This window comes from Lampris incognitus, chromosome 3 (assembly GCF_029633865.1).
Source record: "Lampris incognitus isolate fLamInc1 chromosome 3, fLamInc1.hap2, whole genome shotgun sequence".
In the NCBI taxonomy this organism is placed as follows: Eukaryota; Metazoa; Chordata; class Actinopteri; order Lampriformes; family Lampridae; genus Lampris; species Lampris incognitus.
Genome location: NC_079213.1, coordinates 78,873,357 through 79,017,535, shown reverse-complemented (window position 1 = coordinate 79,017,535; position 144,179 = coordinate 78,873,357). Strand labels below are relative to the sequence as shown.

General features: G+C 44.1%; 3 protein-coding genes across 8 annotated transcripts; 2 read left to right on the top strand and 1 right to left on the bottom strand.

Moving 5' to 3' along the window:
* Positions 1-10,674: 10,674 nt before the first annotated feature.
* On the bottom strand, positions 10,675-18,493 carry cltrn (collectrin, amino acid transport regulator). 5 transcript variants are annotated; one of them, XM_056277637.1, is made up of 8 exons: positions 18,445-18,489; positions 18,054-18,122; positions 16,059-16,274; positions 14,925-15,053; positions 14,508-14,593; positions 14,245-14,361; positions 12,214-12,408; positions 10,675-12,115 (listed from the first exon to the last, which is right to left on the bottom strand). In XM_056277637.1, exons 4-8 carry the CDS (start codon positions 14,994-14,996, stop codon positions 11,971-11,973), a joined length of 615 nt encoding a protein of 204 aa, XP_056133612.1. In that variant the 5' UTR covers positions 14,997-15,053; positions 16,059-16,274; positions 18,054-18,122; positions 18,445-18,489; the 3' UTR covers positions 10,675-11,970. The 5 variants fall into 5 exon arrangements, with proteins under 5 accessions (XP_056133612.1, XP_056133608.1, XP_056133609.1 ...); XM_056277633.1 differs by having other exon boundaries at positions 14,925-14,983; XM_056277634.1 differs by having other exon boundaries at positions 14,925-14,983; positions 18,054-18,118; positions 18,445-18,488.
* A 10,171-nt stretch (positions 18,494-28,664) lies between these two features.
* reps2 (RALBP1 associated Eps domain containing 2) lies at positions 28,665-55,602 on the top strand. Of its 2 annotated transcripts, XR_008810030.1 has the most exons (20): positions 28,665-28,913; positions 34,660-34,783; positions 35,719-35,894; positions 38,133-38,241; positions 39,054-39,160; positions 39,267-39,408; positions 39,556-39,619; positions 42,411-42,579; positions 42,707-42,760; positions 42,987-43,065; positions 43,330-43,404; positions 43,698-43,746; positions 43,872-44,008; positions 44,370-44,431; positions 44,652-44,741; positions 50,008-50,094; positions 51,858-51,991; positions 52,781-52,886; positions 54,553-54,791; positions 55,330-55,602. XR_008810030.1 is itself a non-coding variant. In XM_056277188.1 (19 exons), the coding sequence occupies exons 1-19, from the start codon at positions 28,734-28,736 to the stop codon at positions 54,619-54,621; spliced, it is 2,013 nt and encodes a 670-aa protein (XP_056133163.1). In that variant the 5' UTR covers positions 28,665-28,733; the 3' UTR covers positions 54,622-55,602. The 2 variants fall into 2 exon arrangements, 1 of the variants encoding a protein (XP_056133163.1); XM_056277188.1 differs by having other exon boundaries at positions 54,553-55,602.
* Positions 55,603-61,729: 6,127 nt separating this feature from the next.
* Positions 61,730-134,595, top strand: nhsa (Nance-Horan syndrome a (congenital cataracts and dental anomalies)). Its single transcript, XM_056277093.1, has 11 exons — positions 61,730-62,175; positions 121,394-121,546; positions 122,220-122,353; positions 122,531-122,581; positions 123,616-123,678; positions 125,403-125,413; positions 125,865-126,100; positions 128,388-128,519; positions 129,134-132,061; positions 132,835-132,958; positions 133,505-134,595. Exons 1-11 carry the CDS (start codon positions 61,896-61,898, stop codon positions 134,130-134,132), a joined length of 4,740 nt encoding a protein of 1,579 aa, XP_056133068.1. The 5' UTR covers positions 61,730-61,895; the 3' UTR covers positions 134,133-134,595.
* The last annotated feature ends 9,584 nt before the right edge of the window (positions 134,596-144,179 follow it).

Sequence of the window (144,179 nt, the reverse complement as noted above, 5' to 3'; positions counted from 1 at the left end):
TGCAGCGTTCTCTCAAACCCTAAATGCCCTGAGTCATCATGAAGTGCAGTCTTGACGGATGTGTGAAATCTCTCTGGTAGTACCAGCTGCTCTACTACTCCCCTTTGACAGTCTTGGACCTGACGATACATTATTCCATCCCTTACTAATAACCTCCGCCACTCTTTTAAGAGAAGGCAAACCTGCCTGCCACCACCAATCCTCTCGCTGCGGCTCGGTTTTTGGTTCACACTTTTAAAGTGCAAAACGGGACCGATTACAGCATCCTCTTTTTGCCCTGCACGAATCTCCTGTTTTGTCAATGCAGGTAGAGAGTCCATCCCCACATCTTGATAGGATTCACCGAGCGTGTGTGACAGAGGTTCTTGATGCTCAGGTCCCTCTGAAGCGGAGCTTTCCAGTTGTTGGGGAGATTGTTCCTCTACACACCTTTTTACTTTGGCTGATACAAGCTGAGGGCAGGTTTGCAGGACTTGGGTGACCTCCTGGTTAGACAGCCGGGAGAGGGCATCAGCGTTCGCATTATTCTGTCCCCTTCGATACTGCACATCAAAATCAAATGCTGACAGCCGAGACACCCACCGCTGACCTGTAGCATCCAATTTTGCAGACGACATGACATACTTGAGGGGGTTATTGTCTGTCTGGACTGAGAACTTGCGCCCATATAGATGGTCATAGAACTTGTCGGTCACTGCCCATTTCAGAGCGAGGAACTCTAGTTTGTGTGCAGGATACCTCGTCTCTTCTGGGCTCAAGCCTCTGCTGCCATAAGCTATGACTCTCTCGACTCTGTCCTGAACTTGGGCTAATACAGCACCAAGCCCCTCCCCCGAGGCGTCAGTCTGGAGCAGAAAGGGTAGGCTGTAGTCTGGATAGCCTAACACTGGAGCAGTTGTCAATCTTTCTCTCAGTGACTGAAAAGCCTCCTCACACTCATCAGTCCAGACAAAGGGCGGGTCAGGCACTAACCTCTTCTTCCCCCCTCTCCGTTTCTTTCTAGGGTCACCAGCGGTAAGGCGGTACAGGGGCGCGGCCAAGGTAGAGTAACTGCACACAAACCGCCTGTAATATCCGGTGAATCCTAGGAACTGAAGCACCTCTTTACGATTCGTGGGCCTCGCCCAGTCCTTGACTCTGCTGATCTTCTCTGGGTCTGTCCTGATGCCCTCCGCAGACACCAGGTGACCCAAGTAGTGCACCTCCTTTCTCACAAGCTGACATTTGGAAGGCTTCAACTTCAAGCCATGCTCCTTCAGTCGATCGAACACCAGCTGCAGCCTCTCCAGATGCTCATCAAAGGTTTTAGAGAATATGATCAGATCATCAAGGTAGATCAGGAGATGGGTGAAGTTCAGATCGCCAAAACAGCAGGTCATGAGTCTCTGGAAGGTGGACGGAGCGTTTTGAATGCCGAAAGGCATTCTGTTGGCTTCAAACAGCCCCATGGGAGTACTGAATGCTGTTTTGTGTTTGTCCTGCTCCGCCACCTCTACCTGCCAGTATCCAGATGTGAGATCAAGTGTTGAGAAATACTTTGCTTGACCCAGAGCCTCCAGGGCCTCCTCTATTCTGGGCAGTGGAAATGCATCTCTTGTGCTGCAGGCGTTAAGCCTTCGGTAATCGATGCATAATCTTAGTGATCCGTCTTTCTTGGTAACAATCACTACTGGCGAAGCATATGGACTCTTACTAGGCCTGATAACCCCTGCTGTTTCCATTTCTGTCAGCAACTTCCTCACATCCTGCCACTGTGAAGGGGGAATCTTGCGGTACGGGAGTCGAAGGGGCTTTGAGTCGACCAGGGGGATTTCGTGCTGCACTGTTTTTGTGTGGCCGTAGTCCATTGAGTGCTGTGAGAACACCCCCATATTCCTCTCCACAAGCTCTTTTAGGAGGGCGCGCTGGCGCTCATTCTCCACTGCTGCCTCACTTATGTCCACCCCACCACTGCTCACAACTTGGTGCAGACACCGGTATGTCTCTTTGTTCTCCTCATTTTGATGACAACCCTGTTCCGTGGCTGAAAAATCCACAACACTGTCCACCAGGAAGGCGCTGGCCAGCTGTGTGTGTGGTTTGATTGTGACAGTTTGTTGGGACAGGTTCATCACTCACAGGAGCACAGCCTTTCTTCACATCTGCAAGAACTTTGGCGACCATAAGGTCCTGAGGAAGCCGAATGGAGGCGTGGCCTTCAATTAGCGCTGTGTATGTCTTTCTTTGTGGGCCAGTTTTGATTTTGCACATTAAGTCCATCTCTTTCCCTCCCGGGATGCGTATTTTACGGCCAGTGTACACAGCAGGGCCCACCATGTCGTCTGCTCCTGTATATTCAGTGTCGCCAGTTTCCAGTAAAGCTGTGTACCACTCTGGATGGCTTTCCTTCACCCGCTGAAGATATTGCTCCCCATAGGTTGCTTGGAGGTGCCTCCTGGCGGCACGGACGACATTAGTTCCCAGAAGCAGTGGGACGGAGGAGCGATACTCGGAGTCAGGGACAACAAAAGCCGGCACTCTCTGGAACTCTTTCCCCAGCACTTTCAACTTAATACGCAGGACACCAGAGTAAGGCACATCCTGACCTGCTGCACCTGCTATGGGTATTTTAGAGGGCCGTAGTTTCTGTCCATGGAGGTCAGGGTGGTTGCACCAGTATCCGTGAGTAATACTGGTTACCTGAGAGCCGGAATCGATAAGAGCCCTGCACTTTAATCCATTGACTTCCACCTCACCCTCATTCCTGGGACCCACAATAGGAATGTCCTCTACTCCATCATCAGTATCGCTCACCTGCAGTGGGGGGTCTTGCTGCTTGCCCATGGTTGCCCCAGTTACCACAGGCTCTAGGCGTTTAAATGCTGCGTTGAGTGGGGCGTGGTGCTCTCTGCGGAGGTCGCAGGCTGGGGTCGGTGAGTCCAGGGCAGACTGGGATCTGGGAGCACCGCTCGACATACTCGGGCTATATGCCCTTGCTTCCCACACCGGTAGCAAACAACACTGGAGCCCTGAGTAACTGTTCTGGGAGATGGTTGGGGCCTTAGTGGGGGTGCAGGGGCTGGTGCAGGGGTAGGTGCAGCAATTCTCAACTCAAGGTGAGCCAACTTGGTCACCTGTTCTTCTTGGCTAAGAGCTAATTTCTTGAAAATATCTTTAAGCTCTGTCCACTCTGAAGTGTGTTTTGACCTCTCTGACCTCATATTGGTATCACATTTTGATGTGACCTGCACCTGGGTGAGCGCTTTCTTTGTCTTGTGTTGTGACTGGAACTTCTGAGTCTCTTTTGCAAGGTTTCTAAGCTCTGCTTGCAGCTCCCGGAAACTCAAAAGCCTGGGCTTCATTGGTGCGATCCTTGCATACACCATCTCATCCATAAGCCCTCTTAGAAACTGTCGAGTGAGTTTACTATCACGATCAGGAAATTGCCTGCCCCCTCTCTGACTTTCCTCTACCGCTCTCAGTGTTGCCTCCAGAGCAATAGCATAAGAGCAGGCAGACTCTCCAGACCTCTGGCTGCGCTCATAGAAGTCGGCTAGTGGATCAAGTGAGCCTTGTGTTTCACTGTATTCAGCCCTGAGCTCCTCATACGCCTTCTCTGGAGTCTGGTCGTGGGGGGGTAGGTTCAGGACTAGCTTCCTGGCCTCACCGCTCAGGTGTCGCACAACAGTCGAAAAGCGGAGGTGTGTGGGGAGCTCGATTGCCTCCAGAAGGTACTGCATATCACGAACCCAGTCTTCTACAAGTATTTTGCTGTCTGGATTGCCAGTGAAGATTTGGACATTTTTTACCTGATGAGTTTGCATGAACCCACCATATGCAGCTGGTGGAAGGGTTGTGTTGGCTGCGGCTCTGACGGCAGCATTCATTGGGGGCTCATACGGACGTGGGTGCATGTGCGGGGTGGTGGATGGGTGTTGTGGGAGTGTGTTGTGGTACATGACAGCTCGAGGGTCTGAGGCAGGGGCTGTGTGGTTAGGGGCTACATGTTGCACTGCTAGTGGGGTGGTCACCTCTTGGGGGTAGAGGGCAGCAGGCTGTGACATATGCAGCTGGGGGATTGATCCATGCTGCAAACTTTGAAGGGTCTGGCCAGTAGAAGAGAGGTAGCTCATAATGTTCATCATTGGTGGCATTTGAAAGCTTGGCATGAGGGCCTGGGGCACAGGGGGATTATATGCAGGACCAGTGTAGACCTGGGGTTTAGGCTCGGCAGCAGGGCTTTGGTAAGGAGGGGTGTCTGGGTGAGTCATGGTCGGCCGCTGTACAGTTTGCATTTCCGTGGAGGTGGGGCACGAGAGGCTGTGAATGGGCAAAGGGTGTGTGTGCTGGTTCACACCGGCTTGGGCCGGGGGATTAGGTTCCACTAATATCTGTACAGCTGGAAGGGATGCACTGGGCAGGCTGTAGTCTGGCCTGCTGTTTCGGTGGATTGGTTTGGCAGCTGGGCTGCTGTCAAAACATAGTGAGGGTGCTTGCATTGGAGCTCTAGAGGCTGGCAAGGTGGGTGCATGAGCTGGAGTGGAGTAGTGAATAGGGTAAGGTGACAGTATTGGAGGTGGTGGAGTGAGTGGTGCACTTAGTCCTGGGTATGGGGGCTGCTGACTGCTGTGGTGGTCTTGAGGGAGGATCAGCTGTTGGGTGGTGGTGGGGCTAGTGAAGTAGTTGTTAAGCTTTGGCCTCACTGATTGCTGTTGATTTGCAGCACTGGTGGTTGTTACGCCCTTGCTTGAAAGGTGGGGTTGTGTCTGGGCTGGAGTGTCACAGTTGTGGCTGGCTGTGGGCATCGGGGGCAGTTGGGAACCCGGTGTGGCAGCAGAGGCACCTTCTTGCTTTGACTGATAATCTGCATAGTCACTGAACATTTTGATATATTTTTTTCTAAATCACTATGACTGGTGTAACTGTTGGTGTCAAAACAGATGACTATTAATGATTCACTGTGTTCACAGAATAAGTTTAGCTGTGTATGCAAAATCTCCCCTTTTTTTCCAGTAAATATATCAAAAAACAATAATCACTATCAACTCAAAACTCACATTAAACTTGAGTCAAAATCAGATGGTCAATACACAACCCTTAACCAAAACCAAAAAATTATGAATGATATATATCAGCTTAATGTTAAACACAGTGTTCCTATAGCAGGATCTCACATAGCACACTTTTACACAACTCAAATAACAGTTAAGTTTATCGAAATATCATAAAAAGTCTTCAAATGGATATAGCAAGCTTTCAACAGTCTTTAAAGGATATTTGAAGAGGTGAGTATCTTGCCAATGCTGCAACGCCGATGACAGTAGTTCAGTCCACCACACTGTCCAGTCACTGAAGGTAACGCAGTTCAATGCAGCAGCAAAGGCGAGGACGCGAGTCTCTGTATCTCCTTGGATCTCGAAGCACCACGATCCGGGTCACGGCACCATGATGTAACCCGCACTTTGCGTTCGGCCGTCGTCTCCCTACACGCCCTGGGACTCTGCGTTGTGTTTGTTGTAGTATGATGTTTGCGTGGAAAAGGAAGGAGGCGGAGGCTTGGGATCGTGGCTGAGACCTGGACACTTTACTGGCACTCGCTTACACTTCACCTCTCATCAATCAGCTGGCCGCTGGCCTCATCATACTCACAGCTTCCGGCAGACAAACAAAAAACATTTGATCACCGTAGCCTTTTGCCCGGGACAAGAACTAGGGGTACGGTGTTGCAAGAGGGACAAACATCGCCATTTGCGGCATTCCCAGGGGAACATACAGCGTAACAGTGCCACCCTGTGGCGGATTTGCATTACTACCTTACATCTACATAAGAGAAGTCACAACATGGTGTCAGAAGACGGAGTTACGGTATAATTCGAGGGCGGTACTTCAACGAGTTCGCTGGTAGTTGAGGCAGCTAGCTAACAAGCGCTAGCTTGAGCACAAATATGGAACAGTTCAAGCCGCCACCACCGCTGATACTTACCGGGAATGTCGCAGAAAACTGGAGAAGATGGGAACAGCGTTTCCAGCTGTACATGACCGCTTCAGGTGCGTTGGATAAGGAAGAGACGGTTAAAATAGCCGTTCTGCTTCACACCATCGGCGAAGAGGCGCTAGAAGTGTATAACACACTCACCGTCATCCCAGAAGGAGACGACGAATCGATGGAGGACGTTCTGAAAGCCTTCAAGGACTACTGCAGCCCTCGGAAGAACGTCGTGTTCGAACGCCATCAATTCTGGTCGCACACGATGTCAGCAGGAATATCGGTGGACAGATTCATCACAGAGCTGCGCCAGAAGAGCAAAGACTGTGAGTTTGGCAGACATGAAGATGACATGATAAGGGACAAATTAGTGTTCAGCATAAATGATGCCCGTTTGAAAGAAAGACTGTTACGTGATAATGAGCTTACTTTGCGCAGGGCCGTAGAGATATGTAGATCAGCCGAGCTCGCTAAGTCACAAATACAAGCGATGCAGACGTCACATGTTGTCCAAGACGCCTCAGTGGATGCATTAAAGAAAGCAACAGGGCAAACGCGCACGGGCAGCTGGAACAAGAACAAAACGAGCAGCAAGAGGCATGTAACAAAAACTCTCTGCCACAAGTGTGGAAATAAACATGAGCCCCGTCAATGCCCAGCTTATGGTGCAGTGTGCCACAAATGTGGTAAGAACAATCATTTTTCCAAGGTGTGTAAATCGAGCACTGAAAAAAGCGGCAATTACAAGACAAAGACAGTGCATAATCTAGAAAGTGAAATTGATTCCTTATATATAGGCCTGATTGGAAAATACAAAAACAAAGCAGCCCACTAAGCTAAAGGCACTGTATGGCATGAAACAGCCACGGTCAGAGGCGTAGCAATTAACTTCAAGTTGGACACAGGCGCCGATGCAAATGTGCTTCCTATGCGCGTAGTCCGGCAGCTACCAGGTCCCGTTCAGTTACGGCCCACAAAGACTGTGCTGATTGCTTTTGGTGGTGCACGACTACCCTCAGATGGTGTTGCATCTCTAGATTGCCGCACGTCTAAGCATACGGCTATATTGGACTTCCATGTGTCTAGCCGAGCTGACAAGCCAATCCTGGGTGGAGATGCGTGTGAAGAGCTGCATCTGGTGAGAAGAGTCGAGGCGCTTGCAGTGGAGTCCCCACAACCAGCAAAACCTCCGGCCACCAAAGAGGAGCTGCTGCAGAGGTATGCGGAGGTCTTCACAGGATTAGGCGAATTTCCTGGAGTTCATCACATACACATTGACCCCAGCGTCACGCCTGTGATTCACACGTACAGGAACGTACCACTCTCCATCATGGACTCACTAAGAGAGACACTCACAGACTTGCAGAACAGGAAAGTCATAACTCCTGTCAATGAACCTACAGAATGGGTGAACACTCTTGTTGCCACAAAGAAAAAAAATGGTGCGCTAAGGGTATGTTTGGATCCTTGCAACCTGAATGAGGCAGTCAAGCGTCAACACTACTCGATTCCTACACCGGAAGACGTGCGCAGCAGGCTAACAGGAAAATCCATCTTCTCCATCCTAGATGAAAAGGATGGATACTGGCAGATCAAGCTAGATGAGCCGTCGTCTAAGCTATGCACCTTCAACACGCCGTGGGGCTGGTACCGCTTCCTCAGACTCCCATTCGGGATCAAATCGGCCAGCGAAGTGTTTCAACAAAAGAACTGTGAGACCTTCGGCGATATCCCAGGTGTGTACATTATAGCAGACGACATGATCATCGCAGCGTCATCAGAGCGGGAACACGATGAAATCCTGCAGAAAGTAATGGAGAGAGCCAAGACCGCACATGTGAAATTTAACAGGGACAAGATCCAGTTTAAAGTTGATACTGTAAAGTACATGGGACACGTCATCACGGCAGCAGGACAGAGAGCTGACGACACAAAGATCAAAGCGATTGTCGACATGCCAAACCCGGAAGACAAACAAAGTCTCCAACGTCTGCTGGGAATGACAAAATTCCTAGCGCAATACATACCAAACGAAGCCTCACTCACGGCACCCCTCAGACAGCTGCTCAAGAAGGATGTAGCGTGGCAATGGTGCCCGCACCACAGCTCAGCGCTAAAGGCACTAAAGACCACCCTCACACAAGCCCCTGTGCTGAGATACTATGATCACAATCAGCCTCTCACTCTACAAGCAGACTCCTCAAAGGATGGACTGGGAGCCTGTCTGATGCAGGACGACCGCCCAGTGTGCTATGCCTCACGAGCGCTCACCGACACAGAAAAGAGGTACGCACAGATAGAGAAAGAGTTGCTCGCTATAGTATTTGCTGCTAAGAGATTCCACCAGTATGTCTACGGCAGACCAGTAACTGTCCAGTCCGATCATAAGCCTCTGGAGGTCATCATGCGCAAGCCGCTGAGCAAAGCACCTGCGCGGCTGCAAGGTATGCTTTTACAACTGCAGAGGTATGATCTGAGTGTAACATACACACCAGGCAAGCACATGTACATTGCCGACACACTCTCACGCGCTACAGCTAGCAGAGAAGGTGACCATATTGATGAAAACCCTTGTGATGAGAGAGTTGTGTATGCCTTGGATGCCACAGATGCCTTGAGCGCGGAAACACTCAGCCAATTAAAGAAAGCAACGGCAGCAGATAGCGTGCTGCAAGCTGTGTGTGAGAAACACAAGAAAGGCTGGCCCATGAAAAAGAAAAGTTTGGACAGAAACTACACGCCTACTGGGCAGTAAAGGACATTATAAGCATGGAAGATGACATTGTCTTGGTCGGAGACAAAATCATCATACCCCAGAGCTTCAGGAGCACGATTTTGGAGAAGCTGCATCTTGCACACCAAGGAGTGCGGCGCACAAAAGCCAGAGCAAGAAAGTCTCTCTACTGGCCTGGCATGGCACGAGATATAGAGGCAATGGTGGAAAAGTGCGTGCAATGCCAGCAGCTACAGCCCAAACAGCAGGCTGAGCCACTTATGCCGCATCAGGTCCCAGAACTGCCATGGATGAAAGTCGGAGCTGACATCTTCGAGCTACACGGTCAGTCATACCTGTTGTTAGTTGATTATCTAACCAAATATCCTGAAGTGCTCAACATATCTGACAAAACAGCATACACAGTAATCCAGAAGATGAAGTCTGTGTTTGCCAGACACGGGATTCCTAGGGAGATAGTGAGTGACCATGTCCCATTTGCCAGCTATGAGATGAAGTCATTTGCAGCTTCATGGGAGTTCAAGCTCACACACTCCAGCCCAGGTTTTCCCTCTTCAAATGGCATGGCTGAGAGAGCCATAAAGACAGTGAAACATGCGCTGAAGAAGGCAATGCAGACCGGCACTGACCCACATCTGGTGATGCTGTCACTGAGGAACACACCGGTGACAGGACTGGACGTATCACCTGCACAAATGTTGATGGGGAGAGTTCTACGAAGCACACTTCCGTGCTCCAGTGCTGTGCTGACACAATCAGTCCCACAGCACATTCACAGCAAGATCCAGAACCTGCAGTTCCGTCAAAAACAACGTTACGACCAGTGTGCAAAGCCCCTGCCAGTGTTGACCCCAGGAGACACCGTACACATGCAAACACGGTGCGGCTGGGGGCCTGCCGTTGTCATCCGACAGCGAGATGAACCACGGTCCTACACTGTGCAGACACCGGCTGGGAGGATGCAAAGAAGGAACAGGCGACATCTGAGGAAGATACATCCGAGCCTATTCAGAGACACGGACAGTGATGAACATTTTGACTCAGAGGTACAACCCTCACCCTCACAAGTGCCTGTGCCAGTCGACTCGCCACCACATGACCTGCCACCACACGACCCTCCTCCGGTCACTACAGGCAGTACACCCACATGCTACACAAAGTGCGGCAGAGCAGTTAGGCGCCCTGCCAGATACAATGACTAACCTCAGGGTTCTTTTGTGTGATCATTCAAGTGTTTATTAAGAAAAAAAAAGAGAAAAAAAGAAGGTGAAACAAAGAGTACAAGGTGTGTTTAACCTGAAATGTTGCAAGATTGCTGAATGTTCAAAATGTTTACATGCTAACCACCAGAATGTGAAAAGGAAATAGTTTATGTTGTTTAATGAGAGTCATCTGTCATTTAAAAAACATGCTTTATTAAACATTGAAGTATGCAAGTAGAAAAGACTTGTTCAGTGTTAATGCCATAGCGTTAATGGTCCAGTAAAGGCTCTACTGTTGAAGTAACTGATGAGTAGGCCACATCTCAGTTGGAAAAGAGGGATGTGGTGTATTGGATCGAGCACTCGGTGCTCGATTGTGTTGGACTGGCACCACTACTGAGTTCTGTAATACACTGGTCTAGCCAGTAGTGTGTGATGTCTCCGTCAGTAAAGATCAGACTTGTGCCGCATCCTCGTCTCCGTGTACTTATATATATATTAGTGATTAAGTTAGTAACCCACGAATAGTAACACTACAATAGTGTACATAAGAGAAGTCACAACATCAGGGAAGAGGAAAAGAGGAAGGCCAAAGAGGAGGTTTATGGATGTGGTGAGGTAGGACATGCAGGTGGCTGGTGTGACAGGAAGATGAAGAGGACAGGATGAGATGTAAACGGATGATCCGCTGTGGCGACCCCTAACGGGAGCAGCCAAAAGTAGTACAGATACTGCACAAAAAAAGGATACGTTTTTTTGGACTGTTACAGTCTTATATTTTTAATTTCAGATTCCACCATGGTCAGGCAATTCAGTATGAAATTAAACACATGATACTTAAAAAGTAAAAATAAAAATGAATTGTACATTTTTTTAAATAAAATGGCAGTCATGCTGGTTCATGATTTGTGGTGCATACTGAGAAGCTGAAAACATCAGATGACATATTCTACTGTCATGTATTTCTTTAGATCCATGGTCTGTGATGAGTGCATATAAAAAAGTCACTGCTAAAAGTGGAGTTAAATAGATGTCAGCAACAGAAAATTGGACTCCTTACCCAACCAAAGATTCTGTATTCAATCAATCAATCAGTCAATCAATCAATCGATCAATCAGTCAATCAAGGAAGCAATCAATCACACTTTATTTGTCTAACATATTTCATAGACAGGGGCACTCAATGTGCTTTACATAAAAGATACATGAAAAAGAGAGAAAACTGTACTAATGTACAATTTAAATTAGATGAAACTTTAATGATTCCCTCGGGGAATTGGAATTGCTGCAGTTGAAAACGATGTGCAAAATAGAAACAGAGAACGATATGAAACATATGTATAAATATATGTATGGTGTGCCCAGAGAAAGTCAAGTTATATCTACCACCTCCAGAGTCGCACACGGATTCCCAGTCTGAACCAGCATCGGATCCTGATTTCTGTACTGGGACTGTACAAGCATTTGCTATGCAGTTTTAAGTGATGTATAAAAGGTTTAAGTGATATATAAAAGGTTTGGAAAGCTTGACTGGATTTTGAAAGCACATCAATATAAATGTGTTCAATCACATTTTGTCATGGTAAGGAAACGCTTATCTTCTTTTGGGTGAACCGGTATCATTGACAGCCTTCTTTTTAAAAGACTGGTAACAGATATAACCGGCTGAAAATTATCTGCACACATGCAGATGGGTATCGCCTCTTTAATTTGTGAGTTGTGGAGTGTTTACTTAAGAAGATCCCACACATTTAGATGATGCATCCTCTAGAATGAACAATGGCATTGTTGTATTTAAACGCCACTTGGTTTTTTTGTGCTATTTAGATCATAATGTTCAGTTCATGACATCCAGAAAAGTAAAAAGGAAAAGATTCTTAGGAAGCATTCTCAAATCTCTGTATATGTCCATGTTGAAAATCACTGTTTAAAAATACACAACAGCTCTCCAGTAACTGCTGTCTTTGTACTTTTCTTAATCAAAAGGGGGGGGGGAATCAACAACAACGCGGCAGAGGACCCTGTGGAGTGGTGCTAACATCTTTATCCTCTTGTTAGTGGGGAATCCTTTACATCTTTGTCAAGCGCTCATCATCTGAAAATCCTGTGTTGTAAGCTCCTTCTAGGTTGCTGCATGCTATGCCATTCTCTGTCACTTTCACCTGTGCTTCTTCATCATCTTCATCGCTGTTATCCTCAGTCTTCTGAGATATCCTACATAAGGATTAACCAAGTACAAAAAGTTGATCGATCAGATAGAGATGTACATTTACAAAGTGATGCATTCACTGTGCATAAAGTTGTTAGCTCACCGTCTCTTTTGCAGGGCAGATGTCACAAGCAGAGCGATAATGCCAACACAAACAACACCCATGACCACCCCGAACACAATGAGCCATGGAGGGGGGTCAAGGATCACCGGTGCTGCAAAGGTGGGAGAGATGCCCACGAACTCCAGGGTGCTATCTGATAGTAGGAAAGCACTGTTGATGCGATTCCTGGACAGTCTGTTTGGGCAGGTAAGAGGTTTAAACTGTGGAGTTGACATGACAATTTTGCATCAAACCACAACTGCTTATTTATATTCATTAAAACATCCTGCCATCCCAGAATGGATTCCTGTTAGCTTTAGATATTGGGTGCAACAAGTGCTATTTAAATAATGACTAGTAGTTCATATCTAATATGTGACGCCTATGGGTGGATTAACGAACTTGGGCTCCACCAAGCCAGAGGTAACACGGGGATTTGAACCGGCGATCCCCGTGTTGGCAGGCAATGGAATAGACCGCCACGCTATCCAGACGCCCTCTAGTGCTTATTCTAATATGACTAGCATCTAATTTTTATCAACTAGTGACTTGGGTTCGAGCCCCGGGGTAGTCAACCTGGGGGTCGTCCCAGGTCGTCCTCTGTGTGGAGTTTGCATGTGTTACCCATATCTTCGTGGGTTTCCTCCAGGTTCTCCGGTTTCCTCCCACAGTCCAAAGACATGTAGGTCAGGTGAATCGGCTGTACTAAATCGTCCCTAGGTGTGAATGTGTGGGCCCTGTGATGGACTGGCAGCTTTTCTAGGGTGTCTCACCGCCTGCCACCCAATGATTGCTGGGATAGGCTCCAGCATCCATCCATCCATCCATCCATCCATTTTCCGAACCGCTTATATCCTGCTCTCAGTGTCGCGGGGATGCTGGAGCCTATCCCAGCAGTCATTGGGCGGCAGGCGGGGAGACACTATAGACAGGCCACCAGACTAACACACACACACACACACACACACACACACACACACACACACACACACACACACACACACACACACACACACGGACACACACACGGACAATTTAGTATGGCCGATTCACCTGACCTACATGTCTTTAGGCTGTGGGAGGAAACCCACTCAGACACGGGGAGAACATGCAAACCCCACACAGGACGACCCGGGACAACCCTCAAGGTTGGACTACTTTGGGGCTCAAACCCAGGACCTTCTTACTGTGAGGCGACCGCGCTAACCATTGCGCCACCGTGCCGCCAGGGCTCCAGCATCGCACAACCCTAAATTGGATAAACGGTTTGGATAATGGATGGATGGACTTTACATTAGTGACTAGTGACAGTCAGAATAGCGACTAGTTTTTAAAAAAATAAGTACTAATGTTTAATTATTTGTGACTGGTGCCTAAAATTGGTTAGATAATAAGTGGGCCTGTCATACATGTGTGACATTCCAGGTATACCCAGTACACGTTTTACACTATTTCTCAAATCAATAGTCTGTCTTGGAACATCATCAGACAAATAATACCTATCAAGTCAACCAACAACACATCATTAAAAATAGTGCTGTGAGATTTAGTTGTGTTCTCACTGAATGTATGCGCATGTGATGGATGCAGCGGTTTGATATATGCACCATCGCAGAGAGAGACTGTTTTGGGACTGGAGATGATTGCCTAATTGGTTTTACTCTGTAGTAGCTGCTGTATCAGTGCAGGGTATAGTAATGATGGGACTTCATCATGTGATATCACCGTAATAGCACAGTTACTCATGTGTTGATTGCAGCAGTCTGTTAGCGGATGAATTAAACAATCTAAGACTGGGATATGAACAACAGTGTGACTTAAAGAGCGAGAACCCCTCTCTTTTTAAACAGAGGACACGGGTGCAAGCAACTACCCTGCAGGAGTGTCCTAGAGCAAAGCATTGAATCCAATGAAACAGCGCTTGCACACTGACTTCACTGCACAGAGGCACGAGTTGAGACAGAATGACCCACATTGAGATTGGGGGGGTCAGTGATTTATTGCATAATTCTTATTAATGAAGGATATTACCTTACAGCCTTCTCCACATCGTTTTTATCCACAAGTTGTGTTGCATTTCCAGGCGACGTCACCACAAACCAGAAGGACACCCTTTCAGTCTCATTACACACAACAATGCTGGGTACACTGTAAAACGACACGATTTTAAAAAAAAAAAATCAGTTTTCTAAAATGTAATATGAAGAATCCACTCAAGGGGGAAACATAGAGTAATTTTGTGTTTTGCAAAAAAAAAAAACATAAATAAGAATAAAAAAAAGTCATATTCTTACTTAAACTCTTCATTCTTGAAGTATCTCCTCATGGCAAAAGCCAGAACTGATTGGAAAAGAAACATCTCATTTTCATCCCAGGGATACTATGACGAAAACAAACAGGACATTACATTGTCATATTCTCCACATTCGGCTGAAGACTTTTAGTTGTTGCATAATCACCAGATGGACCTTGTCCTCATAATGAGTAATTGTGCACCATATTTTCAAATGGTTTCTTGTATCCAGCAGATTACCAGTTATAAAAGTAAAAATGCAGGGTGCATCAACAGCAAGCTAATCATGTATATGATGCTAAAAGCACAAACAGATTGGATACACTGCAAAATGGACAGAACATAAAAATAAAACACAACAACAAGGCAGTGGTGGCAAAACTTGATATTTGAAGTGTGTTGGTAGATATATACATACGGCTTTCTCTCCCAAGGCGGTGTTGATGCTGAGGCGGACTTTGTAGCCATCCGAAACACCTGTAGAAAGCATTTATAGCTCGTTGTGTGTAAGACGCCATGAAATAGTCTTTTAGTTACTGTATATGATCTGAAAAACGACACACTATCTGAGATATCATTCCAAAGGAATTGCTACCAAGTGTACATGCTGTATTAACCGGTAGATATGCTGTGTGTGTGTGTGTGTGTGTGTGTGTAACTTTGTTAAAAGAAACACTCAGTGGTAGGGAAAGTGCTCAACAAATAACAAGCAAAATAATCCAGTGAGTCAGCTGATGATTGCTTATGGCATGAAACAGGCTTGTACTGTTTAATAAAGAATTTACATGACTCACTGGATTTGTATGTATATATATATATATATATATATATATATATATATATATATATATATATATATATATATCCATCCATCCATTATCCAAACTGCTTATCCTGCTCTTAGGGTCGCAGGGATGCTGGAGCCTATCCAAGCAGTCAATATATATATATATATATATATATATATATATATATATATATATATATATATAGCAGCTGTTGCTGGACAGCTGGATGTTGTGATGAGTAGAAAATCATGTCCTCTAAACCACTTAATAGTAGATATAAACATTATAACGATGTGAGATATTAAACTGTCTAACTTTTGCAGGAGCATTCAATTTTGCATTTGATATTGCCTTACAGTGCTACAGTACTTGCCCATTGGGTGCTGGAGAGGATATTGCATTAATTAGCATATAACATATGTGAGTCAAAGATCCTGTGTGAACTGTACTGAGAGCCAGTGTAGAGAGGCTAAGCTGTAAGGTATATATGGCCGTGGTGTTTGGGTTTTAACGGGTGGCTGCTGCTGCAGCATTAGTCACAGCTGAGAGAGCTGGGCCACATAAGAAGCAGGAACAGAGCCCTTGTTGTTTCATTGCAACCTGTAACTATTAAGTTCCCTCTCAAAGCAATGCAATTTTCTGAAGCTCCGTTGAGTTGCATATAACAGTGCACTACAATGTAGAGTGAAATACAAATGTCGAAAAAAATTTAATGTTAAAGGCAAAAAAAAAATGCCTAAGAAGATAATCCAAGGATCATTTACCTGGTTTACAGAGTGGTTGGGCCATGGCCGATGCCAGGCAGAGCAGGAAGACCTTTTCCAACATCAAAACTATGGCTGAGAAGGGAAATAACATAAAATCCGGTCTGAGTCAAAGTCCCAGTGGTCTGACTTCTGAGGAGGTCAACGGAGGAACTCAGATGGATGAGGCTTGGGTTTAATGGTTAAGCTTGGACACACCTGAAACAAGCCGTCCTCCTGAAAAGACCAATCGTTAGAATGTCAGCTTACCTTCACAGAGAAATTAGCATTACACAGGCACGGCTCGGAGTAGGTGCTCGGAGAAAGCAGCAGTGTTTGTTCAAGCCTCGGAGGACTTCGATAGGTCTGATTGTGTGACAGAGGCAGACTGACCCGAGAAAAACGTACTTACCCAGTCTGCCTGTGTTTACCCAGCGGTGTGCAGAATGCAACCTTACAGTGTGCGATGCCTGCAAATGTAGAGAACAGCAGCACCATTCTCTTTTCTGTTACATGGGAACAGGCACGCACAGATCATATCAGACATCTTCTTTAATTCGACATGAGACACTACAACATCCGATTATGCACCCCCATCAATGTTTCATAATGATAAGCCTAAGGGTTAAGTGATGCTAATTTCTAGATTTTAGAGATGCTGTGAGCACAATTCGGCATACAATGGTATACAAATCTAAACTCGCTGTCGCTAAATCGAGCTAAATTTATAGGTTATGCCGGATATCTTGATTCAACCGGACAATTTCTGCACTACATCTGACGGAGTGTGATAGCTGTGTATGCAGTGTGCAGAACGGACAATGAGAAATCTTGTGTTCCGCCATTCTTGAGCTGAATGGCGGAACTCTATTTGGCATTAGTGTTTTTCTTGTCGGCCGTGCCAGCTCAATTCTGAGTTATTCTGTCTTCCTTTGGCACTTATTTTGCATACTGTAATGTGCCAAGTCTGGCTTTTCATTACAACACTTTTATGCGCCCTGTCACTGTTGAGAGGATTAAGCCTATAGGCATTAGTGTCAAGCCAAAAATGTCCTCTCTCCAGACACCCCATTATTTAAAAGTATTCAAATATACACTGTAATACAGCACACAATGAAAAATAGTTCAACGGCAGCAGGAAAAATCTCTCATAATGGATACGTCCCAACACCTTGGAAGAGTGTGCGGGTTAATATTTTATTTCTGCATAGAATGATGTGATAAGAACTTGTCAAAAGAAAAGGCACAATGCCAGTTAGGTCAAAACAATTACCCTAAATTATCAACAAAGCCTTAACAATTCTATGTCTAACTTTTCCTAGGTTTTTTATGATAGGCAAAGCTAAAGAAAAGTTGTAATGGCCACTAGACAATGCCGGCGAAAATTATTACATAATATCAGTAGCTATTTGCACAAAGTGTTAAAGTTAATCATCTCTTAAAATGTTGGGATCGTGCTTACAGTGTGGTTAATTTTTCAACCACCACCCTTTTTTTTTATGTCATGGTCGGAAGTCTTTGGTGCGTTAACACTGGCTGTTGTTGACGATTATCAGTTGCGGGTATCTGTCATATCCAATAAAACCACATCAGTCCGAGATAGAGTGCTCGTGAATGAACTTTTGCATCCATAAAATGAAATGGTGTGGTTGTTTTCCAATAAACAGGCAGCAGCCATAAGGAAAAAGATTTAAACTATTTTATTGGTGTGATGGGTCCTTAGGGTAATGAACTCACCGGACAACACAAAATTCTATGTTGGGGTTTTTATTCTGAATGCTGCCTCACTTCAATAGGAGGACAGCGGTCGATAGGAGAATAGAAAGAAATGGATCACGACTACATGAAAATAAAATACAAAAAGATGTACCCAAATGAAAAAATATACAAATGGAATACAGTAATGGGCTTCTGTAAATAAAACCACAATACAAAAGAAAACATTCAATGTTAATTACATTAAACAACATTAGCATTAAGGCATTTATGTGAAATAAAGTGCACAACGACACTCACTTGCAGCCACGTTTCAAGATGGCCTCCTCAGTGTGGCTGGCCAAGAACAGCTACAGCAAAACTGTCTACCTAGTCAAACATTCACAGTAGTTGATTCAACAACCTCACAGTAACAAAAGGAGAATACCGAAATAAAATACCGAATCGCTACAAAATAATATGCACAAAATACCGAAGTACGCACCGCGGGTAACGCGCAGTTTTATAAGTACCAGTAAATGCAAATAATAAAATCCGAACACGCGGTTATGCATACTACGCAATTCAGAACCATCCGTGCAAACTAATACTCCATTTCACTCTAATAACTCGTAAATATACACTTTGAGATCTTAGGTACTGGATATGAACATTATTTCCATAAGTTGAATGTACATGTTAAATTATTTACCCTGATGCAGACTGCTATGCATCTCTGTCCACCATGCTTCACCCGGTCCTGGCTCTGACTGACACTAGGCGTCGCGCGTGTGACGTTATAACCCTGAGTCGAGCTAAATTTCTTAAAGGGGCAGTACAGAATTACATTTCACTGCAGGAAGAAAGATCGGTTCTTTACCACCCGGCTACATTCTCCTCTGCTGAATGTCAACGCCCTCGGTGACTTAGTTTGAGTTCCTCACTTCCTTAACTGCTTCCTGGAAGAATACCTTCCCAAGGCTTGAAATGAGCTGTGTTAACACCTCAGGACTAAGTGACATTGCGTTGCAAGTTGACCTAGGTTCATTAAATGGGTTTGAGTGGATACCAGCAGTAGCTCTTTGGCTTCTTCTAGGAACTGGGACAGGTACCCTAACCTTTGATTCGGGCCCTCTAGGATGTATTCCCGCATCCACCATCTCTGGCACACCTTCTGGCTCAGGAGAGTTAAACTCCTTCTGAACAGGCACCAGAACCACTTCTGACTCATTCCCCACGGGGTTATTATTTACCACTTTTACACCTTCAGATAGCAAGTCTGTGGGCTGTCTCAACTGGGGATAAGTTACCTGTTCAAGTACTACACCCTCTGGTTCAGCAAGCTCGGAATCAACTGGGTCAGAAACCAACTCTTTCACAGATGAAACACCAAGTGGGGAAGTCATTCGTTTGTCTTCAGACAGAGGACCAGAATTAACACAACTGCGCAAATCAACACGATTAACTCTCTTAGTAGGACCACCCTCTACTGGCCCCATGGTGTAGGTAGTCCCGTGCACCTCGATCACTTTATAAACAGTAGGGCCCCAAGAGTCCCGAATTTTGTTCCTCCCTAGAGGTCTGTAGCGCAAATACACCAACTGACCCACATCAATGGACGGACTGTACACTTTTTCATTCAGAGGAGCAATCCTCTCAGCTGCTTTGCGCTCTCTCTCTCTATCCCAAAACTTCCTGAACTCACTGATTGTAGGGTCATTGGCTTGAAAGTTACAAAGTTCAACTTTTGTGTAACCAGGAAGAATAGGCACGTTTCCTTGAAATGTATTGGCCTCCCTAGCGACACCGGCTTCCATGACACGAATCTACATTACATTACAACAATTGACACCGGCCGTCACTAATTCCAGGCCTAGAGCAGTCCCCTTGTGAACGAGGTTACAAATGGTCACACAGTTGTCAAACTCTTCATCCTCTGACTGATTAATAGGCTCCCCTGCTAACGGCTGTCGTGAGAGGGCATCGGCCACTGCATTCCGTCGCCCTGGGCGATATCTCACTTCAAAATCAAAAACCACCAACTGAGCTACCCATCTCTGCTCAATTGCTCCAAGCTTAGCCGTTTTTAGGTGGCACAACGGATTATTATCTGTGAAAGCTATAAACTTCGACCCCAGGAGATAGCCCCGAAATTTTCCCCCTACAGCCCATTTGAGGGCAAGTAGTTCTAACTTCATGCTGCTATAATTTCTGTCATTCCGTTCAGCATTGCGCAACCTCCTACTGGCATATGCTATGACCCTCTTATGTTCACCTTGCTGCTGGTAAAGGACCGCACCCAATCCCAAACTACTCGCATCTGTCTCCAAGATGAATGGAAGAGTAAAATCTGCGTAGCCTAGGATACGGGCTGAAGTAAGTTTCTCCTTAAGGGACTCAAATGACAATTGACACTCAGCTGACCATAATGACTCAAATTCCCGGTTGTTTCTAGCAGGGCTACCATCGTGAAGACACTGATTGACCAGATCATGCAAAGGACCAGCAATCTTTGAGAACCCCTCCATGAACCTTCTGTAATAACTGCAGAAGCCCAGAAAGGATCTCAATTCTTTCACTGTACTGGGGACCTTCCAATTCCTTACAGCTTCAGCTTTACGAGGGTCAGTACCAATTCCCTGTGCAGATATCTGATGACCTAGGAAACAGACCTCATCCTGCAGGAAATGACACTTTTCAAGTTTTACCTTGAAACCGGTCTCTTTCAACCTTTGCAGGACAACTTCAAGTCTCTGTAGATGTTCCTCATAAGTCGGTGAGTACACCAAAATATCATCTAGATATACTAACATAATCTGGAAAATCAAATCATTCATGGTCGCCTGCATACAGCGTTGGAAGGTGGATGGCCCATTACAAACACCAAACGGCATGCGTGTGTATTGGTAAATTCCAAATGGAGTTGTAAACGCGGTTTTGTGTCAGTCGATCTCCCGTACTGCCACCTGGTGATACCCACTGGCTAAATCAATAGATGAGAAGTACTTAGCCCCCTGGAGCGCATCAAATCTCTCATCTATTCTTGGCAATGGGAAAGCGTCACGGTTAGTCTTGGCATTTAGCCTTCTGTAGTCAACACATAGCCTGAGGCTGTTGTCAGATTTCCTGACTACAACAATAGGTGAGGCATAAGCAGACGTGCTTTCTTCTATCACACCCTTCTGTAGTAGTTTATTGATGTGCTCTCTAACCTCATTGTACTGAGTCGGGGGAATGCGTCTGTATGGCTGGGTCACTGGGATGTCATCTACTAAGTTAATCTTGTGTTCAACTGTATCAGTGTAACCAAGGTCATCATCACTCATAGCAAAGATGTCTGAAAACCTCATCAGCAAATCACACAATGGTGCTTTCTGCTCAGGAGTACCACCTATGTCTAATTTATCCAGGATCTGCTGTGACCTGTCCTGAGTTGGCGGACCACTTTTCTCATCAACAGTGATCCGCTCAATGCTAGCAGAGATCTGCTGAAACTTGACCTCACAAGCCTGGTTAGTATGGACACACTCTACCTCTGACAAAGTACCTAACCGGGTTCTTGGTTGTAACCAGATATCTTCTGGTGAGAAATTCACCACCTGCACTGGGAAGGACTGGCCCTGTGACGACACAAGAGCAGGAACAACTATCATCCCATGAGGTAGCGGTGCGTTCATGGGTTCTAACAGCATGCTGCGGGCACCTTTCTCTGATCTAGGTGACAACCCTTTTGCCATTATTGTAGCTACTGATGAGGCAGGTATGTGTACAGTGTCCTTTCCAGCTACTCTAGCGACGGTCATTTTGCCCACGATGGTAGCCCTTTACATCTGCTGGAATGCCTCTCTCCAATCTGACTGTAACTCTCCACCTAAAGTAGTTTCAAACTCACCCTGTACTAGCTGCCGACATCGACTAATAATATTAATTCCTATGAGGCCTGGCATATTTGGAGAATTCGGAGGTCCCTTTATCACCAAAAAACCACATTCCGGGAGCATCACTCCCAGGGTTTCAACATCTAACTCCAGGTACCCTAGATATGGTATATCTAAACCATTAGCTGCCGCGATTTTAAGCCAACCGGAAGTAGAGAGCATATCCCCATTCTCCTGACACAGGTGTTCTCTAAAGAAACTTTCAGAAATAGTGCTCACTTGGCTTCCTGTATCTAATAAGCATGAGGCCACAACACCTCAAAACTTTAGTTGAACGACAGGGCATTTACCGACTACACGTTCAAGTAGTCTGGTGCGTGTAGGGTCATTGATTGAGCCTCTGGGCTGCCCCCGCATTGCCTGGCTCATGGCAACCGAGGGCTGGAGTTTCCCTGAATAGCAGGCGTTGTAGGATGATTCACCAGGATGCGCTTTATGGCTCTGCACACACTTTCTAGCAATGTGCCCCACCCCATTGCACTTAAAACAAATTGGCTGGCCATCTTCCGTAAACCTAGGCTGTGTTCTAGGTCTAACAGCTGGTTGCTCGGTTTTACATCTGTCACCAGTGAGTTCCTTCACAGCCTTGGTCAACTCACCTATGGCCTTTCCCTGCTCAGCCACTACTTGAAGCACATCTTCTAAAGTAACAGTGCGCCTGGTTGGAACACTAACAGCAGAGCACTCGGTATCAGCTACAGCTTCCGATGTTACATGTCTATTCTTGACTAGCTTTACCACACCAGTTTTTGGATCCTCCAGGGACCAGTTAATAGCTTCATCTCTCACCTCAACGAGAGTTGACCGGGGCTTTTCTCTCACAAGTTTACGAAGTTCCCTTCTAAGACTTACATCTCGAACACCTTCAATGAACTGATCTCTGATGACAACCTGTTCATTAGGAATTGCATTTGGTGACAACTTCCTTATACAACTCAGTATCTGTGACAGAGCATGCGAGTAGGTACGAAGGTCTTCACCTTCATAGAATGTGTGTAATAACTGGGCAGTACTTCGCTTTTCTCTAAATGCTTCTCTCAAGTACGTGAATAAGTCTGCTGGTTGCCTGGGCTCAACCCCCATCCGAAACCTCACCTCTTCCAAGGCTGGCCCTCTTAAAAGAGATATTACATAGTCCAACTGTTCCGCTGGGGTTTGATTTCTAGCCCTTCTCACCCTCTCTACCTCCTCCACGAACTCATCAACTTCTCTCCCATCTGTACTCACATCGCCACTAAATGGGTTAATGTGGCGTTCCGAGTACATACACATACGATCTAGTTGAATGACTACTCAGATCGGATATGGCTGCCATAGCCTCACTATGCTTCCCACCAAGGTCTTGTAGTTGCTGCTGAATCTCCTCCATACTATCGTCAGCATCACCCTCTCCCATTACAGAAACAGAAATGTCCTCACCATCAACAGACATTGTGAATGTTCACGATAGGCACAGTTCAAAAAGTTCAAAGCGTTCAGTCTTTTATCAGTGCGCTATTCGTGCAGGAGGAAGGATACACTGTGGTTCAGCTGGAAACAGTCTCTGGACGACAATAACTCAGCACGTGGTTGACACTGGATGCCGCTGGGCTTGTGACTCTCCAAACCTCCCCAAAATGCTGCTGTAGTGTGGTCCTCTGGTCCAGCAGACTGATCACCAACACTTCTCGGCAGTCTATCCAATGAACCTCCACGAAGCCAGGTAAACTCTCGGCAGAACCTGTCTTCACCACTACTGTATTTCAATCAAAATAAAACTAAAACTAAACTCCTAACATTCAGACACCCCACTTCTGGTACCAAAATGTGATGGGTTCTTAGGGTAATGAACTCACCGGACAACACAAAATTCTATTTTGGGGTTTTTAATCTGAATGCTGCCTCACTTCAATAGGAGGACAGTGGTCGATAGGAGAATAGAAAGAAATGGATCACGACTACATGAAAATAAAATACAAAAAATGTACCCAAATGAAAAAATATACAAATAAAAAATATACAAATAAAATACAGTAGTGGGCTTCTGTAAATAAAACCACAATACAAAAGAAAACATTCAATGTTAATTACATTAACATTAAACAACATTAGCATTAAGGCATTTATGTGAAATAAAGTGCACAACGACACTCACTTGCAGCCACGTTTCAAGATGGCCTCCTCAGCGTGGCTGGCCAAGAACAGCTACAGCAAAACTGTCTACCTAGTCAAACATTCACAGTAGTTGATTCAACAACCTCACAGTAACAAAAGGAGAATACCGAAATAAAATACCGAATCGCTACAAAATAATATGCACAAAATACCGAAGTACGCACCGCGGGTAACGCGCAGTTTTATAAGTACCAGTAAATGCAAATAATAAAATCCGAACACGAGGTTATGCATACTACGCAATTCAGAACCATCCGTGCAAAATAATACTCCATCTCACTCTAATAACTCGTAAATATACACTTTGAGATCTTAGGTACTGGATATGAACATTATTTCCATAAGTTGAATGTACATTTTAAAATATTCACCCCGATGCAGACTGCTATGCATCTCTGTCCACCATGCTTCACCCTGTCCTCGCTCTGACTGACACTAGGCGTCGCGCGTGTGACGTTATAACCCTGAGTCGAGCTAAATCTCTTAAAGGGGCAGTACAGAATTACGTTTCACTGCAGGAAGAAAGATCGGTTCTTTACCACCCGGCTACTTTGGATGAACCACTCCTCTCAACAGATACTAAGTTATGTCCTACATAAAAAGTATTGTGCTTTTACCATTGGTTTCTGTTGAAGAATATAGCGTTGGGTTGGGTTGTGTGTTGTGTTTTGTTGTGTTGTAGGTTGTGTTGTGGGTTGCGCTGTGTTGTTGTGGGGTGTGTTGCATTGTGTTGTGAACCACTTTCCTGTGCTGTGATTTGTTGTGTTCAGATTGAAATATTGCTTACTTATGTTTGTTGTGTCAAAGCGGCAACATGATGGAAAATCTGACCCAAATGTCAAACAGCCTTAGGATGACTCAAGAGATATGTTAAATAGTATGTAGTGATAGAAAAAAATGAGAGTACTGTATCTAATAGCCTCTGAGGCTAATTTATTCTGAAAGCAGTTTGGGGATCCGTTCTGATCCACTATAACGATATGCTGATGGCATAAAACTTCATGCACTGCATCTTTTCTTTTTCCCCTGAGAAGGTCCAGCCAGAAGGTAACCTGTAAAATGAGGAACTAATTGGAAGTATCATTTGGTAGAATCAGAGGGGACATCTGTTGTACAATCTTCTTTTTGTAGTGTAAACTACTAATAAGACACGTTAGCCCCTAGTTAACGGGTCTGACCCTTTAGTCGAGCGATTAGTGACGTCGCCTTGTGGTGCAGTACATCCCATATCGAATCTTGCACCGGGCATGAAAATAACCGGTTACAGTAGCTTAAAGGTTGCTTCTGAGTCATTCTTATTCTGACTCACAAAAGACTGATTTACATAATTTTCCTTTGTGTGTGTGTGTGTGTGTGTCCTGGTGCACATATCTTTCTTAATCAACCTGACAATGGATGTACAAATACATGTGTTTGGTTTTCAGGGCCATAATCATTGACCCTGGGTACTGCAAAGGGGGCTGAATGGAAAGTGAAGGTAACAAGTCAAAGTCATTGTGTGAGGTATAGTCTTTGTTTCCTTCATCAAATTAGATCTAGATTAAAAACGAATGTTTAAAAAATATGACAGATGTCTGTTATGGACTTGTGTTTTCACAATTCCCCATACTTTTAATGGAGGTTTTTATTTGCAATAGCTAAGCTTTTAGGGAATCCTTCATGAGCAAGGTGCATCTGCCCTTATGTGTGCAGTACAGCATATTAACAGAGAATCAAAATGCACTCATCAGCACTTCACGGTTTACAACTATTTTCTAACAATGTTTAGAGAGTGTCTCCACATACTAGTATTGCCTATGAGGTCCGCGGCCCACCAGTGGTCTGCTCACCACCAAAGTTCTTTGGGGGGGTTTTGTACGTGAACACACTCAAAAAATAATCCACTGAAAATCCCTTTTAAAATAATATGATTCAACATACAAATCAGAAAATGCTTCTAACCCTGAAAGAAAATTTTTTTTGATTCCAAAATTGAGTAATTCCCGGGAAATGTGTATTTTGGGGTTTGTTATGCCATTAATAAATGGTGTAAGCAGCTAAAAATGCTTGAATCGTCCATTCCGGTTAATTTAGAGACAGAACAGAATGAAACACCACCTTTACGTTTTTTCTCTCTTTGTCCATCTTGAAAAGGGGAAATCTTGGAAAAGGATCTTGGAAAGGGGCGGGGCCCAGGAAACGTTGGGAGAGAGAGGCTGACAAATGTAATACCCAACCGCAGTGGGCCGGTAGCCCACTCGCCAGACGGTCATCCGCCATTGGACGTGGTGACACTTAAACCAAAGGCGCCTTGTTTTGATGTATAAACTACCTGCACAGCTTAGCCTCAGTTAGCCTTGTAGAAACCGCCAATGAAACATAAAATACGTCATCAATGTACAATCCAAAAAAAAGTTAAAAAACCTCTTTTTAAAAAGATTTGCTGATAGGTAATGTGAAGTAAATATGTCAAAACGCTGTAGCGGTCTAAGCATCGGCTTTGTTTCAATGCAGTTGCACACTGGGGACCGGCGTTCGCGCACCGGTCTCGGCAGATCCGAATCTGGCCGGACTCGACGAGGCAGAAATATTTAGCAACGCTGTCTTCGGGAGGGGGCGGAGTCGGCTTGTGTTAGTCACATGAATGCGTCTCTGGGTGTGTTGGAAACAGCAGTGGTTCGGCCTGGATTCGCCTAGTCACGGAAGTGGCGAGGACTGCCTGACGGAGAGATGCAGTTGGCGAACGCATGCAGTACGAGGGGGGTGTTTGAACTAAAATAGGGATCCATTGGCCACTAAATTGAGAGGAGGGGGGGGGAATCAGTTAAATCTCTAGAAAACGCTGTAAAGACCAAAAATGTTCCAGATATGTTGTTAAGTTAAATAGGTATGTCCGGGTAGCGTAGCGGTCTATTCTGTTGCCTACCAACACGGGGCTCGTCGGTTCGAATCCCCGTGTTACCTCCGGCTTGGTCGGACGTCTCTACAGACAATTGGCCGTGTCTGCGGGTTGGAAGCTGGATGTGGGTATGTGTCCTGGTCGCTGCACTAGCGCCTCCTCTGGTCGGCCGGGGCACCTGTTTGGGGGAGGGAGGGGGAACTGGGGGGAATAGCATGATCCTCCCACGCGCTACGTCCCCCTGGCGAAACTCGTCACTGTCAATTGAAAAGAAGCGGCTGGCTGTACATGTATCAGAGGAGACGTGGTAGTGTGCAGCCCTCCCTGGATCGGCAGAGGGGGTGGAGCAGCAACCGGGACTGCTCAGAGAGCGGGGTGATTGGCCAAATGCAGCTGGGGAGAAAAAGGGGATGGGGGGAAATCCACACAAAAAAAGTATGTCGTACATTTGCTGGTAAAAATAATTTCAAACTCATTCTCAGTCATGTCTGAGCTCCAGAGAAGAATCTCGAAGTGAGTTCTCCGTTGGCCAATTGAGGAGAGCCTGGAGAGGTGGAGGTATGCAGAGAAGACCAACTGCCAACTGTCCAAAGTAATGGGGTGTGCAGAAGAGAGGTGAAGAAGAGAGTGCAGGCAGGGTGGAGTGGGTGGAGAAGAGTGTCAGGAGTGATTTGTGACAGAAGGGTACCAGCAAGAGTTAAAGGGGAGGTTTACAAGATGGTTGTGAGACCAGCTATGTTATGGTTTGGAGACAGTGGCACTGATGAAAAGACAGGAGGCGGAGCTGGAGGTGGCAGAGTTGAAGATGCTAAGATTTCCATTGGGAGTGACGAATAAAGACAGGGCTAGCAATGATTATATTAGAGAGACTGCTCAGGTTGGACTGTTTGGAGACAAAGCAAGAGAGGCAAGATTGAGATGGCTTGGCCATGTGTGGAGGAGAGATGCTGGGTATATTGGGAGAAGGATGCTGAATATGGAGCTGTCAGTGAAGAGGAAAAGAGGAAGGCCAAAGAGGAGGTTTATGGCTGTAGTGAGGGAAGACATGCAGGTGGCTGGTGTGACAGAGGAAGATGCAGAAGACAGGAAGAAATTGAAATGGATGATCCGCTGTGGCGATCCCTAACGGGAGCAGCTGAAAGTAGTAGTAGTAGTAGCAGTAGTAGTAGTCTACAAATCCATACCAGCACAGTGCAGTGGTCAACAACCCTGCTCCTGGAGAGCTACCGTCCTGCTGGTTTTCACTCCAAACCTAATTTAACACATCTAATACAATTAATCAAGGTCTTACCAAGACCTTGTAGAATCAGATGACCATTGATGGCTCATCAGCCAATGTGATCTAATCAGCAGCTGATGAGTGAGAGACGCACGAAACAAACTTGTACTGAAATGCATTAATTTTTTTTTCCTAAATCTATCTTAATATTCCGCTCCTCCTTTGTTGAGCACTTTTAACTACAGCAATGATGGTTTCGGGGGGGGGTATTTACATAAATTCATTATGAAAAGGATATTTTCTCTGTAACCGCACAAATATAATAAAAAATATAGTTTGACTCAAATCATATCTAATCGGTATCTCTGCCTTAATATTGCAGCTAATGTAGCCTATATATAGCCTGTTTATAAAATTCCCGATGGAGAATTTAAGCCGTTTGACTGTGAGTTGGGATCTCTGCCAGCAGAGGGCGTCTCCGTCATGTTCTTTCCAGAGCCGTGTGGCGCTGGTTCCCTCTCTGACGCCTTTATTTTATCCCGCTGCTTCAGCGTCCCCATACGGCGTCGAGTGGTTAGTGCATGCAATCAGCCACAATGGACTGTAGCTGAGAGCCAGAGAGAGAGAGAGAGAGAGAGAGAGAGAGAGAGAGAGAGAGAGAGAGAGAGAGAGAGAACGTTCGTTGTCGTTGGTGAATTTGCTCTCCTCATACCGATCTGTCACTCGGAAGACAGTGACAGGAGGCGGCAGTCGGGGGCATCCAGCGGAGTAAATGGTCGCTGTCACTGTTATGTCTGTGCGCCAGTCCAGGGATGGATCCGGAATGCGGCGTAGCCTCTGGAGGGAGTTTTATTTCCCTGGATGAAAACGAACAGAGGTATTACTCGGGTCTCCATAATCTGTGCCAGTCGGACAGCGCGGGGAAATTGTCGGCCAGCAAAGTCGGAGAGCTGTTCAAGGCGTCTCAGCTGCCGCCTGAAGCCTTGCATCAGGTAAGCCTGACGTCGCATATCCAGATCGTCGCCGCTTTGCTCGCATGGACATCATGTGTGAGAAACCTAATCGCGTTGGAGCTGCACCGAACCCACTTCTGTGGTGTGCAAGAGACAGCAAAAAAAAATTTAAAAAAAATTAGATGCACAAGTGCTAATTTCCATTTCATTCATATTAATTGCCAATGGTGATATGGCGTCTTGTACTTGGTATGTGATATATTTTGCATTACCCCTCCTCCCTCCCTCTGTCTGCCACCACACTGTAAAACGCAGTCATTCCTCTCTGTACATCTGTGAGCTCTCATTAATACACCCATAGTTTTGCTGATTCTCACAAGAAAAAGAGCTTGCTTCAAGGCCAGGTTAAGGTTAGGATTAGGTCAGTCATTTAGCATCATGTTGGGCATATGGGAGTAGTATCACTGGGATATCCCCACAAGCATGCAAACGTGTGTGTGTGTGTGTGTGTGTGTGTGTGTGTGTGTGTGTGTGTGTGTGTGTGTGTGTGTGTGTGTGTAAGAGACCACACCAAAGTTATCAGCATTGGACTTAGTGGTTTAATAAACCATTGTCTTTACCAGAGGCCTGGGGGAGATGGCCAGAATTAGATAATATATAAAGGCTGTTTGGGAGACAATGTGTCAGGACTGTTTCAACTGTCAGTTGTTTTAGGAGGGTTTTTATTTAACTGCCTAACTGCCCCGAAACATTAAGGTGTGTACCATCTCCTCTGTTACTCGGAGCCCAAATAATGAATATACTACCTGACACCTTCATAATCTCATCATACAATTCAGGGGAGCTGATTTAAACCTACAGCTAATAATCAGGTAAGTGGCAAGACTCGGAAAAATACCCACCCTTGCTTGCTGGTTGTCCATCGTGCCCGATGATGACCATCTTCTTCTATTTGTGGGTCCTTTGAGGACTCAGATAGCAGAAGATACCTGCGCAGAGATGGTTTTTAAAGTGGCATGGGGGGTGCGCTTCTCCCAACGCCACATGACTTGATTGTAGAGGAGATGGTTACGATGGCAAGGGGGATCCCTAGACGACCGGCACCTCCACACAACTGCAGGGGGCTGCCGGAAATCCAGTTTTTCGGAAACCGCCTCGAAGCGTGCCGCCACAGCTTGCTTTTCTGTTGGGGTGAGCTCCCTTAGCCTTATGTCTTCCAGACTCACCCACAAGGCAGCGGGGCAGTGGTTGATAGGTGCCAGGGCATGTCCACCAGGGTGGGCCTGCACACCATATCTCTGGGGCCCACTGCTGCTCCGAGATCCCCTGCCAAGTTAGCCTGGGGCCGCAAGACCCCAGTTACCATGTGTGGCCACGGGGAGGCCTGGCAGGAGTCTTGGTGAAGGAGAGGCTATGTACTGGCAAGGGAAGGCTTACACGCTAGGATGCTTCCCTATTCGCCACAAAGGCTAGCCAGCAGCAGCAAGCTAAGGGCAGGAGGGACACAAGCGGGTTGGAAGAACACATGCACCTTCCCTCCAACTACACACTGCTCCACTAGACGCATCACAACACCCTGTGTGTATGTACACACACACACACTTACCCACCCTATAGGATATGGAAGCATACTCTGATAGTTTAATAAGCCAAGCTAGCCCTCTATCTCTCCGTTATGGTTTATGTTCCAGGGAATATTACATTTGGTATACATTGAAAGTGACAGTGGTCGTTGTGCTAAAACGTTTGACACCATCTCTATCCTCTTACAAATGAGAGAATCCTTTGTTAATGACAGCGGGCCAATCACAGAGATACGTAAATATGTTTTTCCAGCAACACGTCAACTCAGCAAGTAATGGTCCCACTCACGCCACACGGGGTCCTGAGAGGTTCCCTCCCGACGCTAGCAGCCTATTGTGTCCCTGCGTGGTGTCAGGAAGTTTGGCTGGGAGCTCCGTTTCCTTCCATTCCGGCCTGGCAAGCCTCCATAGTAAAGAGGTGATTGACACATGGCCCCCGGAGCACTGCCATGCCCTGCTGCAGGATGCCTGCAGGATCACTCCTGGACTCGGCACTGACATGTCGACCATACGTACATGTCACACATACATCAGGGGTATTGTCAGCTGTGTCTTTATCTCAGAGGAAACATAACGAGTTGGCTTTGGTGTGGTGGGATTTCACTGATTCTCTTTCAGCTTTCGCCTTTAGGTCCAGACTGAAAGCTGAGGAAGTCAAGCTTTAGGCCTGCATGTTCTTTGACAAGGAAGGATCTGTCCGTGAGCGCTGCTTCTGGGCTGGTTGTTCTGTCCGGCTCTCTTATCAGTTAGTTTGTCCTTGTAAGGTCCTGCTGTCACGAACTTCTCAGGATGTCCATGTCTGTGTGGGTTCCAAGTCTAAGAGATAATTACTTACCCAGATATATTCTCATTACTCATTCCCAACACCTGCTTTTGGCTCTCGCGGGTGTTGTTTTTGCAGTCACGTTGAATTTTATTTCATTTTTTATATGGGTAGCTTCCTCACGACTTTTTTTTTCTTTTTATATCACTGAGAGTACTTGTCTCAGTAAGTAACATTAGAATATCTTCAGCCATTTGCATTTAGATGCATAGACAAACTGATGGGTCTGTAATCGTGGGTATCGACGTGTCATTTGTCTGACCCGTATAGAGAAGAGCTGAAAACTTGTGTGTGTTAAGGGGAAAGTTATTGCGGTGCAGCCCTCCTGGCTGGGTTGTCGCTGCAGTCTGGAACCAATTGGCTTTACGCAAAGGCAGCGTTTACACGGCTTCTCACACATTACTCAGCAATGAAATCAATTGCTATGCTGATTGCGTGGGTTTAGAGCATAGACTTTTGGTGATGCTGTTATTGACCAAGATGATCTGAGCTGCCAGCACAGCTTTCCTGCAACCATTTACCACGTAAACATGATATTAGCCTCGGTAAACATCCGAAAGACACGACGCAATGTTAGTTTTTCTGCCCCTATCTGTGTCTCGTTCAGCACTTTAGCTCACGACCATGAATCCAAGTATACATTTACTGTTTTGTTTTTGTTTTTTGTTATTTTTTTGTAGACACAAAACAACCCCTCAAGCTGATCAACGATCTCCTCAAAGTGTGATGTGAAAATCCACATTATGGCGAAGGCCCGGTGGTTTCCGTATGAGTGTGAACTGAACGTTGTACAACATGGGCATACATCAGAGCTGCACATGCTTCAATGCGGAGCGACAGGCTTGGTTACATCTCATGATTTGTTGAGAAGAAACGGTTGAGGGACCTGTCTGTTCAGATAAGGTGTGGCCCTCCTCCAAGTGAGAGATTGTCCCCCTCTTCTTAATCCCAACCAAACTCTAATGGAGACGTCTCATCCAGGTCTAGTGGCGCTGAAAGAGGACTACTGTAAAACAGTAGTCCTCTTTCAGCAGCAACACTAAACCTGGGGAACAGGAAATATGTGGCATCACACAGGAGCCAGAGAATTATTTAAACTATGTGTTGCTCTCTCTTCACTCACTAGGTTGCTACCTCATAGCTATTGCTATTTCATATTGTCAAGCACTGACAGTAATCTAGGGACTGAAATGTTTGCTTCTATTTTCTGCCACCTCACTTTTCCTTTGGTGTACTATGAGCAACTTCTGTTTTTGCACTTTGTGTGAATATGACAATATTAAGTAAAAGAAAGAGAATAATTTGACTTATGAAATCGGCATCGCCATCTCTCTCTTTTTCTTCAAGGTATTTTTTTACCTGAGTTTACAAGGGGAATGGATTCCTCTCGTAAGCTAATTGACAGTTTTTCCTGACCCAGCACACCCAGAGAAACTATTTGCAAGTGCAGCGGCATTCCTCTGCATTTCTTTGCTAGTTCATAATGTCCTCGTGATACCTGTTATCTTCCAAGCTGGATCTCACCGCTGCTTTTTAGAACTTGTCAACAATTTTTGTTTTCTTTTTGAGCTTGGTTTGCATTCAAACTTAATGTCCCCCCTTCACTTCAGTGATCAATAATGTATATGTATAATACTGAATAATGTGTATGATTTTTGTTGGGTTCAGTGTTGTGATGTGACCTGCAGAGTTGTTTTTGGCACTGATCCATCCTCTTAAAATGACCCGCCTCCGTCCTCCCAGGCTGTATCTGAATTTCCTGTCTGTTTACTGCAGACATTCGCTGGTCTTCTGGAAATAATCCCAGCAACTTTTGTCCGGTAACTTCAGGCAAACTCCTCCCAACTGTAGACATAACCTCCAGTATCTGCTTTGCCTTTCACAGGATGAAAGTTATTTAGATCCTTGCCTCTTGCCTAAAAGCTGTTGAATGAGTGCCGTGCAAGTTGAGCAGAAATAATTTCTCATAAAGAGATATGCACCCCCCCCCCCCCCCCATCCCTTCCTGCAACCCCATTCAACAATGGGTAGTAACGGCACTCCAGTCAGTCTGTGCCATAATGTGGACGGACCTCCCACCAAACATACCAGCAAATTCTCATTTCTAAGGCTGTCGAACCCGCTTTGAATCTGCACCGGAAACGACACCGCCGTGTACTGTAGCGTGTGCAATGTGTTTCTTTGTACAAAGACTTACAGCGCTCATCTTCACTGGCTTGTTTGTTAGCAGAAGTAAGCAGCACTTGAATTCTTGGGTGTTGTGTGTTTGTGAAAGAATTTTGGTTTAATCCATCTTAATCTTTTGTTGCCACAAGGAGAAGGTGAAGTTTTATTTCTGTGACATGTGCAGCTGTCTGCCAGACGCCCCCGCCACCTGCAGCCTGCAGCAGCAGCCTCTTCCTGGGCCGTCGACTCTGGCGACATGGTTTCCTTATTTACGTTGCCTCGGTGACCTAAAAATATTCTCAAAAGGACTTTTTTTCTTTCTTTTTTTTTTTGCTTAATTGAATTTCAGTTTGTGTCTGGACACCAAGGCCGTGTATTGTCTTTACAGAGATGGATGCCAAAGTAAAAAAAGAAAAGAAAGAAAAAGAAAAATAGTTTTGCTGACAAAGGCACTTTGTTCCTTATTATTCAACAGTGGGAATTTACTTTTTTTGTAATTGCTCCTAGTCCGAATTTGTGGGATTAACGCTGATATATAATCCTTCATTTAGGCTGAATGAGTTCACACTTGTTTACTGTGTATTTAGGACAAATGGCTTCTTTCGTCAACAACAACAAAGGTGATGAATGTTAGAGAATAGGACAGTAGTAGCTTCAGCTATCCATCCGTCCGTCTGGCTGTCTGTATCTACAGTGCATAGAAATTACATTTTATTGCAGCTGATTGGTTTGCACCATTTGTTACCCGGGTTGTAAACTCAGAAATTTACAATTCAAAACATTAGCTTCAGATGTGTACGACCTTTTTACCGAAAGAAATACCTCATCAGTTTCATGTCGAGGGATTTACATGCTGATTGCCCTGCATAATCATAATCTGCTTTGTTCCTCCAAAGCACTCATCTTGTGTCTAATCAAAAGCGGTCTGTTGCTAGATAAACAGCTGATCCCCTGCATATCTTGATCCAATTTTACATTACACATGGTCTTGATGCAGAGCGCTAGAAAGGACACACAGCACATGAGCCTACTGTGGTGCTTGCTTTAAAAAAGAAGAGTAAAGTTCCTGAGATAAAAATATTGTGTGCAAGTTATCGTGTAAGAGCATTGTAGATGCTACAACAGCAACGAAACTGACTTGTGAAATGTATGGTTGGCATATTTTTCGTTTGGCAGATGTGGAAACCAACTTTGAACATGATGTCTTCTGCAGGTAACTGAGGTGTGCGGAGCGAAGCGGCTGGGTTACTTCGGCACAACGCAGTTCTATGTGGCCCTAAAGTTGCTGGCCGCTGCCCAGTCAGGTCTGCCCATCCGTCTGGAGAGTGTCACGACTAGTAAGTCTCGCCACTCATAGTGGAGGCGTCTTGCGAACGCAAAAGGGGATCAGGAGCTTATGTTAACATGACTGGATTAGGTCTAATCTGGATGAAAGGGGAGTCGCGTGGAAAGGGCTAAGTGGGTTTGCCCTGATTACAAGTGCACAAAATCAGTCGCACCCTGTCCAATGAGCAAATCTGTTTGTTTTTTTTCTCTTCATAGTTTAATACATGATTCCTTGATGAATTTTCAAGGTATCTGTATTAGTGCTTATAAGATTCATGGTGATATGGCTGTTAATTCACCGATACAGAGTATATTTAAGAAGCTCATATCGTAATTCATACTTTCAGGCCAATTCCATGTGTACCAAAGGTCATCCTAAGAGGAAACCGCTACTCAGGCTTGACTGTAAATCTCCTTCCCTCTCAACACTGTATATATTATCATTGTGTTCCTTCTTTAGTTTACCAGGAGAGGGGTTAGACCACCTTTTTTTTCTTAATGACACTATAAAACAACCTCTCGTCCTCAGATGTAACATACAACTAGACCAGGGGTGGCCAACCATGTGCCATGGAGAGCCATGTGTATGCAGGTTTTCATTCCAGCCGGACTCCACACCAGGCGAGTTCACTGATTAGCAACCCTTCAACCGAAGAGGAAGAGTGTATCGGTGAAATCACCTGGTGTGGAGTCGGGTTGGAATGAAAACTGCATCCACATGGCTCTCCATGGCACATGGTTAGCCACTGCTGAACTAGACAAACAACGAGAGAAATGAACCGATCACCGTTTCCATGCATCCTAATTGGGATGTGATAAGATAAATAGGCACACTGAGAGGAAATCTGTAAAAAGACTAAAGATCCAACATGCTGAATCAAAATAAACAAGCAGCCGTCATCATAATTTTTTGTGTCATTTTTGTGCTGTGTCAACCTCCCTATAGCTCTACCTCCGCCGAGATTTGTCGGACTAAAGAATGAACCAGAGCCGGGACACTCGACCTTCCCTCAAAGCGTAGACGCTCAGGGGCTGCAGTGTGGAGCTTCGGCGGTTTCTGTCCCCTGGACCCCGACGGACAGGAGTGCCTTCAGACACCAGGAGGGCCATGTAGAGAAAAAGGTGACCTTAGGGCTGACTTTCATTTCTCCCCTACTCCTATAGCTACCAGCTTTTCTGTTAACTGTTACGTGCTGTGTAGTTATGACCAGGTGTCTCATTTATAAAAGTGTGTAGGATCCTTACTAAAAGTGTACCTGCGCACAAAAGTTGAAAATGGCGTGCGCCAAAAAAAAAGAAAAGAAAAAAGAATCAGACTTAAATGTGTGAGAGGCATCATTATACAATCTGGCTTCAATTCACCACCACACGATCTGCGTTTATGTACAGGTGTGCACGTTCTCCCATCAAGTCTGTTTTTATAGATCACAAATGTTGCGTAGGAAGTGGCATAGGCCTCTTTCAGGCGCCGTTTTGTGCGTACGCAATGGTTGTAAATGAGACCCCAGGCCTGCACACAGAAATGCCCCCTGTAAAGGTCAAGTGAATGCCCCCTCCTCCCCCAAATCAGCTTTACTCATATCAGCGCATGCAAATGCTCTCTCTCTCCTACTAAATGCATGAATATAAACTGAGAGACTTACTCAGCAACAGGGACTGCATAGGCACACACACACACACACACACACACACACACACACACACACACACACACACACACACACACACACACACACACACACACACACACACACACACCAAAATAGAACTCTTTGACACACTTAAACACAAACACACCAAGGTCAGCAAAGATCTGCTATACTTACACCACACATTTCTTAGTAGAAAATGCAATTTCTTACCTAATGGCCTCATCTTTGTCTCTTTTACAGCCATCTTTATTGTCTTACTGGATGCAAAAGCCTTTATAATGTCTTTAAACTCCATCTGTGTAGCCAGTTCATGCTCAATGTCCTTAATAATGTCTTTAAACTCCATCTGTGTAGCCAGTTCACACTCAATGTCCTTTATAATGTCTTCAAACTCCATCTGTGTAACCAGTTCACGCTCAATGTCAAGTATTGCCACTACTTATATATAGGATGAACATGATTATTGCAGCGGCACAGTGGTGCAGTGCTTGGCACAGTCACCTCACAGCAAGAAGGTCCTGGGTTGGAGCCCCGGGGTAGTCCAACCTTGGAGGTCATCCCGGGTCGTCCTCTGTGTGGTGTTTACATGTTCTCCCCGTGTCTGTGTGGGTTTCCTCCAGGGGCTCTGGTTTCCTCCCACAGTCCAAAGACATGTAGATCAGATGAATCGGCCATACTAAATTGTCCCTAGGTATGAATGTGTGTGTGTGTGTGTGTGTGTGTGTGTGTGTGTGTGTGTGTGTGTGTGTGTGTGTGTGTGTGTGTGTGTGTGTGTGTGTGTGTGTGTGTGTGTGTATTTCGGCCTTGTGTGATGGTCTGGCGGCCTGTCCAGGGTATCTCCCTGCCTGCTGCCCACTGACTGCTGGGATAGGCTCCAGCATCCCCTGAGAGCAGGATAAGCGGTTCGGATAATGGATGGATGGATGGATGGATGGATGAATGGATGGATGGATGGATGATTATTGCTGGCCTCCATGCCCCCCCCTCCCAGCGGCTGGGCCCCAGAAAGCGTTCCCCCTTTTTACCCCCTTATGTACGGCCCTAGTTAAAACTTGGACCTCTGTGGCACTGACGAATAGTTGCTGAGAAAGTAACCCTATGGCCAGGCATTTCTAGGTGGAAATTAACTTGTGAATATGCCGCTGGGCTAGTTTCTTAAAATATGTTATTGGAGAGCATCTGGGTAGCGTAGTGGTCTATTCCATTGCCTACCAACATCGGGATCACTCGTTCGAATCCCCGTGTTAACTCCGGCTTGGTTGGGCGTCCCTATAGACACAATTGGCCGTGCGTGCGGGTGGGAAACCAGATGTGGATATGTGTCCTGGTCGCTGTACTAGCACATTCTCTGGTCAGTCAGGGCGCCTGTTCAGGGGGAAGGGGGGATTGGGGGGAATAGCATGATCCTCACACGAGCTACGTCCCCCTGGCAAAACTCCTCACTGTCAGGTGAAAAGAAGTGGCTGGTGACTCCACGTGTATCAGTGCAGACATGTGGTAGTCTGCAGCCCTCTCCGGATCAGCAGAGGGGGTGGAGCAGCGACTGGGACTGCTCGGAAAATAGGCTAATTGGCCAAGTACAATTGGGGAGAGAAAAAAAAGGGGGGGGGCAAAAAAAATTACATTGTCAGGATAAACCCTTCTTTAAATGAATACAATTAACTGTGGTATAGTATGGATAACATGTATACTCTGTTTGTATTAAAAGGAGCTTTGGTCTCCCCCACGGTCACCCTGTAGTTCACCGCCCCGATCCCCATCAAGTAGCCGCAACTACCCTTACAGCATGCAGAGAAACGGGACAGACTCACAAATGGGTAAGTCAGTTGTGAATACTTTAACTGCAATACACACATTGCAAATGCCTTTATAAAAATATTTTTAACCATTTCAAAGTTTCACTATGAAGGCCAGGGAATGATAGCATACATGCAGGATGTTAGCTTCAATTGGAAAAGGTACCAGCACTGTTGTTGTGAAATCAACTTTTCTCACAATTTTTCTTGAACAATCTAACCTACTGGCGTATCAGCTGGCACAAAACTGATTTCTTCTCATGAAACTCATTTTTCAACTGTCAAAGGTGTTGTGAAACAGCTTAGCTAAGTTGTTTTTTCTTTTTTTAATGTGTTCAAAAGCAGATGGGTGACCCTCAGATCTCATTAAAATGTTATTTCAGAGATTAGCCCTGTTTTTGTCAGCATTTCTTCGCTATCTGCGAACTCTGACGTGTGACATTTTCCACCTTAAGGGATAAGATTATCTCAGTATCCTTTGATTATTTCATGGAAGTTTGTCTCTTCAGCAGCATACAGTCCTCGTTTGATTGACAAGACAAATGAGCGGCTCAAGGAACTGAACAAAATAACGATTTTGAAGGTCTATCCGTATAGATAGGGGGAGAACTCAAATGAACTAAATTGTGTAAACATTAACCTGAACTGGATGAACAGATAAATGGATCTCTTTCTTTTCATCCCCTCTCTTAAGGTGCTTTGGTTGTTGAATCCCTTTCATCCTACTCCTCCTCTCAGATTTTAATAACTCATGATTTCTAGGTGTTTATTGGGTTGGAAAGTATATGTCATCCCTCAAAGCTGAAGCAAGGATTTCTCTCTCCTTGTGTCAGCCTATGACAGCAAACACTCGGCGAGGCCTGTCGTTCAGCTGGAACAACACTCCTCACCCAATAAGTACGGGACCAAGCCTTCTGTGGATCACCTCGCTATGCCTCGGGTAAGACGAGAAAACTCTCTGCTATCGATTTGACAAACTCCTTTCATTTTCTATGGGATGTGAATGTGCAATTCCTGACCCTGTGAATTCCCATGCACCCTCCCAGGCTGCCTCAGTGGAGAGACTGGACCAGCGGGGGGTAATGGACTACTCCGAGGATGACCCCTGGAGGATCACAGAGGAACAGCGGGAGTACTACACAAACCAATTCAAAACACTACAGCCTGACCTTGGGGCTCTCATCCTGGGTACGAATTCACTTTGTACCTCATTTCTACTCTTGCAGAACTGAATGAAAAATTTATTTGGGACAGTCTTGTGTATTGATGTTAGGTGGGGCTGTTTTTAACATCATACTTCATTTGGTACAACTGTGTGACATCTGACTTTTCCAGGAACCTTTGCAAAGAACTTTTTCACAAAATCCAAGCTCCCAATACCAGAGCTTTCCCATATTTGGTAAGTGCTGACTCATAGTCCCGCATGTCCTTATTCAGCTGTCACCTGGGTTTATCAGCCAAGCATATCAGCATGCTTCGCTGAGCCACTGTCAGCTGGACAGAGCCAGCACTCTCACTATGACAATGCAGACTTAAAACCCTTTTTCTCACCCTCAAACATCCAGGAAACATAAGGTTGCACATGCACGATACTGTAAATTATATTACTACTTACTGCAACAAAGCTGTTGCATTTGATGAAAATATTACATCTGGGAGTTAATGTTCAAGAACCAAGTTCATCTTCACAACTCTTTTATTTCTAAATGTCATTCAACTTAGACATCATGACATGAGACAGCCAAGAAGAGGAAGAGAGTGAAGGCAGAGCCAAGGATCAAATGGTGGAAGCTGAAGAAGGAAGACTGTTGTGTGGAGGTCAGGGAGGAGTTAAGACAGGCACTGGGTGGTAGTGAAGAGTTGCCGGATGGCTGGGCAACCACTGCTGAAATAGTGAGGGAGACAGTTCGGAAGGTACTTGTGTGCCATCAGGACAGAGGAAGGAAGACAAGGAGACTTGGTGGTGGAATAAGGAAGTACAGCAAATTATACAGAGGAAGAGGTTGGCAAAGAAGAAGTGGGATAGTCAGAGAGATGAAGAAAGTAGACAGGAGTACAAGGAGATGCAGTGTAAAGCAAAGAGAGAAGTGGCAAAGGAAAAGGTGTACGGTGAGTTGTATGAGAGGTTAGACATTAAGAAAGGAGAAAAGGACTTGTACCGATTGACTGGACAGAGGGACCGAGCTGGGTAGGATGTGCAACAGGTTAGGGCAATCAAGGATAGAGATGGAAATGTGTGGACAAGTGAGGAGAGTGTTGAAAAGGTGGAAGGAGTACTTTGGGGGGGCTGATGAATTAAGAAAATGAGAGCGAGAGAAGGTTGCATGATATGGGGCTAGTGAATCAGGAGGTGTGGTGGATTAGCAAGGAGGAAGTGAGGGTAGCTATGAAGAGGATGAAGAGTGGAAAGGCGGCTGGTCCAGGTGACATACCTGTGGAGACATGGAGATGTTTAGGAGAGATGGCAGTGGGGTTTTGTGAGAGGATGCTTGGCGAGTGGAGAAGAAGCATACTGGTACTGATTTTCAAGAACAAGGGCGATATGCAGAACTGTGGCAACTACAGAGGTATAAAGTTAATCAGCCACGGCATGAAGATATATGGGAAAGAGTAATAGAAGATAGGTTAAGAGGAGAGGTGTTGGTCAGCGAGCAGCAGTATGGTTTCATGCCACAAAGGAGCACCACAGATGTGATGTTTGCTTTGAGAATGTTGACTGAGAAGTATAGAGAAGGCCAGAAGGAGTTACATTGTGTCTTTGTGGATTTAGAGAAAGCATACGACAGAGTGCCAAGAGAGGAGGTGTGGTATTGTATGAGGAAGTTGTGAATTGCAGCAAAGTATGTAGGAGAGGTTTCAGGATATGTATGAAGGAAGTGTGACAGTTGTGAGGTGTGCGGTTGGAATGGCAGATGGGTTCAAGGTGGAGGTGGGATTACATCAAGGATCGACTCTGAGCCCTTTCTAGTTTGCAATGGTGATGGACAGGTTGATGGACGAGATGAGATCAGGCAGGAGTCTCCGTGGGTGGACTAGGATGTTTGCGAATGACATCGTGATCTGTAGAGAGAGTAGGGTGCAGGTTGAGGAGAGCCTGGAGAGGTGGAGGTATGCACTGGAGAGAAGAGGAATGAAAGTCAGTAGGAGCAAGACGGAATACATAAGCGTGAATGAGAGGGAGGACAGCAGAATGGTGAGGATCCAAGGAGTAGAGGTGATGAAGGTGTATGAGTTTGAATACTTGGGGTCAACTGTCCAAAGTAACGAGGAGTGCAACAGAGAGTGCAGGCAGGGTGGAGTGGGTGGAGAAGAGTGTCAGGAGTGATTTGCGACAGAAGGGTACCAGCAAGAGTTAAAGGGAAGGTTTACAAGATGGTAGTGAGACCAACTATGTTATATGGTTTTGAGACAGTGGCACTGACAAGAAGACAGGAGGCAGAGCTGGAGGTGGCAGAGTTGAAGATGCTAAGATTTTCATTGGGAGTGATGAAGAAGGACAGGATTAGGAAGAGGAAAAGAGGAAGGCCAAAGAGAAGGTTTATGGATGTGGTGAGGGAAGACATGCAGGTGGCTGGTGTGACAGACGAAGATGCAGAAGACAGGAAGAAATGGAAACGGATGATCTGCTGTGGCGACCCCTAACAGGAGCAGCCGAAAGTAGTAGTAGTAGTAGTAGTAGATATTAGAGGGACAGCTCAGGTCGAACGGTTTCGAGACAAAACAAGAGAGGCAAGATTGAGATGGTTTGGACATGTGTGGAGGAGAGATGCTGGGTATATTTGGGGAAGGATGCTGAATATGGAGTTGCTAGGGAAGAGGAAAAGGAGGAAGGCCAAAGAGGAGGTTTATGGATGTGGTGAGAGAGGACATGCAGGTGGCTGGTGTGACAGAGGAAGATGCAGAAGACAGGAAGAAATGGAAATGGTTGATCCATTGTGGCTACCCCTAACGGGACCAGCCGAAAGTAGTAGTAGTAGCAGCAGTAGATTCAGCTTAGACATCAGTGATGCTGACATTTTCATTGAATTAATTGTGCACCTTGCCAGGACTCCAAATTGAAGGATCAAGGCTAGTAATTGTGTTTGATAACCTTTATCATGACATCTCGCACATCTAATGTTAGCATTTTTTTCCAGTGCAGCCATATTGTTAAACAACTTGTGTTTCCATTGGTTTCTTTTTTTCCTTAGGGAATTGAGTGATGTGGATAGAGATGGAGCGCTCACTTTCTCTGAGTTTTGCACAGCCTTTCATTTGATTGTGGCTCGCAAGAACGGTTACCCCCTCCCAGAGACTCTCCCACCAACCCTCTGGCCAGGGTTTATAGAGCAGGAGGAGGACATACCAGAAACTCCTGAAGTAAGAAATACAGCCTTGAACTGTTAAGAGACAAGTTTTCTCATTATGGAGTCATTTCTGGGTTGTTGTTTTTTTGTGGTAAACTTTTACTTTTGAATGCAGCACATCATAATGCATTCTTTTCCAGAGTGCAGACCCTCTCATTGTCTTTGAAGATGCAGAACCAAGACCCAATCAGCTGGTAAACCAAATCCCCAGGTTCTCTGTTTTCATTGCAAAAGGGTAGTTTCAATGCAAAGTTCCCCTTTTATGACTCAAGAGGGCGCTGATGAGCTAAAAGTGTCAAATGCATCCCAAGAACATATTGAACTTTCAAGATTTTTTTGATTAACATATACTTAACATACTTTGCAGCTACCTCTTTACATCTCTTTGGCCATCTGCTTTTTTTTCTTCTCTTTTTTCAGGATAGGAGTGTTGTAGAGAGGCTTCAGCCAGGTGTGGCCACAGCGATGCACAATTTGAAAGAAGAGTCCTGCAAGCCAGGTAAGGTGTGCGCCACCTCTTAAATACTCTACCTCAAATTGACTATTACATTAAGAAATTCATGAAAAAATCATAAATTCACTTTTTTCTGGTTATCAATTAATGGCATGCAGCAAACAGTCAGTGTCAATATTCAGGTTAGATTTTAAGAAACAAGTTGACATGGCATCTTTTCCAAACTTAACAGGTCACTGCAGAGTTAATCTAAGTCTGTTTATAATTGAATGGATGCATTGGTTGTAATCTTTATCGCCGCCTCCACAGATTTGACTTCAAAAGGGCTGGCAACATTTCAAACCAAACATACTTTACAAGTTGGTGCTTTTCCCGGAGGACCAGGTGATAACTAAAATTAATCAACCCCCTACCCCTGCACAGCGCATTGTGGTTTTAGATCTCATCATCTACCATTAGACAGAATTTGTTGTTTAGACTGAGTTATCCTCGAAATTAAAATGCTGATGTAGCACACTCATTATTTCGTCGTCGCCATTAGGAATTGTTGCCCTCCATATTGAAGAGCAGAATTTCCCAAGAGGAAGCAGTTGCTTCTCATTTAACAGAACTTGTCTGAGCCCATAAGTCTGATCTGTGTATCCATGTTTACTCATTCACCTTATCACTCTTCACAGAAACGCCTCATGATTTGGACCCACAGATGAAGGCAAGAACTAGGCCGAGGTAAAGAAAAGAAAACCACCTAAGTGTATGATAAAGAAGAAGTGACTCGTATAATGTGGTTTACTGATTTTACTATACATAACCTGTGATATTCCCTTTTTGAGTTAATGTGAACTCACCCCCAGGTCCTACTCCAGTACCTCTATTGATGATGCCATGAAGAAGACAGAAGAGCCACCTACCCCTCCACCTCGACCCCAGAAAACCCACTCCAGGGCTTCTTCTCTGGACCTTAACAAGCTCTTACAACAGGGTGCTCAGGGTAAGATTCATAACTGATTCCCGTCTTTACTAAATTCATTGCAAACGAGACCATTTCAAGCCTGACTTCTAATGAAAACTGATCGTTGTCTTGTCTTGTCAGAGAAGATTTAACGCCTTGAATTATAGTACATTTTGTACTGTAATTTTGTACAAAAGGGCAACTGTCAAAGGGGGGATTTCTTTTTGTTTACTCATGCAGGCGAGAGGCTCACATGCACATGAGACAGTAAAGCAGTGGTGTTATGAAAATGTGACACGGAGAACGTGATTTGAGACTGAAATGTGAGTTCTCAATGCACAGGAGAGGTGGGCCATTGTTCACATGATTTCAATGTTTTTTTTTCTTGTCTGCACTGTAGGGGTAAAAAGTGGATGGCTGCCCCCTCCTCCAGCCCTCCCTCCAAGACCGTCTGCCACACAGGTGGGGCTTGTTTTATTACCAGCGTTAACAATATGTCATCCTGTAGCCTGGAGTCAGTGTCAGCATCCCCCCCGGTATGAGGGTGACTTTTTTTTTTTTTTTTGTTATCTATGGACTGCAGACTCTTAAATGACAAGTTTACAAGTCTAACTATAATTTCCCGTTGAAATAAAGATGGTGTGTAGTCACGTTAACATTGCCTCGTCATCCATATTGTCAGGCGCCGCACTTCATGAGTGCTACGGAGAAAACTCCCCAGAAGGCAGTGCAGCAGCCAAACTTTGCAGACTTCAGCCAGTTCAGGGAAGAGGTGAGCGCAAATACTGACCCACTTTACTGTCTCTCATCTGAAACATGCTTTAGTTTTGTTTAAAATTCGATCTTGTTAGTTAACGTCTTCTTACTTTCACTTCATCTCAACAAGTTTGAGTTTATACTATCAGATGTATCAGACGACCCGCAGACAAACTCAAAATTCCTTTCCAAGTTGTGAGATCCTTTCATGCCTCTATACTTTAGCACACATCTAAGGTGATGGACTATAAATATGTCATGTTTTTTAGTGATATGGAGCCTATTTCCAGGACGGCATTGAGACTAGTATACAAGGTGGATTGTGCACGAGGGAATGTAGAGAAGATTTACTCTTTGTCTCTCCCAAAACTTTGTAATATCTAGTAAGTTGCTATTTCATTCACATTAATGTGTGTATGCCTGTGTGTTTATCTGTGTCTGTGTATGAACAGGCACCCTTTTGTGATGAGCCAAAGTATTTAAAGTATTCAAAGTATTTTTATCAATCACATTTCATACAATACAATTTGTTTGGAGTCATATTTTTTAACTCAGTGTTTCTCTTCCCTGCTCCAAAAACATCATCCGGACAATTCTGAAAAATGTATTGTTGAATATTACTGAGCCTTCTGCAAAAACTGTTGGAAAATAGTCAGACTGTTGCGGTCTCCCACACTAATCGATATGAAGGGATTAATGGTTCAAGGCCACTTGAAAGTTTTCTTGTGTTTTTGTATGCTAGCAGCAGAAATAATGTGATTCTGGACTTTAGCGTTGCTTTCCATTCAATCCCAGAATAACCCGCTTTCATACTGAAACTTTCATACTGTCATTTTACTATCTCGCACAGGGAACCTGTTTCATCAGTGGCCCCCATTCCTGTATCTGTGCTACATTTCAACCTTTCCCCGCATGCAGTGTCTTTCTTATAAGTGATTCCTCACTCTTTCGTTTTCTTCTTTCCAATTCAAAAGTATTGTAGAAGCTTTTTGCTGTGAGACCTTTTGCAGAAAATGTTTTTACTCATTTCACCGTAGGCATGGGTCCGTGTAGCACTACCGGTCCTGCTTTGGGTCTGCAGACAGATCATTTATATGTAATTTGCTTTGCAATGTAATATTCAATCAAATTATATAAGTTGATTTGCATTTTCTAGTATGATACATGTTTATAAATCTGGTGGGGTTTTTTTTCATTATGTAACAACCAATGGGTCAGATCCATCCAACCAGGTTAATTTAGCATAGGGTGTACGCTCCCTTTTCCTCTGTTTTTCTCCAGCCCTCACTTTTATATTGCAGCACATGTCGTGCCTTCACCCCGCCGACACTTTAAATTATTAATCAGTTAGAAGTGGTTGGTTATAAACTAGCACTGAGAGCAAGCTTACTAAAAACATCAAAAAATAAATAAATAAATCGAGAGAACTGTATTTGTCTCAGTTCCCACACTTTTAAATTTACTTGTCTTCTAAAAAGACAAATATATATATATATATATATATATATATATATATATATATTGTAGCGAATTCGGGGGGCAGTCTGGGAGACCGTCGCCACAGCCGGGACGCGAACCCGTATCTCCCACTCCGCAAGCGTCAACGTTAACCAGTCGACTAAAGGGTCCGACCCGTTAGTCAAGGACCAACGTGTCTACTTATTCATGCACGTTACAATATATACTATATGTGTAGATGTGAAAATTAAATCATATTGAAAGGGGTTAATTGTAAGAATAGCCCATGTGTTGATGCAGGGTAAAAGTGTGTGTACTCCTAATTTAACTTTGTAAGTCAGTGTAGAGGACAAATGCTTGTTTGCTTCGTGTCCTGAAGTAGGATTTGGTACAGTGTTTCAAGGTGTTCCTCACAAGTGTGTGTCTCAAAAGTTTATTCTCAGGAGTTTTTGTACTTGCCAATCATTCCTGCCGCCACCGGAGTTTTAAAGCAGCACCTCGTAACTTCTTTGCTTCAACATATCAGGATCAGAGTCATGTTTATTGGCCATGTAGGTTTGCACAAACATGGAATTTGACTTTGGTTTCGAGGCTCTCACAGTGTACGTAACATAGAATAACAACACAACACAACGATCTTCAGATATATACACAAGGATTGACTTATACAGGCGAAACGAGAGGTGATAAAGTACAATGGTGCAGAGAATATATCAGAGATGCTGAAAATAGATGTTAGCAGGTCGTTACTAAATTCATTTTGGTCACATCGTGTGATGGCTGTGACTGAATGACACAGTTGCTGTTCAGATTGTTCACCTAGAAGCCTTTGTTTTCACTTGTTTTGCATTTTCTCTGCCACTGGGCGGGCACGAAAACTGCCAAGAAATATAGGGACTGCACACATAGCAATTATGCCTGTGAGCATAGCTCTTCTTCTTCCACAATGGTCTTTCGGACAGCACATGCATAAACAAATGCATGTGTCTTGTTGCTTGGGCAGCATGGCTCAGGAGGTAAAGCGGGTCGTCTAGTAATCGGAAAGTCGCTGGTTCAATCCCCGGCTCCTGTGGAGGGCATGTCGAAGTGCCCTTGAGCAAGACACTGAACCCTTAACTGCTCCTGATGAGCAGGTTGGCACCTTGCGTGACAGCCTCTTCCATCAGTGTATGAACGTGTGTGTGAATGGGTGAATGAGAGACATACACTGTAAACCACTTTGAGTAGTTGGTAGACTACAAAAGCGCTACTATATAAGTGCAGTCTATTTACCATTTACCCAGTTGCCTTTGCAACAGTTGATGGAAAATCCAAAGTGACCCCGGCGCCGCGTTAAGGCCAAAGCAACCTGCTGCACCTAACCGTATTTTCAAAAACTCAATCTTTTTTTTTTAAATTGATTTCTGATTTTTCCCTTTTTCTCCCAGTGCCTCAATTCTAGACTGCGTGAATTAAGTTTGACTTTTATGTCATGATCGATGTCACACAAACTCTTATTGTACTTTTCCATATTTTTCACTCGTACCACATACTCTGTATTCGGTGTTGCCAGTCTCTTGGGCCCCCTCATTACAACGGCATTTTGTGCTGCATGTGTAATTCCTTGTTCTTGCTACTTTTTTTCCCTACCGCCGCTGCCTGTGCCATATCACTGTCTTTATCTGTTTTCCCACAGGATGTTCTGCTTAGCTTTAATTAAAACCAACCACACTGGAAGATCCCAAGGTGGGGAGACCTCATGTATTTCTGACCTAGTAAGACAAGCTGGGACAAATATCAGCGCAGCCTCTCTGAGAGACAGTCGGGACGTGAATGAATTACAGGAGCATAGTTAAAAATAGCTTCCTTTACACCAAACTCCATCAATCTTGATTCAAGAATGATTATTTTGGGAGCAGCTTTCATGTGGGCCCCCTGGGATCAGTTGAATGTGCATTTGTGGTGAATGAAAAGCTATCTACACCAACGCTGGTGCAAAAAAAAAAATGTTGCGTGTGTGAAAAAGTTGAAATATAAACAAGCAGCTCTCGTGTCACTCAAGTTCTCGAACTTTTTAATCCTAAAGTTTTCAACAAGTCCCGTACTTTCATAGACATGATCATGATACATTGACTGGCGGATGCCGGGTAAATGAGAAGAAAACTACAGCGCAGCCAGTGAGACACTCTGGGCAGACAGCCAGGAGGTGGATTGCTGCTTCAGTCACGACACAAACACCACATTTTTATTCTCTGAGCACAGCAGAGTCAACTATCTGCCAAGCCCGACCACCACCCCTGGCTCACCAAAGCCAACTGTCTCCTCTCGAGAATGGAGGAAGTCTGAGAAACTCTGCTTCTCTCCACCGTACAAGTTAAGACACTGTGAGAACTGCTAATAGACATGGGTATGGTCTCCTCTTTCTTCCTCTTGTTGCTCTGCCCTTCCACTTTTTGTGGCATCTTATGATGAACGGAGATGTTGCCCATGTAAATGCACGTCCTTATTTGCTGCAGTTGAGAAATGTTCTCAGGTCAACGTTTAATATGTTGACCTTGGGCTAACCCCAAGGCCTGACCCCAACTGTATTCCTAGCCTGAATCTGATTGAATATATGATATGAGAGCTCAGGGCCATGTGTGACGTCAGATGTTGATTTAAGAACATCGCACACTTGCAAAAACCAAGAGAGCCCGAATAAATGCACCCTGATTCCCCCCCCCCCATTATTATTTACACTCACCACAATGAACATAATTATTTTGACGAATTTGGAGCAATAGTAACTGTAAACATCTCTTAATATGAAGGTTTTGGGATTTCAAAGCCAAGTTTGACGTGATGGCTGCCAGTCCTAGCTTTGCTGGAACAAAACATCCATGACCTGACTGATATGACCACATATACTGCGTGTGGCACCTCTGTATTTTATTGCCAGTGTCGCAATTTCTACCTTCAAATTTTTCCAGGCTGTGGTCATATTTGGTACAATGGTGCAGTGAATTTTAAAGTCATGCATTTGCGTCTGCCTGATAGTTAGTTGCATACCTCACTGAGTTTCTGGGGCCCAATTTATAGCACTAGCATATGTCTGTTTAAACCATCAGTGAAGCCTAGGTATTTCAACTGCCACCGCAAGGGAGTCAGTCGAGGCTTAAAAATTAATGGATCAAATTCTGTAATTACAGTGTTAACATATGGGAAATGTAGTGCAGTAAACTAGCAAATGGTCTTGTCCTGTAAAAAATGCCTCGGCCTCTCCAAAGCTATCGATGTGTGGCTGTATGGGCGTATTGTATTCTAGGTGTCCTGACTTGTAACGGCCTGCAGTATCAACACAGTACCCAGCTCCATTCGTTAACATTACTGAAAAGTAACGACACGGCTGCGTGCTCAAATTTAGAGAATTGACCTTTTCACATTATAACGGTCTCGAAGTATTTTAGCTTTATTTGCCTCCCTGGTGAATGTGAGCAGATGGGAATACTTTATATTGTGTGTCTATGTGGGAATGATGGATGAAAAATAGCAAAGAGTTGCAATAAAAAGCAGGTTAATCCATCACGGCTGTCCCCGAAGAGACAGGAAGCCATAGCTGGAGAGCACTAGATCATATTCCCTGCAGGGAAGATGCTGATTTATCATGGTTGCATCAAATTCATTTCATCCTGCCACCGCAGCAGTTCTGTCATGTCATTTCATCCTATCAGTAATAAACAGACTAGTCTAGTCTTGTCTACGTTCATATTTACCACCATCTAGGTTCTTACGTTTGAAGGCTGTGGGGTCAGATAAACATCTTTATATGAATGCAGCTTATTGAAATGTTTTTTTCTGTGTTGCAGGAGGAAGCTAAGATAAAGCTTGAAGAGAAGGGTACACTACGCCGAGCGGGACCAAGTTCTGAGGACCTGACAAACGCTCAAAAGCAGGTCAGAAATCCCAGCTTGAACTGTGAGGGTCATGCTAATTTCAACTCCTGCTTTATTTCTAAACATGTATGTACGTATATACAAACTAGGGGTGTTGTAATATACCGGTACTGACAATAACTATCATCTTTTAAAAATGAAATATCGATATCATGTTACTAATACACATATAATACCATGAAAATAATCCAGCACTTCTTAAATCATTTTCAATTCTTTCCGTTCAAACTTTGCCCCCCCCCACACACACACACACACACTCACGCATGCACACAAACACACCTGACATGACACCGTGATGCAGTAACTAGCTAGCTAGCTACTACCACAGTGTATGGCTAGTACTGCCATGCAAAATCATGTCATGAAAAATGGAAAGAGGAAAACGGGATGTAAATCATTTAAATCACAGTATATCAGAGTGGTTAGTTGTCAGCCGGTTAAGTCAAGTCAAGTCAATTTTATTTGTATAGCCCAATACTCTCTGTCCCCTGCTCCCTGCAAGAGGTTTTGTTTCAGTTGACATTGTATTGATGGCAGATGTTAGGCCTTGTGGCTCTTTTGTTTATCAGTTCATCTGGTTGCCTTTTCACTATCAATTAATTTTAATTGTTATTTTTGTATGCTTTTGTATTTATGGTTACACACTCTCTCTCCACCTCCCTACAATCATGTTTTGAATGTAATTAATCTGCTGAAAAAGAGACAAAACACACAATAAATAAAATTAAAGATACATTTGACTGATAGCATTATTATTATTATTTTCAAATGTTCTATACATATCACAATAATATCATTATCGTGAATTCTTTTGACCACAATAATCATGTAATGAAAATCTGATATCATGACAGCCCTGATACAGTTATTACACAGTTTCTGTTACACACATAATACACATTAATACACATAGTATGCGTCGTTTCTGTTACACACAGTTAATACACATAGTTTGTTCCACACATAGTACACATAGTTAATACACATAATTTCTGTTACACACACAATACACATTAATACACACAGTTAATACACATCATTTCTGTTACACACATAATACACATAGTTAATACACATCATTTCTGTTACACACATAATACACATAATACACAGTTAATACACATTATTTCTGTTAGTTTAGTTTGGTTTACTGTTTATTTGACAGGGACAACGCACAATTTTACTATTGCACTAGAGTTAGAAGGCAGCTGATTTGCATCTGCAGTCCCTGGGCTGTCAAACAAACAACAATTAATACAGAAGTAAAAACATAACAATACATAAGGAAACTATTGAACAGGCAGACAAAGAACAGTCAAGACAAAATAAAAACATGACAATACATCAGAAAACCAATCTCAAAAGTTATAAGTACAATCTGATCTATTTAAAACGGTGGATATAAATAGCAATCTGGCCTATATGATAACAACATAATGAATATGGATTTCATATTCATTATGTCTCATATTCATTGTTACACACATTATACACATTAATATGCATATTTTGTTAATACACATAGTTTCTATTACACACAGTTAATACACATGGTTTCTGTGTGTGTGTGTGTGTGTGTGTGTGTGTGTGTGAGAGAGAGAGAGAGAGAGAGAGAGAGAGAGAGAGAGAGAGAGAGAGAGAGAGAGAGAGAGAGAGAGAGAGAGAGAGAGAGAGAGAGAGAGAGAGAGAGAGCGAGATAGAGAGAGGGGTTAATGGGGTTCATCAAGTTCAGTAACATCTTTTTTTTTTCAACCTTCTAGGACAGGACTGGAATCTCTCATAACCAACCTCCACAGAAGCCAATTCGCAGGAAATACCACCCAGAGAACCCGAACCTGGAGGCCACGCCCCCTCCTACTGTGCCCTTTGCTCCACCCACTGCATCCATTCAAAAGTCAGTGAAATATTATGTGCATACATATACAATACTAAACTACACATGGCTAAAATTAAACTACACCATTTTAACTAAACCTAATTTTGGAAAGGTAAAGTTTGGACCTAAACTGATGTTTCTTTTATTTCTGAATGATGTGATGTGTGAATGGGAAAAAAAAGAAAGGAAGGAAATCAGGAAATCAACACTTTAAAGATGAGTGATCTTGAAAAACATATGAAGTGATTGTTATGAAACCCCTCCAGATTGGGACATTCAGTGTGATAATTTGACTATGGTGTGGAGCCATTAGGGCACACCACAACACAAAATTATAGCTCTAACATGTGTGCCTACGAGTCCTTATTTTGCCAGACAGCTCATGGGCTTGGAATTTTTTGAAGGTCACTAAAAGCCGGTCATCAATAACAGCCAATGGTGTTTTAGCTGACTGATGTGGAGCCCCAGTCCTTTTGGCTGTTCTTAGAGAGGCTGCAGTCTGCTGGCTTTTAGTACAAGTTATTTATTTCCATATTCAATGCACCGTTGAGGGTTGTCTTTTAAATAAAGCTGTTTAGCCCCAAATCAGCATACCATGACCCTCAACATACTGCCCCATAATAGGGAAAAGTGAAATAATTATTGACCAAGATTGCTCAGTAATTAGGTAATGAAAACTTTATTTACCTCTGACGGTTAAGAGAGGCTCAATTAAAACGTGTTCTCTTCCAATATTGTCAGCAAACAAGATCTTAACCGTGCATAAAATTAAACATAACTGGTAAAATGATGCATATTGTCTCTCAGGCTGCTGTCCAGGCAGAGGAGAGAGATCCAAATGGCCATCCGTAAGAATAAGGAGACCAACGCCGTGTTGACACGCCTCAACAGCGAACTTCAACAGCAGCTGAAGGTCAGCTCTTGCAGTTAAGAGATGCAAACACTTCAATAGAGTTAACGTGGAGCTTAGCTTCAGGGGTGTGTGTCAGAGGATGTGTGTGAGAACGGGCTGCGTTAGAGGCTGGCCCAATGGATATACTGACATTCACGGCCCTCCCCCAGTCACCGCGGTTCCCAAAGGGCACTGTGAAATCAGAATGCCAGGCCCAAAGCCCTTAGAGAACACAATGAAAAGATGCATACTTGACCCAGCGGATACCATATAAAACACTATTGCAGGCATATACTGTAGGCAACAAAACCTGTATATTTATTGCAAAGGCTGAGCTGACAGACTGACTTTACATGTAATTGCTATATGGTTTTGTTTCATCGGTAAACGGTTTGGTTTGCAAAGTGACGCTTTGACAGCTGATTCCAAAATGCTGTCCTTGGTGTGTTGTAGTCTCTCCACCACAAGTATGAGAGCACAGTGGTGTGCATGTTAACACCATCCTGATCATCATCCTTCTGTGTCAGAAGTAGAATTATACTCATCCGCAATTGTTTGGGACAACACTTGCTCTCACTCTTCCAACTTGCTGAATCACCCCTGCCATAAAGCATGATTTTTCTTGCTAGAAACACAGTTCAACTTGTTTATATGAGTGGAAAATATAATTACACAGCAAAAGTACATAAACTTCCACTGTATGCACGGGCTGTCTTGCTCAAAAAGTCAAATCGTTCACACGCTTCTGCAGGTGGCCTTATGTGTAACATAATTTGTTGTGTTGCCTTGTAGGGAAATGTTGTAGGGAAGTGTTTCCATTTTCTTTTCATTTACATATCCCTGCTAACATCTCATAAACAAGCAATATGAAGAAGTACACACATTTGATGTAGCAACATTTTTGATGGTGGTTCAGATTTAAATCATCTTTTTTTTCCCCTCTGGTAGGTATATATACTAGCACCCTTAATTGCCTACCCCTCTATCCATCACTCGCATCTTAACTGATAGCACAGACTCAGTAGTTTGGATTGGAGATCTCCCTGTGAAACACTCACGTTTGTAACACATGCTGCATGCCTGTCATTCTCATCTTAAATGATCCGGTAGTGAAACGCTCATCCTGACATGCCTGAGTGTCTTTTAATAGCGTCGCTACAATGGAGCATGAAAGAATATGGGAATATGTTTAAAAAATACGGAACTTTAAATTATCTGCTCAGGCCATTCATCTTGAATATTGTGCAACGTCTGACTGGAAAATCTGATTTTCATCGTTCCACAGTTTGTACAGATTATCCAGGTCGTAAGTTATTGGCTGAACTGTGGCTGGTTCCCTTCAGCATCTTTGGAATTTGGTAGAGAAAGGCATATGTGTCTTTATTTAGAGTCATCCCCTGTCAAAATACCAAACAGCTCTTGGCATCCACAACTGTCTCCTTCAAAATAGAGCACGGGCCAGCTGGGCAGGCCCAATGGCTGGGTGAATGGAAAGGAATGGCTGAAGTATTCTTCCTAAAAAATTCCTTAACGTAGAGTTAGAAATGAAAATAAAGTGTTTGATTTTCTTCTGTTTCACTGGCTCATCTGTGCTTACTAGTAAGCACTCGAGAAAGGAAAACAGAACTGCATCTCCGTTCCTCTTTGTATAGAGTCATTGAAACTCATTTGGTCTTCTTGCCCACAGGAGGTTCACCAGGAGAGGATCACCTTGGAGTCCCAGCTGGAGCTCCTCCGACCCCTGACCTCTCTGTGACAAGGCCAAAAATCTGGTCGGCTTCATGCTCCCAGTGCTCCACCCCAGCTCCTGCACACGAACCTCTCCACAACCCCGGAGTGCTCTGATCCAAACTACGTGAATGTGTCTGCGGTCTCCCTTTACACGCGGGGTCAAAAACACAAGAGCTGATGATGATATACACAAAGGTGCATTGTCCGTCTAACCCAGTAGCCGTGCAAAATAGGTTTTGCTTATCCTGGCATTCAAGGAACTCCACAACCAAGTTTATTTTCTAATAAATGTTTGGACAGATGAAGGTCAGCAGTACTTATTTGTTCTGGGTTGTTTTATCGCTGTATTGTTTATAATGTTTTGCATGATTAAACCATATGTTTTTAATCTTTGTATATCCAATTGCAAAGTGGGCTACTGTACAGTAGGAAAATACTAATTTATTTTTTTTCTCTTCTGTGTTGAAATGAGATGTCCCCTGTGACTATCCCTTCGCTCATGAAATACTTCAGTTTGAACACAAATTGCACCGCCCTACATACATGTTGACATTCTGTATTAATGTGGGTAAATGCGAGGCATATACAGGATCTAAAATATTCACATTTGTGCTTTCTGCTCACATCCACGCACGGTATAAAACAAGCGATGGTGCAACAGATGAATGTAATACTCCACACATAGCAGTATACGAGAATAACCAGCTGCAATGTTTGTGCTCCATATTTGCAGAAGCCGAGTCCGATGCGTGGAAAACTCTTTAGGAAAAGTCATCTTGTCACGTGTCTTCACCATCCACACATGAATAGAGCTGTTGAATGAAATGTGGTTTTGAAGAAGCAGTCAGACTGTAGCACTGGTACTGTAACTGGCTGTGAAGACAATGAAGAATGTTTTTATTTTTTAACTAGATTTGTATGAAATGTCCATATTTTACTTGAACGCTTCAAGTTAATCTCATCTAAACTTTGTCATTTTGAAAATAAAATTATTTTGTTTTTTTTTAAATCACTTAAATCTACATACATAGTCTTTTTGTCATTCCCAGAGTTACCCAATTCATAATATGACACTCGTTTCAACAGTTGAGTTTGATGAATGATGATGAATAATAAGAACAGAATGTTAATGGGGACTGCAAAAAAAGAAAAGAGCACAATAATCTTTATTTTATTTTTTTGCGAGATAGATTTCAAAAAGACCACTGTTTGATTTATGCAAAATGCACTGGCCAAGTGTGCTTTAGACCATTCTGTTTTGTTTTTTCTTTCTTATACGTCCTGGTGTCTGGCAGCACCTGGAGAGAGACTGCGTTTCACTTTGGATCAATGGTTGAACATGGTAGCATGCTTATATCTTTGTCCAAATACTATGAGCACTGACTTTTGAACGCAAACAATAGATCACATATGCACAGTCGAACTTCTGCACTAGGGAAAATAACTGATAAGTTTTGTTTTTTGTTTTTTTCTATCTGTTTTGCAATAATTTTGTCGCACTTTCCACACATGACTGATTCAATTATAGTACGTTTCTGTGCAGGTCAAGATCAAGATATTCCATCCAGGCAACTCTATAACTAATAACACGTGGCACGATGGCCCAGTGGTTAGCGTTGTCGCCTCACAGCAAGAAGGTCCTGGGTTCGAACCTCGGGGTTGTCCAACCTAGAGGGTCATCCCAGGTCGTCCTCTGTGGGGAGTTTCCCTGTCCTCGCTGTGTCTGCAGTGGGCTTTCTCTGGGCGCTCTGGTTTCCCCCATCATCAAAAAGACATGCATGTTAGGGTTAATACTCCTGTCTGTGCCTTTGACCCGAGGCATGTCAAGACGAACTGGAGTTAGTCTGCTCCTAGATACACAGCTAGGATGGGTTAAATAGAGAGAATAATTTCTCACAGGGATTAATAAAGTATATCAAAAAAAACAAAAACAAAAACCAGGAATCTTATTGAGGAGATTCCTTTATTTATCTCTGTTCTCTTACAGATGACTATATTCAGCTGATGATTGCTTATGGCATGAGACAAGATTGTACTGTCTCATAAACAATTTACTTGACTAACTGCATTATATTCAGTTACATATACTGTGGCTTATCTGTCATAGAAGTAGTGGAATGGCCTTTTATGACACTAGTGGGATTTCTCAATGCACATTATCATCATCATTACATACATCATTTGCATATTAAGAGTAGCATATCTCAGGTCATCTCTCAAAGCTGCCAAATCAATACAGCGAAGAATAGAGAAGAATACAGTGAGCTGTATTCACAGACCGATACTAATTTCTAATGTCTTCTAATGTAATCAGCTCCTTTTGGTCAGTAGCATTGATGCAAGGATGCTGTACCTTTTTCAATTACACATAGACACATATGGTGAGCGAAAGCTCCAGAGAGACCGAAAAAAAACCCCGATTTGGATCATGTGGCCAAGCGAGGTCTTTTCAGCCAAGAAACCCCAACCAGTAAACAGAATTTGCTTGGGTTCATTCACAGTTCAGCCCAAATCTGGAAACCCTACGCACATGTTCTTAAGGAAGCCAGGTTTTTGTGACGTTTTCAGAGATACCTGTCAAATAGTGTCCAAAAGCCTTTTCGGTCAGTTTGACTTCATTTTGGATCGCTATATCGACATAAATTTGTGATGGGTCAGCGTTAATATATGTGGGTGAATGAGCGAGAGAGACGTATGAAGACAGACAGACGGTGTAACCCCACTAATCACCCCCCCCCCCGGCTCAAGCAAAGCAGCTGTGCTTTCTACTACAGAGACACAACAACCATGGGTCAAGACCCTCACCATAGATGGCTGTATTCCCAGACCCTCAGCCGGTGTTGCCCAAAAATAACCACTAACATACTCAGCTCCCATTAAGACACATCAAAAATTGATATGCCCTTTTCTCTATTAGTCATGCTCCACTCATCAAGTTATAAGTTAATGCATGGACACACATCACATCTGTCAACTTTCACTCAATTTTCGTCACTTTGGTTTTTTTGTTGTTTTGTTTTTTGTATGCGGTCATGATCAGGGTCATGAAGTTCATACATCTTTTGTCTTTCGTGTTTAGCTGCAACGTATTAACGAGTCCTAGTGCCTCTGAAACCCTTAATTAAACCTTCTTCTTCTTCAAGGCCTCCTCATTAGCGAGGGTTGCCAGCACCATCAGGGTGACATGCTTGCCAAACAAGTTCCCTCCAGTTCTTTCTGTCCTGAGCTGCTCTTGTTGCCTCCGATATTTTCAGACTAAGCCGTTCTTCGATGTCATCATGATACTGCCTTTTTGGTCGGCCTCTCTTGCACTTTGCTGGTGTAGTTTCCAAAATCGCTGTCTTTGTTAATGTACTTCCACCTGGACGACAGGTATGCCCAAAAAAAATCAAACCATCACTGTTCATGTATTGTGCCTCAATGATGCCTTTCATTTTTCGATCGGGACAGCAGTATGAGAATCTATATTTGGGACTTAATAAAGTATTCTGTAAGATTTCTTAAGTATGAAAAGTAGGGAAGGTCCTTTCTGGTGGGCATTTTTGGAGAAAGAAATAAAAACAGATGAGTAATGTTTGAACCTGAAAATCATTCTGGTCTCCTGTGTTGCGTCATACCCACTGTCTGACAACCTGGATGGAGAACAGGAATAAGTGAGCGAGTGTAGTACGGGAGACAAACTGGAGATGTTATACAGAGTAAACCTTCCACATTTCCTCGTTTCCATAACTGATTTTTGGTACTTTTCCTGCATATGCGGGTGAACAGCACCAGCCTCTATTAACCTTTCATCATAACCACTTCTACAGGGGAGTATATGTCTCTAGGCGTACACCCGGAGACAGACATACGGATTCATTCATTCAGACGGCTGACTGGCTAGTCATTCTCATTGAACTATAAATACCACTTAACACTGTTTGGTTTGCATTTCAAGACGACAGCTGCACGTGATGAAGAAACTTTATACTATGTCAGCCAAGCATCGCCTCTATGTATATGCTGATTTGATATAATTGCTATTTAGCTTTCATGTACAAAGTGTGATTACTGAGTTATCTTAATAGGTGTTACTGTTACATGAATCTTCAAGTGGGAAGCATACAGACATTTGATTCTCTTGGTGAGAGAATAAGAAGAAACATTTTTGAAGTAAGAGAGGGGGACAGAAAATGTCATCTGTTGAAATAACTCCCCAGCATCAGCGAAATGAGCTGAACACTGTCCAACATAGATCACAGGGAGAAAACTAGTAAGTATTGACAAGATCTGAGTGTCAAAGTATTTCGCCCATATGCTCAATACTGATCCATTAAATTATATCCCCCCAGAGGGGGATAAAAGTTAACGCTGGCTGTTCTCGCTAGCAAAGATTACCAGCTTTTGTCTGTTCAAGTTAGCCCTTTGTGGTTACACCATTACTCAAAGATGACGACATACACCATTTCTCTCATCTCTCCTTTGTCCCTGCCGGGCTTTGCAAAGGTTGCACTTCTGCTGTGGACATTAGCTAGTCCACAGGAAGGGCTTAGGCTGTCACCTCTGCTGATTCCAGCCCTGTCAGCTGGGATTTAGCTAAACACTCATTCAGCAAATGTGAATGAAGCCCCGTCTAGGCTGTCAAGTCTGCGTACAGAGGTGAAAGCAAAAGACCTAGGAAGAGCTTTGGACGACAAGCTCGCGCCGGAATTCACAAAGTTACAATTTCCATCAAGAATTTGGAAGTTCAAATAGTCCCATTCATTTTGGACTTGTGATTTACGCCTTACCATTTATGGAGACAAGTGTTTTCGAAGTCGAGATGTAGAAATGTTGGGAAAGTTGCCCTTGATTCATTTATTTTGGGACTAATTAAAGCTTTGTCGCATCGCAGAATCGAGGGACCTTCAACCAGATAGCTGGACTTTTTTTTCCCCTGTCAAAACCATGTGTTCTTCCTTGATATGCTAAAACTACAGGAATGTCACAGACCAAACAGTAATGTTAAGTAAATACAGGCTGCAGCCACAAAATGAATTGTAGCACTGCCAGTCCCATTCCGTCTCCAAACCCTAGTCCGTTTCCTCAACAATGAGGTCCAGCCCTCTCTTGGGGTGAGAGTAATGGAAAAACTCACTCGCTGTATAGGACAGCCTACATACTAATCTGTGCAATTTAAAAACATCTTCAATAATCTTTTTGCCGTGAGGGGGAAATAACAGTGAAAATAGGGGAAATACATGCCGGATGCACATGGGCATTGGCTGGTTTGGATACCACTTTAGGGAGGGTGCTTGGGTAGTTAACATTTCTTCACACATGATAAATTTCACAAGTTCAAGGTTCAAGGTTTTTATTGTCATGAGTGCAACTAGAGAGCATGAAGGCAAGTGTTGCAGGCCATGAAATTCTGTGGCCTAGAGCGCCACACAAAAATGAATGATCAAATCTATCAAACTGCTGAAAAAAGTAGCCTCAGTAATATATATATATACATACATACATGCATATACATACATACATGCATATATATACATACATGCATATATATATATACATACATACATACATACACTACCGTTCAAAAGTTTGGGATCACCCAAACAATTTCGTGTTTTCCATGAAAAGTCACACTTATTCACCACCATATGTTGTGAAATGAATAGAAAATAGAGTCAAGACATTGACAAGGTTAGAAATAATGATTTGTATTTGAAATAAGATTTTTTTTACATCAAACTTTGCTTTCGTCAAAGAATCCTCCATTTGCAGCAATTACAGCATTGCAGACCTTTGGCATTCTAGCTGTTAATTTGTTGAGGTAATCTGGAGAAATTGCACCCCACGCTTCCAGAAGCAGCTCCCACAAGTTGGATTGGTTGGATGGGCACTTCTTTGAGCAGATTGAGTTTCTGGAGCATCACATTTGTGGGGTCAATTAAACGCTAAAAATGGCCAGAAAAAGAGAACTTTCATCTGAAACTCGACAGTCTATTCTTGTTCTTAGAAATGAAGGCTATTCCATGCGAGAAATTGCTAAGAAATTGAAGATTTCCTACACCGGTGTGTACTACTCCCTTCAGTGGACAGCACAAACAGTCTCTAACCAGAGTAGAAAAAGAAGTGGGAGGCCGCGTTGCACAACTGAGCAAGAAGATAAGTACATTAGAGTCTCTAGTTTGAGAAACAGACGCCTCACAGGTCCCCAACTGGCATCTTCATTAAATAGTACCTGTTAGAGCCTGTTTGTGCTGTCCTCTGAAGGGAGTAGTACACACCGGTGTAGGAAATCTTCAGTTTCTTAGCAATTTCTCGCATGGAATAGCCTTCATTTCTAAGAACAAGAATAGACTGTCGAGTTTCAGATGAAAGTTCTCTTTTTCTGGCCATTTTGAGCGTTTAATTGACCCCACAAATGTGATGCTCCAGAAACTCAATCTGCTCAAAGAAGTGCCCATCCAACCAATCCAACTTGTGGGAGCTGCTTCTGGAAGCGTGGGGTGCAATTTCTCCAGATTACCTCAACAAATTAACAGCTAGAATGCCAAAGGTCTGCAATGCTGTAATTGCTGCAAATGGAGGATTCTTTGACGAAAGCAAAGTTTGATGTAAAAAAAATCTTATTTCAAATACAAATCATTATTTCTAACCTTGTCAATGTCTTGACTCTATTTTCTATTCATTTCACAACATATGGTGGTGAATAAGTGTGACTTTTCATGGAAAACACGAAATTGTTTGGGTGATCCCAAACTTTTGAACGGTAGTGTACATACATACATACATACATACATACATACATACATGCATGCATATATATACATACATGCATATATATACATAAATATATGTGTGCACAAAAAGAGAGCAACACTATATCAACAGAAAGAAAGAAAACATTTCCGCGGGCATAAAGCTATCTCTCTCCCTGAAGACAGCATATCAAATTTGGCAGCTGTATTAGAGAGGAAAGCGCGCGCCATGGAGTCCGGATCCGGAGAAAAACGGTGATCCGCGCCATATTTTGGTACTGTCTTTTTTTAAAACCACCTCTCGTTTGGAGCAGTGAACAACATAGCACACAGATCGGCAGCAGATGACCAAGGGGCACAACGAAGACCGGAGCAGTCCCCTCTCGCCATGCAAATACCTACCAGCCTTATAGAGCAATAGGATGGGGCATCAACAGTTGAACTTTTAAAACTGGATTAAGGGGGGAGTGGGCGAGAACTGTTTTTCCCCCTCTTTTTTTCTTCTACATTTTGTTCACTCTTGTTTCACTCTTTATTGGAATTATCTCCGAGGTCCATCATATCAAACATGCCTTTTGCCAAACGAATAGTGGAACCTCAGCTACTTTGCAGGCATTCGGCTCCCAGTGACGAGGTGGTGCTCGTCGAGGATTTGTGCTCCATCAATAACGTGGCTCTCTCTCGGACGTTGCGGCAGCTCTCTGACCTGGCCAAGCATGCCTGCTCAATCTTCCAGGAGCTCGAGGTCGACCTCATGTCAACCAACCACCGAGTTCGGGGACTCCAGGACAAGATTAACAAACTTCAGCAGGGTACCTCCGGCTTGGACCCCAAACAGGAGGCAGTGCGTGAGTACCCCACTCTTCCTCCAACTGAAGTGCCTCTATGGACGCGCCACGGCCAAACTTGCCTTCCCATTGAGTCCTCACACTGACAGAACGCGCTCTCTATCGCCCCGAGGCTTGACATGATTTCTAATATTTCGGTAGTTCTGATTAAAACATACATGTTATTGCTCTTAATAGAGATGTGCGTGGCTGCGGATGGGTGTTGGGTCCGCAGAGAGCCATGCGTTGGTGTTTTCATCGCGTCTCGCAGCCGCGGCTCATCCGTAGAGGGGCGTGTTTGGCCGCTCGAGCACACCGCGATTCCAGTTCACACGCCAGCGAGTGTCACTATTTGAGGAAGGGTGCAAACTCAAATATGTTTCAGGCTAATGGCGACGCACTTTTCAAGACGGACAACTTTATGGTTTTATTGTTAATTAGCACAAAAGTGACTGTAAAGACTTGCGAGGCCAGTACTGGCGGGAAGCTATTTGTCCCAGAGATGAGCGTCTCACACCGTCCACATTCTGGTTTAAACACTTCAAGTGTATAGCTAGTTATCTTGCATTTGAAGCCCTGAGACATATAATTATTTGCTCATGCATAGATCACATGCATTATTAATAGCAGATAATATTTGTCTATCCATTGAGTGGAGCTCGAGATTTTTTTTCTCATGCGCCAGTGATTACGATTAAAAACAGCTCCAAACGTTAGCTAGGCTAATCGTCCACCCCCCTTAACTAATGTATTTGAACACTGTGCAGAATATGTTATTAGTGCATGTCGTGGTCTTCGTTGAGTAATGTAATGCCATCTGTGAAACTTTCCCCATTGCCTTGGTGGTGTGGCCGTTGCGTGGAATCACTGCGCCCCCCTCACCCCTCCCACCCCAATCCACCCCCCACCCCCTGCGGAGTTGCTGGGAACGTTTGATTTGGTGGATGTGCGCATGCGTAAAACTACTTTACAGTAAACAATCATGAAATGTGAGTGCACTGCACCCCCTACCCCCAGGATTGTCCCCTAAGTCACTCTTCAGCTTGGACATAACCCAGAGGATTTCCAATGCCCTGGCTGCAAGCCCTTGCACGTATTAGTCAAGCCCTCCCTCCTGAATGGGTTACTTGGTCCACAGGGATTAATCTTCTCCCCTCTTGATGACCACAACGCAAATACAGACTCGGCTCCTTTTAAAGAGCTTTTTTTTATTTGGGCCTGCAAAGGGTCAGCCAAGTAACGACTTTCCTGATTCAAATTTCTACACTTGGATGCTCAGTTATCAGTTTAGATTTTAACCCCAGTTCTCATTCATATTTCTCTTAGAGGTGATATTGTTGTTATCCTCTGCTTCTAAGCCTGCCTTGTGTATTGTGTATTATGACTCCACTCACAGCCAGACTGGCCAGAGCTGGCCCCTGTCAAACTCAATGCATTTTAGGGTTATCCATGCCCTCCTTTCTAAACTACCACGTGTTTTTTGTTTTTTTTTGCATGATAAAGCAATCATCAAAAAGCTGTCCAGACAGCTCTCAAACATAACCACACTTTTCCAAGTAAAGTAGTCTGGGAAGTCAACAAGCTGCTGTCACTAATAATGAAAGTGACATTATTCTGAATGCAACCCCCACTTTTTCAATTAAGCACTCTCAGGCCAGCTATTTAGAGTCACAGGCCCTGCTGGGCAGGATAAATACCAAATAATATTATTTAAATCAAAATGATTTATCTGAACCAGAATCTGTTTTATATTCCATGTGAATTTCCATATATGCCAGGAGTTCGACTTGGAGCTTTGCTCATATTCACACTTAATTATAAAAGTGTATACATATAAACCTTACATATTACTTATATAGCATACATTACTCTGTAATCTTTTGCTGTACTTTGGTATGCATGTGGTTGATAATCGAAATGGTAATGTCCCATCTGAAAGGGAGATGTTGCTTCCTAGATTACCAGATAACCCCCTTTGCCTGGAAAAGCCTAATTGCGCTTAATTGTTCTTTTTGTATTAATGGTGTCAGGAGAACCTTTAAACAACAGATTCCTCCCTAATCTGAATGACAATTAGTGCAAATGGAGCAGTTCGGGGCAGTGGGGTCCTGGTGGGTGGGGGTTGTTTTTATATGACGTGACTGTGACTGTCTACACCACAGGGTGACTACTGAAGGACACATTTGCTGCACTGTCATATTACATGTGTAGAGTATCCATTATTGATTAGGGGGGTATGACAAACACCGTCGGCTGTTAGTGATACAGTCTTTTCTGATGTTGGGTCTCAGCGCTACTCAGCCACCAGTGACCGCTCACTTTAGTGTTTAATCCACTAATTAGTGGTTTATTTCATTTGCAGTGCTTTTTGGGTGTTGGCTATTTTAAATGCCTGGCATGATGATGGCACAGTTAGGTCAAATGACATGGAAGTGAAGTTCACTCGCTTTCTCCTCTTTCACTTTTCCTCCATCTCATATAAAACTATGTGTGTTTTACCCCTGAGCAGCATGACTGGATTCCCCATCTTCAGTAAGTCTACATGAGCACAGTTGAAGTGTTCATTAACCAATGATATTATTATTTAGTTGTGGACATCCCACTTAAAATTATGTCCTCCCCAGACAAGAAATCAATTTTAGCAATTCCATGCAATGAACAAAAACAAAACTAAACAGTTAAATTTACATTATTAAAATGAAAATTGAAACAAATTTATTCCCAGACCACAGAGAGACACTGCAGATGCTCTCCCTTTCTCTTTCTCTTTCTCTTTCTCTTTCTCTCTGTCTCTCTCTGTCTCTCTCTGTCTCTCTCTCTCTCTCTCTCTCTCTCTCTCTCTCTCTCTCTCTCTCTCTCTCTCTCTCTCTCTCTCTCTCTCTCTCTCTCTCTCTCTCTCTGTCTCCCTCTCTCTCTCTCTCTGTCTCTCTCTCTCTCTCTCTCTCTCTCTCTCTCTCTCTCTCTCTCTCTCTCTCTCTCTCTCTCTCTCTCTCTCTCTCTCTCTGCCCCCCCTCTGTCCCCCCTCTCTCACTCTGTGTCTCGCCCTCTGTCTCTCTCTCGCTCTCTTACTGTCTTTCACTTACTCTCTCTCCCTCTCTCTCTCCCTCTCTTTCTCTCTCTATCTCTGTCCCCCTTCCTCCCTCCCTCTCTCTCTCTCTCTCTCTCTCTCTCTCTCTCTCTCTCTCTCTCTCTCTCTCTCTCTCTCTCTCTCTCTCTCTCTCTCTCTCTCTCTCTCTCTCTCTCTCTCTCTCTTGCCCCCTCTCCCTCTGTCTCTCCCCTACTTCACCTCACACAAACAAACACACACACCAGGCCACCGAGTCCCTCGCCTCAGTGTTTGGACAGCTATCTTGTGACACCTAGTCAATGTCTGTGTTTGACTCCCATCAGACCTACTCAACCAAGCCTGGCACTTGATAAAGTGTTGTCTTACTTTAGAGCACTCTGGTGGGTTTTGAGTTACGCTGGCTTAGTACGCATGGGGAGCCATAATGCTCGCGGCGACAAGCAGACCTCTCTTTCTTCTGAGAGCACATGGCTCACCGTGTGCCCCATTCATTGCACAGACCACACCAGACACTGTCATAAAAACACTGAACAGAGAGTAAAACCGGTTTTGGACACAATAGCATACGATAACCCATCTTCCAAATTCTCCCACGGTGTCATGCTTTTCCTACTCATAATGGATAAAGGAAGTAAAGAGTTAGTAAAGATGAGTATTTAGTGTCGAGTTAGCAAAATCAATTAAGTACCATATAGGATAAGTCAGGAGTACGCTGTGAAAGACTCTATGTCGTGTGGTGGCATTAATCCAAGATTTATGTTCAAACTCAGATGACTGGAGGATTACAGCCCATATACATTGCATTATACAGTATATGGGGAGTAAACATGGTGGATGAGATGTTGTCTCAATTTGAATCACCATGTGTAGCAGCCATGGAAATGGGGGTCTACAGAATAACAAACAGATTGGTCACCAAGCTCTCAAGATCGATATCTGAGAGCTATGTTTCACATGGGCCTTTTATGATCACATACACCACATTTATGACCATTGGTTTATCTTTTCTCATAATACTGTGGGTTTTCCTATCTGCGCTGCTGGAGGAAATCAAAGCATCTACATTGGTTGTTACGATTCAAAGAAGCATTTTGTACACATGGAGCGGCCCTAAACAGCATGGCTGGTGCACATGTTGCGTATTTCTGAGTTGCTATAAGTGGTTGCAGTGCAGGGATATATTAAACAGCAGCATAGCACGAGTCTGAGGTCATAAACATTTCTAGAGATAGTAACGCATTATGTCTGTGGATGGTTTATTTTGAATGTCACTGTGTCGAAGGAAGTCGAAAATATATTTTTGTCTGATTGGATACACTGAGCAGTTTACCATGAATGAATCTGAACCGTTGTAACAGATCAAACGCAGTCTATTATCCACTCGAGCATCGTTCAATTCATTCAATAATGAATCCGAATACAGTCACATATGTGAGTGGCAAACACCCATAATTTCCTGTTCTTTTTGTTTATGCTTACTTAGCTAGACCACATGTTGTAATCTTGTCTAAAGTTTTATCTGTTTTGTGTGATTGGCCCACCAAGCCAAATTCTTTGTATTGGCAAATGTACACAGCTAATAAAAGCACAATTTTCAGGCGTCTGGGTAGTGTAGTGTGGCAGTTGATTCCATTGCCTACCAACACGAGGATCACCAGTTCGAATCTCCATGTTGCCTCTGGCTTGGTCGGGCGCCCCTACAGACACAATTGGCCATGTCTGCAGGTGGGAAGCCGGATGTGGGTATGTGTCCTGGTCGCTGTACTAGCGCCTCCTCTGGTCTGTCGGGGCGCCTGTTCCGGGGGGTGGGGGAACTGGGGAGAATAGCGTGATCCTCCCATGTGCTACGTCCCCCTGGTGAAACTCCTCACTGTCAGGTGAAAAGAAGCAGCTGGCAACTCCACATGTATCGGAGGAGGCATGTGGTAGTCTGCAGCCCTCCCCGGATCGGCAGAGGGGGTGGAGGAGAGATCAGGACGGCTCGGAAGAGTGGGGTAATTGGCTGGATACAATTGGGGAGAAAAAAGGGGGAAAAATCCACAAAAAAACCCACAAAATTTCCAAGTTAGAAGACTTACTCACTAACCTCCATGATGGGATATTCCCTTTTGAATTATTGAATACAATCCAAATTAATCAGTTCAGTGATGCCGTATTTCTGCTGCATGTATTTCTTTAGTACCGCAGACCCCATTGGTAGTTTCATTTAGTTAAATTCGAAAAAAATCTGCTTATGCAATGCCTTACTCGAGTCATTTTGTTTGATATGCAACATTTGAGTAAAGTCCAGAGCCTCAGGGCAGTGCTTTCCTCTATTCTGCTTCATAACAGCGAGAGGCGTGATAATGATAAGAGGTGAGATGCACTTTAAGCTTCACATGCACAACATTGCCGCTCTCCTGCTTGCTTTAAAATAACCCGTGGGGTCAGATAGTGTACAATGTCCAACTCAAATTCTTGAGTCACTGTCCTTTTTTTTATCTCTTTGCTCCCATTGCTTTCTCATAGTGGAGGGAAAGGTGCAGGGCTGATCTGCCATTTCAGCAAAAAAAAAAAAAAAAAAAAGAAAAAAAGTTGTTTTTTTTGTGCCACCCTGTTGCTGGCCAGGAATCAGTTTATGTGGACAGCAGTAGCAAAACATGTATTCCACCGTGAAGCCTGCTGAGATAACGTAGCCCAGATAACTACATTAGCCACTCTTCTTTTCTCCCACATTTCATTGACCCAGCACAGCCATTACTGTGAGTTTGATCTACTAAGTGAGGCTGTCCAAATGAATCAATAAACACGCCATCCAGGGCCAATGTCAGTCGATGCTAGAATTCACAGCAGACCATCAGATAGTGGCGAGACAAAAATACGTGCAAGTTTATGTCCCCTGATTCAGAATGTATTCACCTGTCAAAAGTGGGATATTTGCAACCATCTTTGGTGTTTTTTTTATGGGGTTTTCCATGCCGCTGAGTAGCACTTATTTGGTTCAAGTCACATGGAAGCAGAGAATGAGACAAGGTCGAGAAAAAGAAAGGCATAGGGATTTTAAATCAGCTGCACAGAGACACAAAGAGAGATAGAGTACATCCCTGATTACGTTTTACGATAGGACAGAGAGCCTCTACTTTTCTTTTCTCTTTCATTATCAGAACTTGGGCATATTTCTGCAGGTCCAGACAACCTGCCATTGATATAGTGTCTCTGCTAATTATAGAGCACGTTTCAAAGCCTTCCTCGCTCATTCCTGCCTCCAACCCCCACATCCGAGACAGACACCAAGAAAGCCTAGACAGCCTTGATGCTGCTGCGGCTTGGTGTTTTCATTCAAATCTCTCAAAGCTGATGTCATCCTTTTTCTACTCAGTAACTTTTTTCCATATGCAGACCCCCGAGCTCATTCTCTCAGACCGCGCACATTTGGATGGAGAAAGAGAGTCATTAGTGTTGTATATCAAAGTATGACTGATGCGGTGGAGCAGTTTATTATTCATTATTACAACCAATCTTGATAATATTTGTTTTTCATTTTCAGCATTAGGTTTTGATTTTATTTCTCAGAATAACTTGACGTTGAAACGAACAGCGCAGCTCTCGCTACAATTAGGCGTGAGGGGAAACCCTGTCAGGAGGGCTCTGCAGGCTCCATTAACTTTGTGTGCTTCTCAGCACCTCCACTCTCAGTGGATTGCCTCGGCCCGCAATTGAAGTGGTTTCTACTGAACCATTCTGTCAAGTCAAACATTCCAAAAAGCCACTGACCAGGAAACCACAATGCTTGCTTGCACTTGTGGGACCTTGTACCCCACACATGCTCCCTAAATTGGGCCAGGTGATTGGTGTGTTTAGGGAGGGTGTGAGGCGGAGGGATGAACCGGAGTAACTTGAAGGTGCGCTTGTATATGAAAGGAGATGTTTTGTTAAAAAGTGAAGTTTACTTTTTTCATAGCTTTGCATGGGGGGAATGTATGAGTGATTACATTTGTACATTCCTGTGGTGAGACCTTCCACGAGAGCAAGCTTGCACCTCTGAGCATGTGTCTCTGGAGTTACTACTGACTCCCAACTAAAACCCCTGTTGCTGCTTCGCTGTATACATTCAGGTGAATACGATGGCATTTATGGGCTTCTAGGGCGGGTGGAGATGGATTATTTTTATGCCTCATATTTTCTACAGAGAAATAACCTTGCCCCTCCACTGGAATATATGTGTGAGAAGAACATCTAGTTTTGATGTTGCGTAATTTATTTTCCACTTGATTGTCCAGGGATTCCTGTGTGGGTGACTGAGAAACTGTTTGTCGTTGTTGAGTGGAGATTGTTTTTGTCCCGGGCCCAGCTATAGTGCCAGATTTGGGATGCTGTGATAGGCTGATCTTATGACCTGAGGTGTGTAGTCGATGTTACACACACACACACACACACACACACACACACACACACACACACACACACACACACACACACACACACACACACACACACACACACACACACACACACACACACAGAGTTTGACCCCTGTGCTGTGGTGGAGTTTGTTAAATATCATCTCCAACCAGACATTACTTTATATGGAGTTCTGAGTCCAGGGAATAAGGCACCACAGGACAGTATAAGCATGTCTTTAAGAAGAGGTGGGGGGCAGAGTCATTTACCCCTGACCTCAAATGCCTGCTGGCCTCCCAACCCCCTGAAAACACCATCAAAAGACAAAAGAGCAAACACAGACGCCTTGCTTATCACGCAGCCTCTAAAGAGTTGTGCACCTAATTATAGTGGATTTAACGTTTGACGTTACTCTGAATAGCCAGAGGTCAGTGGACCCTGGAAACCCGCTCCAGAGCCAGGCGTGATTAGTTCCTCCGATTCAAATGGTTAACTAAAAGAATTCTTCCGTCCGACTTGACATGCTTGTCTAAGGAGGAACTACGCTGTGCACAAACACATGGCTATAGGTTGATTTTGCCCTTCACTTCCTGCAACTGCCTGGTCAGATTACTTTCTATTGCTCCACATCCATTGTTAGCGTGCGTAGAACAGGTTGCCTGGTAAGAGTTGCTGTCTTTAAAGTCCGCGGTGGCGTAGCGGTCTAAGCATCGGCTTGGTGTCGATGCAGTTGCCCACTGGGGACTGGGGTTCGCGCTCCGGTCTCGTCAGATCCGACTATGGCCGGACTCGGTGAAGCAGCAATCATTGGCAACGCTGTCTTCGGGAGGGGGGCGGAGTTGTGTTCGTCATTTGAATGCGTCTCTGTGTGTGTCGGAAAAACAGTGGTTCGGCTTGGATTCGCCTTGTCACGAAAGTGGGGAGGCGCTTTCCTTCGAGACTGCCGGCCGGAGAGATGCAGTTGGCGAACGCATGCAATACGAGGGTGGGTGTTTGAATTAAAATAGGGATCAATTGGCCACTAAATTGGGAGAAAAAAGGGAAAAATCAGAAATAAATTTAAAAAAAAAAAAAGAGTTGCTGTCTTTTCCACCGCTGGGTGAAGGAGCGCATGTGCTACACAGGGCAAACTTAACAAATGAAATAGTCCTTGTCATGTTTTCTTATAATTGTTATCTAAATAAACTGATACATACATTTTGCGATTGTGTAGTTCAGCCAAAAAATTACATGTTTTTGTAGGAAGGCAAGATTGCTGTGACCGCATCTGTTTTCGATTAGCGTTATAAAGGACAATCATCCTTTCTACTTTGGTTCACGTAAGGAATTCTGTCTTAGCCTTTTCCCATAAGAAAGTTGCTGCAAATACTCCTGAGAGCGAGCGACTGCGTCCAGGGATTCCGTTTTTAACCACACTGGACTCCACCACCCATTTTGTTTAGAATAACTCACCCTATTATGGCCTTTTCCATGGCAACCTAGGGAATTATTGGCGGGCCATAGGGCTGTAAAAGTATTGTTACCCAGTCTGTGCATTTCGTCTCTGCTGGCCAGCAGCAATCTAGCCCACCTGCCTGAGTTTCCCTGCATAATTCAGGCTTTAAATGATATGATCTCCCACCCTGCTTTTGTGATCCTTCACAGTCCCTCCTCCTTGCCCGCCCGCCACCATCACAAAGGAAGACTTAACCATTATGCAATGGAATTACCACTGCAGAAAGGTTGAGGACACTTGGCTCTGACAGGCAAAGCATGGTAGGATGAAAAGCAGAATACCTACGAAGCCCCCACTTTTCTCAAGTTGAGAAAAAGTTTGCTCGCTATCAAAGCATTATTCTATTTCCAGCTTCTAATGACGCAGTGCAGTCTATTGCACCGCTTTATTTCGAGAGAGAGTCGAGGGGTGTGTTGGTATCTGACGTGAAGATAGTTTTAGGGTGTGAGGAGGTTTAGATGGCTGGTAACGTGAGTGCTGAAAATAGCTTTGCCTTTCAGCAGGAAGCGGTAGTCTTTTGCCATGCAGGTGTTTAGACTGGGATTTGACTGGTATGTGAACTCCCTTCACCTCAACTCAACAGAAGATCCAGGCCGACTCTTTAAAGTTGTAAGAGCCTATTTATAAATCCTCATACCAGTGCCTGGGATAGAAAGCACCTGTGGATATGAGGGTGTGCATCAAACAGGTGCTTATCGCTGTCGAGTGAGATTTGCTAAATTTCTTTTCGGATCCAATGTGTCCAAAGTCGATCTTCTGGTATTATAGGAGGGTGTGGCTATCCAGGCGAAGTGATATCTAGTAGTTTTATTCTTATCTTAAATCAAACAGCTGCATTTACAGTTGTTGCTAGTGCACTACCAGTGGTATTAAAAAGACGGAGTCTGTTATGGTCTTTGCAAAATCACTCAATGTTGACGTGTGGTCTAAGCAATCAGAGCAATTCGGTTGCTGCTAGCTTTTGCAGGTTTGCATCATGCTTTTTTCAATGTAGGTTACTTCCCCCATGGCGGAGGGCTTTCTCTTCAATCAAGTCATAGCACCCTCTGCTCTTTTCTCCTCATGTTACCTCCTTTTAGGGCAGACCTCCTCTCCATGGTTTTATCTGCTGCCTGCTGTGTCTTTGCCATCCTGTGTTCCCTCAGATATCGCTCTGATTTATGCTCTGTAAAAATAATGGAATGCACTGCGCGGAAAGCCGGCGCAGTGTTTGCGAACAAGCGTCATTGAGCTGGACACGGCAGTTTCAGTGCTCTGGTTCTTGTAACGTTCAACACCTCTCCTTGTAAGAGCAGCGTCACATTCAACACAGAATGCCTCCTGAGCTCAATTAAAGGGGCAACATTATGAGCCTATGTAAAACCTTAACTTACTATCATATCAAAGTTTCACTGAAGGATGGTGAATTTAACTTAACCTGCTCTGTTCTGCAAATCCTACCGATTTTCTCTTTTGTTTTGTTGTTTTTTTTTTAAAGTGAAGATGTCATGCCAGATGTGGATAATTTCAACGCTCCAGATAACATTCGTTGTGCCACAGTGACTGTCCCCAGGCCTCCTCAGGCAAGGCTGGCCAGGTCAACACAAACACTTTCCCGTCGCTTCAACCCCTCTTGTTCTTGTTACTCACACAGACATGCAGTTTCACCCTCCTGTGCTGACTTTTGTTCCCTTCTCCTTTCACTCTCTCTCATCCTCAAGGATTTTCCAAGCCATTCTGATCTCTCTTTTATTCTTGCCAGTAATATCTGTGCCTTGCTGGGCCATTGGGCCTCAGGCTCCTTATATACTTCTTTTCTAACCACATATTCTCTTCTGTCTCTGTGCTCTCTGTGTAGCTGCCCCTCTCTCTCCATTTCTGTCTCTTTCACTTTCCCGTAGTCCCTCTTTCTCCAGCCTACATATCTGTCTCCACTCAGTAATACGGTCTCTTATTTTGGGATTCAGCCCATATCCCTCCCAGCTGTCCCACTAGGGAGAAACAGACCTGCTTTAGCAGTAGTTTTCCATAAAAATGCATCACTTGATTCTCCATAGTGCTCCGGATCCCCGATTAGCACCTTTGTGTAAGCAAGCTTTATTTTACACTTATCCCCCTGACAGGTCTGCCATTTACCTATGTATTAATCTTTGGTAGTCTTTGTACTCAAGCATAAGTCTCAACACGTTGTTTTGGTGAACAGAATTAATTTAGTTTGGGAAATAGCTTCTGAATTCCGTGTTTTAAATACTGCCGATCTTCATTGCACAGTCAAACAGATAGTCAAATATCCCCTGACAGAGCCAGAAACTGTAAGAAGGCTGATTTTATTTCCCAGGAACGCCTTTATTTATTGCCCCCATGCAATGTAAGACATCCAAGTAGTGTCAAGCAACAGTGATACTGCGTCATCCTCAGAGATATTCTACTATCCAGGACTTCACACTGAAAATGGGTGAAATTCAAGCTGCCCATCACCATATGCCTCCCAGAAAGGGATCCCTGCCCTGAAGAAATATCCTATTACCAATCTGACTTTTTTTTTTCATTCCCAACAGTTTGCTGGAAGTTCTGACCTGGAAGGGGAATTCCACTGAAATTTGAGCACTGAAATCATGAATTGACCAAAACACGTTATTCCTCTTCTTTCAACAGCAATGCAGAGGTAGAGAAATGGTTATACATTCCACCCATCAGCCAATTCAAGTATACCTCCCAAGCTTCATCATGCAGTCGTGTAATTCAACACCAAACTTGGCCATGTTCACCAACACTTCTTCAGCCGAGAAACAGTAAGCCTTATCATGAATCAAAGGATGGGAAAATATTTGTGGCTCTGACTTACAAACTTTACAGATGCTCACAACATATCAATAGATGCTGAAAAGCCCAAGTCGGCGTACAGGGAGATCACATTGTGCAGGATGCCCAAGGTGACTGCACAGGTTATAGGGTTCCTTAAGTTCTCACTGGCCACAGGTTTGTTTTGCTATCATACCACTGTGACGGCGCGTTCACTCAAACAGAAACTCCACAATGAAGCCAGTTTTTGCAAAACTATTTACCCCTTTGCCTCTCAAAGTTACTTCCTGGTGACAGGTGTAGTAAGGAGGGAATGGAGAAACGCAAGACTTGCTAAATGTATGTTATATAGTGTCTTCCTTTATGGCAGCCGCAGAGCTATTGTGCTGTTATGCCTGTCAGATGTTCTCCAGCAGGCAGCTTGAAAATACTCATGCCACTTTTTTCTTTTTCTTTTTTACATTACAACACAATTGCACCTATTTTCTTTACTTTTCTTTCGCTTGTTGCAAGAACAAAGTTTATAGCAAGAGAAATAGAAGCTCAGTTTTTCAGTGTTTTGTTTTTCTGTTTAAACTCAGGGCTAACTAAGTACATTGAAGAGACTGTCTCCCAGCCCTCATAACTGGGAGGCTTTGGGATGGAAAGGTAAATGGTCTGGAAAGGCAGGGGCTATATCGTACACATGTTACTCCTCAGTTAGTTTGGCAAATGTATGAAGACTCTGGGCACCAGAGAGGATCAGGGACGAAGGTTGTGAAGCTTGAGTATGAAAGGCCAAGAAAAACAGAGGTGACTCCAAACAGAGCTGGGTATTTGAGTAATCTCTTCACGCTACTACTAGCTAATGTGTATAACAATGATGCTCAGTGGGGCCAAAAGATTTCTGCTTTTAGTTTACTTTTGGCCTGTTTGAAAAAAATAAAGAAAAAAAACTTGGCTTCATTTGGAATAATGCATTTTGATTTGGCTTGAGTTAAATATCTGTGCTTTCCACAATTTTATGGGAAGCACATTTAGTAACTTTTGAATATTGAACAGTGGTAGTAATTAAATGCAAATACAGTGATTACCCTGTATAAATGAATGTAAGCTCTCACAAAATTTGTAGTTCCCTTGTGGTCTGTTGTGGCTTTTTTACATTTATTTATATTACCAGACTCTGGAGAACTAACTCTTGGAAACAGCTTCCTCGTGTTTAGTCATTGTTGGGAAATCTGAGGGCTGTTGACCTCTGTTGAGTCAGAGGGCCGATGGAGGGTCAGGTTGGTGTGGGCTCGTCCACATCAACTCATCTCAAGAGAATGTTCCCGGAGTCAGGCTGTATATAAACCAGTAGTTGGACGTGATGCAATATACGGAAAGTACCTAAGGGCGTTGTGCTTTTTTTTTCAATTTTGGGATGACTCTGTGTGGAGAAATGGATAAACTTCATCTGTTGGCACCTGTGTGGTGCTCGTAGCACCAGGGAAAGTGTCTTTCATAAAGAGCATGGACTTTCACTTTGACTTTCTCCTCCCACAGTTTCCCAAAAGCACCGCTAAAGTGCAACCAGACGTCTGAGTGTGTTTACGTGTTTATCTATTCATGCATGTGCGTAACATTTTCCTTTTACTGCATGGGAAGCTGCGATTCTTCGTTAGATTTGTTTTGTTTGGTTTTTTTTCTCCTTCCAGTCCTGTGATGCTACTGCTTGGCTTGTCAGATCCAAATAACTTCATCCAATGTAAGCCTAGATTTTTACAAGACCAACTTTACAGATTCTATAATGAAAGTCAGAAGAGTGCTCCAAGCTTACCAACCAAAAGTAATGGTACAATACAAGAGCTTGAAGTCTGTGGCAGTACTGCTGTTGTAAGTTATCCCAACATGATTCTGTGAGGCTTAATGGGTAGAGCCTGACACTAACGCTGCTGCCACTAGGTTTTTGATTCCCACTGGGTCTGCTAATGGTACTTAAGGGCTCTTGGATTAAAGTGTCCATCAAGTAGCATATGTTAAATGGCATATGTGTCATCAAGCTGTTACAATACATCTCCATGCATCTGTAACTATAGTAACCAGGTTTCCACACATCCCGGACAAGCTAGAAATGTATATACTAGTTTTCCATTCATGGAAAGCACCTGCAAACTGGTAGTCACATTAATCAAATGTCTTGGAAATATTATTGAGGTCATGGAAAATTGTGGTGTTGGATTATAAAATTGTATTTTTACCCACTGAGATGGCATATTTTTAACATTTTTTGGCTGAGGTTGCATTTTTTGCCATATTTTCACCTGCTGAAATTGCACAATAACTGTTTGACGTATAAGGGGGTATGTTCAGGGACCACCTACAGTTAAAGTTACACAATCCATTTAGAGACGATTGAGGCTTCCACTGATACTTAGTAGTGAATAATGCGACCTTCCAAGAGCAACAGCTGTCATGTAAATCCAAGCAAAAGTCATGGAGAATGCCATTGAAAAGTCTCAGAGAATTATTTCTTAAAGAGTGAGAACCCTCAGTATCGAATTTAAAATCACTGCCTTTCGGGCGTCCGGGTAGCATAGCGGTCTATTCCATTGCCTACCAACATGGGATCGTTGGTTCGAATCCCTGTGTTACCTCCGGCTTGGTCGGGTGTCCCTATAGACACAATTGGCTGTGTCTGCGGGTGGAAAGCCGGATGTGGGTATGTGTCCTGGCTGCTGCACTAGCACCTCCTCTTGTCGGTCAGGGTGCCTATTCGAGGGGGAAGGGGAACCAGGGGGAATAGCGTGATCCTCCCATGTGCTACATCCCCCTGGAGAAACTCCTCACTGTCAGGTGAAAAGAAGCAACTGGGGACTCCACATGTATCGGAGGAGGCATGTGGTAGTCTGCAGCCCTCCCCGGATTGGTGGGGGGTGGAGCAGTGACCGGGGCGGCTTTAAGAGTGGGGTAATTGGCCAAGTACAATCAGGGAGAAAAAGGGGGGGGGATCACTGCCTTTCAGAGTACAACGCTTCACATCAACAGACACACATGTCAAGAGTGGTCCTGACTCTTAAATACGCTGCTGTCGTATGTATCCATGTGCCTGACCGAGACACTGGGTCTTGACTCTGATTACACCTTGTTCTCAGTGGTTGACTTTAGTGCTTCACAGGCAAGGGGGGAAATCCCCACATACACACACTCCTCTGTTTGTGAGGCTAACAGGCTAAATCAGAGGCCCGGCGCGTGGGAGAGCAAAGCCGACGTATATCAGAGGATCCAATTAACTGGCAGAGAAGAACGAGGCCGTCTGATGTCCAGACAGAGGGGGAAAGTGCTTGTGTAAGTTAAATTGAGAGTAGGGCTTGAATGGGCACCACAGGGAAACAGACAAGAGTTGGGACAAGGGCAAACCCTCAGATTTCTTTGTGCGGTGAAAGGCACACCAGCTGGTTGGCTGCTGGGAAGTTTTGTGTGAGTCATTACTTCTTCATTGAGCAGCACAATGCTGGGGCACACTCAGTGATTGGGACACATAGTCCCCCCCCTCCCCCATTTCCACCTCAGCTCAAGGCCGGGGTCACAGCTTACTCGCTGGGATGGGATCTGGCAGCTCCATCATCTAGCAGCCAGTCAGTGATGGAGATGAGGGTCACAGGGCCTGTGTTAGTGAGTCTGCCAGCAGGAAGTCTCCATTCAGATAGTGTCTGGATAGTTGTCTTGGCAGCATCGTGTCTAAAGGAAGAAATGGCCCATTTGAACCCATGTGACAGGACGTATTCGATAACGGTAATTTATCTGGCACATTCCTTTTTACAGTGTGTGCTTTAAGTGTGTCCCTGTCTTTTTCCTGGTTTTATTGGCCTATTATTTGTTCATTCTCTCACTAAATGCCATGGTGGCACCAGCTTGTCACAAAAATTTATCATTTGTCATCCCAGTGACTGGTTTTTATTCCTGCCGTATAGGCCAGTCGATATATTGACTCGGTGTTTACACAGGGTTGACCCTTAGGTGCTAAAGCTATATTAACCAGTGTTTTGAATGTGTTCTCAGTGTATTTTTCTAAGAAAAGCACTATGGGCAGTGAAGAAAGGTGTATCCAGGAGGACTTCACACTGACAGATGAGAATAACACAGCATAATCCATAGCATCTGCAGCATGCTTAAGGGGATCCAGGTTGTGGGTGGAGAGGTCTGAAAAGAAATCATCAGAGGCATGGACATGGTGTGAAAAATAGCCACGGTGTTTTTATGGGCTTCAAAATTAATATACAACTGCATACCAAGCAATGCTTTTACAGCTCGGCCAAACCAGGGGTTGGGAGCAGAGTTTCTCTCTCTCTCCATTCCCACTGCCTGTGTGGGGTCCTAAACTGTAGGGGTGTATGGATTTTCAATTTGGTAAACCAGATCATATCAGATTAGCCCTGTTAACTGAGAGTGGAGACCTATAGTCCTCACAGTGCTGGGACCATCTGTGATGCTGCAGATGGCCCTGTTTGTTAAAGTGGGCCGTGGTAGGACCCTGTCATCCAGGATGGGACAATGGAGATTAGGGGTGTCTGATCTCTTGGTTAAAGTGCAGTCTCAGGACTCCAGGCCGTTGGGAGGGGCACAGTGCCCTGATCTTTGGATCACACCACTGTTGTTTTACCCCAGAGATCAAGGAATGGTAAGACATATAGATCTTGTGACATTTTGACTATGTAGTATTGTTACCTCATACTTCACCGTGTGATGTTATTCCTCAGCACAAACCCTTCTCTGTAAGTGTGAGTCAGATTTTGTCCTCACTTGACCTGTCAGCTCTTTTTTTGTGATAGGGTTTGTTTTATGGCAGTTTGCCTTTAATTGTACTGGGAGTGCCTTTTATTGTGTTGTCTTTTGCTTTTTATTGTAGCTGTTTGTTTGAAGTTGAGTGAGATCTGACACACTGAGTCAATCAGTCGCAGAAGCCAAAGTTAGAAAAGGGAGCTTGCAAAGAATAAGCACAATTTCCCATATCTCTGTCACACATCAACTTGTGCATGGCCTTTCTTTTTTTCTTTTTCCTTTTAGCATGTCTTCTTCATCTGAAGCAGAAAGTCTCCCACCCTTCTTGTTTCTTGATTTGTAGTTATTGCTGTTGACGTTGGTGTATTTCCAGAGCACTATCTGGTGTACAGACTGCAGGGCCGCCAGTGAGACATAGTAGGTTGGCAAATGGAGGAGTCTACAGAAGCCACAATTTTTTTAACCACCCGTTATCCGGAGAAAGTTGACCAAGCATGCACTCTCTTCTTCAATAACACCCTTGCTACACGTGCACACCTGGGATCTGCACAGGACCACCACAGTCTCCTTCTATAAGTTCAGGAGCAATGGGGAGGTTAAGTGCCTTGTTTAAGTGCAGCTCAACAGTGTTTCTTGAGCAAGGGTGAGAATTTCAAATTCACTCTCTCAACCAGTTTAGGAATTTGAACCAGTGATCTTTGGGTCACACAGCCCAAATCTTTAGACTACCATTTCAAGGCTTCCACCTTAAATTTATCCAGACTGATTACCTTATATCATTACAGCTAAAGCAGGAACAATATTAAGTGGATTTAAGAGTTCTTGCAGGGCAGTTGCAGATGTTAGCTGCAAAAGAAATTGGAGCTGCAGAGACCTTGACAAGACCTGAATGACTAGCTGGAATAAGGAGACTTTTAGGTCCTTAATTTTTGTGATACTCCCCTCTCTTCCATGACAATAGTCAGAGTTGGAACTGAAAATGCAGAGTAAATGTATTACTGAATATATTTAGATATGTGACCCCCCCCCTTCCTGGTTTTACTCTTCATGGGGTCTAGACATTAATGAGCCATTCATTTCTCACTTGGGAGGGAATTGGAAGTGAAAGTTGGAAGACAAGAGAGACTTGTGCAGCAACAGGTTCAGTATCTGGACCTTTTCACTTTGCACAAACATCTGTTCTGCTGGCCATTGAATTTGGTGATAAATTAACCTTGGTTTTGAGACCTGGGAGAATCATCTCTGAGATCATTGTATAAATGATCTTTTCATTATTTTGAACATGGAACACTTTCCCCTCAAATCATGTGGTGAAAGCACATGTTTCTTAAGCTCATGTTTTGAACTTCTGTTGAACATTTTACCATTGCACAATAACCACCTGACTGGTTCCCCCGGCTCACAGTTCTGTTTTCATATCTGCCCTGATAAATAGCTCAGATACATTATATCTTGAGAATGATCTCATATCTGACATTGACTAATGCCTTAAGGCAGGACTCTTTCACTTGAATTTTTACTGTAGCTCTCATAATTAACTTACTGAGGTAATAAAGCTGTCTCAGACAATGTCTCAAGGAGACAATTGAATCCAAAGAAGCCACTCCAAGCTTTAAAATGTTCAGATGCCATGATCTATGTCTAATACAATTTTGGGCTGTCTTTGTCAGTGGCTCTGTGTGTCTAACTGCACTCCTCTGTACGAACTTGAATCGTTGACTTGTTTCCAGTGTTCCCATAATATGGTTCTGTTCCAAGAACCACATGTTCATCTCATGTTAGCACACACTAATGCAAATCAATGCTACAAGCAATCTGCAGAAAACAAGGCAACCACACCTGAGCCAGATGCACACCGGGTTACAATATAGTCAAAACTAATTTCCTCAGGATTGTTCCTCAGCCATTTTGAAAGAGTCTTAATGCTTGTCTCAAAGTTTCGACATCTTTGATAAAAATCATATTGATTCCGCTGTATGCAACATCAGGTCATATTTGATATGGAACAACAATGACAGTGAAAGGCCATCCTAACAGCTTATTCAGACTCCCGGAGCATGTGAAGAGTCAGCTCAAAGATAAAGTCAGCCTTTCAGGGGATGTCGATGTGGTGTGGCAGTCTATTCAGTTGCCTACCAACATGGGGATTGCCGGTTTGAATCCCCGTGTTACCTCCAGCTTGGTCGGGCATCCCTACAGACACAATTGGCCATGTCTGCGGGTGGGAAGCCGGACGTGGGTATGTGTCCTGGTCCACCTGGTGAAACTCCTCACTGTCAGGGGAAAAGAAGCGACTGGCGACTCCACGTGTATTGGAGGAGTCAGCAGCCAGTCTGCAGCCCTCCCTGGATCGGCAGAGGGGCGGAACAGTGACCAGGACAGCTCGGGAGAGTGGGGTAATTGGCCGGATACAATTGGGGAGCAAAAAGGCGGGGGGGACAGCCTTTCATGGGCGTTTCATCCATACCCGTCCCATGACAATTCTTCTATTATGTTATAGACTTGAGCCATCGCCCTGATCTCAGCAGGTCACAAAGTGCTGCTAACAGTATAAACACAAAGAAGAGATCATGTAAAGCTGTTGATGGTGTGCACAGGAACTATGGTGGGCTCTTTTTGGTTAGCTGGACAGCTGTTTAGCGGTTCTCCATCGGTGAAACATATACATACAACAAAGGCATGTTGTAGATGTGTGGTCTTTTGTAACCCTAATGGTAGTAACTATGTCTCCATCCAACTGTCAAACAAATTTTATGCAAACCTTTGAAATGTTATTTAAAAAAATGTGAATTAGGTCTGTTTCTACAGCTGGTTTTAAGTGAATAAATATGCCTGCTGAACATAGGACAGAGTTGTGTCTGTAAAACCTCCACAGGAACATACAAAAAGCCTGTGGAGAGCTGATAGTTGGAGCAGATTGGGAAAGTTGTTTCTAGTCTTTTGTGTTACATAATTATGGCCATATACCATGGTGTCCAAGTAATACAATGCAGATAGCCTCGGAGTCCAAATTTGGGAAATTCATTATCTATTTGACAAGCTCATTTCCACAGATATTTATCACACAATCTCTTCGTCCAAAAAAAGCCTCCAGTTATGATTGAGCAAGTTCTATCAGCATTTTCCTTTTCTATTCAGCCTTTCCAGTTAAACATATCATCATTTGTACAAAACACACACTTAATTGGAAACCCAGGTACTGATGCTTCCAGAATACCAAATAATAAAACGGTAAGCGTCCACAATGACATTTTACAGCACATTTAGTCGATTTTCAACCAAGAGTCCTCTACAAGAGCTTCTACAGTGGGAGCCAAAACTTGTTCAGAAGAGAATTGGAGTTAAATTATACGGGAAGCCTCAAGCACACATAAGCCAGGACTTGACACACACACGCACAAATGAAGTAATGATGTTTGAATGATATCCAAAAAAATGGCATCAACTTCACCCTTTTGTCTATTTTGGGTGTGTGTTAGGGACCGTTTAGACACAGCAACTCCTTGTTCCTACTATTTATTTCTAATCCTATCATTTTCTTTTATGAGTGTGTGTTTTGCACTGCATATTTCCAGCAATCTCTTAAGCTTTGTGTGGTAGCTTGAGCACGTTAGTGTTGCTGCTGCAGTCACACAAAAAAAGAAAAAAAACAGATTGTAGTTATTTCATTTGTAGGTCTAATAATACCTCATTATTTTCTCGGGAACATACACTCGGTCTCTATAAACCAAATAGGTTGACTTTAATCCAGGATATTTGATGTTGTTGTGCAGGTAAATTGTGTGAACCTGGCAATGTTTTCACTACGACGTGTTTTAGCCCACAGCGAAAACATAAATCTCTCCAATTATTTTCACGTTCGATATTTTTTTTCTTTTTTGCATTGACAGTGACAGGACAAAAGACATGGCTAACCACTAGGTAGGCTTACGTTTGATCTTAACAGGGCTTTTTATTCACCGAAGCCCTCCAGCATGCGCTAATGATGATAAAGCCAGAGTTCGTAAGCCAAAGGGAAGAAGAGCTATGGTAAATGGAGGACAACTGACTTATCTCTCTATTCAGCAGTACTTATCCTAAGGAGCTTGGAAAGTGCATCCATGTGCAACGTTTCTGCCTTTTCCAATTGATCTGCACATCAGTCGGAGATGACGTGGGTCTTAGCCGAACATGAGACTGTCGCTGTTGTCACAATAAAGACAGCTTAACAACAACAACAATAATAATAATACATTTTCCAAGGCTTATATTAGATCATTTGAATGCACCAACAGCTCCGGGCCACGCAAATGTATCAGCGCCGATTTATGGGGGGTGGCAGAGGTGAATGGGTATTGTTATTGGGGTCACAGCAGATTTTACAACCCTTGTTTGCTCAGTGTCCATTTCCCCCTTTTGGATGAATTAGAATTTGTTTATATGGGGCATCCGGGTGGCAGGGCAGTCTATTCTGTTGCCTACCAACATGGGGATCGGCGGTTCGAATCCCCGTGTTGCCTCTGACTTGGTCGGGCGTCCCTACAAACATAATTGGCCGTGTCTGCAGATGGGAAGCCGGCTATGGTTATGTGTTCTGGTCGCTGCGCTAGCACCTCCTCTGGTCAGTCGGTCAGAGCACCTGTTCGGGGGAGAGGGGGAACTGGGGGGAATAGCGTGATCCTCCCACGCGCTACGTCCCCCTGGCGAAACTCCTCACTGTCAGGTGAGAAGAAGTGGCTGATGACTCCACATGTATCGGAGGGGGCATATGGTAGTGTGCAGCCCTCTCCGGATTGGCAGAGGGGGTGGAAGAGTGGCATAATTGACCAGGTACAATTGGGGAGGGAAAAAGGGGGTGGGAGGAATTTAAAAAAAAAATTTTGTTTATATGACAGCTGCGACATGACTCATACAACACAAAATTAAGTTTTCTTTCTGCTCACTGTCTCTAGTTTGCTTACATCTCTCATTAATTTTATGTAATCGGAGCAGTAACGAACACAAGTGTATGCCGATATCACTATTTTATTTTATGAGACACTTTTGAGTCTTTTTTTTTATATAACAGTGAGAATTGATCGTATTCAGTGCTGCCTTTCACTGAAACATGTTGACATGGTTGGCTTTCCAGGGACTGAATAACCAGGGACACGCTGAAAGGCTGTACTGTAGCTCATGGCAAACACAATGGATCTCTTCATGGGACTTTAGGAAGAAACAGAAATTTTGTGAGAACCTGTCAAAAAGGGGTCATCCCTCAAAGTTATTGAAATTTCACAAATTCCTTAAAAATGATTCAAGCTCTAGTTGGACATAATTTTCCATGGACATGCATTAAATACGGAGAAGCAATAGCATTCATGCAATAGTAAAACTACTATGTAATCTTTTTTCTTTTCTTTTTTTTGCATAAACATAAGTCCTTCCAGTGAATTTGCATATTTCCTTGATCCTCTTGAATTATGATGTTGCATTTAATCTTCCCTTCAGTGATGCTGCTGGGTTGAGTTATTGGAATAAGTAGCTTGAGGCTTGATTGTTTTATGTGTGTGTCATCCTTGTCAGAGCTTTTCTGTCTTATCTCTATGAAGTTGTTTTTGTTCAATGGTCTACATGTCTCCCGTCATAGCACATGGCTTGCGTTGGTCATGGCCATCAGCACAGATGTGAAAGGGAGAGTGGGGAGAGGTTCATAGGGGAGGGGAAAGGGTGAGGGTAGGATAACCTTACAATCCCAGGGTTCCCAAAGCCCTCAGGCTAATGAAATATGGGGGTGCCGCAGTGAATAGGAAAACAGAGGGCACAGGGAAGCCCTGTCAGAAAATAGTGCATTGTGCATTCCTCTATCGGGACAGATGTGACCTGTCCATCTGGCCTTTTACTTTCTGCAGGGAACTGATCAGTGTCCAGCAATCAGAGGTCTGCTTCTGACATTTGGCTCATGTTTCCCGTCAAAGATATCACGCCACAAATTCACTGTTCCACACCAAAGAGAGTCACTGGTGTAATCTTTGATCTATTTAGACCTCATTTGCCCTCCATAAACAATGTGCAAAAGGCCTTGGGGGTGTTGGCTGCTCGTGCTTGCTTGCACATGGAGCACGCCATATTCCATGAGGACAAGGCCAGTTGAAAATTTTTTTTGAAATTTATGGAAAATAATATGACCTGGTCTCCAGTGCAGCCCATGCTATGATGCAAACCTGTTTTCTTCCTCTAGCTGTCATCTGAGAGAGGATTCATCAGGCTGCTTCCAGTAAGTTAGACGTCCAACACAGCTCTCAGAGCCAACAAACTACCCTATAGTATTGGACATAATCTCACAAAAGATTAAAATCATTATCAAACTTGCTCTTTTTTCCCACATTTTGGACAGGATCATTTTTTTATATAATGTGCAGTCAAGACATTGCCAGTCGAGATGTAGACTCTGAAAATAACTTCAATGTTCCTTTTTTTAAACGCTCAAAAGTTTTCGGTTTAGTTTTAATAAGAAGCAGCAACACTCTTACGAGGCACTAAAGTCAAAGTGTTTATACTTGTTAAAAGATTTAGTATTATCTATTAGTTAAGTGACCAGAATGCATTAGCATACTGGATTTAATGATGAAATAGTCACATGGAGGGCAGCCCGAGTTCAACAAATTCATCACAATATGTAAACCAATCCAGAGATACCATTTGCTCACATCACACCTCAGTTAGGAAAAACAATTCCTTTGCTTTGTATTTTGGTTTCGCTCGTTTTCTGCATGGTGAGAGGAAGCTGTCACTCTATCCAAGAATCGCTGTGCATTTGCGTTGTCTGAGTAACGACTTGGGACATCGTGCTGTCACCCATAACTGTGGTGCACATGGCTTACAAGCAGCGTGCGGGCCACCAGGAAGAATGTTGTTTTTGCATTATTTGATAACGACAGAAAGGATATTTACATAGTTATTATGTTATCCCTCCCTTTTGAAAAACACCATTGAATAAACAAGGGCTTTAACCCTTCCCTGGATTGTACCCTGCAGGATGGGACATGCCATGTCCCTGATAACGGGAAGCTGTGCCACTAATCTGCAGGGACTTTGTTAGGTACAATATGCAGATGCTCTCTATGAATAAAATGCAAAGGGCATCTAACCTCACCTCAGACAGATCTCTTCAATCTGGGACACTCCTGCATCGGTCGCCCTTAATCTGCTGGTGAAAGGGAATCCTGTGTTGGGCGACACACTTCTTTCTGTCCATGTGAAGTGAGATTGGTTTCAACGGTGTTACTTAGCTGGGGAACAACAAAGCTTCTCCTTTGTCTCATTAGTATTCAATCACAAAAACACTGGCTACACCCCCCTGCAAGTGCCAATGACATCTGTCGTGTCCCGGGGGCCAGTGTCATTGACCCAATACGCCTTTTAATCAGATGTTTTTATTTAAATATCTGCCGGTTCGCACTTGGCGTACGTGGAAGGATGAGCAATAACGGTCGGCTGCGTAAGATAGATCTGCCGCATCGACATTCGGTCAAACCTTGCATCACCTAGATTGTGTAAATATTTGAGGATTGGTGAAAGAGAAAGAAAAATAAAACCACACATGGGCTGAAAATAACATTCAAGCGTTATCATTGCATGGTCCCTTTTTTTTTCTGTGCCAAATCCCTTCGCTCAGAAAGGATTGCCTTCAGTATGAAATCCCTGCCCCGTTCTAATCGGCCTGTAGCACCTTGATTCATTGCAAATTTTAATGGCTTAGTTCATCTTATCTCCACGTTACATTTTGCAACTCTTAACGCTGCGAAAGTCAGTTAATAGTTCATCGTACTTCCGGAAATGTGAAATCAGAGGTAAAGGTCAAATCCTGTCATTATTCTTACTCAGACGAGCAGCCTCCCGAGGAACCTTGGTATCAGTTCTGCTTCAGCTCAAGCTGAGTAGCTTTCAGCGATCTGCAAAAAATACCAAAGGGCTTAATATCAAAGAGGATTTCCCCAAAAACGAATTCAAGCGTGTGAGATATCTAAAGCGCAAACTTTACTTAAGAAGAACTTTGGTTCTTAATACCTTTGATGGCGTCAGCGTCGATGTCGTGATCAGGCTGCTTTTTAATGTCCTTGGCGTCTTCCTTCCTATCTTACAATCCTATTGCTAATGAGTGGAAGGCCCGCATGGCTGCAGTGCAGCTTTGGGTCCTGAGACCTTAGTGCTGTGCACTTGGATTTCCATGAGGGTCTGCCAGGGCAGGAGAACCGAGCAGCTCTCAGTGATGTCAGTGGGCCTCATCTACAAAGTTTATGTGATTACCATCTTAGAAATCACTGTCAGAGACTGAATTACCATGGTCTTGCACTCCGCTTCTCCCGCTTTCTTCAGCTCTCACCGCGGCTTATAAGGGCCTCACGCCCCCCCCCCCCGTCTGTCTGTCTCTCTCATCTTTCTACTTCTCACTCGGTCTTCCTCTTTTCTCTGTGAGAGATGTTATTGGGCCCAGGTTTGCCCTGCTGTGATATCATGCCCACTGGAGCCAAACTAATCACAGCCACTTCCCGGGAGCATTCCCACAGTGCTGTCCCTATTCATTTTCCTGACTGGGCTCCCTGGTTTGTCTCTCCTCTTTGGTTAGAAAAGAAGAAAACAAAATATTGTATTGTATTGTATAGGACAATGGAGACAGATTTCCTCAACCAGGCTTATAAGCTGTTGAATAATCATCTTTACTATTTATGTATGTCTCCCAGGAGAGGCGGGGCCTCCTGTGGATTGGCAACAAGACATGGCTCTTTAAACACATGGTGGATTCTTTGCCGATTAAAGTGACTTATCTTATTGTTCGTCTTCATCAAAAAGAGCTTATACGGCCGAGGAGGAACCACAGTGGCTTGCATACAAGACTCCAGTGGCTCTAAAAGCATTGTTGGCTTTCCTTTCCACTCAAATTCCTCCAAGTCTCTGGAGCAGACCTCTGACCACACAAGAAGGCGTCCACACAGAACTCTTAAAAAGACAAGGAAAGACACAAAATTGCCTGCTTATCAATTATTTACTATTCACAGCTACTCTTGAATGTGCCTGTTAGTCATTTTATCTATGTACATCACACGATAGAGCAAAGTTTGAGACTGAGATACACCGAGAGGCGAATTGGTGGGTCACCTCTGACAGACTCTAAAAGAATTGAGGTTTGATTTACAGTGATTTATTGATTGATTGAAGCCAACGTCACTAATTGATGTTGTTTTTTAGCTTTGGAGACAGATGCATAACCCCCACACACAAAAAAAAAAGTTCTTAGGTGCAAATTTGTTCTTATACACCCATGGGATTTTTCTAGCCCTAAGCTTTGTCTCAGAGGTTGGGTAGAACCTGGGTAACGCCTGAATTCAGACACCAACTGGCTAATACTGATGTCTTTGCAAGCCTGGATGATGGCTCGTTACAAGAGGGTAGACAACAGATATTAGAGGGAAGGAATTACAAGTAACCATCAGGCTTTGCTTCTGACTGTCAGACAGTCTTGAGAGCTAAAAAAATGCCATGGGTGTGTAAGAGCAAATTTGTACGTACGAACGATTGGTGAATGAAGCCCATTGAGTATTCTCACAGATAAAAAGCTCATTTAATGAGTGGTTGGTGGTCTTGCATAACTGATGACTGCTGCTGAATCTGGGTTTTTCATATATGGAGAACTCGCTCTCGCTCTCTCTCTCTCTCTCTCTCTCTCTCTCTCTCTCTCTCTCACTCGCTCTCTCTCTCTCTCTCACACACACACACACTCATCTTTGGTTAGAAAATGAGATGTGTGTGTGTGTCTCTTTCTATTTCTCCTTCCCTCATCTCACTGCGCTACATCAGAAAGATACCTAATCCTTGGGCTTGGCAGATCCTCTCTGCTACTCTATCCTAAAGCACCCTTTCCTTGAAGTTTGGCAGTATCATAGCACACAATTTGACTGGAAAATATTAAGTCACTATTCCTTTTTCTATCAGACAAATTGTAGATGAATTTATCCGAAAATCGCATGAATATATAGCTCGCAGAAGTACTGGGTTATTTGTCAGTCTTTAGATCTGAGGCCTGTTTGGAAATGTTACAGTACCTATAGAGCATATATTGATTTATCATGATATTCCTGGGGCGTTAGGGCGGATAGTTTAGACAATACATGTTAAAATACGTTTAACAAGATAGGTTAACGTTTTATGCACATCAGCAGAATGCCCATGAACTGGCTGACAGTCAGTCCTATGAACCGATCGCAGTGGTCCGACCGCAGGAGATGTATTTTCAAGATGCATTTTCCACTTTAAAGTATGTTCCTTGCATGGTGAAACCTGGGCGGGTTGTTGTGTCAGTGCATATTAATGTAGTTGTTCTGAGCATCTCCTAACATTTGGAAGTAATCAAGGCAACTGCACACATACTAATGTTTTCCCTTGTATCTGCAAATTCGACAAAGGTTTTTGTTTCACTGAAACTTGCATACACGTATACAAGCAACAAAGGAACAAAATGATAGATGACACCCAGTAATCTAGCATTACAACCACTGTTTTGAATGCTTTGAAAGAGAAACTGGTGGAGCCCGGTCCATGGAGTTTCAGTTGCGGTGAGCATCTTAATGTCGGTCAATCTTTATTTACTTGTGCCTCCAAGCTACTTCAGAATACACTGTATGAAAAGGAGAATGTGTTTCTACAACCAACAAATAAGTTTTATATATATATATATATATGTGTGTGTGTGTATGTATGTATGTATGCATGTATATATACTGCTCAAAAAAATAAAGGGAACACCTAAAAACACAATATAGACCTCGATGAATGAAATATTTCAGCTGAAAATCTTTATTTATTAGACAGAGGAATGTGTTTAGAGCAAAATAACCTAAGAATGATCAATGGAAATCAAAATCATTAGCCCATTAAGGTCTGGATTCAGAATCATACTCAAAATCAAAGTGGAAAATGAGAACACAGGCTGATCCAACTTCTGTGGAAATTCTTCAAGATGATTCAAAATGAGGCTCAGTAGTGTGTGTGGCCTCCACGTGCCTGTATGCACTCCCTACAACGTCTGGGCATGCTCCTGATGAGACGACGGATGGTCTCCTGAGGGATCTCCTCCCAGACCTGGATCAGGGCATCGGTCAACTCCTGGACAGTCTGTGGTGCGACATCGCGTTGGCGGATGGTACGAGACATGATGTCCCAGAGGTGCTCGATTGGATTCAGGTCTGGGGAACGTGCAGGCCAGTCCATAGCATCAATGCCCTCGACATACAGGAACTGCTGACACACTCTGACCACATGAGGACGAGCATTGTCATGCATGAGCAGGAACCCAGGGCCCACTGCACCAGCATATGGTCTGACAATGGGTCTGAGGATCTCATCCCGGTCCCTAATGGCAGTCATGGTACCTCTGGCTAGCACGTAGAGGTCTGTGTGGCCCTCCAAGGATATGCCTCCCCAGACCATCACTGACCCACTGCCAAACCGGTCATGCTGGAGGATGTTGCAGGCAGCAGAACGTTCTCCACAGCATCTCCAGACTTTCTCACGTCCGTCACATGTGTTCAGTGTGAACCTGCTCTCATCTGTGAAGAGCACAGGGCGCCAATGGCGAATCTGCCAACCAAGATGTTCTCTGGCAAAGGTCAATCGGGCTGCACGGTGTTGGGCTGTGAGCACAGGCCCCAATTGTGGACGTCGGGCCTCATACCATCCTCATGCATTCTGTTTCTCACAGTTTGAGCAGAAACCTGCACATTAGTGGCCTGTTGAAGGTCGTTTTGTAGGGCTCCGGCAGTGCTCCTCCTGTTCCTCCTTGCACAAAGGACCAGATAGCGGTCCTGCTGCGGGGTTGTTGTCCTCCTGCGGCCCCCTCCACGTCTCCTGGTGTACTGGCCTGTCTCCTGGTACCTCCTCCATGCTCTGGACACTGTGCTGGGAGACACATCAAATCTTCTTGCCACAGCACGTATTGATGTGCCATCCTGGATGAGCTGCACTACCTGAGCAACTTCTGTAGGTTGCAGATACCGCCACATGCCACCTCTAGTGGTGAGGGCACTAGCACAATGAAAAACTAACCAAAGATCGGCCAGAAAAGATGAGGACAGGCAAATGGTCTGTGGCCACCACCTGCAAATCCATTCCTTTTATAGGGGTTGTCTTGCAAATTGTCTAATTTTCACCAGGTGGAAATTAGACAATTTACCAACAGGTGAAATTGATTCACAAATCAGTGTTGCTTCCTAACTGGACAGGTTGATATCTCAAAAGTGTGATTGACTTGGAGCTACATTGCATTGCTTATGTGTTCCCTTTATTTTTTTGAGCAGTATACACACACAAGAGTTACTGATGTGCTTGACAAACCAAGACAAACAAAATCCTCTGAGTTAACACAAGAAAAGAACAGCATCCAGTAACAAAGACACTGACGCAAAGGGAGTGCTGAGAATACACACTGTAGTGTGTGTGTGTGTGTGTGTGTGTGTGTGTGTGTGTGTGTGTGTGTGTGTGTGTGTATTTAAGTACTGGTGGGCGATGGTAGGGTTGGGACATGAATTCTGGAGTGTGGTAAGGGTTAAAGAGCTTGTAATGAGGTTTTCCTGACAAAGCAAATTAATATAGTGACAAACAATATACGAGTGGACATAATGTATATATAGCATACATGGCATACAGGAATCAATACAACTGGATGAGTTCCTTAACATTTTGTGGTGGATAAACTCTCAATAGATCTCAGTAGACATTAACAATTATTTGGAGGTGGAAGGCTAGTTAAAATTACAACTGCCCCTTAAAAACACTCATTTTGAAGTTAAGGTGGGTGTAATTGTTGCCAGATTGTCTCGGGCTAGTACTTCAGCGGACCTGCCTCAGTTTAGTCTGCAAGGCTCTTCTGTCAGACAAGTTGTAGAGGATTTCACCAGGAGGTGGACAAACTGTGGTCAGGATTCTGTGCTGTCTGGATTGGGCTGGGGCACGCTGCAAGAAAACCGTCAAAGCTGTGTTGCCAGGCAAGCTTAGCTAAAGCTGCCAACTCGCATTTATACTGTCCCAATTTGTCTGCTGACAGAAGAGGCAGATGAGAGATTTTGTAACTGTAGATCGGCTACCATATGAGAACACTAATAGTAGTGTTTGCAGAATGGTTTGCTTTGGAATCTGTGTTAAACAATATTTCCTTACCAGACAGGAAAATATGAATATCTTGAATAAATGTAATTTGGGACATTTCTTGGATATTCTAGCTGTTTCATGGAATTTGTTCACTCTGTGTCTGTGTGTGTGTGTGTGTGTGTGTGTGTGTGTGTGTGTGTGTGTGTGTGTGTGTGTGTGGGCAGACAGATGGGACACATGGGAGGGAGTGGTGTTAGCAGTGAATGTCTACTTTCCCATGTTAATCTGTGGCAGCGCTATAGAAGCTGTTTGATTAACAAATAGGGGTATTATGTACCCAAACGCAGAAGGGTAATGGCAGGAGAAAACAATAAAATCATCATGCTTCAATGGTTTCATTGTTCAGAATAGTCTTGTTCAAAGCAGCCCATGACTTCACTTCATCCCCGCCCAAAAGATCCCAAAGCAGCCAGCGAGTCCAGCAGAGCCGGGCCAGCAGCATGACGCTCAAACAGGATCCAGTCCTGCGTGTTCTGCATCAAGGATGGAAAACAAACACGTGCACAGTAACAATGCAGAACGATGCCATTGGCCAGCAGACCGTGCACCTCTGGCCAATAGCAGTGTGCACTGGCCACGCTGTATTTGTAATCCAGTCAATGGGATTTTCTGTTCACACACTTTTCCTTCTATATCAGGGTGGATACAGCACAGTCAGTATGACATGTCAGCTAGCCAGCCGAGGAATGAGTTGCAGTTGAACTTAGTTTTATTTTGGCTTTACTGGTTTCACATATTACATATTCGGTCTGCTCTTGACATGCTATTGGATTGGTTATTCTGAAGTGACCATAATAGTACTGTAGGCCAGAGATATGTGCTTGACAGCTCTCAGTCAGAGGTGGTGAGAATTCCTTGGCACTGAAAATTAAAACAATGGACACACGCGTGCACACACACACACACACACACACACACACACACACACACACACACACACACACACACACACACACACACACACACACACACACACACACACCACACACAATCCCATGCATACACACCTTGTCCCAAAAAGCTATTTCTGCCAAATCACTGGATTCTCATTGTTATTTTCCTGCTAGCAAATAGGCCTTGTCATGCAGGCTACCATATTATGGGCAGAACAACACCGTGATGACCATACCCAGAGGAAAATCAGTTGACTGGAAGTTTACTTTGCCAGTGCGTTACGAATAACCTCGGTCAATGTCACAGCATCACACAGTGAAATTAGAAGAATTCACTCAGTAGACTGCAGATCAGCGACGGGCGTATCTCCCCTTCTCTGGTACTTGGACTTAGGCGAAAAACCAGTTGAGGAGTTAGCACTCAATTGCAGTATAAAATGGGGGTTTTTTTGGGGTTTTTTTTTTTTTTTAAGATTTTGAATCATTGCAACCACGAGAGGTGCTCAATCATACAGTCATAACTGTGAACAAAAATGATTAGGCTGGCAGGCCCAGTAGTATGTGAGATTAGCAGTGGACAGATACATGCACACAGACAGAAGAACCAGTGCTTTTCCTGTCAATATGATACTTTTGCACAGCGCCCAAGTCAACTGAATGGAAAACATGGAAAAAAAGTTTTTAATATGCAGCACTCAAGCTAAAAAAATCTACCTAATAAAAATGTATTGCCTGTCAGTCTGTGGATGTGCAGCCTCCTAGATTGACCCTCGCAAGAATGCGACCATATGAACTTACACTTTCCAAAAAGAAAGGGTTTGCTATGTGACCATTTTGGTCTGACCCTAAACCTGTCTTTATTTTCATAATATAATAAAGCTGGGTAAACCGTTTACGCTCGCGCATGCATGACTCACATTTACAGTTGACTCGGATCGGGCAGCGACAAGAATATGCAACACTTTCTGTTTTGACTGCAACCTAGAGGAAGTTGATCTCTTATAAAGTTCACTTTTTTCCCCCTTTTTCTCCCCAATTGTACTTGGCCAGTTACCCCACTCTTCTGAGCCATCCCGGTCGCTGCTCCACCTCCTCTGCCAATCCAGGGAGGGCTGCAGACTACCACATGTCTCATCCAATACATATGGAGTTGCCAGCCGCTTCTTTTCACCTGACAGTGAGGAGTTTCACCAGGGGGACGTAGCGCATAGGAGGATCACACTATTCCCCCCAGTTCCCCCTCCCCCTGAACAGGTGCCCCGACCGACCAGAGGAGGCACTAATGCAGTGACCAGGACACTTACCCACATCTGGCTTCCCACCCGCAGATACAGCCAATTGTGTCTGTAGTGACGCCTGACCAAGCCAGAGGTAACACGGGGATTCGAACTGGCGATCCCCGGACACCCCTAGGACTTTCACATTTTTCAAATCATAGAAACTCTTTTCATAACTTTTGATCATGTCGCTGTCCAATCCGAGTCAACCATAGATGTGAGTTGCGCGTGCGCACCATTGGCTTACGACAGCGACGGAGAGCAGCGCTGGTTGATCGACAGTGAATGGAGAGAGGGAGCGGCGATAGCGAAAACAAACCTTTTTCAAAGCTTTTTAATCACCGCAACCACAAGAGGTTCTTCGTCATACAGTCACAACTGTGCGCAATCCCCCCCCCTTTTTTTTCTCCCCAATTGTACCTGGCCAATTATCCCACTCTTCTGAGCCATCCCAGTCACTACTCTACCCCCTCTGCCCATCCGGGGAGGGTTGCAGATTACCACATGCCTCTTCCGATACATGTGGAGTCGCCAGCCGCTTCCTTTCACCTGACAGTGAGGAGTTTCGCCAGGGGGACGTAGCGCATGCAAGGATCACGCTATTCCCCACAGTTCCCCCTCCTCCCCAGACAGGTGCCCCGACCGACCAGAGGGGACACTAGTGCAGTGACCAGGACACATACCCACATCCAGCTTCTTGCTCGCACCAAGGCGGAGGTAACATGGGGATTCGATCCGCCGTGCCCCGTGTTGGTAGGCAACGGAATAGACCGCCATGCTACTCGGATGCCGATTGCGCACAAAGATTTCAGACTGATAGGTCTAGTAGTTTGCGAGATTAGCTGCGGGGACACACACACACACACACACACACACACACACACACACACACACACACACACACACACACACACACACACACACACACACACACACACACACACACATAATCCCCTCCAGGCAGAGATAACTATGAAGTCAGAGAATGAGAATTGATGTTTTTTTAGTTGTCTGAACTCCCATTCACTTCCAGACTGATGTCATGTGAGTTTTACTGCAGTCTACGGTTGCATAATGTTAATCTGTCATCCACAGCGAAGCGTAAAATGACATCATCGTCACTTGGCAGTGTGTCTAATACTGAGGTATTTTCTGGGAAGTTGTACGCTCATTTGAAACATGAGAACTGTTGAAAATGGCTCACATACACTTGCAAGGAAAACAACCCGAGGGCCTCCTCTAGTTCTAAGCTAATCGAACAACGTAACCTTTGTCCGGTTTTTAGTGACCACATATTGTTGGAGGAAATCCCATAATCCTTAAAGAACACAGGAATGTGCAATTAGTTTATTGGGTCTCATTCACCTAAAGCGCTCGGAGAAAGAACTGTGTTAACTCATGCCTGAGGTTAGTTGACCGAGGCATGATATGTTTTTTTTTCCCCCCGTGAAAACATACGAATTTAAACCAATTTAGCAGTCTCTGTTATGACTTAAGAGTCTACACATTTTCATACAGTTTTCCCTGTTGCAAAGTGTTTATCTACGAAAAAAATGTGCCACACCGACGGCCTGCTCAGTCGAATCCTTTAAACTTATCTGGCAACCTCAGACTTTAGACCTTAATCATAGTACATGCATCAATGGACAACTGAGTTTATCGGTCAGTAAAATGTGGAGAAAAGGTTTCACCTGTATTTGACGAGGTGCAAATGAAATGGCATTATGGTTTCACTTTCTTTTCTTTCTTTCTTTTGCCACACATGTTTTTGCTCTTATTAAGAAGGGAATATCTGCTTTGATAGGCTCCAGCATCCCTGCGACCCTGAGAGCAGGATAAGTGGTTTGGATAATGGATGGATGGATGGATGGATAGATATCTGCTTTTTATACAAAAGGTGTGTTGGCCCTGTGATGGACTGGCGGCCTGTCCAGGGTGTCTCCCCACCTGCCGCCCAATGACTGCTGGGATAGGCTCCAGCATCCCACGACCCCAACTGGGATAAGCGGTTTGGATAATGGAATGGTTTTGTATTACACTTATATAGTGCACTCCTGCTAGATTCGGACGCGATTCAGGATGCAATCGTAAATGAATAACCCACATCTACAGGAGTTAGCCTCATAACACCTATGTAGTGTTTCTTTAGTTCTTCTCTGTTGCCCAGATTTTGAAATAATGATCAAAATAGTCCCCATTAATGGAGTCAGTCCCCTGCTTTATGCACCTTGTCTTTTGTTTCCTCCAACTCATTTCTCCCTTTAGTGTTCTGGTCCACTGCTCAACACACATGACCACACAACCAATATCTAATTTGCAGCGTGTACTGGATGATGAAAGGATAGTTTCCAGGCCTTAAACAACTATTTCCAATACAGTATGTGGCTATTACCCAGCCTTAACGACTATTTCTCAGTGCAGGATGTGGAAATAATTTCATCCCTCAAGTGGAGCTGTGATCCTGCAGAGTGAGCAGGGTGGCTAATGTAATCTACCATTGAACTTTTGAGGTCTGCTGCGTCAGAGTCTTCTACAAAGGATGTTTCTCTCATGAACTGTGGAACGTCAAACATCTCACAAGCCTGTCATGTTTTTTGGTTTTTTTACTTGCAGCTGAATAAAGCATGTTATTCTATATGTTTAATAAATCTTTGAAAAGCTAAAGCGGTCCATCAGGCCTAAAGAATAATTCTGTTTTCATGGGGGGGGGGGGTTTACAAACTGGGTCTTATATTATTGGTTTTAGCCACCAGCTTCATTCGAGAGTTTGGACATGGGCCCAGTGCCGGACACAACTTTACAACAAAGTCTGACAGGGTGACTGAACATAGGGGTGTCAAGACATGTTTCAACAAGTCCAATTTAACCCGATTATCTTAACCACATATTTGGAGGAAACCAAAGTGCACTTTAAAAGCTATTATCTGAAATAATCAATATTATCAATGGTCAGCCATGTTGCTGAGCCACTCCCTGGTTCAGCTTGCAGGAATGACCAGTCTGTGCTCACGGTCAGTAGCAGTAACCATCGATAAACTACCCAGCCAGTGCAACTGAGTTGTCACAGACAATGGGACATCATGTACACAGTCCGAGGTACTATATATATATATGTTGTTTTTTTGGGGGGGGGGGTTTGTTGAAATGTCATGTTTGCCCATGCACAGTGGCCCAGTGATTAGCACTGTTGCCTCACAGCAAGAAGGTCCTGGTTTCGAACTCAAGGCCGTCCCAGGTGTTTTCTTTGTGGGGTTTGCATGTTCTCCCCATGTCTGCGTGGGTTTCCTCCGGGTGCTCCGGTTTCCTCCTACCATCGAAAAGACATGCATGTTAGGGTTGATACTCCTGTCTGTGCCCCTGAGCAAGGCAATGGAAAGAAGAACTGGAGTTGGTCCCCAGGCGCTGCAGCTGCCCACTGCTGCTATACAATAGGATGGGTTAAATGCAGAGAACACATGTCATTGTAAGAATACAATGACAAAATAAAGTGGCTTTCTTTCTTTGAGGCACATGTTCTTTTGCCCCGTAAGATGTTGTAAAACTGTGCCCAGCGTTGTTCCCGTATCCAAAACCACCTCAACAAAGCTTGTGGGTAAAATGATAACTGACATGCACAACGACAGAAACTCCGAAAGTAATTCGCAGGTTGTAAAAAGCTGGAATAGTCCTTTAAATTGAGTCCTCAGAGTCCATACTGACGTGTATTTGTTTGAACAAGTTTTTTTTTTACAACAGAACCGGATGATTGTTTCATTCTTTGGTTCCTGGCCTCGGTGCTGCTGCGGTGTTTTATCTGCACCAGTAACAACTGCAATAGTCAGCGATCAAAGGCGTCAGCGGGGAGAGGTCAGCTCTTTTCGTTTGACCGGCCGGACGTGGACCGGTGTGGATGAAACCCAAAGCAGCTGGGGAAGAGTCTTACATCAACACAGCCCAGCCTGAACCACTAACCGCTAATGGAGTCACTTTCCAAACCGTGTTCATCCTTCCTGGAGTTGTTTTAGAGGATCAACCTTTTGTTACGTTGTGGTCTCTCGTCTCCGGTTGTTTAGTGAACCCCCCTGTTATCGGAGGCCGTCACTGTTTAACGTTACGAGCGACGTCAGGATTAAAAGTACACTTTAGCTAACTCAATTATGCGACGTTGCATTTAGGAGAGTTGCGGTGTCTCTTTTTTTTCAGCAAAGTTTTGCAGTCCTGGTCGGCCTGGGCATGCACCGCTTGGGCTTGAGGTTGAGCTGTTTAGTGGCTCGGGCTCCGTCCTCGCTCTGACGACGTGTTAGGAAAAATAAGTAGTTTGTCAACAACATGCTGTGTGGTTTTAAGAGAGGAAAATCTTCAAGGGGCCGAAGCGGTGATGGACCCCTAGCTTAATGATGTTTGCGCCACCACAGGGAAACCGAGACGTCAAGCCACGGGCCCACACTCCAGCCCAGCCAGGCCAAGTGTGGCGATTTCGCAAGCGGGAGAAGATAATGAAGAACAGAGACTTAAGAGCCGCAGAAAGTAATGAAGAAATTCCACTCTCCCTGCTGATCCCTGCAGCCCTCTCTGTCTTCTGTAGCTCCCCTTGCCCTCCCCCCTCAGCGGCCCCCGTGCCCAGTTTATGATGAGGCTGGGATTATGGGATGGGACGTTACAGGCAGTACTGCCGGGAGTGTCCTCCGAGCCTGCGCCTCACTGAAGATGTGAGAGAGGGGAATGTTGTCTATATAAGGTAAAAGGCCTCAGATGCTGGAGCGGGACTGATAGGCAGATAAAAGAAAAATGAAACATAAACAAAAGCCAAGTCCCGGGGCCCACCTTTGATGTGCGGATCCACAGATCCTCCTTCCGCCGCTCGCTCTGTGAAGGGAGGAATACACGCTGGCTGACCTCTGGAGAAGAACGGGTTGCTTTTAAAATCCTCCTCACTCAGCCTCTGTCCAAGTTACTCTCCCCGCTCACACACACACACACACACACACACACACACATACACACACCGGTCCCTTTATAATCCATCTGTCCAATGAATGTGTTCACTCCGAGATAACCACCCTCATCTCCATGGCGATACATTAGCTTGTTAAGTGGTGCACCGTTATTCTGTAGTAGTTCTCATCGGGCTATAATACCCCTCTGTGTGATGAGTCATTGGGCATGTCATGCTTTTCTTATTCCCCGTTTTCTCATAATTAGCCAGCAAGACCCGACAGCTTGGATTGCTTCCTCTGCGGTGTTATAGAAGATATCATTTCTTGGTTCATTGTACGTGATAGATACTGTAATCTGTATCTGTGTTAGTATTTGAGCTGGGCGTGTGCAGAGAGGAGGTGGACTGAGTCAATAACCAGCCCGGGCCGGCTGTATACTGCAACTTAAGGAAATGGAAGTGACACAGCCTGTGTCTGGGGAGTGTTTGCACTGGATGTTGCTCCCGGTTATGACAAATAATGGTTTATTCCGCACCACTTATTGAAGTAAATGTCATTCCCGGTGAAGCGAGGAGACATTGTATGCCGCGGCCCAGGGCTGATTAGAGGGACTGTGACTCATTGTACCATCCTGTCCTGTCCCAACCCAAAACAAAGGGACAGAAACATCAAATTCCCAAAACGAAACGCTACCCTTTTGGGAATATCAACCTCAGGCAACACTATGTGCTCGCCCAGTGGAGTACAATGCAGCTGTTCAAGAAGGAGGCAAGGCTCTGAGAAGACATGTGTTTGAGGTATCAGGGTGACTTCTGATATTTAGGCAGGCAGGCCTGGTTACTCTTCAGGACCCCAGGGGCCATATTAGATAGAGGCACTGTCACCGCTATAGGATCCAGTTTCTCTGCAAGGCAGAGGGGAGGGATACCATCATGCCATAACATGGACTAGACTTGAGGCCATATGGAAGTAATGCAGCTCTGCAGAGGCTTTAGAATAAATGCGCCCATATCTGCAACTTGTAACATGCTGTATAATGCTGGTTTGTCAGTAATGTCGTGGCTCCCCTCTGGTGTGCTTTGTAGCTTCTGATGACGGCAAAGTCTCTGTTAGTTCTGGTTCTGAAATCTTTTTTCTTCTTCTTTTTTTCTGTCCCACATGTAAAAACATTTACCACAGCATTTCTAGAATGAAACAAGCAACTCTTTTAGGACATCCCTTAAGGGCAGATATGCCCTCAAATGGGTATTTGATACTGTCTCATTGGGTTTAAAGTCATCAATCGTTTCTTATAAATAGCAAAGTGTAATCTTTTGAGTTGGGTCTGACTTATAATACTTTCTGACAAGCATGATTCTACTGGAAAGTGACTTTAAGATCAACAAAACTCTGTGCTGAATCATAACAACAAGGCTGTATAGTGGGAAATGGGTTGTTTACAATAGCTGCACAATGACATGTATAAAATGACATGTAAAATGAAAGTTATAGGTACTCTTGCTCCCCGTGTTGTTTCTGCACCAGGCAGCAAACATCTCACATTAGGAAACATCCATCAAAGATCTGTATAGGTTTCATACTTCACTTCTTTGTGTAGAAAAAAGTATTTTGTATGTGTGTGTGTGTGTTTCTGTGTATGATGTATGTCTGTTGGTCTCAGACTTTCTGTCACAGTCATATTAGAGAGAGAGAGAGAGAGAGAGAGAGAGGTGTGTGTGTGTGTGTGTGTGTGTGTGTGTGTGTGTGTGTGTGTGTGTGTGTGTGTGTGTGTGTGTGTGTGTGCAGGTCTCAGTCTGCAGGACTCAGTGTGTCTATCAGAGGGCCATATTAGTGTGTTATCAGTGTTGCTGGTATGTTGAGTGCAGAGGGTCAGGTCGAGGCTCACCTTTGCACACACAATTCCTGCCTCTCTGACAGATACACCGTCCCAAACCCCGCGATATGCTGCTAGAGCTGTTTGTTCAGCTGGGGACGGGGATCCTCCTCTTGTTCCAGTGGAGAGAATTGGAGTAGGGAGGTTAAATTCCACCGTCACACCGAATAGTCTCATGGGCTTGAGGCTCAAAACCCACACAGACGTGCAGCGCTGGGGCACCGGCAGCAGCAGCGCAGCAAACAGATGTTGTATTTTCAGTCCTGATTTGCCGTTGAGGGTTGAGACCTCAGGACTGACGCGGTGCAGATTTAGGGGCTCGCGTGTTTTTATTACTTGGCTGCAACTCCCACAGGTACTTCGGGGAAAGAGTCAAGTCAAGTCAAGTTTATTTGTATAGCCCATATTCACAAGGTAGTCCCGAAGGGCTTTACAAACAGTACACGACATACAACGGTTCAGCTTGCTTGTTATGATTATGGGCCTCTTGTTCCTGAAAATGAGCTGCTTTCTTCTTCTTTTGTTTTTTTTTTCACTGAAGTCAAAGCCTTACATTAATTACAGGAAATATTATTATGATGTGTTTCCACTGCAAGCACTGAGAGAATCCAAAATCTGCGATAAGCGACTCGCCCTTATTCAGGGTCATGTATTGTCTGTACTGTATCCAGTCTTGCTCACAGACTGACCTTCCTCCTCCCTGGGACTCCATAGACCTCTATGTGGTTGCAAAATGTAATTATGCACTTTTCTCTGTTTGTTTGGCGGCGCACATGCCGAAACATCTTGGTTCCTACTAAAAAAGAACATTTTTGCTCTGAATATAATTGCACGCGTTGCTGTAATCTCCCTTTCTCATGTGACTGAATAGCCCCTACAACATGGGGGGGGGGGGGTGGGGTACTGTATGCATGCACACCACTGACTGCAGATCAGCAACTGGAGCCGAGGTGAATATAGACTGTGTTGGATGATTCAAAATGAAATTCCCCCCTTAGATTTATCCGGGGATTTGTCGAGGCAGGTTTAGCCAGAGCCTTGACTGTATTTGATTTCACTTTTCCTCTTGTAGTCTCTATTTGACATGTCCTGTGGTCTCTACTTCTGAATGGAGTCTGTAGAGAGCGACCGTCTGTTGGAATTTGGACGCTATTAGAAACAGCTTGACTGGATGAAGATAACTTTTTCCTCTGCTCGCTCTCCAGTACGTTGGTGGTCTCTGGTGCACTGCCACCCCGACTGACTTGAGTCAGCACACACCCAAAACAGGGTGTGGAGGAAAGCAAAATAACTTCCAACCCATGTCTTACAACTGGGAAAGGCAATTCCCATGAACTCAGAGAGGTGTCAAATCATTTTGTCTTAGCATTGTTCGATCTGTTGGTTTTTTGTTTTTTTGTTTTGTTTTGTTTTTTCTGCAGGGAAATTGCCCCGTATCCATTGTTGTTTACATGTTAGTTTGCTTTTGCTGCAGACATCGCATCACAATGCTTTTCTTTTCTTTCCTTTTCTTTTTTTTTAATTCGGGAAATGAAAATAAAAGCTAAACACGGGAGTCCAGGTAGCATAGCGGTCTATTCCGTTGCCTACCAACACGGGGATCGCCGGCTCGAATCCCCATGTTACCTCCGGCTTGGTCGGGCGTCCCTACAGACAAAGCCGGATGTGGGTGTGTGTCCTGGTCACTGCACTAGCTCCTTCTCTGGTCGGTCAGGGCGCCTGTTCCCACGTGCCACGCCCCCCTGGTGAAACTCCTCACTGTCAGGTGAAAAGAAGCAGCTGGCGACGCCACATGTATCGGAGGAGGCATGTGGTAGTCAGCAGCCCTCCCCAGATCAGCAGAGGGGGTGGAGCAGTGACCGGGACGGCTCGGAAGAGTTGGGTAATTGGCCGGATACAATTGGGGAGAAAAAGGGGGTACTTTTTTTTTTAAAGCTTAACATGTTAGCGTTCCTAACTTTGTGATGGTTTCTGCTTTTTATTGGTTGACTCCCATCTATGTTGTGTTTTGATTCAAGTCATCTGTGCCATTGTTTTTCCTTATGCAGAACTAAACCCGGGTCCCCGTGCCCTGGCTGGTAGGGTCTGAGTTATTTCTAGCTTTCTGTGTGTTATTCTATGCTTCTGTCTTAAATGGAAAGCAAAAAATTATCTTTTTTTTTTCTGCAAATGTTGAACCTTGACCAACCTGGAGGGAAACTGAAGTAGCAGTTTCATTTGCCTCTTTCATTTCATTTCCCATTGGGCTTGGGGACAGTTGATTGATATGATGGCTATACGTTTCCTCTGGTGACATTGTCAGGTGTGCATTGCCAAGTTTTATAAATGGCTTTTAAACTATGTTGATCTACGTCTAAATGCTTGCTTTGGCAAGGCTTCTGTTTTCCCATGTCGGGCAAGTTGACTTTTACATCGGTCTGTGGTTATTTTCATTTGCGTCCATCTTAAGTGTATTTTCTTGGTCTGGTAGAGGAAAATGATCTCCAGTTAGGAATACAGGGGCTATCACCAAGCTCGTATCCTGTATTCGTTCTCTTTTAAAATTAATTTTGACAAATCGCTGATGTCTCGAGACTGACAGTGATCCCTCCCTTCTCCGAGAGGGAGACATTTCTGAAGACGGGTTTATTCTCTTTTCTACTTTCATTTCTATTTCTGTTTGCCAATGCTCTTTTTCCCGTGTCAAGGGAAAAGAGAGAGGAGTGACCTACATTCTCCCGAGCTCTGATTACCGTAAAACTCGTGGACACCACATCCACCAGTGTATGTCACCCACCACGCCATGCCATGCCATGGGCTGCTCCTACTAATTCTCTGTCACGGCATAACAACAGGACCTGTCATTACTGAGATGCTGCCGCTGCAGATTAGTGGCAGAGAGAGAGAGAGAGAGAGAGAGAGAGAGAGAGAGAGAGAGAGAGAGAGAGAGAGAGAGAGAGAGAGAGAGAGAGAGAGAGAGAGAGAGAGAGAGAGAGAGAGAGAGAGAGAGAGAGAGAGAGAGAGAGAGAGAGAGAGAGAGAGAGAGAGAGAGAGAGAGAGAGAGAGAGAGAGAGAGAGAGAGAGAGAGAGAGAGAGAGAGAGAGAGAGATTGAGAGGGGGAAGTCAGTAGTAGTCCCAGTAAGGGGAGGAAAGCATTCTAGAGAATGACGCCACAGGGATTTTAGAGGGAATTGGGATGTCTCAGATGCCTTGACAAATAAACTCTGGATGTTATAACCACTCTTTTGTTTGGGCTGTGGCAAGCTGCTAAGAAAATCTGCACTTTTCAGCTTGACAGTTTTAATGGATGTTGCTTGCAGCATATTAACCAGAGATCGCCATGATTTCAATGCCCATGCCTCCGCTGGCGTGCAGTCCTCATCTCCTGCCTTCCATAGAGCACTTATATGAGAGAGGCCTTCAGGGGCAGGCAGGCCTACTTATTCCCTCAACCACTACCCAAGATGTTATTTTTCTTTTTCTAAAGAGAGCCCCCTGGAATGGGATGAGATGGGATGGGGTGAGATGGGATGGGGGGGGGGGTATTGACAGGGGCTGTGGCCTGTCAATGGCATGAATCTGGTGTCTGTAACGTCATGTCCAGCAAACATGGAAAGATTAGAGTAAGGTGAAGATATTGAGTTCCTGTTCTGGACATTTTCACAACATACAGCGGATTATAAGTGTGGGGTTTTACTCTGTGGCGTATGTAGTCTGACACAAGTATCTGTAACTTCATGAAAAACAACCCTGCTGCCGGTGCTACTGTGCCTTTTAAAAGTGTCCGCCTGTGACATGCAGACAATCCATGAATGTGAAGACTACAACCCTTACTTCCTGGTTTGCCACAGTGGGCTACATCGAAATAGACTGCATTGTATAAGAAAATGCGGATAATAACGCTACACGTGTAACAGCTGTTTAAGTGAGTCCCATATAAAGGCAGAGATTCACTGTTTGTCCTTTTCTGCACAATTTCAAGAGCTATTCAGGGACACTCAGGAGACTGCTCACTATTATGGCTGCAAATGGAGTGTTAGCCCTATAACATATATATATAGAGAGAGACAGAGAGAGAGAGCGACAGAGAGAGAGAGCAAGAGAGAGAGACAGAGAGAGAGAGAGAGAGAATATTTAAAATGGGGATTGTTTCTTATAAAAGCCTACTTTCTGATTGTCAGCAATAGTCAATTAATGATCTTTATTTTCTGTCTTTTTCATGTCTCTGCTGCCATCTCGCCAATCTCCCACTGAACAATAGGTAAGTGCCACTAAAATGCATTTTTGCAGCACGCCTGGGACCTTATCAAGCTTACAGTGTGCTTAGTTCATGGTCACTTTGCTAAATAGATAGTGTCTTTGTTCTTTCTGGGGTTTTTTTTAATTAATGGAATACTAAATTTTAACACTCAGTTTCAATTGACGGAGTCTTTTAAATGTTTCTGAGACACAAACAGACATGCAGAGTTTGCCACAAACACAAAAACACATAGTTTGGCTTGGGGCTGTAGAGAAGGGAAGTGTCTGACGCCCAGATTTCTTTCCACCACTGAGGTAGGGCAAACTGTGAAAGGAGCACACATTCACCAAGCTCAAGTGCCTGTTTCCACAGAGACACTGAGTTTAACAATAACACAGATGATAGCATCCTGGTGTCCTTCTGTGGAATAGGCCCCTGTCAGACATCAGCAGACCTAGAGTTTACAACACAGCCATGAGTTCCTCGGCTTGTCAACACATGAACCCTCACGTGTTCCTCACAAAGGCACAAAACAAACCAAACAGTCACCTCTGTTTTCCTCACATGCGGAAAGACGCTTTTGATGTCATTTGTTTTGGTTACCAAAGTGTGTGGGACAAGGGTGGACATGCCCAGGGCCAATGGTCCCTCTCTCAAATGTACTCCATTTTGCCCCCGTCTCTCACACACAACCATGCATACACACACATGCATATACACACACAGACATGCATACACAGCAAACATGCACACACACACACACACACACACACACACACAAACATACCTACACACTCTGGCACTGACACAGCAGATCACGCCATTGGCGGGCTCATCTTCAATAGTGAACATTTGAGTATTTACGCTCTCGTAGTATGCTGACTCAGGAGAGCTAACAATAGAAAGGTACAGTCGCCCTGAGACTAGCACATTCCACCTTACGTTCCCAGCATGTCTGGGAGGGCACGTGTGTCAGGCTGAGCTCCAGCAGCTGTTTCCCCATTTCCATATGTCCCCGGCGACATAGATGTTGTCTCGTGAAACTCCTGTACGTCAGGCCCCCCGACACCAACAGCAATCCCATGAGGAGGAGTTTTGGCTCATCACAAAGCCATGCAAAATGAGGAAAACGTTTTTTTGAAGTGCTATCAATTCATAGATTTGATGAAGACTTCTGAAAACGATGCCCTAAGATTAGGTCAGTTAAAATCAAACCAAGTGAAGATGAAATAGTTCTTCTCCAATGTAGTCATAGAGCGTATATGGCCACCTTAATTGTTATTTGTGTGTTTTGGGCTCTATATGGGTGTGGTTGCAGCTGTAAGGAACATGTATGGGCCTGATCCTCTCTATTATGTCCATTGAATGGCGGCTTGGATTCCTCCCTGGCCATCCTTCCTGTTTTGTGTTGAGCCAGCCGGTGGAGGGATCCTGCCCCTTTGTCTCCCGCAACTCAATCACATCAGTCCACCGGGTTGGGCGGTGAGGTGTGCACCGTTTCTGCCCCACCATCCTCTGAGAGGTAGGTGGCTGTGGGTCAGCACAGCTCTCCCCAAATGGACCTGATGCCTTTCCCTCCTAATGGCTTTGCCACTGACATTGTCTGGGCACTGCCTACACAGCTGACCTCAGTTTGACCATATCTGCCAGTTAAAGAGAGGTTTCCGTTTGCGGTGGTCTGGCTAAAATGCAGACTTTGCAGCCCGTTTCGAAACCACACCTCTCCCTGCATCTGCATCATAGGCTTCCTTCTTTCTCCTCGTTCTGCCTCTCTTGAGACTCCGTCCATTCCCGAGCTGCCTGTTCTGCTCTTTGTGCTCTGCGTGAGTGTTGACTGACGCCAGTAAACAAGTGAAACCAGAGTCTGAGACGCACACAGCCCAGTGTTTACACAGGAAACAGCATGGAGGAAAGCGCTCTACAATTTAACAGCACAGACACTTATGTAACAGTCCTCATAGGCCAAGGTACCTCGAGTCCGGCCGCCCGGCTTTCTGCACAGGACACGGAGATATTGTTGATGTGCGCGGTTCCTCCTCACAGTCGATATTACACCGTCTCCATGAACACTAGAACTAATGTCAAGTGTGTGCACGCATGCACACCCAGACACCGGTGCACACACATACGCACAAATGTGCACACATGCGCCGGCTAATTCACTGTTTTAATAACCTCTGCCGCTCTTGTCTTTGACCTGAGACTTGAGTACCGTATACAGGCTTGTGCCCTCTGACCTCTGAGCATGTCAGAGATTGAATAACAAGTTGATGAATGAAGAGGTTGTGCAGAGAACACTGGCTGTAGTTTTTGTACGAAGAGTCGGGTTTGTTTTAGAGTTTGAAAACCACAAGCGCCGTTCAACACTAAATAGTTGGCGTCAGTTGGTAGCAGTGGTTAATTTTATCAATGAATCTGCATTATATTCCTGCGCGCTACTTTCAGTACATGTGAAATTGGTGTGTAGGGTTGGCTTAGTTTTTGGCTGAGGAATAAAGTTGAATGTGTACTTGGTAATAGGTATTTTCGAGCAGCCCTTTTTGTGTATTGTCACTGCCGCTGATTTATGTGTTGCTGATGAGGATACACTTTCACACATAGAGTGTTTGTCAGTATTTATGTGTGAAAGATGAAACATCTATCACATTGGTCATGTTTTTCTATATATTTTTTTTAAATCAGTAGCATGATTACTCTACGGACACCAACACATAGTGCCTGAAATTATTTGTTGAATAAGTTTTTGCACACGTTTGTGTTGCACAACGATGTTGCCTACTGCAAATGTGCTGTCTGTGTTATGAAGTTATGGACATGGCACGCTAGTGTGTTTGTGGCTTATGTCGTGGCGTCATATGCGTGACGGGCACTTTTGTTTTGACGTTACGTAAGGTCTCGGTCTATAGAAACAGCATTTGCACGATTCATTATCCTTCGGTGACATCAGGGAACAAAAAGAACTTGGTGAGGCATGGTGGTTTGGCAAAGGAACAGGCAGACGAAAGATTAATCGCCTTTGCTATTCTATCTTGTTTTGCTTGGCGTGGGCTCGTGGAAAGGTAAATTCACCTCTCCTCTGCTCATCCTGTCTGGTTGCAGAGAAAACAGTCTTGTCTTTTTACCTCCTAACATGCGGCCATATTCCAGTGAGAGAGTACACTCCTCTGCTGCTAGGCCTGCCCGTATGCGGGGTACTCACATTACTTTTTCCCTCCGTCTCACTTTCAAGATTTTTCATTATCCTGCAGCTTACGGTCAAGACTTCCCGCCTCCAGTAAGATCCCCAAACTCAAATTCCTCTCTTGAAATCACAGTTTTTTTTACAGTCCTACCAGGGGTTCCCGCCTTTCTCGAGGTGCCTTTAAGATGGCAAGACAAGGGGAACAAAAGCAGCGGGGTCAAAGGGCACACAATCCCATTTGCAAGACTAATAGCCCAGGTGTGCCTGGAAGGTATTGAGACCCGTAGTGCTGTTTCAGCAGGGACCGGTCCAGACACACCCCTTCCTCCTCGGCAGCCTGGCGAAGCTGAGCGTGAGTGAGTGTGTTTGAGAGCACTTCAAAGGCCCGACGTAAAGCAGGGACCTGGGCCAAGCTCAGTGGGAGAGCCATTACAGCCCAATAGGAGTCAGCTGTGCCCTCAAAGACCGTTAAATGATGTGATATGAGAGGGCGTACTGCAGCCTCCGAGGGGCCTCTGTAACCAATCAGGAGGACAGCATTGTAAAAATGAACTCTGTGCTGATTTAAGGGGTGTGGGGACTTTAACAATATTGTGCAGGAGGGACTCTTTCTTATTATTCTTTTTTTCTTTTCTTTTTTCTTTTTTTTTCTTTTTTTTTTTATTTTCAGACATTACCCTCCATCTGGTCGTGTACTCTGGAACTGGTTATTCTGGTCAGGAGGGAGCTGTTGGAGCAGAAAGAGAGATCCACACTTCTTACAAGGCATTTGCTAAGAATTTTTAGAGGCTGTTAACACAAGTTTAATTTACCAGGAATTGTGTGGTTTTATGGGATTACCTTTCAACAAAAATGAGACGATGGTTTGATTTTTTATCTATAAACCTTTTACAGCCAAATGGCTACAATTAGTGATTATTCTGGTGGAGCCAGAGACGTGAGAGACGGGAGGGAGCGGGGGACAACAGGTCGGTGTTTGCTGATGTGAGCTGACCTCCTGCTCTGTGTGCAGACCGAATAACAAGGTGTCTACAGGTCAAGAGGTAGAGGTTTCTGAATGCGGGCCCTGACCCCGGCTGACCCCAGCTATCTGTCTAAAAGACAAAACCGTAATGACCACTTTTGTCACACAGAGACTGGTCTCATTCAGAGGGTTTGTCGAGCCGTTGCTTTCCTTTTCATTGCCCGGTGGAAAACTGAGTCCAAGAGCTGATTTGCCAAATAGGTGAATAGATTGTCTTACAGATAATGCACTGGGTGGCAAAAATATTCAGTCTGGCAGAATCTAGATTTTGTTTACAACTTAATCAGCATTTTCTTTTCTTTGCCATGAATTCAGTAACAAATTCATATGAACTACTTTGATGAGCCCAAATAAATCGATTTAGAATATTTTCTGGACGATTTACTCCTCACCTCCGCTGGTTGTCGCTAGAGGGCAGCGTAGAGCTGTTTACAATAAAAATGAACATTTGTTTATGTTAAGAAACAGATGAGACTCATTGGAGACCGGCTCTCTAGTGCTCTTTGCACCTGGTATGTTTAACTAATAGGTCATCATAATCATATTTACTGAGAATATCAAAATGGTTGCACATTATTACTCTTTTATTGCTTTGCTAAAATCAACATTTTTCCATAACGTAAGCTTTACCACTGCTTTTGGGAACAACGGTGATTTATCAAGGTAAAGACATTCTCCATTGTACATATATGCATACATTTCTGAGCATTATCTACTGGTAGATACTAACCTCTACACTGGTCAAATCTGACAGATTAACCCCTTTTTAATAGTCTTCCATAACCTTGCTGTGGGTAGATGCTAATTTAAGCCACAAGTGGAATAGAATTGAATCGAATAGAATCAGTCCTGAATCATTCGCTTGTTGTTTAGAAACAGTGGTTGTTGGAGGCCATTACTGTTCAAATGTGCATTCAGTTTTGCCTTCTCTGGCTCATTCCTCCAGCTTTCTTCTGCTGAACATGCATGATCACCTTAGGGCTGTCTCTCAAACTAAATGTCACATGGACAAAAAAAAAGTTTGGTGGATTCTCATAGATAGTCAAACTGAGGCATATCCAACTGTATTGAGGCTATAGGGACTTCTTTTTTAATATTTCTATTAAACATTTTTGTAGTATCAACAAAAACAAAAAAACAAGAACACATTTATGAAGCAAGCAAATCAATTAATAACTCAACCCAACCATAACAACCATAGAAAGAAAAAAAGAAGGAAAAAAAAAGAAGAAAAGAGAATCCTGAAGTCCATTCTGCACATACATAAATGCCACACAGACATTTTATGAAGCTGTTACAAATTTGTCTGTTCATGAATGTGCCATAAAACAGGCCATTAGCCTGGTATACGATACTTTGCTGTGCCCCGAAAAAAACTTTTACAAAGAACGTGTCACCAGAGAATGTCATCTGACATTTTAAACATCACTTAAGACAGAATATGTCCTCACTCTTCTTGTTGATCCTCATGTTTCTCTGAAGCTCTCTATGTGTCTGCTCGGCATTCTCCATGTCTTTTCCGGCATGATAGATCATCCTTTGGGCCACATGCCAACCCAGTGATATGTGCCACTCTGGAGGTTTCAAAACGGAAAGTATTTCAAAATCACCACAAGCTTGCTGTTGTACTTTGTTGTGGTAATACGAAGCAGCTGAGCAAATGGGCCTCTGCAGCGGACCACTCCTCTCCCTCAGCTCTGAGCGCTGGGTGATCCACAGGAGGATTTCATTGTCAGGAAATGCCCCATGGGCAGCGAGATTTGAACCATGGTCCACCATAATTTAAAGTCATACTGGGTTAAACCCAGCATGTGTGTGTTCATGCATTGGCTATGCCGAGCAAAAGTAAGAAATGTTATAGCTGCGATGGTAAATGTGTCACAACAAGGACGCTTGGAGGCCTAGTCTGATGTGATTTATGTTTCACAATTTGGCAAAATGTATCCTGGGGTTTGCCATTGGTCTGAGATATTGTTTTTTGTCCCTCCAGGCTAATTGCGTGGTGGTCCAAGTCCATTGATGGATTCAAACACTGCAGCTGTCATGCCAGATTATCATGACAGGTTACAGATGGTGAAGAAGTCGATAGCAAAACGCTTTGAAGGAAATATTTTGAAGTGGGCTTCAGCTCATTAATGTGGCAATTGCTAAGCCATTTTTGCTTATAGTAAGACAATCTCTTCTTCTTTGATTGAAATGCTGAGATATGATTTGGGGTTGTTTTTTTTTTTGCCAAATCCTCTTTCCTCGCTCTTCCCCTTATTTGCATTCTCATCATATCTCCTAGCAGACACAACCAAAAAGGCAGAAGGTTTGGAGATCCAGACTGTGCTCCAAAGTGAAGACCAATGTGTCATGAAGCCCCAGTATAATTTAGTTACCACCAGCAAACTGGTTTTCGTGTGTGGACCTGCGGCACAGCCAGTGCATGTTAACGTTTTGGCCTGGAGTCAGGAAATGAAGCTTCAGACTTTTAGTGCACTGCAATTAAACAAAGGCCATTTCAAACACCTGGGATACATTGCCTGCCATGGTAATATTGTAATAATAACACAAAAGACACACTCTCTCGAATTAATGACTGAATCAGATAGATTGGCATCGCATGCAAATATTTTGCCTGGCCAGAGTTTAGGAGACAGTGGATAGATTCATTTGTCATCAGGGTCATTTTTCATTTTCTTGACTAAGTAAATGAATGACCGGCGCTGGGTGATCTCAAAGTACCTCAGGAAGTATGCTGATGGTTTGATTACAGTGGTGCGTGGGGGAGTTGGAAGCAGCATCAGGCTGCAACAATGGCTCATTTAGCCAGCCGTAGGCCTCCTGGTTCCCAGCATCTCATTCCACCCAGAGGTCACAGGGCCAGCCCACTACTGTAGATCAAAGCCCCTGTCGGCTCCAGGTGAGGTGTGAGATAGAATACATCTGAATAGGTGTGCCAGGCCTGATCCAGGTAGTCTGCCTGCACACGCACAAGGAAAGATGCAGTCCAGTAAGCCAGACTTTCACTGTTCCTTGAAAATGTGAGTTTCAAGTAGGCTTGGAAAAAGCTTACTGAATGTGTATTTGTGTTGGATGACTGATTTAAGAGTTTTATTCTTAATCTCTGGCGCACACTTCTGCTGACACCATGAATGTAATGCAATCAAACATGTTCCTTGAAGGGTTTTAGGGCTAAGCAGCCACAAAATCACTGCGGAAACTAATATTTGGGCTTCAGTTATGGAGAATTAATGGCTCGTCCATCTCTTCCAGAGTTCTGCATCCTGCTATAAACTCCATCACGGAGTATAGTGAACATATAAAAGGAATGGACTTATGATTGATTAGGAGTCACCAAATTTTCCAGACAAAACAGCATCCTCGAACAGATATATTTAGCAATGTGGACTATTACATTGCAGAATGTATTAAACACACATGGAATTTCTATTTCATGTGTTTCATAAACTTGAAATATGTATTATGTTCATTCACATCATCTCGATAATGAGGGGACGTGACTATAATGAATGCAAGAACCATCATTTATAAGGAGGATTCCACTTCATGTTGAGAGTCCTTGTTGTTCAGATTTATACCCACTTCCTAATTCCCCTTGAGCAAGACATTGAACTGCTTATCAGCATTTGGGATATTATGCTATAGCTGACTCTGTGTGTGTCTGTGTCTGTGTCTGTGTGTGTGTGTGTGTGTGTGTGTGTGTGTGTTTCAAGGTGGGGGGCAAGACAAAATCTTCCCCATGGGGATCAATAAAGTTTTGCGTTGTTATTCACAGAGAAGGAAAAAGCAACAAAGAGACTGAGGAAGAGCAGTGGTGAAGAGTGATCGATTGTGGAAAACGTATGTCAGAGTTGCTGTTTCAGTGGATTTATCTCCAGATTATTTTCAGGAAAATATAGTCAATCTCCCTGTGTAAACAGGCGCCCCCACATATAGTACCCTTTTTTTCCCCACTTGTTCAAATTAAGTTGTCCCTAAGCAGAGCATCCTAGAGCCGCATGCCTTGCATCATACCCGCGTGTTAACAATAAATACACATCTGTGTCTAACCCTACCGTGAAGGGTCAGCAATGCTGCAGTCACCATCGGTTGAGAGGATGCGGTCTCAAAGAGGATTACCAGCGAGGCGGGTATTATTCCATGCCTACTGGCATTGGGACCATACTCTTTGTGTTTTCCTATTCAGACACCAGAAAGGGACTTTCTCCTCCCGCGGAGCAACAACACTCACTGGAAAAAGCAGCACTGATTGCAGGGCTAGACGTCTATCAAAGGTAAAGAGGAGATTCCACATTTACATGTTTGTTTGGTTTTGGTTTTTTTGGGGTTTTTTTTTTTTGGTACTTACAGATTGTAAAACATTCTCTCAACATTAGGACCAGCAAATGCCTACAGTACAAGTCTATTCTTACCTGATACAGGACAGCATGTGTCACTCGTTCATTTATTGCAGTGCAATGGATACGGAAATATATCTGTATTGTACTGCACACCCTATGTTTTAAATATGCGCCTCCCCGCGTTAGATGTGTATTATGGTATACACAGAATAAATAGATTATTTTATTTACTTGTGCAAAAGTTGCTCTTGTTTCACCACTTCTTTATTGCAACGCGCCAGGATTTTATTTGTTAGAAATCAACAATTTAGACACAAAATAAATCGGATTGACTTTTACACTTGTATTAGATAGAGGTCTGCCATTATGAATGTCAAGATGCAAGAAGATGCACCACTGGGCGTTCTTGAATTCCTCCAGCCTCTCCATGGTCCTCTATTGTGAGTTAAACAACCAGCGTTATTTCAGCAGTGTGGATTAGCGCCCCTACTCTCCTCTAGCAGACCATAAACAGATTAGTGATAGTAGCCCAAGCCAGCGCCTGGCCGGACCATCTGTACCCAGAAACTAAGGGGGCTGGGCCGGGGAAGAGGGACTGGGGGAGGGCCAGAAAGTCTCAGTGCAAGTAGGCCTGCAGATGTTACAGTTGAGCCTATAAGTCATTGTGGAATCAGAGTTGGTGTGTGTGTGTGTGTGTGTGTGTGTGTGTGTGTGTGTGTGTGTGTGTGTGTGTGTGTGTGTGTGTGTGCATGTGGCATGGTTGAATGGGGGGGGGCGTTCCTTTCAAGACATGACAGTGAGTGAAAGACACTGAGCAGATGACAGCTCTGAATGAGAGGAGGAAGTAGTTAGTTGTGAACATACTACTGTGCCATGGCCCTAGGACTCTGTCTAGCGCTCACATTCAGGGGTGTCAGTGACGGCAATATTGGGTGGGTGGGTGGGCTTACAAATGCATTATACTTATCAATAGTATGCTGCAGCAAGAGCAGCATCACATCCAAGATACCAAGTTGTGGCAACGACACTATATATACCTTGTTATAGAAAGTGCTCTACAACACTGTAGAATGGCCGGATGCCAAATAACTTTCTGTATCTGTCTCTCTCTCTCTCTCTCACACACACACACACACACACACACACACACACACACACACACACACACACACACACACACACACACACACGATTCCTAATTTTGTCGGATAAATGTTTCAAATCCACATTTCCTTGTTGGGTCCAAGCCGTGTCTCCTCCAAAAAGCTAGCATGGGAAACAGAAAAGTGAATTCTTAGCTTAGCTACTACACCTGCCGTTAGCCAGTACGTTCATTGAAACCAAGTACCACAAACTTGCGATTTGGTCATTTGTCCTTTTGTGTTATTTGAACATGGTTTGGACGATGTGTCCCCAATCTCTTCACTTCCACTTTTTCCTCCAAAGACATCGAAGAAAATGGATGATAAAGTAAATAACCCACCTCGTTCATGCTAACTTCCGCTCTCGCACAAGTAGCGCCTCACTATACCGTCACTCTGTATGCCTGCTGTCATTGGTCAAGTCAGCAGCCTGAGAACCGAATGAATTTAGTCCAAAAGATCAGCAAATCAAGGGGGCGTGTCTCGACATCTGTCACTCACTCACTACGAAGATGAATGGCAGCTGGTGCTACTGTGTTTGGGCTATAGAAAATAAGCCCATTTAGATATATCCTGTGTTTTTTCTTGTGACTACATGGTGCTGTTGCTGCTCTAGGTTCCACCAAAATTCAAAACAGTCTGTTCTATGGTGTTTTTTTAACAATCATTTTCTCATCTTTATTGTAAAAGATAGGGAGGGCTTTGCCCTGTTAGCCCGTTTATACCAGCCGTCCCTGACCATATTCATCCACTATGGTTTAAACCGGTTTACATTGGACTCCCCTTTCTTTTTTGCCTCGATTGTATCCTTGGCTTTAATGCACAATCTGCTACAATGTTTCCTGCGGTATCCAAAAGGAGTGTGTGGTTGCCAGATGAAAGTGCTCCTCTTTAGCTAGGATGCGTGTGGTATTTGTTGAGCTGCGTTGCACAGTTTACCATGTGCCGTTTTTTGTGTGAACACAGGACACCACTGGTGTGACACCACTGGTGTGCTGTCTGCTACACAACTCCTGCGCAATGTGACATTTAGTTTTTTGCTGAGATATTGAGATTTCTTCATTTGTCATGGCGTGAGGTGGGAGATAAGTTCTCAGATAGGTTTGTTTTATCCACATGGAGCCTAATGACTGACATCTGGAGCTGTGTTTTCCCAAGCTGCAGGCAAATTGTAGGTGTGTGAGAGTGCCAGTGTGGGTGTGAAGGGTTTGGCTGGGCTCCTGTCTGGGCCCACACTGGATAATGACAGGGTAGAGCTACACTGAGGACACCAGCTTTCATCCCCTTCGCCCGGCCTGGAGGGCCAGTGGTGATTGTGTGGTTGGGGAAATGAGGGGGGTCTAGAAACCTGGTTTAGATCCTGCTGTAGATGATGAAGGAGGCAGATTGATAGCCCTCGTGGAGGTTCAGTTAATAGAGCCTGTAGCTAAACCCTGGGCAATCTTCTCTGGGTGAAATAAAGTCAAATAAGAATGAGAATAGATTGAAGTTTTCCCATTTTGTGCTGGTCCAATCAGAGATTCATCATACAAATTATTGATTACATAATCATTCATATTTTTTGATCCATTTCAGGATCTTTGGTATCCTTTTTGAAGTCCCAGTCCTGTAATTTGATTCTAACGGACTCCTGCTTTTTGTTTGTTTGTTTGTTTGTTTGTTTGTTTGTTTGTTTGTTTGTTTGTTCATTTTGTAGTTTTATTTGCTTTGGAGTCTTCCTGTTCTTCTCAGACATGAGAAAACACAGACAGACATGCCTCTTATCTCTGCTGTGGTTATCATGAGGGCATGCCCCCCATTACGTGGCTGTGGCTGAGTGAATGAGGCCACATTGTGGATCACTCAGCCCGGCTGTGTTACAAAGAGAAGGCTGGTGGGAAATCAGCAAGGTGACTGGAGGCCATTAATGTGTTTTCTTTGGCCTCGTATAGGGTGACAGCTGACCACTTTCTGGAGGGGTATCCCAATGCAGAAATGACAAATTTGTCTCCATGTTAAAACAACCCTGTTTGTTTTCTGTTGTTGTACATGGCCTCATTGAACTGAAAGTGAGCGACACGACTAAGCTAATGCACTAATGTGGAGACAATAACAAGGACTGGTGGTGGAGTGAGATAAGGAGGGCACAGACTGTCTCCTGATTGTTGTTTTCCTGTCAAATGGGTTAGCCTGCTGGAGCCGTGACTACCCCTGCCTGTCAAAGGGTATCATGCTACAGGGGCAACAGTTCGTTTCTCAGCAGGGAGCTTGGGAGTGGAGAGGCCTGACAAACATACACATGGCCCTCACACCCCTTCTCAAATCGCTCATAACTTTCCCTTGAAGTGCTGACAAGTTCCACCCTACGATTTCACTGCAATTTATCATGTATTCAAAACACATTTTGCACTGGGCAGCTTGTCTCGAATTTTTTGGTATCATTACACCTATGCTTGTACACGCATACATACAAAGCATACACATGCAATGCACTCTCTCTCTCTCTTTTTTTCTCTCTCACACTTTCTCTTTCCCATACACATGCACAAACACATATACACAAACAGATATACATGCACACAACACAAAACAGCCCAAACGAAAAACAAAAAGATGCCCATGACGTGAGTGAGACATGTTGCCAAGTACCAAACATCAGTTCTGCTTCACACATTTAAATCCTTCCCTGTGATCTCCCTCCAGCATGGTTCACCTCCAGCACGTGCAGCTGCTCTCCACATTGAGAGGTAGGCATAGCAGAGGAGAGCTTGTTTTCAGGTCATCAGGGCCACTGTAAGAGAGGCTGGTAGATCACTCTGGGATGTTTTAAGTTTATGTGGAAGGGTCACGGTGTCGCTCGGTATTAGATAAACACGTTACATTGACTCCGTTTTAAGTCGTTTATCACACTGGGCACTGTGGCGAAGCCACGGGAAAATCAGCATACAGAAAGCATTGTGTATTAGTGGAGTTTGGTACCGAAACTCGGTGCCACCATTGCACCGGTTTCCACGCAACTAAAACCTGCCGGACCGAAATGCAACGCAGATTTTTTTTGGTGCCTCGTGATGTTTCCAAAATACAATGCCTGAGCTGCCGACTAAAATGTAAGCTTGCTGTTTTCCACTGTTTTCCCCTCCAGTGCTCTGAAACGGAAGTTACAGGAAACAGAAGCATCACTTTGTGTGCTCACCTATGACCCCGTCACATACCTTCCCTTCATGTTCATTCACTCTGTCAATAATAAGTGACAGCTGGTGCCATTAAGCTAGCTAGTGCGTTAAACTCCGTCAAAGCAAAACAAGTGTTGTGTTTTTCACAAAAAGAGTCTCACAATAGGACGTGCAACAACTAATTTATATTTATGTGTTTTGTACTTGTTATAATCATAATTTGACCATTAAGAAGAGCTGACATTATTCCCGTTGCCTTTACAACAAAAAAAAAAAAGTTCTTCTAGTCATCTTTTGCAATTTGCAATCACACTTTCTAATCTGGTTGCAGTCAGGTGTTAGCCTTGCATCTGTGACAAGACAGAGGGTCTTTGAACAATGTGTTGATCCACACGGGTGTCTGGGAGATTGGGGTAAGTTGGGCTTCAGTGTGATGTTGAGCACGGTGTATCTTTAGCTTCACCTGCAGTCAAAAGTTAATCTCTAAAGCTCTGGAGGGAGACAGATTTAGCTGGCTTTGGGTCAGACTACAAAGCAAAGTCAAAGTCAGCCCTGACAGCCTGAGCTGTATGGTTATATTCCCAGCGTAGATGGAGGTCAAACAGAGGTGTCTTAAGACAGTCCCCAGGCCAAGGCCAAGTTTATAGATGTCAGCCTCGTTAGTGAGAGGCTGGCAGATAGAAAAGTCTGGTGAACAAAAGTCTTACCGGTGTTAATCCTACAGACAGTACTCTGACCTACAGATATGTAAGAGTTTATCTCACACACACCTCCTGGATTGATATGGGGGTTTTATGCCTTGCTAACAGATGCTTATTTAGATATAAAACTTCAACCGCAACCTTTGTTAAAGAAAGCCATAGAGAAGACCTTGGGTCTTTGAGGATTTTTCATAAGGCTGCAGTGCTTTTAGAGATTTTTACCCACATTAGGTGGCATGGTGGCGTAGTGGTTAGCGCGGTCTCCTCACAGCAAGAAGGTCCAGGGGTCAAACTCTGAGGTTGTCCAACCTTGGGGGTCATCCAACCTTGGGGATCATCCCAGGTCACCCGCTGTGTGGAGTTTGCTTGTTCTCCCCGTGTCTGTGTGGGTTTCCTCCGGGTGCTCCGGTTTTCTCCCACAGGCCAAAGACATGTAGGTCAGGTGAATCGGCCTTACTAAATTGTCCCTAGGTGTGAATGTGTTGGCCCTGTGATGGACTGGCGGCCTGTCCAGGGCATCTCCCCGCCTGCCACCCAATGACAACTGGGAAAGGCTCCAGCATCCCGTGACCCTAATAAGGATAAGCGGCTTGGATAATGGATGGATGGACCCACATTAGTTTGCCCTGATATTTCTGATCTCAAGTGACTAGAGCATCAGTACTGAAAAATCAGGATCAGAATACTTTATTTATCCCCGAGGGGAAAGGCTTTGTAGCCTGTTGTGCCTTGCCGTAATGTATATTATACTTAGGTGAATATGCATGGTAGCAAAGGGTATATGTGTGTGTAGGTACATGTGCCTGCATGCATGTATGTTTTTCCCCATTTCAGTGTTTTTTGTAGTAGTTTTGTGTCTTCCTTCTTGTGCATAGATGCCTTCTTCAGTTGCTTTTGATCAAACTGTAAGGCAAACAGTATGTAAATAAACACCAATATATAGATAAGACAAAAAAAAATGTTCCCCTCTCCAGACGGTCTTCTTTGCTTCAACTCCTGTGTTTACTATGTGTAACATGAGAGTTGGACCTCCTTGAATGTAATCCGAGGTGTGAGGAGGTAGTGGGATTACTCCAGGTCGTGGTCAAGGTTTAGAGGATGAAAGTCACAGTATCAGGTTCCATCAAATACCCTTTGTGTGGCTGCATTTGATAGTGCAATAGCCTGCATCAGATGCAGGCTATTGTCCCATTAACATTGGGGTATCCAATGAACCCTGCTTGGTTTTCTCAGGCTTCATCTTAACGCTAGTGCTTATCTCGTTTGTACCTATTGTCCTGTCACCGCTTGGGATTTCACAAGCCCGAGATCCAGTACCTCACCATCATACAGGTGAAATAGAGTATGTTACAGCTCAGCTGACACTGACAAATGATAGCACTGCAACACAATGATAGGTCCATGTTTTCTGTCACAATCTACACACATGATCCATGCATATACACAGAGATATTTGATCAAACTTTCCTACACACACACACACACACACACACACACACACACACACACACACACACACACACACACACACACACACACACACACACACACACACACACACACACAAAGACACTCAATTACTGTTACTGTGCCATATAACAGTGTCACAGAAAGGTCATCGGTTATACTTGGCGGTGGCTGTGTATTTATGCCGTGTTAACCTGACACCATGTGTAGACCTCAACCAATACGAGGCCCCAAGAAAGCAACATTGGAAATATAAAAAGGCCCTTTGGCGTGTTCACGGTAATAGCTGAGCTGAGTATGGCTGTTCCTCGACGTGAAAGCATGCAAGTTGCAAAGGTGAATGCGACACTTGTTAGCTATGGTACAGTGACAGTAGGTTCAAAGTGTGTGCAAGCAATCGCTGTGCGGGAATGTCCTTGAACAAGGCTCTGAATTCACAGCAGCTCCAGTGTTCAGCAACTTGTGCAACTCGTGCAGCATTTGCACAACATTCCCTGCCATGTATAGTGTGTACAATGGGCCTAGTTGTTTTTTGAGTAACACATAAGATACCACATGAAGGGGGTGCCCCTTTGGGTCACATGGAATAGCAAATACTACAAATAAGGCTGAGTCCTTACCGCAGCGGTCTGGGTGCGAATCCGGCCCGGGGCCTTTGCTGCAGATCATCCTCTCTCTCTACTATCGCTATCAAATAAAGGTGGAAAATGCCCCAAAAAATAATCTTTAAAAAAAAAGAAAGATACCACATGAAATACTGATGAGAGCTCAGTTGTTGAATAACTTGAAGTCTAGGCTGTAGCACTCAGCTGTGGTGGACGAATGGGGAGGTGCATCAGATCAATATAATCCAAATGTTTCAAGGCATCAAATGATTCAATTACTTAGCATGAGGGTTGAGCAATGACGAACAAAGAAGTGAATTATGACATTTGACTACAATTCTTAGTTAACAGCTTATGGGAATTTATTCCCAGAGTCATATAAATTATTGACTGACTTATTAATATCATCTGGATTTATCATCAAAAGCAATTTGTCACTATTTTTCTGTTAACCTCAGCTGTCTTACTCTCCATCAAAGGATCCCTGTTAGTCAATGCTTGTCATTTTTCTCATTTGTTCATATCATCCTCACTTAATATTGCGAAATGTTCAGCCAGTTTGTGATTCATCTTAGTTTTTCACCTGCTTTGAAGAGGGTAGGAAGAGGCAGGTAGACATTGGTTTTCATTGCTCTCGCCACTTTCTACCCGTTATTTTGTGAATTTTGTAGTTGTTGCCTCAGTGCTGCATTACTGTATGGATACATAGGGCAACACTTGTGCTTGCAAATTTCTTGGTGTGTTTCCCATTAGATTGGTACAACAGGCCTCTTTACTTTTGTTTACGGTTTGGTCTCGTCCCATCCCTCTCTCTCATAGCGGTGTCTAACCTGGATGTGGAGAGTAAGCTGACAGTGCACTACCAATCCCCCTGGCACCAACAGAGGAACGTACTTCATCCCTCCACCAGGCCAGCATGTGTAGAAGAGCTCCACAGGCAAGCCAAACTAAGCCTGCGGGTCCTGCACAGAGGTGAGGCTGTGAGCACCACTCAGTCTCTGTCTGTCCAACCACAGGAATGGAGAATCCAAACATAATGCCACACATCTGCTCTAATATCTCCCCCTCTCTCTCTCTCTCTCTCTCTCTCTCTCTCTCTCTCTCTCTCTCTCTCTCTCTCTCTCTCTCTCTCTCTCTCTCTCTCTCTCTCACACACACAAACACACTGTAATGATTTTACCCAATCTGACCTGGTTTCGTCTTATCATTTGTCTTCTGCATGTTTTTAGAGACATTTGTTCTTCTTTTTCTTTTTGGTTTACATCATTGCACAAGGCACTTCTGGGACACGTGCCTGCCTCCGTAAAGGTCTGCATCTCTTGTTGTGTGATTGTGTCATTCTGCCCTCTAGTGGATATGCTGTGGCTATTGCGTGCTAGACCTTAGAGAAATGTAGTGTAGTAATAGACAATAGATACGATGTCTTTACACTTGTGTGTCTATCTTGAGTTTGTCATTCTTGTTCTACTCAATCTATGTTTTATGCTTGGCATGGTGTTTTTCATCTTTTCTTATTCATGTCAAATTCTGTGTGTGTTCAAGAGTGCGTGTTTGTGTGCACCTTTTCATATGTGTACACATGCAGATGTACGTATGTCTTCACCTGTTTCCAGTGTTATTAAGTTTTACACCATTTGAATGGCAGATAACCAGCAGAGACGAGTAAACAACAGGGAGCGGAGGGTAACCATCGCCGTCTCAGTGGCGCCCCCCATGCCCACCTACCCCTCACCACGCACCCTCTGTAAGAGACATCTGAGAAGTGGCAGTCTAAGGACGGTGAGAATAAAACTCCTTAACAATGCTGATATTAAAGATGCAGTTGAACTCTACTTGTGACTACAGTTAACTTCCGTTATTGTCCTCCACTATCTGATGCAACAGATTAATTTTACATCGATTCTAACGGCACCAAGACTTCAGTAGACTTTCGTATTTGTTAACTCTGTTGAATAGGAAAGGACTGTGAGGAACTCAGGGACACAGTCAGTGGAGTTGCAACAAAAGGTACCTTGACTTTTTGGGTTTGCCATTCACCAAACAAAACCAATCAAACCATTGCAGCTTCACTGCGACCTTGATGGATTTTGAATTTGTGAATGTCCGTCAAACTAAAGATCATTTCACAGCAGACATCTCAGTGAATGACTGGACTGCTTTTTCCATTATTGTTTCTTCCTTTAATTTCTGGTGTTTTGGGGGGGTTTATTATTTCACTGTTCATTAGTGTATGTGAATTATGGGTTTTGTAGTCACGAGATTGAATCCATGTCTTTGTATCCTACACAGTGGTTCTACCTTCAAAACCCATCTGCGTTCCTGTTTGCATGCATTCATTCATTCACTTCAAACGTTTCCATTTGAAGGAAAGACTCCACCTGCTCATGTGTGGAGACGCTGTCCCATACCGTGCATGATGCGTTGATGTACTTATAAATGAGATGTTTATTTCTCCTTCGAAGCAGCCAGAGAGACTTGTTAGAGATGCAACAACACAGCTATCTGTAGTACAAATCCAGGTAAATGGCTTTGCAGCAGGTGCCCTGTGTTTCTTTGTTTGTCTATACATGCCCAGTTGATTATTTCATTTGACACCAGCCTTGATGGTTTATCGTTTTCTCCTTATAGGGTAACAGTTTTAGAGGAACACACCCTAACACATTGTTGTTTCGTCAAAGGGCACCGCAGGAAGGAAATTTGAGGTGGCGAGAATGAGCTCCACTGATTTTTCTCACAAATGAACTTAATAACAAATTGCTCATCAGTCACAGATGCTTTTTTGGTTCTCCCTCACTTCAACAGGCATAGCACTTCTCGCCTTGGATGCATCTTTTCCATCTCCACCATGTCCATAGGTTTTCCCCCCTCTCTCAGTTCATCTCGGTGTTTTTTTTTTGGGGGTTTTTTTGGGTTTTTTTGGGTTTTTTTTTTTTTTTTTTTTGTCTTTGTGAAATGCCCCTGTATTATTGTTTTCTTGTTGTTGTCATTGTCGGGGTCTGCTTTTCATTTGCTATCCCTGTTGTTTTTGCCCTGAAATGTAGTTTGAAAACACCCGCTCCTCCTCCCCTACTGAATGTTGCCACTTCTCTCCCTGGAGCAGAAAGGTATTTGTTATCATCTCCTGTACTTTTCCAACACATCATTTGACCGGCTCCTTATCTGTCCTTTCCGATTCACAATAATGCCTCCCCTTTTTAAATGCATGAGTCAGATGCAATAAATAACAGTGGGCTCCATCGAGCGCACAACTCTGGCAGTGATACCGCCTTGAAATAGAGGACCTGCATATAAAAGTCCATTGACGCTTTGCACACTCACAGACTGGAGTATGGTTTTTTGCAGTTTATCTGCAGGGCCGGGCTGTGAAATAGTCAGCTGCAGTATGTTAGGAATGTCTGTGTGAAGCCCAGTAGCCTGGGTTTTCTATAATGACAGGGTCCACTCCATGAAGCTTGTGGCTGTGATTACCCATGATCCCTCAGTGCTGTGGTTTCCCTATAACTCTGCAGCACTTCTTCCAAGCACCCATCCCTAAAAGAGTGGACAGCCTGAATGTTTTCCTTATAGCTGTGCTGTTCTGTCGTAAAACAACATCTTCTCACATTTCCCACGGCGAGACACCATCCGAAATTGAATTAGGCTTCAGATGGGGCAAAGGCACTAACCCCGTAACGCCGCCGATCCCTTTTTCTTTTCTTTTCTTTTCTGCATGTCGTTTCTTTTCTCATGCCTGTCTTCTCTTGTTCTCTTCCCTTCCTTCCGTCTCTCATTTCACACTCCTTCACCCTTCCCTCTCTCATCCTTTCTGACTCAGACACGCCTAAAACCAATGCGTCTTTCTATTCTAAAAACGAATCAGCTGTAAATGCAACTGCCTTTGATTTTTTTTTTTTTTACTAGTTGGGAAAAGTTTCCAAGGAAACCAGTTTCTTTTGTGGCTGGTGTTTTGTCGGGGTCTCATTGGTCTGCTGTGAACAGAGAGCACAAAGGCTCGAGAGCTGGCTTTTAATGGGGGTGGGAGGTGGGGTTGCAGAGGTTGGGAACCAGTTCAGCTTGCGAAACACTCCCAGTTTCACATGTGCCTGTGTAGGAATCAAAAAGGTAAGCACGCTCTTCCCTAAATTTCATTCAGCGTGGAGACATAAGTTATAGGAGGGATCTCTTACCGGGCTCCAAGATGTTTCCAAGAGCGGAGCCAAAATCTTTTCTCTTCTTTGTCTGGCCCGTGGTTATGGAATGAAGTTTTGGAGTAGTAAAATACTCGTGTTAGGAGGCAGTGCCGTTTAAAACGGCTACAAATCCTGATTGATACTGAACCTGTTATTCAGAGGAATGCCACTGTGAGCTAATTCCTTTCAGATGCTGCAAAACAACCCTTTTTACTCAACAGAGTCATATACTAGTATGCTGTCTCCATAAGAGTTGAAATGTTCAAAACCGCTGCCTTAAAAACGAGTATTTACGCCTCCTGCCGTGCTTCTGTTTCGTGTGTTGGCCGTTGGCTCGTCTTTACAAAGAGTTTTTCCCACATGGCAGACAGTAGTAGCAGAAGCAGTGTGGACAGATTGGCGGCGTCACGCTGGTCAGCAGCATTAGTGCCAATCAGCAGAGTTGTATTCAAGTTGTTATTAAGAGCATGTGCATGTGTCTAACATTTTATTAACTAACCGAACTGAGCTGTTCCGTAGAACTTTGCTCCTGAGTTGTGTTCTGTCTTTCTTGTTCTATCAGACTTCTGGTAAATGCGATACATACGTTCTCAGTTAATAAAGGTCTTTTTGTGTTTTAGCATATAGTTTCTTGTCTGTTTTTCATATTGATGTAACAGATTCCTCCTCCATGTTTTTGTTTTTCTTTTGTATATAGTCTAGAGTAGATTCTCTGAATATTTCTTGTGCTTTCTCAGCTTTCTATGGCATGTTTTATTCTAAATATTGTATGATTTACATGCAATCCACAATGAGTCTCAAACTCAGTTCCTGCAATGGCACATGTATTGATGTATCTCATCAGACAGTAGTCTTTTCTTCAGATTACAACACCACTAATCTCTAAATCTAGCCCTTTGCAGATAAAGTCTTCTCATCTGCGGTTAGCCCAGTCAGTATAGACACTGGTTTTAACAGAGGCTAATATAATAAAAGCTTTACATGCACTGACCAAATGAGAGTACATTGGCCTCTCTGAAGCTGAGTTTGACAGCCATGGCCATTTAATCCCATTCTCATGTCCTGCCACTTTTAACGTAACAACCTGACCATGCAAGCTTCCATCTGTTGCAGGCTGTGACCTCTGACCCTGACGCTGAGGTGGTGGTTCTGGGCCACCGGCCCAAGTTTCCCATCCCTAACACCCCCACCACCCTGGACAAGCAGACGAACTGGTACACAGCGCTGCCCTTACCCACACCCGAGGAGAGGATGAAAACCGATTCCCAAGTGATCACCTCATGTATTGTCCCCATCAATGTCACTGGTAAATATGAAGTTCCCAGCCTTGCAGATCCATCTCGCCATGTTTTGCTTAGTTCAATGAAGACCTTAAAAGATGTTATTCAAATGTTTTCAGACATGTTTCATCGAAACAATGTCATTAAACATAATATATGACACCGCCAGCTAAAGAAGTACTTCATCTTGTTAGCTTTACTGTCAAAGCAGAGCCAACATGCCACACTGGATTCATAAGGAAGAGTTTAAAAGTCAGTTTTTTTTTTCAGTTATACAATATAGCTCCAAACCCATCTGTGTTGTGAATACAGTCTGTACTATAGAGACCCACTGTCTCAAATTTATTTTAATATAGGGCGTGCGGGTACCAATACGGGGATCGCCGGTTCAAATCCCCATGTTACCACCAGCTTGGTCGGGCGTCCCTACAGACACAATTGGCCGTGTCTGCGAGTGAGAAGCCGGATGTGGGTATGTGTCCCGGTCGCTGCACTAGCGCATCCTCTGGTCGGTTGGGGCACCTGTTCAGGGGGGGACTAGGGGGATTAGCGGGATCCTCCCGTGCGCTACATCCCCCTGGTGAAACTCCTCACTATCAGATGAAAAGAAGCGGCTGGTGACTCCACATGTATCGGAGGAGGCATGTGGTAGTCTGCAGTCCTCCCTGGATCAGCAGAGGGGGTGGAGCAGCGACCGGGACGGTTCGGAAGAGTGGGGTAATTGAACAAGTACAATTGGGGAGAAAAAGGGGGAAAAAAACTATATTGTAAACTTATAAACTACCTGTTATATATCTCGACTTCGCTGACGTCTAATGTTTGCACATACTTTACATACATAGAATAATGAACTTAAACGAATTGTCTAAATCAAATAAATAATCTTTTTTCTTTCTCATGCAGCACTAATTTGGTTTAATGGCTTGTTCACATGGGACATTGAACAATATATTAACATTGTATGCAAATATTGCAAGCAATCCACCAAGTCAAATTCAGGATGTGTGAAAACTTACTTGGCCAATAAAACTGATTCTGACTCTAAAATCTGGACAAGTTTGACCTGTTAGGCTTGTTATGTTAAACTTGTTGTCAATCATTCGTCTATAAGAACTGATCATCGCTGCCTCCCTGTCAACTACAATAGCTCTCTTCGACAAGTCTTCTTTTGTTTTACGCAGTCCCCTTGGCTCATCTCCGCCAGTGCTATTACCACATATCACTTAGATTTATTACACCGAAGAGAAGGGGGAATAGAAAGTAAGGCCAACCCTCTCACCACTGCATTCCCCATCGAAGAGTTATGGCACTCCATGGTACAATTTACATTTGCCGTATAATGTCGGTTTTTTAGCATTACACAGAACTGAAATACTTTGGCAAAATTTCTTGACATCTTGAATTTGAGCATTGTAGTTGACAAGGCTTAAATCAATTTCCAAGCTGAACCAAGCTGTGTGAAATCATCCCACAGAACTTACTTAGAATGTGCAAGTCATGGTTTGCGTGCCCTATTAACTTCCCGATGGTGAGACGCTTTGTTTGGGCCTGCCATTGCAAAGAGACACGATGCTGTGACGTGAATGCTAATTGGTCTCATGAGAATTGCACGCCAAAAAAACAAAACAAAAAGCCTCCCCAATTTCATGTACTCTGGCTCTCGTTGAGTCAAAGGGGAGCTGTCCGCCAACCCTGCCAGTGTTGAGAAAACCTGCTCGTTGTGAGGGAAGTGCAGTTATTGCCGTGGTGCTGAAAAGCCTTGGTCTGCCATCACATGACAGTCATGAAGTACGATTAGGGGGAAGCATCCACAACAACAGAGAACAAAACCGTAGCTCACACGGAGAAGCTCCACAGCTTCGTCTTGCTAAGAAAAAGGGAGGGACGAGGTAACTGCGTTTGAAATTTTCATTCCTCTGATAACTGTGCACCTCCTATACTGACATTCTTATCAACATGCGTGACGGTACTTACACAGTTTCGGTCTTTTCATTGCTCATGAGGTCCACTGTTTCTGTGGTAGGGTCAAGTGTTAACTCACCGCTTCGTGACATCTCTGCGTATGGCATTTTCTTGTTCACCGTTCAGTTGATGAGTCTTAAGATGTGGATTCCTTGAAATTACAGCCTTCATCCTTTGTTTGGAAAAAAAAATCTTTTTGAGTCGAGGCGTTAGTTTTTCTGCCCTTCTCCAGGAATGATAGTTCATCAGATAGTCGTCTCCCATTTGCTGACTGTTATTATTTTTCCAGGGTATAATGTCATTGTGAAGTGACATGTTATGGATTTCCCTGAGACAGTGTGAGAATTAGAAGGATGGTCCCTGCCAAGCAAAGACTCCTCAGATATCCTGTCTACTTTGCAGGGGTTGGCTTCGACAGAGACGCTAGTGTGCGCTGCTCGCTCGTTCACTCACAGTCTTTGCTCCAGAGGAGGAGGAAGCTGAGGAGACGAAAGACTGTCACCGGCATTCCTAGACAGGTGCATCAAGACTTAGGTATGTCCAACTTCTGTTGTTGTCTTATCCCAACTTAATCTTACTAGGACTACTTGACACATGTGTACAGTAAATGAATGAACCGTTTTATGGCAGTACCGGCATAATCTGTCTGGATATTGCCGCTGTCAGGGCAATCACCGAAGTTTTTTGTTATTAGTTTTGTCTGCAGTGGATTTGCTGTCTCCTAGTATACATGCAGCTCATGTGCAAACATTTAAGTGTAGAGTCTCTATTACATGGTACATTATTTTTTCCTACAGTCATGCAGTACAGCACAAGTAGTGCAGTTTTAACTGTTAAAACACATAATAAGAGATGTGCAAGCTGAATGTGTCACAGCCATGTGTCATTTAACAGTCAGCTTAAGTTATAGGTGACTTTTCCTTATTTCAACTGAAAATAAAGTTGGTTGTTTCCCTGTGCTGTGTCTAACCCTGACAATTTTACTGGGGTTTTAAAATGTTGGTTTAATAAACAAAGTAAAAGTTTTAAGAAAGCATGCATCTCCTATGTATTTTCCCATGTAGTTGTCTTTTATATAAGTAATGAGCTCCCTAAGACTGGGAACTGCATTATCTTAAATTTACCTATAGTATTTCCTTCTTTCCTAGACTCTGATGAATCTCCTGGTTCCCGAGAGCGGACAGTGATAGTCCACACCAGCCCAGAAACAACTCCCTGCAGTGACGACCTGGCCAGCCGTCTTAACACAAAGGACTCAGGCTGCCAGACAGAAGACTTTTTGATCTCAGGAGCACCATCTCGGAGGCGGATCAGAGCCCAAAGGTGCCAGGGAGCCTCCCTCTCCATCTCCTACTCTGCAGGCAATATCTCCTCCCTTCCAGACAGCAGTGACACCATGTTCACTGCTTCAGTGGGTACACGCCTGCGCTCCCGGAGTCTGCCCAGAGAGGGGTGTCGTCTGATGAATGAGGGACGCAATGACAGTGATGAGGATGATGAGGAGGAGCTATCCCCCTTTGAGACAGAGGACTTCCTGTCTGGACCTGGGGAGCTGATTCTGAAGGATGGGGAGGAGAGCATGGATGACCAGACCATGCCAGAACACCAGCTGGGTAGCCTGAAATACAAACAACATGCTGAGAGTCCAGAGCATAGCTGGATGGAGAGGGACAGATCCAGAATGCCCAGACAGGTTGATTTGGGGAGCTGTGAGATCTCATCAAGCTCAGACACTTTCAGCAGCCCCATCCATTCAGTCTCCACCACAGGGGTGCTGAGCGGACAGATGGACCATAAGGAGGACCACCAGTCCTCCAGTGGCAACTGGAGTGGAAGCAGTTCCACCTGCCCCTCCCAGACGTCAGAAACCATCCCCCCTGCAGCCTCGCCACCACTGACCGGGTCTTCACACTGCGACTCTGAGCTGTCCCTCAATGCTGCAACGCACACTAACGATGACTCCACCAGCTTTGTCTTGGACCACTACCAGATGGACAGGTTTCAAGGCCTCAGGACCCAGCGGGCAGGCTCCTTCTCCTCCACAGCCATGGACATTTTAGAGGACGTGGGGGTCAGCGCTGCTAGTGAGGGTGAGTGGAGCTACCCCCACCCTGACCCTCCCTGTCCACAGGACTTGAGACCTGAGCAGAATAGAGAGGCTGAAGGCAGCCTGGGTTGCCCCAGCTTCACTAGCATGGCCACCTATGAGAGCAGCTACTCTGACAAGCCACTCTCTGAGAAGGCAGACACTGTTTCACACTACTCTGTAGACACTGAAGGCTACTATACCTCCATGCACTTTGACTGTGGTCTTAAAGGTAGCAAAAGCTTCACGTATAACTATGCAGCCACTGGTTCAGATTGTAGCCACTCTGACATCGGTGATCACATGATCTTTGGGAGACGCTTTCTCTCCTTAAAGAAACCAAAGGTGAAGCCATGTCCCCCTAAGCGGAGTTCATCCTTAAGGAAAATATGCAGTGAGGGAAACATCCCTGAAAAGAGAGAACCAAAGATAACGTGTGGGCAGCAGCTGCCTTTGTCTTCCAAGGAGGGAAAATTACACTTAAATTTGGCAAGTTCCCTCGGTAATGTTGACAGCCCCTCACTAATCAGGGAGCCGCTGGAGTCCTGGGGTGTTGAGGGCTCGGTCGAGCTATCTGACCTGGCCATGTTTAACTCCACAGACACACACTCCTTCAAGGGTGAGGGGGTTGTACAATCAGACTATGCAGATCTATGGCTCCTAAATGATTTAAAATCCAGTGATCCCTACCGATCGCTGTCAAACTCTAGCACTGCTACAGGTACGACTGTTATTGAATGCATCAAGTCACAGGAGAGCTCTGAGTCCCAGACATCCCAGTCTGGATCCAGGGCCACCACCCCCTCACTTCCATCAATGGAGGGAGAGTTCAAGCTTTCATCACCCGAGAGGCTGGCAGGCCTGGCATCCCCTTCCAGCGGCTACTCCAGTCAGTCAGAAACTCCCACCTCTTCATTCCCATCTGCCTTCTTTCCTGGTCCGCTGTCACCATCCAGTGGCAAGAGGAAGCCCAAAGTCCCAGAGAGGAAGTCCTCCCTGTCCTCACTGGCATCGCTGTCCTCCAGGGACTCCTCAAAGAAAGACCTGGAGTTGCCGATCATACCTCCCTCCCACCTTGACCTAAGTGTCCTTCACAATGTCATCAGCAAGCCTTTAGTTGACAGGAATCAGATGCATGTCCTCCACCAAATCAAACAGCAGGCTTTGGGCCCTTCCATAGTGAAAACTGTTGTGCCAACTAGCATAGAGTCAGCTCGCAGCCACCCCATGGCCATCACCCCCACAGTGTTGCACTCAGTCCAGCTGAGATCCATCAGTAAGGAAAGCGAAGGCCGTTATGACAAAGCCATCACCGATGCTGCTACAAGACCCAAATGTACCTCTGTGAACACTGTCAGCACACTTTCCAGCAGTAAGTCCTTAGAATTCAGAAGTCCCCCAGTCTACAACTCACATCATCATACCCTATCTCAGGAGTCCCTTGAATCACTGGTTACCCCAAAGGAAGGACCTTTAGGCATGATAGATGTGGTACGTCACTGTGATGTGAGGAATAAACAGGACAAACAGGCTCCAGCTCTTTTGGAGAGTATGACATCATTCAGATTCCAGTCGGAGCAGTCCTCAGAGCAGGAGTTTTGTCATAAGGGCAGTAATAACACTGAGCTCAACACTTGTCAAGAAGGAGAGATGTTCAAGAATTCACCTGAAATTCGCCTCAGTGCTGGAGGAACCAGCTTTGAGTCAGACCCTTTCCAACCACAACGAACTAAGCCATCTGATCATGAACCCACATTGTGTCTAATAAAACAAGGTCCTCATTCTGATCAGGATAGTCCAGACACCAAATATGACAGTCTTGACAAAGTGCCTGTTACAAGCTATCAGTCAGAGACATCGCAAGCTTGTCCAACCAGTGATGATGATAGCAACGAGGTTGAACATGCGTCACCAGGTGCACCGACCACAAGTGCCTCGCAAGACAGCAATGAGATGTCCACACCAGAAACAGAGGATTACTTCAGTAAAGGTAACTTTCTACTGGCCTTATTACCAGTGCTCATCACAGTCATAGTCATCTTTCCATTTTTCTGCATGTGTACAGAAATCTTTTAAAGGGAAACAAATTTAAATATATATATGTGTGTGTGTGTGTGTGTGTGTGTGTGTGTGTGTGTGTGTGTTGTAGAGACGACACTCAATTAGCAGCCATAATACTGAGCAGTCTTCTGTGTGTCTCTGAAATGGGAAATGCAAACCCGAAATTGTGTCCACCGGTGACATCACTGGCAGACAATCCGTGAATGTGAAAATGTTCCCCCTAGTTTGCTTATAGGCTGCATTGTTTAAGAAAATGTAATGTCAGTTTGACATACAACTGTATAAGAAAATACAAATACCAGTGCTACATAGCATTTTGTGCCAAGAATACATAGCATTGATTAAACCTCTGCCCTGGTTTATGAATATTAATGACATACAGGCTTGGTAGTGGTTCAGTCAAGTTTAGGTTGTGGTTAAGGTTAGTGTTAAAGTTAGGCTGTAGTTAAGTTTAGGGTTAAGGTTAGGTAGTGGTTAACCCTCTAAGTCTCATGCAGACACCAAACGGTACCTCGCACATTAAAAATGTTGTCAACAGTGTCAATATTTGACACATTGGGCTCCAACAACATATATATAGAGATAATGTTGAAAATCCTTCAAACATCTTTTCACATTCATAAAAGATAACAATGTGAATGTACACTGCACATAAAAATTAAAACTTACCAAACTTTAAACTTAATGAACTCCCTTCAATAGAGTCTGCACCCAGTGAAAATGCAACTTTCCCTGTAAATGAGGCGACGAGGACAGAGGACGACAGTGTCTTTCTGTCACCCTCCAAAGCGCGCACAACGGAAGATCTGTTTGCAATGATACACAGGTAGGTGATTTGATTGACAGTCTCTTCCCCAGATTAAAAGAAAATGACTTGAAGGGTGTCCGGGTAGGGTAGCGGTCTATTCCGTTGCCTACCAACAAGAGGATCGCCAGTTCGAATCCTCGTGTTACCTCTGGCTTGGTCAGGTGTCCCTACAGACACAATTGGCTATGTCTGCGGGTGGGAAGCCGGATGTGGGTATGTGTCCTGGTCACTGCACTAGTGCCTCCTCTGGTCAGTTGGGGCGCCTGTTCAGGGGGGGACTAGGGGGGAATAGCGGGATCCTCCCACACGCTACTTCCCCCTGGTGAAACTCCTCACTGTCAGGTGAAAAGAAGCGGCTGGTGACTCCACATGTATCAGAGGAGGCATGTGGTAGTTTGCAGCCCTCCCCAGATCAGCAGATGGGGTGGAGCAGTGAACGGGACAGCTCAGAAGAGTGGGGTAAAAAAAAAGACTTGAAATGTATTTCAATTTGTTTTTTTTTTGTTGTTTTTTTTTTTTTGTTTTGTTTTTTGTTTTTTTACCATTTTGATTTTTGTTTCTCAGATCCAAAAGGAAGGTCTTGGGCAGAAAAGATTCCACCGAGTTAAGTATGAGACACCGCCTAGGCGCTGCATCAGGGAACACATCATTCGTCAACCCAAATTCACCGGTAAACCCCACATCTCCTGTAACCCCGGTAACCCCTACAGGCCTTCAGAAAGTCCCCGGACCCATATACAGGAGCGTTAAGAAGTCTAGCACCTCCAATGAGGAGTTCAAACTGCTACTGCTTAAAAAGGGCAGCCGCTCTGACTCTAGCTACCGCATGTCAGCTACGGAGATCCTAAAGAGCCCCATTACTCCTAAATCTCCAGGAGACTCGTTGATGGAGGGACAACCCAGACAAGCTGAGGAGATGCCCTCTCCCATGCAGCAGCAACCCACATCAGTACAAGAGCAACTCTCCATCCCACTTCCCAAAGCCAACACTGAGGGGTTCTCCTCAAAGGCCTTCCCTGTACCGGCTGCCTCCAGACAGAGTCGCTCCAGGATCCCTCCACCGGCTAACAGCAGTCGCTACGGCATGCGCAGCAGACTTTTCACTGTGCCCATGCAGGCTATCTCTGAAGGGGAAACAGAAAACTCAGATGGGAGCCCTCATGATGACCGCTCATCATCAGGCTCCACTTAGAAATACAGCATCCACCCTAAGTTGCTGTCAGTCATTATGAAAGAGTAGAGCAAATCATCAGGTTTGACATTTTTCTCTTTTCTTTTTTTTTTTTAACTGAAGAAAAAAGTTACATGAAAATAGCAAAACAATAGGACCAGAATAAATGGTGGTGGTATTTGAGCAATGGTCAATCCCTGTGAAATACTGTAGTATGTGGTCTTGACTTGGAGCAATGACTAGTAATTAGATTCTGTATTCATGAGGTTGATTAACATGGCACAATGATTAACACCAATTTGGAGGCAAAATAATCATTAAGTTTACTGTCTGTGGCAATGAGTTTGATACCATGTTATTCTTCAGAAGTCGTAAATGATTTTACCTGCATCTGAAAACCTTCCAGATATACATGTTAGGACTTACCCATAAAAGAGACACTATCAGGAAAACAGAACTTGTGAATATGCTGTAGAGGAATATACCTTTTCATGACACCCAGAACACTATTCCAAATTTTCTTTATTAACAAAAAAAAAAGTTTTAGTCCCGAAGCTAGATTTACAAATTGCACACATTTTTCTGTTGTCAGTTTACTGTAATAAAAAGTCTGAAAAATAAAAACAAACATTCTCTCTTGACATATTAGATGCAGGAGTTGAGTGAAGATATTGATAAGGGACAAATAATAATTTATATATTAAAAATTTGTAGTAGTTGAGTATGGTTATTTTATATAAGAGGCCTTAAATAGGCAAGGGTTTCATCTTTATGCCAAGCCCTAATTTAAAACGGCATATTTTACAAGAAGGGTATGTTAGTAATAAATTAAACAATTTTTTGCACTTGATTTAATGTCATCAATATGATAATCAATCAATCGATGGCATACACCAATCAGCCAAAACATTAAAACCACCTACCTAATATTGTGTAGGTCCCCCTCGTGCCACCAAAACAGCTCTGACCCATCGAGGCATGGATTCCACAAGACCTCTGAAGGTGTCCTCTGGTATCTGGCACCAAGACGTTGGCAGCAGATCCTTTAAGTCCTGTAAGTTGCAAGGTGGGGCCTCCATGGATCGGACATGTTTTTTCAGCACATCCCACAGATGTCCGACCAGACTGAGATCTGGGGAATTTGGAAGCCAAGGCAACACCTTGAACTCTTTGTCATGTTCCTCAAACCATTCCTGGACAATTTTTGCAGAGTGCATTATCCTGCTGAAAGAGGCCACTGCCATCAGGGAATACCACTGCCATGGAGGGGTGTACTTGGTCTGCAACAATGTTTAAGTAAGTGGTTCGTGTCAAAGTAACATCCACATAAATGCCAGGGCCCAAGGTTTCACAACAGAGCATTGCCCAGAGCATCGCACTGCTTCCGCCAGCTTGCCTTCTTCCCATAGTGCATCCTGTGACATCTCTTCCCCAGGTAAACAATGCACATGTACCTGGCTGTCCACATGATGTAAAAGAAAATGTGATTCATCAGACCAGGCCACCTTCTTCCATTGCTCCACGGTCCAGTTCTGATGCTCAGGTGCCCATTGTAGGCACTTTTGATGGTGGACAGGGGTCATCATGGGCACTCTGACCGGTCTGCAGCTACCCAGCCCCATACACAGCAAGCTGCGATGCACTGTGTGTTCTGACACCTGTCTATCATAGCCAGCATTACCTTTTTCAGCAATTTGAGCTACAGTAGCTCTTCTGTGGGATCAGACCAGACGGGCTAGCCTTCGCTCCCCATGTGCATCAGTGAGTCTTGGGCACCCATGACCCTGTTGCCGGTTCACTGGTTGTCCTTCCTTGGACCACTTTTGATAGGTACTGACCACTGCATACCAGGAACAACCCACAAGGCCTGTCATTTTGGAGATGCTCTGACCCAATCGTTTAGCCATCACAATTTGGCCCTTGTCAAAGTCACTCACATTCTTACACTTGCCCATTTTTCCTGTTTTCAACACATCAACTCAAAGAACTGACTGTTCACTTGCTGCCTAATCTATCCAACCCCTTGACAGGTGCCATCATGACAAGATAATCAATGTTATTCACTTACCTGTCAGTGGTTTTAATGTTTTGGCTGACGTGTATATGCTGCCTATAGATGCAACATGTGGGAAGACTGACATTTTAGCCAAAGTAAAACACCATATTCTTCAAGTCTTTACCATATTATGATCTCCAATATGGCGGTACATTTTGTCAGGTGTTTCATTCTCCCACCCATGAGACATTCTCTCATTTCAGTTTGTGGTCATTTCAAAGCCCTCCCATGAATAGTTAATGTCTTCTCAGTTTCTCTGCTGACCAGTATTTCAATGAAATAATTTCTATAAAAAAAATTCTATGGAATCCTTAAAAACTGCTATTAGGACATTTTTTTCATCAGTACTTTAGGAAAACAGAGACATATTCTTACCAAATACAAATCTGTGAACACCTGAATGAACAGGCCCACAAATCGTCCATTTTTAATAATTATCTTAAAAACACATGAATTATTTCATGATCCCTTAACAAGTTAGTTTGACAGGATTATCACTTGACGAGGATGAACGAGAGAAAAACTGTGAAGCTCCAATATGTCCATTCCTATAGCTGGAAAGACATTTACATCATATGTGATGTGTTCATATACTGACCTCAGTAAGTCCCTTTGTAAGCACGCAATAAATTATGTCGAGGAATACATGTGCAATTTAGGCAGCTTCTTATATGGATTTTTTTATGTCACTTGAACATTAATTAATTTGGTACATCAAATGTCAGATGCGTTATTTTAAGGAGACTGAAAAATGTCAAAAACCAACTAGTAACTTGACAATCTGGGGAGAAAACAAGGGAGCAGGGATTTTATAGGAGAGGCGTTTAGTAAGAAGTTATTAGAAGTAAGGGTGTTTGAGAAGCAAGGAAAGCAGAGAAGTGGGAGAGCTGCGAAAAGAAGAAAGGTGGTCAAACGAAAAAAGGAGGGAAAAAAGGTCATTTCTGTGTTTGTGGACTCGAGCGTGTCTGTGAATTGTTGAGAAGAAAGAGTAGAAAGTGCATAAAGGGGATCAAATAAGCATTGTTTTACTCTGTGTGGTCAGAAAAACTAGCTCCATCAAAGTTTGAGAAGTATGTCTGAGCTATGGTTTTACAGTAAGTGAAAATGTGGCATGGATGTCAACTGCGATGATATGTTTTGAGAGTGTGTTTTGATGTTGTCTGAGAATATAGTTTATACTTTGGAGTCCGAACTGTTGAACATGGAAGCTGGTTGCAGTCTTACCACAGTAACATGGTGAACAGATTTTTCAATTGAGTGACATTTTGTTTTCCGCCGTTTGTTTTTAAACACCCCATTTCCCCCACCTTTAAAATGTCACCCGTGATGGTTTAATGTTCACTGTGAAGCAACAATCTGCATGTACTTTGTGTTTACCGAATAAGTCATAGCAAGTGAAAGCAGTAAAGCCAGAGATGGATATAGACTCTTCTTAATTTGGCTTACACCTAACGTTAACACAGGTATTAAAGCATCAAATGAATTTTAATGGTGTTTCTTCTGTGACATTTTATCCAGAGACTTATTTTGTCTATTAGCCAAACAAATGTAAAAGCTTTGTTCGGGACACTCATACCAGAGACAAGTAAGTCATTGTTATCAAAAGAATATATCAAGTGAGCTTTGGCTTTCATCTCGAGTCCCTGAGAGACACGGTCTGTGTTTTTACATTATCTCCAAAGCAGTTTCTTCAGTGTGTGATGTTCGTTAAAACGCAGTGATGGTACTTGAGCGTTTTGCAAACTTGACATTTTTCCCGGTGTCGGTGTAGCCATATTGCCCTATGGGAATTTTCTAATGGCTCTACAGGTGTAGCTGTCCCTTGGTACACTGTACGTGTTAACTTTGTTCTGGCCTTAAGATAAGGACCACAGCTGGATGATTCCCTTAGGTATCCCAGTAACTTGACACTAATACTCAGTGAAAGCTGTTTTTATTGAAAATATAAGCTCCATAATAACACAAGAACTCTTTGACTCTTCACTTTGGACAGGGTACACAATGGATCATGCCTGTGAACCATCATTCCAATTAATATACACTACCGTTCAAAAGTTTGGGATCACCCAAACAATTTCGTGTTTTCCATGAAAAGTCACACTTATTCACCACCATATGTTGTGAAATGAATAGAAAATAGAGTCAAGACATTGACAAGGTTAGAAATAATGATTTGTATTTGAAATAAGATTTTTTTTACATCAAACTTTGCTTTCGTCAAAGAATCCTCCATTTGCAGCAATTACAGCATTGCAGACCTTTGGCATTCTAGCTGTTAATTTGTTGAGGTAATCTGGAGAAATTGCACCCCACGCTTCCAGAAGCAGCTCCCACAAGTTGGATTGGTTGGATGGGCACTTCTTTGAGCAGATTGAGTTTCTGGAGCATCACATTTGTGGGGTCAATTAAACGCTCAAAATGGCCAGAAAAAGATAACTTTCATCTGAAACTCGACAGTCTATTCTTGTTCTTAGAAATGAAGGCTATTCCATGTGAGAAATTGCTAAGAAATTGAAGATTTCCTACACCGGTGTGTACTACTCCCTTCAGAGGACAGCACAAACAGGCTCTAACAGGTACTATTTAATGAAGATGCCAGTTGGGGACCTGTGAGGCGTCTGTTTCTCAAACTAGAGACTCTAATGTACTTATCTTCTTGCTCAGTTGTGCAACGCGGCCTCCCACTTCTTTTTCTACTCTGGTTAGAGCCTGTTTGTGCTGTCCTCTGAAGGGAGTAGTACACACCGGTGTAGGAAATCTTCAATTGCTTAGCAATTTCTCGCATGGAATAGCCTTCATTTCTAAGAACAAGATGAAAGTTATCTTTTTCTGGCCATTTTGAGCGTTTAATTGACCCCACAAATGTGATGCTCCAGAAACTCAATCTGCTAAAAGAAGTGCCCATCCAACCAATCCAACTTGTGGGAGCTGCTTCTGGAAGCGTGGGGTGCAATTTCTCCAGATTACCTCAACAAATTAACAGCTAGAATGCAAAAGGTCTGCAATGCTGTAATTGCTGCAAATGGAGGATTCTTTGACGAAAGCAAAGTTTGATGTAAAAAAAATCTTATTTCAAATACAAATCATTATTTCTAACCTTGTCAATGTCTTGACTCTATTTTCTATTCATTTCACAACATATGGTGGTGAATAAGTGTGACTTTTCATGGAAAACACAAAATTGTTTGGGTGATCCCAAACTTTTGAACGGTAGTGTATATATATATATATATATATATATATATAGACTTTTGCACTGATAAAGTGACATTTGTAAAGTTTTCATTTGTCTGTTGCTGTACCTGGGACTATTTTATAGACCTTACCTTGAAACTGCCTTTCCTTGAATAATCTTCATGGTTCATAAACTTTAGGAGTGGAGTAGATGCTTTTGCCAAAGGCTATAAGGTGTACACGTGTTTGTGGCATTGAACCTTTTTCTTGTTTACTTGATTGAAATCTTCTTTTTTTTCTTTTCTTTTCTTTTAGATATAAACCAATACTAAAAAGTGAAACGTGAACTTCAGCGTAACTTGTAACTTATGGTACGAGATGCATCCATTTGGACTAAAAGCTTCAAATCAACCTCTTTGTATTTTTTCGTTTTCTTTTTTTTGTATAAACCTGTAAATACAATAACTTTTAAAATCACTATAAAGGTTGTTGAATTGTTTCTTTTGTAAAAAAAAAAGTGTTTTCAAAGTTTACATTAATTTCAAACCTTTGTATATTTTTGAGCTGTCAAACACTTTGTCTTGTATTTATTTTTAGTAAACATTGTGGAGATCCTATAGTAAATCTTATCAAAGCCAACTGCCAGCACCACTGGTTGCTTCGCAAACGTGTATAGAAAAAGTTAATAAATGTGACTGCTTTGAAAATTACTCCTTTTTTCCATGTCATATTTGTTATTTCTTCTGTTCCACTGAGATTTTGACTGTTTTGATAGTGGCACTGATATTTAGCAAGACTTAAAACCCTATGGCTTATGCACTTGTTTTTGTCTAGCATGTATACTGTAACGTGCACGGATAAATAGACTCGCTAGCCCTTGGCTAACGGGTCGGATCCTCTAGTCGACTGGTTAACGTGTCGCCCGTAGTGCGAAAGACCCGGGTTCGCTTCCCGGCTGCCCCCCGAACGCGCTACAATATGATAACAGGAAACTCGCGAATCATTATACTAATACTCTACCACAGAAACAATGGATGAACAGAGCTGCAGAAATGCATTACTCGGGTCTCGAGATGGAAGCATTTTAGATATGAGAGGATTACGGGCGTCCGGGTGGCGTGGCGGTCTATTCCGTTGCCTACCAACAAAGGGATCGCCGGTTCGAATCCCCTTGTTACCTCCGGCTTGGTCGGGGGCCGCTACAGGCACAACTGGTCGTGTCTGCAATAGTGATATACACTCACCGGCCACTTTATTAGGCACACCTGTCCAACTGCTCGTTAACGCAAATTTCTAATCAGCCAATCACATGGCAGCAACCCAATGCATTTAGGCATGTAGACATGGTCAAGACGAGCTGCTGCAGTTCAAACCGAGCATCAGAATGGGGGAGAAAGGTGATTTAAGTGACTTTGAACGTGGCATGGTTGTTGGTGCCAGACGGGCTGGTCTGAGTATTTCAGAAACTGCTGATCTACTGGGATTTTCACGCACAACCATCTCTAGGGTTTACAGAGAATGGTCCGAAAAAGAGAAAATATCCAGTGAGCGGCAGTTCTGTGGGCGAAAATGCCTTGTTGATGCCAGAGGTCAGAGGAGAATGGCCAGACTGGTTCGAGCTGACAGAAAGGCAACAGTAACTCAAATAACCACTCATTACAACCGGGGTATGCAGAAGAGCATCTCTGAAGGCAGAACACGTCGAACCTTGAGGCAGATGGGCTACAGCAGCAGAAGACCACACCAGGTGCCACTCCTGTCAGCTAAGAACAGGAAACTGAGGCTACAATTCGCACAGGCTCACCAAAATTGGACAATAGAAGATTGGAAAAACGTTGCCTGGTCTGATGAGTCTCGATTTCTGCTGCGACATTCGGATGGTAGGGTCAGAATTTGGCGTCAACAACATGAAAGCATGGATCCATCCTGCCTTGTATCAACGGTTCAGGCTGATGGTGGTGGTGTAATGGTGTGGGGGATATTTTCTTGGCACACTTTGGGCCCCTTAGTACCAATTGAGCATCATGTCAACGCCACAGCCGACCTGAGTATTGTTGCTGACCATGTCCATCCCTTTATGACCACAGTGTTCCCATCTTCTGATAGCTACTTCCAGCAGGATAACGCGCCATGTCATAAAGCTCGAATCATCTCAGACTGGTTTCTTGAACATGACAATGAGTTCACTGTACTCAAATGGCCTCCACAGTCACCAGATCTCAATCCAATAGAGCACCTTTGGGATGTGGTGGACCGGGAGATTCGCATCATGGATGTGCAGCCGACAAATCTGCAGCAACTGCGTGATGCTATCATGTCAATATGGACCAAACTTTCTGAGGAATGTTTCCAGTACCTTGTTGAATCTATGCCACGAAGGATTAAGGCAGTTCTGAAGGCAAAAGGGGGTCCAACCCGGTACTAGCAAGGTGTACCTAATAAAGTGGCCAGTGAGCGTATGTCCTGGTCGCTGCACTAGCGCCACCTCTGGTCGGTTGGGCCGCCTGTTCGGGGGGGGGGGGGATAGCGTGATTCTCCTATGCGCTACAGCCCCCTGGCGAAACTCCTCACTGTCAGGTGAAAAGAAGCGGCCGGCAACACCACATGTATCGGAGTAGGCATGTGGTAGTCCGCAGCCCTCCTCAGTTCAGCAGAGGGGGTGGAGCAGTGACCGGGACAGCTCGGAAAAGTGGGGTAACTGTCCAAGTACAATTGGGTCCTAAAAAGTCTATTAGCGTCGCTGCTCAAGGTAGCAATGCAGACATATCAAGATGGCAGAGACTTGTCCTTTCCATCCAAATCCTCATATTTTCAGATTTTTATGTTAGACTCTAGTCTTTAAGACAAGGTGTTTTTGCCCATTTCAGCTTTTACGTTTGTTTTTGCTGCTATAAAACCCAGCTAGACTTAATGACTGTAACTCTTAACAGTATACATAGAGAGTCCATGACCACAATAAAATATATTTTAAAGTAGTACAACCTTACAAACATCAGATACACTGCCCAGCAAATGTGTTTTTGGCCCCTAAAATCTGACGCTTTCGTTGAGGCTACAGTAATTGATCTTTACACAGTTTTACCTGGCATTGGCTGAGTATATACTTTGAATGCATACCTAAATGTTCCATAAAATCCATGTATGTTGGCAGACCTGCATGGAATACTGACACAGCAATTGAGCAAATACTTTTTGACCCCAAGCCACCAAAAGCCCCAAAATGATTAACAGTGCTATATTTGCACGTGAAAAGAAAACTGCCATTTCATAAAGTTAAAACGGAGAACACCGTTGTGAGCCAACAATTTTGTCACATAATTATGATGCCTCACATTCTGCCAATGTTGCAGCCTATACGTTCTCACTAGGATTTATGATGAAAAGGGTCAAACCCTGGTCGCCAGGATCAGGGGTCAGTGGGGTCTCCGCTCATGAAAGGCTATGCCGCTGACTCCGATAATAAACACTAGAGGGAGTTGTTTGCATGTTGTTGTGTTCGAGTCTCCCGCAGAGGAGGTGACACAGAATTGATGTCACCATGTTTATAGTGCTGGCACTCCAAGCAGGGGCAATAATCATAATGTTAAGACCACGGCTGGAATATTGATCAGGCAAGTGGAACAAATGTCCCAGGTGCCCAGGCCACCAGAGGGACTGAAGGTACTGCTGCTTACAGACACAATTCCCAAGTGGAAAAAGGGGCCCCATTTGCCTGGCCAGTAATCCAGTCATGTGGTTACTTATGCCTTGTATAAGTCTGCTGATAGAGTCTACTATCTTAATCTCTCGAGCTATACTCATTACTGTTGCAGGGACCCAAAATACAGTCTTTCTTGAGGCAGGGCCTCCACCTTTAATCTTTATTCACAAAGGAGCCAAAAGCTAGTCTCTGTTTATGTGTGGCCCTAGTTGTGACCCCTACAAAAGCAGGGGCAAAGCTACAGCCTTTATTGATGTGGATATTTGAGACGCACTGTTTATTGCTATGGGGGCACCAACTACAGTAGCAATCGACACATTGGCCCTTGCCATTATCTGTCTGTATCCCACACACAGGTTGCTTTATTTTGAAACACGCAAAATCAGAGATAAAACCAGCTTGGAGATCAGATTATCCAAACTGCCATGAAAAAAGGATCAAAACTGCAGCCTTGCTAAGTTTAGCTGAATGATGGGTTGGGTTTTCTGGGTTTGGTGGTCACTGGTGGGATGTGGAGGGGCCTGCTGAATGTGCTGGCCCCATGGCTGGTTAATCTGGCATCGTTTAGGCCTTCTGTTTCCAACAGTTATATTGCATTTGTCAACCATAAATCATTTACAAAATTAATAATATCTCAAAGAGAAAAAATACTGGCACATGACCTGTGATTGATGCACAAAGCCTGTCAGCATTGCGTCAGCATTTAAAAAGACCATACCCTTCGCCTTGTTCATGCAGGTAAACCAAAATGGTCAACTTAACCAGGCTAAACAGAAAATTTATTCATAGACTAAGTAATAGTGACTTTTAAGTGTGGCATGAATAAGAAAGACATTTGAGTAATCCGCCAAAAAAAGACAACCATTGGTTTCTTGCCAAGGCTTCACACACTTTCAACTTGCATTAATGGCAGCTCATCCAGTGCTCTTCAGCTGAACCCTGCAGTGGCTTCTCCACGCTGAACCTCCAGCCACAGGTTCTCATGGGTTGCCTATAAGAGCCCACAGGTATTTGATTTTTAATACGCTGCATACAAACCCTTTCTCCATCAGCAGCCCAAATAACCTCAAGCACAGTAAACTGAAGGACAGCAGCCTAGCTCCCCTGGCCCCCGACCTTCAGTTCCTGCTGATATTTT

Coding starts and splice junctions, on each gene's coding strand:
- cltrn (XM_056277635.1), bottom strand. CDS start 16,152: ATGTTATTTCCCTTCTCAGCCATAGTTTTGATGTTGGAAAAGGTCTTC. Junction 14,594..14,924: donor CCGCCTTGGGAGAGAAAGCC/GTATGTATATAT, acceptor TTTTCGTCATAG/TATCCCTGGGATGAAAATGA. Junction 12,409..14,244: donor GATGTGGAGAAGGCTGTAAG/GTAATATCCTTC, acceptor CTGCCCAAACAG/ACTGTCCAGGAATCGCATCA.
- reps2 (XM_056277188.1), top strand. CDS start 28,734: ATGGATCCGGAATGCGGCGTAGCCTCTGGAGGGAGTTTTATTTCCCTG. Junction 38,242..39,053: donor CGGGACAGACTCACAAATGG/GTAAGTCAGTTG, acceptor TCCTTGTGTCAG/CCTATGACAGCAAACACTCG. Junction 50,095..51,857: donor TGACAAACGCTCAAAAGCAG/GTCAGAAATCCC, acceptor TCAACCTTCTAG/GACAGGACTGGAATCTCTCA.
- nhsa (XM_056277093.1), top strand. CDS start 61,896: ATGCCTTTTGCCAAACGAATAGTGGAACCTCAGCTACTTTGCAGGCAT. Junction 128,520..129,133: donor ACAGGTGCATCAAGACTTAG/GTATGTCCAACT, acceptor CTTCTTTCCTAG/ACTCTGATGAATCTCCTGGT. Junction 132,062..132,834: donor AGAGGATTACTTCAGTAAAG/GTAACTTTCTAC, acceptor TCCCTTCAATAG/AGTCTGCACCCAGTGAAAAT.